The sequence below is a fragment of the Halichoerus grypus genome, chromosome 6 (genome assembly GCF_964656455.1).
Source record: "Halichoerus grypus chromosome 6, mHalGry1.hap1.1, whole genome shotgun sequence".
Lineage (NCBI taxonomy): Eukaryota > Metazoa > Chordata > Mammalia > Carnivora > Phocidae > Halichoerus > Halichoerus grypus.
This window is the reverse complement of record NC_135717.1, coordinates 116,176,278-116,316,869: the sequence shown is the minus strand read 5'-3', so window position 1 is coordinate 116,316,869 and position 140,592 is coordinate 116,176,278. Positions and strand designations below refer to the sequence as shown.

Genomic DNA, 140,592 nt, shown 5'->3' with positions numbered 1-140,592 from the left:
GTTAATGGAATGTGTGCTTGTGTGTTTTAAAAGTTATCAGTTTTTTTGGGACGCCTGGGTGGCTCAGTCGGTTAAGCATCTGCCTTGGGCTCAGGTCATGATCCTAGGGTCCTGGGATCGAGTCCTGAGTCAGGCTCCCTGCTCCGCGGGGAGCCTGCTTCTCCCTCTGCCTCTGCCTCTTTCTCTGTCTCTCATGAATAAATAAACAAAATCTTAAAAAAAAATAAAAATAAAAGTTATCAGTTTTGGGTCATCTGGGTGGCTCAGTTGGTTAAGCATCAGACTCTTGATCTCAGCTCAGGTCTTGATCTCAGGGTCTTGGGTTCACTGGGCATGGAGCCTACTTAAAAATAAAAAAATAATAAAATAAAAGTTAACAGTTTTAATTTATAATATGATAAATACTGATATTATAATTCACATAAACAAAAGTTTTTTGGAATTCTCAATAATTTTTAAGAATGTAAAGGCGTTCTGACATAAAAATGTTTGAGGGGCACCTGGGTGCCTCAGTCAGTTGAGAGTCTGACTCTTGATTTCCACTCGGGTCATGATCTCGGGGTCATGGGATGTGTTGGGCTCTGTGCTCAGCGTGGAGTCTGCTTGCTCCCCCACTTGCACTTGCACTCTCTCTCTCAAATAAATAAATAAATAAATAAATAAATAAAATCTTTATTTAAAAATTTTTTAAAAAATTAAAACTGCTATTCTATAGATCTAGTTATTACTTTTAGAAATTTTCACCATATAAGGAATAGCAATTTATATAATGAAAAAAAATTTGTAATTTTTTATGACAGTGATAATGTATTGTATGCCATCCCATTATTTTGTTTGTACATGATACATAAAATCCGTTGCTGCATTCTGAATCCAAGTATTGCTTTGAGAATTATATTGATAATTTCCAGCCTCAGCAGAGTGAAATTTCTCCAAATTGAAGTTAATAAAAAACTAAAGAACTATAATGACTCAGGGAAGGTTGTCTAATTTGGCATGACTGCCAACAGAACACAAATTATGTGAAAATCTCAATTATAACCATATAATCAGTGATTTTCCTATGACAAAGGCAAGAAAAATAAATTTTATTGAACAAACATGTCATCACTTATGAATTCTGCATAATTACGTATACATTTATTACTCAACTGAACATTGCCAGCCCATCAACAGCACTCCCAGACAAGCACAATAATAATTAATTTAGTCTTCCAATGTTTTTGTCAATTTTCAGCTCTATAATAACCATAACTTTACATATTTAAAAATTTTTTGTCATTGTGAAAGTATATCATCAAGGTAGGCTGATAGAACATGTTTTATTTAACACTTTGACACTTTGTCAGCTTAACTGATAACTCTCCCATATTTAAACACATGGTCTGGGAACCTTACCTGGGTCCCGCAAAAGTTAAGAGTGGGCCTGGTACTACACGCTGGGTCGTCATTCTTATAGAAGTTGGCAAGAGTTTCCAGAATGTTCAGATCCCAACACCCCCACTCCCCCAATCAACCACTTTTCACTCAAGCTGGTAGTTCTGCTACCAACAAAAGAGAAGGTGTGGAATCCACATTTCAGCTGGAATTGTGGTGCTCACTGCCTTTTCCATCGTCCTAGAATTGCCTGAGCAGTGTGAAAAGTCACCATCCAGACACAAGGAACCTCTTGGAGCATGCAATGCAAGGCAAACGCTTTATCTATGCAGACCCCAGGACAGGGAGACCACCTGGGACACTCCTCCCGTCCCCCGGCACTCTCATGTGGGCTGCAAGGATGAAGTCCAGAATGCGAATGAAGGGCAAGCATCTCCCTAGAGCACAATCATCATCCTTGCATGGGGCTAGGTCTCTGGCTGTGACTGTGTAGGGGCGCTCCAGGCCCGAGGTTCCCTGTGGCTTGCCAGGTGTGGCTACCCAAGCTTGCCCAGACATAGTTTCTCAACATGGGTTGCCTGCCAGTCCAGGAAATCTGGGTCAGAAGGCCTTGCCCAGAACTTGGCTCTCTTTCTACACATCTCCACAGAGGCTGCTCAGGAAAAGAGCCAGGTGGGGAGCCAGGGAGAGAGGATGTTGGTCAGGGGGCACCCCATGAGAAACCAGCTCAGTGTCTCACACTGTAGAAGGTGGCACGACAGAGGAAGCCTGTCCCCTTCACCTCATCTTCATGGTCCAGCTTGACCTCCTTGCTTTGTCTCACATTTTTGTCTCCCAGCCTGGAAGGAAGGCTAGGAAGTGGCAGAAGAGTGACCCTGTCAACCTCTGCTGTCCCCTCTGCTCAACACATATCAGTTGAGTGTTAAAGGACAGAGAAAGCCATGACCCTGGGTCCTCCTCTTCCTCTTCCTCTTCCTCCTCCTCCTCCTCCTCCTCATCATCATCACCAGTTACCTCTACTGGGTGCTACACAAGGTTCAAAAGGTGATGCCATTTCCTACCCCTCAGGCATCTCAGGGCCAGGAGACCAGGAGGTCAGATATGCCAGTCTCCACCCAGGGTGAAACTCAAAAAGATTTGGGAGCTGACTGGACCAGGCAAAAGGGCTGAGGGAGAAGGGCGGAGATAAAGGCAGAGTTGGGATGTGAGGCAGATTGATTGTTCTGGGTTCCAGCCAAAGAGGCCTGAGTGTTGGAGGCCCTAGGCTGTGGCAGGGTGGGGTCAGAGGCTGCAGCCATGCCCTGTTGCCAATTCAGTTCTCATGGGCACCCGCTACCTGCCAGACCTTGCTCCATGCAAAAATGGTCTCTTTCCTTATAATACTTACGTTGCTTTCAACTAAGATATACATCTATTGAGCACCTACCATATACCTGGCTTAGAGTTGGCCATCAGGGTCTCAAAGATAAATACAATTCTAAAGAGCTTACAATAGAGTGTCAGAGTCACCTGTACACAGAGGTCAGTGTTAAGTAACAGAGTGATGGGAGTAAATCACTTAATCTCCAGAGGACTTAAGTTTTCCCATTTATAAAATGAGGGGATTTGACTTTTGTTACTTACATCTGCCTGCTTCCAAAAGATTTTGAGATCGCTTCCAACTAATTACACATTTACAATAATTTTGTTAAACTCGAATTAAAAAATTGAAAAGCAGATGGAAGGAGAGAAACCAGTTGAAGGAGAGAGAGAAAAATGGAGCTAAAATGAAGTCAGATTGGGTTAAGAAGTCAGATGTCAACCTCCTTAGTTATGTCGTTGCTGTAATGGACCATAAAATATGGCTCTGAGCTTCTTGGTAGCCAAGGCAAAAAGAGAAACAGGAAGGGTTGTATAATTACCATTATCTGGTAAAATAAAACATACCAGGTTTTCAGGAGAGATCATTTTTTCCTGGTAGTAAATAATAAAGATAATTTGCTGGGTGGGTCCTTCCTTCTATAAGTAATATAGACTACCAGAGTAGATAATGCATTTAGGGGTAGTTTTTCCAGGACAAAAACAATCCAGTGATTTTTATATGGTCATTTCTTCCACCAAACATCAGTGGATGCTAAGAGTATAACATTAAACTGGAACTGGGCTGAAGGCATCTTTGCATATGGTCAGCTAAGCTGACGTGGTTCAGTCAGTTTTCTGCCAACATGAACAGATACCAACACAGAACTCTGAATAGAGGAACGGTTACAGAACAGGGTGTTTCTCCAAGCCATCAGAGCTTGAGTATTGACAAATGGTGCCAAGCAGAGAGGTGCAAAAGTGATGCCTAAATTCTAGTTGGACTTTGTGTTTCTTCAGTTATGAGTCATATCAAACATCCTTCACAATGTTTATTGGCTTTATTTATATTAAGTAAATATATTGATATTTTTATTGATTTCTTCATAGTTCTTTTTCTGTAAACTACTTGTCTGTATGCTTTGACTATCTTTTTAAACTGCTTTTGGGTCCTCATCTATAAAGTGGAGATAATAGGGCCCCTGGGTGGCTCAGTTGCTTAAGCGTCTGCCTTCAGCTCAGGTCATGATCCCGGGGTCCTGGGATCGAGTCCCGCATTGGGCTCCCCGCTCAGTGGGAAGTCTGCTTCTCCCTCTCCCTCTGCCCCTCCTCCCGCTAGTGCTCTCTCTCTCTCTCTCTCTCTCTCAAATAAAGACACAAAATCTTAAAAAAAAAAAAAAAAGTGGAGATAATAATAGCACCTGTCTCATAGTGTTAGAAATTATAAATCAATTCATCCACACTTTGTTGTGGAGCTTCTATGGTTTTATTTATTACACTTAAATCTTTGATCCGAATAGAACTTGTTTAGGTCTCATCTTTATTACCACCCCCAACAATAATTCAGGTGTCCCAACACCATTTATTGAATATTCTCTTTTCTCTGTCGATTGAAGTGGAAATGCTTAGACCTTTCACTAGCATTCCCAGCACTTTCCCTAACCTAAAGTTCCTTTTGGTCCTAATATGTCAGGATGGATGCCAATGCACTGGAAGAGACAGGCGTGGATGGGAGCACTGGGCTGGGAGGTAGACAACCTGGGTCCCAAATCTCTGTACCGTTAGCTGGATGAGGGATCTTAACAATTCATTTCTGCCTTGTGGGCTTCCGTTCCTCCCTCTATAAAACGAGGAGGTAAGCCTAGATGGTTCCTAAGGTCTCTTCCAGCTTTAATGCTGTTTGTGGGCTTCCGTTCCTCCCTCTATAAAACGAGGAGGTAAGCCTAGATGGTTCCTAAGATCTCTTCCAGCTTTAATGCTGTTTGTGGGCTTCCGTTCCTCCCTCTATAAAACAAGGAGGTAAGCCTAGATGGTTCCAGCTTTAATGCTGTTTGATTCCAGGCATTACAGAGAGCACGTGTGCCTGAGAGCGTGAGCAAGAGTGGGAGGTGGAGGCATCCGGGGTGTGCATCAGTCTCTCCAGTGCCAACCCTACACCCCCCTCTCACCATTCATGCCCCCATCTCCTCAGCCCAAGGCCCAAAGGCCTGGGAACCAACTGCCTGTCATCCCTAGAAACGCTGGCATGGAAGGCAAGGCCCAAGAGAAGCTGCTGATTGAGGGTCAGTGGACAGACGGCACAAGCCCCTGAGAAAACCAGCCCCGGGAGAGCACTGCCGGAGTGTGCCCGTCTCCAAGGCCCTAAATCCAGAGAGGGAGGCCTGCAGAGGCCTGGAAAGCCCTACTCTGAAGGTTAGAAGTGACCACGCATGTGTGAGCATGCACATGCATCATCCCACAACGCACATGCCCAAAGGAGAGCAAAATTACTTAGGCTTTGAGGTGAGACAGACCTGGGTTCAAATCCCTGCTCCATCGCTTAATCTCTGTGAACTAGGGCAAGATACTTCACTCCCAGAGTGTCCTAGAGAGTGAACTTCACGAGATTTTTGTGACAACTCAATGAATTCTCACAGTGCCCGGGACAGAGTGAGAGGCCACTTCAGGATACTCCAGGTCCACTCCTGCTCCTTCCCTCGCCATCCTGGATGCTCGAGTCTTTGAACAGGCCATAGCGTGGTGCCCTGAGGAGAGAGCTGGGCTTTGTTAGCTCACATCCCTAGAGCACCCAGCATGGCGCCTGGCCCTCCGTGAGCATGCGCTAAGTGGTATTAATGTTACCACTCACCCAGGGCAGCATCCAGGTGGGTGATAGCAGGACGGGGCATCCAGACCTGGAGGGAAGAGAGGCTGACTGGGAGCCTCAAGCAGGCCTGAGTGTGAGGGATTTGCTAACAGATAAGGGCCTAAGACAATCATGTCACGGCCCCGGCGGACGTGTTGGCAACTCATCCTCACATTCGATTCAGGTCTACACAGCCTTTGCCGAGCTGTTTCCTGGCCCCACATCCCTGTCATGCCCAGCCAGCCAATAAACTGTCATCAAAGAGGTTTCTAGATAAAATCCAGGATGCACGGTTACATTTGCATTTCAGACAAACAAATCACATTTTTGTATAAATGTGTCCTGAAGGGTGGCAGAACATGCCCAAGGTGCCACTCTGACGGAAAGATTATTTTGAGCTAAATAAAGGCCCTTGAAAAACAGCAGACGCAAGAAGAGCAGCCTCACCTCCCTTTTCTTCCCTGTGTGGAAGATGCTCTCCTTGTACCAGGAAAACAAGAAACATTCTTCAAAGGTGAGTCGAAGCCAAAAGACTTTGCTAAAATAAGTTGACTTCCTTGCCTTCCCTTATTTTGGTTTGGTTACTTCTCCCCATTTGCCTCTCTCTGTTCCACCCAGTATAAAAGCATGTGGTTTCGCCATTGCCTCGGGTCTCTGCTTCCTTACGAGGCTTCCTGTGTCCTGGGAAACTTACATACATGTGTGTGCTTTGCTCCCGTTCATCTGTCTTATGTCAATCTGATTCTCAGGCCCGGCCAAACAACCCTAGAATTCTGCCTCCCCTGCGGTCCCCAATACTGTGTGGGACATACTTATGCTAAAGAAAAAAAGTTGTTTATCTGAAATTCAAATTTAACTGGGTGTCCTGGGGTTTTATTTGCTAAAGTTGGCAACCCTAGCCATTGATCGGCCATCACAGCTTACATTTGTAGGACACTTTAATGACCATCGCATCAGCTGTGTGCTGCCCTTTGCGGCCAAGGTCACGTCCGCTGGCTGCTATGATCCTCCTTTCAGCAGATATGAGCTGGTGGTACACCGGACACCACAGTGGGGGGACGTGCAGGCATTGCTGAGGGGACAGTCAGAGGCGGACGACAGGAGAGTGAGCTCAGAAGTGGGTGGAGGCTGGCTCTCTGGGAAGCCCTCAGTCAACAGTATTATTACTTCCATTTACATGCAAGGAAACTGCAGTGCATTCATTTACAAATAAAGCTCAGCGCTTCTCAGGGCCTGGGAGGAGAGGTTAACGGATTTGCACAGGGTCCTCCGCTTGGCGATAACGGCTGACTGAACTCTGCAACCCTGGGGGTCACCTACCTCTCCTCCTTCTCACAATGCCGCCCACTGGAGAATCCTAAGCGATCCATTGTATATGAATTAGAATTTTCTGTGTGTCTGTCTCCTTCCCTACCCAGCTACTCCCCTCCCACCCCGCCCCAGGCTGGGGCCCCAGAAGGCAGGGACAGTCTTATTCCCCTTGAGAGTCCCAGTTAGGAGCTAAGAGTAGGTGCTTAGTAAATGAGTATTCCAGGGAAAGTTACTCACAGGGGTCCTCTCTTTCCTGGATGTTATACCCTAAACCACTGCTTCCCCGGAGCAATGAGGATAACCCCGGCCACCATTCCCCAGCTGCTCTGCTCCCTTACCTTCAGGCCACAGAGGAGTCAGGAAAGGAAGTGCAGATACCTGGGTGGGACAGAAGACTAGGACAGGTTGGAGACACTCAGGATTAAGGAGGTAAAATACCAAATGCATACCTAGGCACGTAACCTTAGCAGTTCTGGCAATTAGGGTAGAGGTGGGTCCCTAAAATTAAAGTTCAGTGGGAAAGGAGTTAGGGCAGGGACGGGTTCAGGATCAAGATCAGGGTCAAGATGCTCGGGCAGGGCTGAATATGTCTTAGCATTTTGGAGCAGCATTCCATGGCTGTCCCCTTCCCCAGTGCAGCCCCAACTCTGGCCCCCGGCTCCAGTCACATTGGCTCCCTTGCGCGCATGCTCCCACAGCAGGGCCTTTGTGCTGGCTGTTGAATCTTCAGAACGCCCTTCTGCCAGGTGTCCACCCAGCTACTCCTGGCCTCCTTCAAGTCACCTTCACGGTGGGCCTGGCCCTTGCCCACGCTGCCAAATGCTGTAACTTCTCCCCAGGCTCACACTCCTCATCGCCCTTGCCCGGTGCTCCTTTTTTCCTTCCCAGAAATTTTACTTATTTATCTTGTTGTTTTGTTGACTAATGTATCCCCAACCTACGGAATAGCACCTGGCATAGTGGGTGCTCGATAAACGTGTGTTGTATTGAACTTGAACTGGATCTGGAAGGGACCTTGATAATCTAGTTGTTTCTATTTTGGAGTTTCCCATGGAACTCATTAAGATACCCCAATCAGGGATGCCTGGGTGGCTCAATCAGTTATGATCCCAGGGTCCTGGGATCGAGTCCTGCATCGGGCTCCTTGCTCAACGGGGAGCCTGCTTCTCCCCCTGCCTGCCGTTCCCCCTGCTTGTGCTCTCTCTGTCTCTCTAACAAATAAATAAATAAAATCTAAAAAACAAACAAACAAACAAACAAAATGAAATACCCCAATCAGAGTCCTTTCCCTGGACCTTCCGAGTGAGCTTGAAATGCTTGCTAAGGCTTCTAATATAAAAGCCCCTTCTCTCCTGCGGTCCCCTCACTTAGCAAGGCAGGCCCCCAGAAGGGCATAGTTAGGGCCCAAGCCAGCATTCTGGCAATTCTCTCCCACTGGGGTCCTTTCTAACTCTTCAGGCAGATCTGGGCACCTCCTAATCCAGTGTGGGGGCCCTCAGGTCAGAATATTAATTATCAGAGTCCCTGGTGGTATTGATCTCTGTCTAGCTTTCTCCTAACCCAACTAAACTAGCACATAGTTGGAATTCAGTGAATTGGTTCTTATTACTTACTGTGGTAGTCTTTGTAAGCAGAGATGCCTGGGACCTAGGCATCAACCCATTTGATCTTCATCTCGCACTCCCCAACAAGACTGAGCAGGAGCAGGGCTGGAAGAATCAGGACCTGAAGGATGTCCCTGCCTCTTTCTTTCATTATGCCCTGATTTGGGGAGCAAACTCCTATGGTGTCTGGAGCACTGGGCTTGGGGCCCGTCATTAATTGCTTTGTGGCCTGAGCATATCCCATAACCATTCCAAGTCTGTTTGCTAATCTGTAAAATGGGCTAACTTCCAGGATCCACATGAGGCTTCCATGTGACATGTACCTCTGGTAGTTCCTGGCAAACCACAGATCATCATACAAACCCAAGTTATCATGCATCAGCCTTCTTGCTCAACGCCTCCCACGGCCCCCCAACCTTCGAGAACAAAGTTGCAGTCCTGAAAGCTGAGGTTCTTCTACCCAGCACCTCCCAACCCCCAAATCCATGTGCTGCCACTCCTCCCTACACACCCTTCACTCTGGACAGAGTTAGTCACCACCCTGAATAGGCCATACCCTTTCATGCCTCCACACCTTTGCACAGACCGTTCTTCCTGCTGGGAATGCCCCCCCTCCCTTTGCATCACCTGCTTCCTTGTCCCTTTGCATCACCTGCTTCCTTGTCTCCCTATACCCGAGGTGGAGTTTGGCGGTCTGGGTTAGACTCCTGGCTCTGCCACTTGAGTGACCTCGGGCTAAGTTTCTTAACCTCTCTTAGCATGGGTTTGCTCATCTGCAAAATAGAGATAATAACAAGACCCACCTCTTCGGGGCACCGTGAGGATGAACTGAGATAACACGGGGCCTGACCCCTGCCTGGCACACGGCAGGTGCTCGGGAAATGAGAGCTAATATTGCTGCTCGGAGTGTGCTTTTCAATACCTCCTGTATCCCAGCTGGGCCCAGGATCTCTGCCTCCCCACCAGCCCAGGAGGTCCTGGCCTAGCCTCAAAGGCTACCCGAGGGAAGTCTTTGGGAAAGCAGAGGGAACTTTCCTGCCCTGACTGATGAATAAGGCAATTAGGATGAGAGCCATAATGGCAGTAGAAATAGAACTGGCCAAGGACAGCTGCATTCTTGGAGAAGAGATCTCCATCTCAGCAGGTGAGGGAAGCCCGGGGAGGGAGAGGCCACAGCTGCAGTAGATTTGCACCCTCCCCCAAGTGACTGTCCTCCGTTTTTGAGGGGAAGTGCCAAGAGCCAAGGACAGCCCTGCTCGAGCTCTGGAACCTGCCCTGAACTTCTACCTGTCTGAGCCTGCCTTTTTCCTGGTTACCTCCTTGCCCAATCCCTCGCTCTAATGGCGGTTACTTCTACAACCACTGATAATTCTCACTAATTATGCAACTATAGGCCATACTGTGAAAATAGGATACTAGCTAAAAGCCTGGGCTTTGGTGGAGTCAGGCCAAGTATCTGGCATGATGCCTGGCATGTAGTAGGCATATGATGAATGATCATCATCATCATCTCAAATCTTCACAATAACCACTGGATGACAGCATGCTTTGGAACCAAAATGCCCTGGGTTCAAGTCCCTGCTCTACCACTTTCCAGGGGTATAAACTTTTTTTTTTTAAGATTTTTTATTTATCTTTAAAAAAAAGAGCAAGAGAGAAGAGTGAGAGAGCACAAGCAGGGGGAGCTGCAGAGGGAGAGGTAGAAGCAGACTCCCCACTGAGCAAGGAGCCCGATGTGAGGCTTGATCCCAGGACCCCGGAATCATGACCTGAGCCGAAGGCAGCCGCTTAACCAACTAAGACACCCAGGCACTCCTCTAACTGTGTAACCTTGACAAACCGCTCAACCACTCTGCTTCAGTTTCTTCCTCCTCTCTGAGATGGGGATAAGAATAGCTCCTACCTCATTGAGCTGATATGAAGATGAAATGTCATCATGTCTTTAAAGTACTTAGCATAATGCTTGGAAGATGGCAAGCACTCAATAAATGTTAGTTATTATTAACTGCTTCTCTATTTGGGGGATGAAGAGATAGAAGAAAAGAGAAATTAATTAAGTAACTTGACCGAGGTCACCAAACTTATAAGTGGTAGAGCTAAGATTTCCACCCCAGGCTGTTCGGCTCCAAGGTCAGAGTTCTCTTGGCTTTCTCATGTTGCCCCTTATTTTTATTGCCTTCATTCAATAAACTTAAGCCAGAAAACAATGAAAAAATATATGCTAGCTATAATGACAATGAGTTGAAGCCCTCCAAATATATTTAAATCCATGCGATTATGATCTTTAAAAAATGGATCACTTTTGGAGATGTTAAGAAAAGTAACTCATTATTTTGAAAACCGTAAAGAAAGGGAAAAGAATCAAGCCCTGACCTGCTTTTCCTGTATAGTTTACAAAAGTTAACTCAGGTTAACGAAGTAGTTGAGAGAGGGAGGTTTCTCTCTCTTTTTTTTTTCCGAGATTTTTTTATTTGACAGAAAGGGGGCCCGATGTGGGGCTCAATCACAGGACCAGGGGATCATGACCTGAGCCGAAGGCAGACACCTAACGACTGAGCCAGCCAGACGCCCCTGTATTTTCTCTTTTAAGCTTCTAGGGTATTCTGGGATTGGGGAATCCTGAGCCACCCAGGTGCCCCAAGGGAGGTTTCTCTTAGTAAAGGTGTTTCGGCTAGCAGACGCAGGAGGAATTACAGACTATCACTGTTTTGCAACCCCTAAAGAAATCGTGGATCTGAGCGTTGATTATCAACAGCTGCTTACAATGTGTATCTCTTGATAGAAAAACACACCACCACGTGTGGAGTAATCGTCCCAGATGTTGAACCTGAATCACATCAAGTTTCTACAGAGAGAGATACAAACCAAACTCCAGACTGTGGGAAACTCTCCCAGACAAATGACCTGGTTTCTTCAACGAATAAATTTAGTGCAAGGGGGGAGAAAAGAGAAAAAGGAGTAACTGTCGTTTAAAAAAGAATGGAGTAACATCAATCATGTGCATTATATAGACTGTATTTGGAACCCCAATTTAAGCAGATTCTTTTTGAAATGAGACAACTGGAGAATTTGAACGATCAGATATTTGATGACATTGACACATTGTCGTTAAATTTTTTAGGTGTAAGAATGACAGTAGAACTATTTTTAAGTCCTTATCTCTTAGAGATACATTCTGAAATATTTATAGATGAAATGATGTGATAGCTGAGATTTGCTTCAGAAGAACCCCGGGGTAGGGCAGGGCTGTAGATGAGACTCAATGGGCCAGGCGTTGATAATCATTGAAGTGGGGTAATGAGTACGTAGGAGTTTACTATATTACTCTTTCCATTTTTATATGGTTGAAATCTTCCATAATAAAAACTAAAAGAAAAAAACCCAAATGATAAAAAATAATTTTGTCTTTATAACTGAGTCTTAGCTATTACTCCTCTCGGGGCTTCACGTCCCCAGCCGTGGAGTGAGGGTTTGTAAACACAGTGTTGGCCATGCGCCAGGCACAGTGCTAGGCCCTCGATTGGTTCTCAGTCATTGAATCTCGGAACCATCGTAAGGGCAGGAAACCTGTATTGTGCCCATTTTAGAGGTAAGGACGCTAAGGTCTAAAGAGGTTAGTTAACTTGTTCAGGTCACACACAGCAAGTGGAGAACCTGAGATCTGAGCCCAGGCATTCCAGCTCCAGAGCCCTGGTGCTTAAGTTCTGTTGGAGGCCTCAACATGCAGTCCTAACCATCCGGCCCTTGGAGCCCCTCCGGGGTGCTTTCCAAATTCACAGGCACTCCCTGACCCTCCTGCATCCGTACCTTGCCTTCTGCCAGGCAGGAGGAGGCGGGCACTGTGGGAACCTGTCAGGGGAACCCCACCTCGAGAGTGGAGGTGTGTGAGAAGAGTGCTCCTGAGAGTCTCTGACCCTTGAATTGGGCAAGGGCGGAGCCAGGCAGGAATAGTGGAACATTTCCTCCTTCCCCAGGCTGCCACGGCAGCCTTCCCCATCCCGGCCTGAGTGTGCGGAGGCCCGATGAGCCCTCGCCCAGGTGTACGTGCCTGTGGGGAGGACCAGGCCCAAGCTAGCAGGCCGACGGCGGCAATGGGCAGAATCTGCCCCTCCGAGAGGGGGAAGGAGGCAGGAGAGGATGACATTCCGGTGTCCTCACTGCCCGTTCCCAGTCGTCTCCCCACCACTGAGAGGTATAGAAGAGTTTGGTCTCCCGGCTCTCTGGAGATGACAATCTAAAGCCCTGGAGGATTAAAATCTCCAAATATTCTGAGTGCCGTGGCCACGCAGGCAGGCCGGCCCCATCTCAGCACAGTTCTCATCTCTCCCCGTCCTCTCCCTCCCCTCCTTCATTAATTCAGTGCATGCTTTCAAGTGCTTACTCTACGGCGGGCACGGTGCCTGGCACTGAGGATATAAGGGTGAATCAAACAAGGTTTTCTTTCTCTAGGGAAGCTCAAAGTCGGCTAGGGAGGCCGACCCAGGAACAGAGAAATAGGAGGGTGACAGACAGAATACCTGCTCCACACTCCCTTCTCCCCAGGAGCCCCGGGGAGCCCCATGGGGCTTGGCTAGCCGTCTGCCTGCGGCCTCTCTGGGTGGGTCACAATCCCTCTGCGAGGCTCCTCCCGCCACACCACATACCTCCCCGTGGGCTTTCCCTTAGAAGAGGAGGGAGGATAGAACGGCTCGGTCTAGATCAGCAGAGTTCAACAGAAAAATAGGAGACACAAGTGCGAGTCATGTCTGTAATTTAAATTGTTCTCATACCTGCATGAAAAAAAGCAAAAAGAACAAGTAGAATTAATTTTAATATATTTTATTGAACCCAATATACCCAAAATATGATCACTTCAACATGTAGTCAATATAAAAAAATTACGAAGGAGACAGTTTTCGTTGTTAGCTTTTCATACTCTCTTGGAAATCCAGTGTGTATTTTACACTTAGGGTACATCTGTTTTGACTGTTCACATACTAAGTGCTCGGCAGCCCCAGGTGGCTAGTGGTTTACGATACTGGACAGCATGGATCTAGAAGATCGGTTTTGGGATTTGGTCGGCCCGACTTAATTTTGGAGCTGGAAACTCAACTCCATTACCCAAGAAACAAGCTCTGTCTCCTTGCCGGGAAGAAGTGTAGCTATAGCCTCGCATTCCTGCCCAGAACACAGCCCCGGGGTGCCAGGCAGGAAAATGGGCTGAGGCTGGGCCAAGGGTGTGGCCCATTAACCAATCTGAGGCCCCTCATGTCTTTCCACTCCTTCCTCCAACCGTGTCTGCCAAAATGTTGCCTTCGAAGTGCTGAAGCTACAAAATCAAGGGAGAAAAGAAAGCAGTGTAACATGGAAAAAAGACCAGAAGAAAGTATACCTACATATTTTCTTAAGATTTTACTTATTTATGGGTGCCTGGGTGGCTCAGTCGTTAAGCATCTGCCTTCGGCTCAGGTTGTGATCCCAGGGTCCTGGGATCGAGCCCCGCATCGGGCTCCCTGCTCTGCAGGAAGCCTGCTTCTCCCTCTCCCACTCCCCCTGCTTGTGTTCCTGCTCTCGCTGTCTCTCTCTCTGTTAACAAATAAATAAAATTAAAAAAAAAAGATTTTACTTATTTATTTATTTGAGAGAGAGAGAAAGAGAGGGAGCACGAACAGGGGGAGGGGCAGAGGGAGAGGGACAAGCAGACTTCCCGCTGAGCGCGGAGCCGGGGATCCCAGGACCCTGAGATCATGACCTGAGCCAAAGTCAGCCGCTTAACTATATAACTGACTGAGCCACCCAGGTGCCCCAGCACACCTATATTTTAACCATGATTTTCTCTGGGTTATGGAACCAGGTAGCTCTTTTTTTCTAACTTTTCTACATGTTCTTAAAATTTTTTAACTTATGAACACATTTCAATGACTTATATAACTGGAAAAATAAATCTGTATTAATATATAGATTTTGAAATCCCGTCTGGTCTTCAAAGACCAGTTAAAATGCCAACTCCCTTGAGGGCTCCCCGGACCTCCCTCTGCCTCACTTTCTTCTGTTGTGGTTCTTACTACAGTCTGGCCAGTCCTGAGTGTAACCACGGGCTTGTCTTCTCTCCTGTCCAGCCTCCCGAGGGTAGGGTCTGTATCTTGGCATCACCATAGGGCCTGCCTCAGCGTCTGCCTCTCAGCAGGGGCTCTCTAGCTGTTGTGGAATGGATGATTGATGCAAGCTAGAGCCCGAAGGGCTCCGACTGGACTGGACGCCTTAGGGCTCAACAGAGTCCTGCTGTTCCTTTTTCGTGGTGACCAGCCAAGCTACTCTGCTCCCTGACTTCCATCACCCAATATATCACGAAATCCACAGGTGCCAGGGACACACCTTGAGAGTTCACATTGTCCCCGGTGTGAACCTTGGGTCATACACCTCCCTTCCTCTCCTCTCCCTGTTCCTGGGTATGTTATGTGCTTTAGCCACTTGGGTCCAACCTGGGTAAGTTGTGAGCATGTCAGAATTCAAAGTCCCCCAGTGCCAAAAATGCTGGATAGCCTAGAAGAAATGGATAAATTCCTAGAAACGCACAACCTTCCAAGATTGAATCATGAATAAATAGAAAATCTGAATAGACTATAACTCATAAGGAGATTGAATCAGTAATCAAAAACCTCCCAAAAGGGGCGCCTGGGTGGCTTGGTCGGTTAAGTGTCCAACTGTTGATTTAGGCGCAGGTCACGATCTCAGGGTCATGAGATTGAGCCCCAAGTTGGGCTCTGTGCTGGGTGTGGAGCCTACTTAAGATTCTCTCTCTCCCTCTGCCCACCCCCCGCACCCTCCCCACTTTCTCTCTTAAAACAAACAAACAAACAAACAAAACAAAACAACAAAAACTCCCAGCAAAGAAAAGCCCAGGACTATATGGCTTCACTGGTGAATTCTACCAAACTTTTAAAGAAGAATTAACTCTAGGGGCGCCTGGGTGGCTCAGTCATTAAGTGTCTGCCTTCGGCTCAGGTCATGATCCCAGGGTCCTGGGATTGAGCCCCGCATCGGACTCCCTGCTCGGCGGGAAGCCTGCTTCTCCCTCTCCCACTCCCCCTGCTTGTGTTCCCTCTCCCGCTGTGTCTCTCTGTCAAATAAATAAATAAAATCTTTAAAAAAAAAAAAAAAAAGAAGAATTAACTCTACTCCTTGTCAAACTCTTCCCAAAAAGTGAAGAGAAAGGAACACTTCCAAATTCATTTTATCATGCCAGCATTACTCTGATATCAAAGCCAGACAAAGATATTACGAGAAAAGAAAACCACAGGCCAATATCCCTGATGAACATAGAAGCTAAAGTCCTTAACAAAATAATAGCAAACCTAATTCAACACGTTAAAAGTGGGATTTGTCCTGGGGATGCAAAGATGATTCAACATACAAAAATCAATTAATGTGATACACCACATTAATAGAATGAAAGATTTAAAAAAATCACATGATCATCATCTCAACAGATGCATTTGACAAAATTCAGCATCTTTTCATGATAAAAACTCTCAACAAACTAGGCATAGAGGGAAATTATCTCAACATAATAAAGGCAAGATATGAAAATCTCATCCCTAATATCATATTCAATGTTGAAACACTGAAAGCTTTTCCTCTAAGATCAGGAACAAGGCAAGGATGCCCAGTCTCACTGCTTCTATTCAACATGGTACTGGAAGTCTTAGCCAGAATAATTAGCAAGGAAAAGGAATAAAAGTCATCCAAACTGGAAAGAGAGAAGTAAAATTGTCAGCTTGCAGATGACATGATCTCATATGAAGAAAACCCCCAAAGAGCAGAAAACCCCATCAGAACTAATAAAGGAATTCGATAAAGTTATGGGATACAAAATCAACATACAAACCAGTTGCTTTTCTATACACTAACAACAAAGTATCTGAAAAGGAAATTAAGAAGACAATCTCATTTACAATAACATCAAAAGGAATAAAATGTCTTGAAATAAAGTTAATTAAGGAAGCAAAAGGGTCTCAAAGAGCTATTAAACTCTTGCGTCCATTGAGCATTTTTCACAATAGCCAAGATGCAGAGACAAAGTCAATGTCCATAGACGGAAGAACGGATAAAGATGTGGTATACACATCGTGGATTAGTACTCAGCCTTCAAAAAGGAGGAAATCCTGCCATTTGCAACAACATGGGTGAAACTTGAGGACATTATGTCAAGTGAAATAAGCCAGCCAGGAAAGGAGAAATGCCGCATGATTCCAGTTTCATGAGGTATCGAAAGGAGTCAAATTCATAGAAACAGAGAGTCAAATGGTGGTTGCTGGGGGTTGGAGGGAGGAGGAAATGGAGAGTTGTTATTTAACGAGTATAAAGTTTCAGTGCAAGATGAGTAAGTTCTGGAGATTTGCTGTACAGCATCATGCCTAGAGTGAACAATATCGTATTGGGCACTTAAAAATGTAAGTGGAGGGCGCCTGGGGGGCTCAGTTGGTTAAGCGACTGCCTTTGGCTCAGGTCATGATCCTGGAGTCCCTGGATCGAGTCCCGCATCGGGCTCCCTGCTCGGCGGGGAGTCTGCTTCTCCCTCTGACCCTCCCCCCTCTCATGTGCTCTCTCTCATTCTCTCTCTCTCAAATAAATAAATAAAATCTTTAAAAAAAAATAAAAATAAAAAAATGTAAGTGGATACATTTCATGTTGTATGTTCTTATCACAGTGAAACATTAAAAAAAAAAAAAAAAAAGGAATTCAAAGGCACTGACCTGGGGCCAACTTGCCCTCAGTTCTAGCTTCAGCCCCTGTTCGTAGGGGCACAGCCTGTCTCGCTTGTTTTCTTTCCTGGGCTCCCTGCAGTCGTCCCGGGACCCCTAGTGGGACAGAGCCCTTGCCTGGCCCAGTGTACGGGCTGGGGGGGTGGGGAGCCCACGCACGGCCGTCAGGCCTCTTTGGTAAGAGGAAACCCTCTGCTGGTTCACGTCCTGCCTCTTCCCTGAAGAAGTCTCAGATCTGTCTCATGCCAGCGGCTTTCAACTGTTCTGGGAAAAGGTCTTTTTTTTTGAACACGAGGCTGATCACTCGTAACAGGCCTGAGACACGTCGCAGACCTCACTGTCACAAGTGCTGCGGAGAACGGGCTTCACGGCCTCAACCCCACAGACACCACTGAAATATTTACAAGGCTCCTGGCTCGTGAAATGGAGCTTTCCGCTGAGGAGCCGGGAAGGGACATGGTGCGTGTGAAGTATCTACAACACGTCACCCCGCTGGGGAGGGGTTCGCTTTCATCCTGGAGGCCTCGCGGCTCCGTGAAGCCGCTGCCATTAACCCCATTTAGCCGGCTTCAGGGTCTGCCTGCTGACCCGCGGCTGTGGGAGACCTTGGGCAAGTCACGTGCCGTCCTGAGTCTCTGTTTCCTCGGCTGTCGGAGGGAGACGCTAAGGGGACCTCCCTCTGTTGTCAGGCCTGAAGGAAACAGTGCATAAATGTTAGCTATTCCTGTCATTGCCGCGCTCCCCACTGCTCCCAGAGCTCTTTTCCCCACTACTCCTTCCTCTGCCTGGAACCAACCTTCCGTGTTACTCCTCTGGGGCTGGTTTGCTTCCGTCAGGGACCTCCTGGAAGCTGATGCTTGCTCAAGGGAATGAATTTCTAATGGTGAAATCCTGAGCCTGGTGCAGTCTTGGCTCAGGTAGAAGGCCAGGAAGGGGGTCCCTCAAACCCCACCTCTTGGACGGTTGCCTCCTGTGCTTGTGAATACAGCTGCCTTGCCTGGATCAACCTCCATCCTCACCCTGGGCTAAGCCACCTTGGGATTAAGCACAAAATTGGTGCCTCCTGTTTTCCTTCCTCCAAGCCTTGATTTGTGTGCCATTCTGGTCCCCTGAAGGGCCTCCCTTCCTCTCTCACCACCACTGTCTCTTTCTGTGGAATCCTATTCTTTTCTTCCAGACGCAGTTCAAAAAGCCACCTCCCCCAAATCCTTTCTGATCCCCTGACCAAATATAACCACTCCTTTCTCTGAACCTCCCCAAAGCACATCAATCATGTACGACTTAGTCTGAAGGGTACCGGGGAATAAACAGCCCTCCGTGCTACACCCGACACTCTAGACTTCTAGGGCTCTTTGTTTGCAATACAGGCTGGCGCTGGTTATAAGCTTCTGAGCAACGATGAGGTAGCGTTGATTCAACACACATTAAGGGCATTAGACCGTGAGGTCCTTGAGGATGTGGATGGCTGCTCCACATCTTGGTCTCTAGCACCCAGCACAGAGCTGGCACACAGTAAGTTCTCGAAAAGGGGCTCTGCGTGGGTGTTCACAACAACAGCTCTCATCTGCCGGGCCGATCATGTCAGGCGCTGCGCTGAGCTCGTTCCTAAGTGAGCTCCTCGAGCCCCCCCGGTCACCCTTTGAGGCAGGTGCTAACACCCCCACAAAAAAGCAAGCCCAGCAGGGCAGGGACTTGTGTCCTTTGTGTTAGTTGCTGTATATACATGATCGCCTGAGATGTAGCAGGCCCTCAATGAGTATGGGCTGAAGGAGTGAATTAATTAGTGAAGATCCATTTTACAGATGAGGAAACTAAGCTTGGAGAGGTTTAACGACTTGCCTAAGTGGTAAGGTCAAAATCTGCACCCAGATAGACCTAATTCCAAAACCTGTTTTATCATGGAGCTCTACCAGGTGGAAGAGGAGTGGGGGCTGGAAGGATGGAGACACACAGCCCTACATTTAAGGAGCTTTCCATTCGGTGCAGAAGCAGAAAGGCACATATAGAAATCACATGGCACAACACCTGATCATAATAGAACGCATGACCGTCCCAGGAATCAGCAAAAGCCCAGGGGTTGGGAGGTGGGGAAGCGAGGGACAGGAATGTGGTTGCACACATGTAAGCAGTCCCTGCGGCCGGGAAGAGGGGTGATTCAGGCTGTTGGTGCTTGCCAAAGGTCTCCTGTCCCTGTGCTTTGGCAACCGTATCTGGGGAGGCAGCGTGTCATGGGGAAGGGGGGTCGGGAGGCAGGAACGGAAACCCCAGCACAGGGGAGTTGTACGACCAGGCTACGGCTGGCCAGGATACGAGGTCCGCTTCTTCGCTGCTGGGCTGCTGGAGGGGGAGGGAGGAAGGGCCTGTTCGGATAGCAGTGAGAGGGGCAGGGGGCCAGGGACTTGCAGAGCAATGACAGGCTTTGAAATCTGTCGGGGGTGGGGGCGGGGGCAGCCACAGCGGAGGCTCAGGTAAAGCCAGGAGGGTGCCCTGGAGCCTGAGCTCACCCGGACGTCCAGCTCTTACAGCCCAGCCCGAGAAACCTGCCTGCTGTGAGCGACCTGGGCTCTAGCCCCTGCCTCTGCCCTTCCTCCCCAGCGGCCTCATACGCCCACCTGCCTCCACCACCTCCGGTTCTCTCTCTCCATCCCTGGGGGGCAGGGGCTATTGCCGGTTTGGAGGGGCTGGTTATGGGTGAGGATGTGGGAAGAGGTGCCTGGGTAATTCTGCTTTTGCCCACCTAGGGAGCCCGAGAACCCCCAAAGCCCCCCTACACCCCGAATAAGTGTTGTCACTGAAATACTTGGCCTGAGGGTCCCAGAGCTGGGGTCACAGACGCTTCTCATCTTGGCTTGGCCCCCAACACGTCCTGTAACTTTGAGTTAGTCACGCACCCTCTTTGGCCCTTTGCTGCTATGGCTGTAAAACGAGAAGCCTCGCCTCTGTCCACACCTTCACCCCTTCCCCTCCCCGCGCTTGCAGCAAACGGAGCTGACCTGTGAGCAGAGTAGAGCGAGGGGAGGGGAGGGGCAGCCTTGCACTGGCCTGAGAGGAAGGGAGAGGAAGTGCAGGGGCGACCCCTTCCCCTACCCTGAGAGATGGCCTAACTGCACTGCCTGCTGGTCTCCCTCTCACCTTGGCCTGGTCTTTGGAGACGGTGAGGGGGTTTTGGGGAGAGGGAAGAACTTCCTTCCGACTCCCCACCACCACCTCCAGGTGCTGCCCTGGGCCTGCTCTCCCCCTCTTCTCTCCTTGCCCTCACCGTGCAGGATATCGTCAGGTACTCTGCTTCAGCCACTACTCAGCTAATGACCAAGGAGTCCCAAACCTCCAAATCCAGCCCAGTCCCAGCTGCCGCACTGCTCAACTTGATGAGGCCCCAGACCTGGGCTCCAGGGCGGGAAGGGATGTGGCATTCCCCTAGAATACAATGCAGGGTGCCTCCTGAGCTCTGTAAGGCTCTGCCTGGACCTCTCTTCTGGGCACCAGGAGCCTCTAGCTAACGGCCTACGGGACATGTCTACCTACATGTCCCATGGGCACCACAAACTCAACCACCCCACCCAAACATATCATCAGCTCCTTCCTTCCTTTTCTAATGGCACCATTCTCCCAGGGCCTCAGCCTCCAAGCCCCATCTCTTCTGACCCCCCTTCTCCCTTTATCCCACATCCAGCCTCGTCAATCCTGCCCCCAGTCGTCTGCCTCTCTCCAGCTTTTTTGCCACTGGATCATTTGTCTGATTTTTGAATGATCATATATGCATGGAGTACTTGTTAAATGCCTGGCTCTGCTCTAAGTGCTACGCATACTAACTCGCAGGTTTCATTCTACAGATTTGAGCTGGGGCAGCCTGCTCTGAAGTCTGGGCTCTGGCTGTCATGAGAGCTCAGAGTCTGCAAGCTCCTTACTGCACCTCAGTCTCACCCTCCTTCAGGCCCTCCCCACGTTGCTCCCAGACTGATCCTTTTTCCCTTCTTGTTAAAGAAAAAACGCTTTAATAACAAAAATTGCTGCGGCGGTTTGGTCCTTCTAAAGTGTGATTTCGGACCTGCTATTCCCCTGCGCAGAAACCCTTGAAAGTTCCCCCCACCCCCACTTCTCGTGCTAACAGGATAAAACCCATTCCCTGGGCTAGGGATTCAGGGATGTGACCCCAATAAGCTCACGCTCCCCTGGGGAACCCCTCCCTGTCCCTGGCTCCCCTCAGGTACCCCTCTCTGGTGGGCCTGCCCACACCTGCTCCCGCCCCAGCACTGCACAGGGGTGAGCTCTGAATAGACCTTTCCTCCTCGAAGAAAGGCTGCATGTCAGAGTCCTCCTTGAGCCACCAAAGCTTCTACTACAGTGTATCACACGGAGGTAGGCACGACACACGTGGGACTGAGCTGCCTTATGAGGGTGGAAATTAATTATTTCATTAAACAACATTTGTGGGGCGCCTGGGTGGCTCAGTCGGTTAAGCGTCTGCCTTGGGCTCAGGTCATGATCTCAGGGTCCTGGGATCGAGCCCCACATCGGGCTCCCCCTGTTCTGTGGGGAGCCCGCTTCTCCCTCTCCCTCTCCCTGCTGCTCCTGCTTGTGCTCTCTCTCTCTGTCAAATAAATAAAAAAAATAAAATCTTTAAACAACATTTGTGGAACCCTTAAGGCTCATGCTAGCAGCTGACACTGAGAGCTTATCAGGTGCTGGGTACCATGTGAAGCGCTCTCTCTATATTATGACTTAATCCCCTCTATAATCTTAGGAAGTCAGTACGATCGCTATTTCCCATTTCACAGATGAGGAAACTGAGGCTCTGAGAGCGGCACTGACTTGTTCGAGTCATACAGCTTTCAAGTAGAGAAGCTGGGATGGGAACCCAGGCCGCCTGACTCTGGAGTCCGTGCCCTTAACACCACACCTTACTGCCTCCCGAGGCCAGAGGCGTGTGAAACAAACATCCCCAACTCCAGGTATTGGCCAAAGACCATGAAATGGGGACATATAAATGACACAAGATAGAGTCCCACATCTGAGAAACATCACAGCACTGACAATGTCAAAATGTCTGAGGAATATAGGGACTTTGTATATTGTACTTTGCTCATCCAAACATTCATAGACAGCTGGTACATCCATGCCAGGTAGTATATTAACCCCTGGGCGCAGACCCATCAAAGCGCCTCCTTTCATACAGCTGACGTTCTAGTAGAAAGAGAGCGAGAGAGACAAAGAGAAAGCAAAAATCTAAACAAAAGGTATGTGTCAGAGGTGACAATTGCCAAGGAAGGAAAAATAAAGCTGGGTCAAGGAAGAGACGGTCCAATGAGCTGGGTGGGGGTACATTGGCAGCATTACTACTTACCTAGGATCAGGAAGGCCTCCCCAATAAGGTAATGACTGAGCAGAGCCATGAAGTAAGTGACGGAGTGAGCCATGCAGCAATCTGTAGATATTCCAGGCAGAGGACATAGCAAGTGCAAAGGCCCTGAGCTAACAGCATGCTTAGCCCGTCAAAGAACAGCCAAGAGGCCTGTGTGGCAGGAATGGAGTAAACGGGGAGAGAAGGAGCAAGCGAGAGTCACAAATAAATTCAGGGCTACATAAATTTAGGCTCTGTGTAACACCATATGTCTGGGTAAGAGTCACGGTGAGGATTTATTGAGCACATTCCGCATGCCTAGCAGAGTAGTACTCAGTCCTGCTGACATAAAAACCGCTAGACAGGATCTCTTAGAATCTACCAGAGAGACAGACAAAGAAACTCCACAGTGCCATGTGACAGGTGCTATGAAACTACAGAAGAAACATCTAACCTGGACCAGGGAACAAGGGGGCTTCCTGGAGGAGGAGGCACTTGAGCTGTCAGACAGGAGAAGAAAACCACTCCAGAAAACAGATTCAGAGAGGGAAGCGGCGGACCAGGCAGCCCTTGGGCCGCAGTGGTGTGGGGGTGGGGGTGGGGCCCTATGACGACAGTTTGCAGGAGGAAGGGGTTGGGAGAAGTGCCGAGGAGGCCAGTGAGGGGACAGGGAGGAGGATGGGGGGGGCTCGGGGTTTTGAGGGCTGAGAGAGCCTCTAGACAGGGAGGCCCAGGCGCGTAAGTAAGCATGTGGGCAGTTGGTAGCTATGGGGGGTGGGGCACAAAGAGTGAGCTGAGTTGGAATCAAGATTCAGTAATCTACTTGCCCACCCAAGGCCCTGCCCTCTCACCATCTTTAAGTGGGTCTAGCTGGGAGGTGACAGAGAAGCAGAAGGTCAGCGGCCACCCCTGCATCTGGTCTTGGTTTCCCATCCAATCCTATGAGGTTCAGATCCTTTTAGGCAGATCTCTGAGTCCTCACCCTGGGGCAGCCCAAGACACTCCAGTAGGAGATTGCTCAGTTAATAATAACTCACATACTGACAGCACTCTGTGGTCTTCAGTGTGCTTCCCCTGCCATACCCTGCGTGTCTTACAGTCCATCTGGGATGGACAGAGCTCCTCCTTTCAGTAGGAGATGCTGCAGCTCAGAGACATTAAGGCCTTGTCAAAGTCACAAGGCCAGTGGGTGATTAAATTGGGAATCCAGTCCAGCTCTTGAGATTGCAAACCCCATAGCGGCACTGCGGCAGCTTTGGAAAACAGGGCCTGGTGACGGCCGATTCCCGAGGACAAGCCTGGGAAAGGGGATGGGATGGGCTCCAGAATGGGGGGAAGATGGAGGTGGGGTGATGGAGGCTGAGAGTGGAGGCAGAAAGGGAGCAGTTTGGGGGTGGGGATGGAGGTTGGAGAGGCTTTGAGACAGAACTAGAGGTCTTTCTGGAAAGGTCTGGTCAAATGGTCCAGCAGGGTTGAAAAAAACAGCAGCAGCATCCTCCCACACCAGGCCTCAGTGACAAGGTGGGGCGGGGCCCATTGCTCCCATTTCACAGGCTGGAACATGGAGGCAAGAGAGGTGCCCACATGGCTTGCCCAAAGGCCCATAGGAACTTAGGGCCCAGGGGCCCTGTTAGAAGCCAGGGAGGGTAGACAAGCCGTGGGAGACTTCCCCACTCTACCATGGATGATGAAACAGAGGAGGAGGGAGGTGGAAATGGAGACAGAAATCTGGGGCCGCATCCAGAGGCGGGGAGGGGGGAGACCGAGGCTTGGAGAGAGCCTGTCAGCAGCAGAGATGGTGGAGAGATAAGGCCCTGACACCCAGCTCCGGTTACAGGCAGGCAGCATCAGCTGGTCGGGTGTCACGGAGTCCCCGTGCCTCCTCCCGCCCTGCGGACCCATCCACTTGGGCGGCTCTGCAGTGCGCGCTCCCTGGTCCCGGGATGAGGGGATCGGATGGAGGGGACGGGGGAGGCGGCAGTGCGCTGCCTCCTCCCCCTGGGCTTGTAAATCCGCAGCGGCCTCCGCAGCAAGCCTCCCGGCCCGCCCCCGACCCCCTCCTCCTCCCGCGCTGGAATGGTACGTTCCGGTCCGCCTGGCCCGGCTGCAGTGGATGTTGCTAGAACCCACGCGGAGGAAGGAAGAGACGCAGGCAGGCTGTGGTGAGCCAAGCGGCCGCCCCTGCCTCAGGGACCCCTTCCCGGAGACACGGCACCATGACCCAAGGAAAGGTATCGGCATCTCCCCCCCACCCCCCACCTGCACCATCCTCCATCCTCCGGCCCCTCCCAAGCAAACTCTCTGGACCACTATAAGCATCCTCCCCTGGCGCTTGTGCAAAGGTCCTCTGTGGTCCTTGTTGAAGTCAGAGGACCTAAAGGCCCATTTCAAGGAATGGGTCCAGACTTCTTCCTGCCCAACAGGCCCACCTCCCCTCCCTTCCACCCCAGGGGGCTTTGGCATCTCAGGACCCTTCACAGGTGCCTAGGTTCCCTTAAGGAATCAGCCTGGGTGTCCGGGGTGTGGTGGGGGGAGTGGTGGAGGGCACCTGGGTGAGCCCCGAGAGGCCATGCCTATCCTGCACCCTCCTCTGGTCCAATCCCAATCCCAACCACATTATGCTCATCTTTCGCACCCCCACAGAAACACCCCTCACCCAACTCCCTGTCATTATTCCACATCTGGACACATCCCTTGTAGTTGGGTTGGGGAGGCATTTACCATGGCAACCCTGCATCAGGATGCTCTAATTTTTGTTTTTGTTTTGGCTGGGCATGGGACTAGATGGGGCCAGATAAAACGTCTTCTCTTTTTTCCCAGTTTTAGGCCTGAAATGGAGGGGAGGGGCTGGGGCAGAGACTTGGCTTGCCTAGTGTGGTTATATAATGTCAACAGCCTGTGGAATTATACAACAACCAGGGCCTGGGGCAAAGGGGGAGGGTCCTCTGGCCCTCTGTTTTGAGGGTGCTAAGGATTGGGCAGAGAAAACAGAAAAAGAACCTCCCCTACACTCCCCCTTCTTTTCTCCAAGATGAGCCTCAGAGCCAATGGCCTCCTTCTCTGGGCTCTCAGACCCTCCTCTCTCTGTTTTTAATCTCATGAGACCTCAAAATGATGTCATTGGGTGATACCACCTCCTCCCGTGGGGCAGACCTCACTTGGGAATGCCGGATGTGTGTGTGCGTGCGTGTGTGTGTGTGTGTGTGTGTGTGTGTGTGTGTATGGGGGCAGGGCCCTGGAGTCTCTGGGGCTGATCAGCAGGGTGGGGGCTGGTGAGGAGGACCTGTTCTGGACAGGGCGGAAGTCAGAGGTGATAATCCATTGCCTGGGTCTGGGCTCAAAGGACCTTGGTTGTGGTGGGCTGAACTGGATTTTCCTGGATGTGACCCTTCTGGTCTGGGTGATGGAGGAGGTCGGGGAGTGGGAGGGCAGCCGGTGAGCCAGGGCCCTATTCCCACAGACCTGGGCTCCGCAAGGCCCTTCCCTAAGGGTGTTCACCGTGGTGAAAATGAAGAGCTTCCCCCCCCAGCCCCCCCCACCCCTGCTGATCCCCCCCTCCCCCCAGTCACTTTGCTGACACTGCTCCCTGTCCTGGGATGAGTGCAGTGCATTGCCCTGCCCCCTCTCCCTCTCATCCCCAGCTTTGCTCACAGGCTTTCTGGGGATGGAAAAGAACCCTCCAGTTCAGTGGTCCTTAGGGCTGCATGGAGGCAGAGATCTCGTGCTCGCTCACCTCTGGGCTGCCTCAGCTAGAAGCACCCTGCAAAGAAGGAACTCTGCGGCCTTGCTCTGCGGCCCTTCAGGCTTAACACATTCTTTCTGCAGCCAGACCTGACTCCAATTCATTTTCTGAGGTTCAGTCTTTCTGTTGTCAGTTCAGTTTTCATGCCACCCCTCCCCCGCAGTCTCCCCTGGCTGATGGCGGCATTCAGGCCCCCCCCCCCCCCCGCCCCAGCTCCAATCTTCTCACCAAAGCTTATTGGACACTCTGGGGCAGCGAGCAGAGCTGAGTATAAATAGACTTGAGTTTTCAACCTGCCATGGTACATTTCCCTCTGGGCCTCAGTTTCCTCATCCATAAAATGAAGGAAGGGGCAGAACTAGATGCCTCCTGAGGTCCCTTCTAGCAGTGACAGCCTGTGATTCTGCTCTGGTTTGGGAGAGAAGCTAAGGTTCCAACACACAAGGCCGAAACAGGACCCTTTACCAAGGACCTCTTGCCCTTCTTCCCGTCCCCATTCTTCTTCGTGTCTCCCCCCTCCACCCCTCTCTGTTTCCCTGCTCACCCATCCCCACCTGCCTAGTGTCATCTCCCGCCCAACAGAAGGAGACCAATCCCAGTGGATGGCGCCTGGGCCCTGCAGCCCAATGGTCTATGTGTGGCTCTGTGACCTTGGGCAAGTCATTCTTACCCTCTGAGCCTCAGTTCCCTCCTTTTAAAACAGGGGTCAAAATACAACTAGCAAGGTAGCAGGAAGATTAAGTCAAAGAATCTTTCGTTCAATAATATTCTTGAGGGCCTGCTCTGTGCCAGGCCCTTCCCTGGACCCCAGGGAGACAGTGGAACCATACAGATGCATTCTCTGCCCCAGGGATGATGACCGCCAATGGTGGGCTCTCCTAAGAATTTCTCCTTCCTCAGTTTTTATTCCAGCTTCAGTGTGTGCCCTGGGCCAGCCCTGACCCTCCTGGAGCTCAGTTCAACCATCTATAAAAAAAGGGAGAGTCATTCCCCCCACCCCAGCTTTATTGGGGTATAACTGACAAATAGAAATTATACATATTTAAGGTACAAAACTTGATGTTTTGATATACATATATATTGTGAAATGATCACCACAATCAAGCTAGTTAACATATCCGTCACTTCACATAGTTACCTTCGTGTGTGATGAGAACTCTTAAGATCCACCCTCTTAGCAAATTTCAAGTATACAATTCAGTATTGTTAACTATAATCACCATGCTGTACATTAGATCTCCAAAACTTATTCATCTTGCACAATGGAAACTTTGTGCCCTTTGACCAACATCTTCCCATTTCCCCCACCCCCAGCCCTTGGCAACCACCATTCTCCTCTGTGCTTCTTTGAGTTTGGCTACTTTTGATTCCCAATATAAATGATATCATGCAGTTTTTGTCCTTCTGTGTCTGACTTATTTCACTTAGCATAACATCCTCCAGATTCACCTATGTTGTTGCAAATGAAGGATTTCCTTCTTTCTTAAGGCTGAATAATATTTCATATCCAGCATAAAATAGGGAGATTCTTGTCTGTACCCACACCCTTCCTAGTGCAGGTGAGAAAGTCCCAGAAATTAGGGGCTGGTGAGGAGGACTTAGAAGGCTCCCTTTCCCCGGTGACTGTCTCTCTCTGCCTCTACTCCACAGATCTCCGTGGCTAACAAGGCCCCCGGGACGGAGGGGCAGCAGCAGGCCAATGGTGAGAAGAAGGAGACTCCAGCAGTGCCCTCAGCCCCGCCCTCCTATGAGGAGGCCACCTCTGGGGAGGGACTGAAGGCAGGGGCCTTCCCCCCAGCCCCTTCGGCTGTGCCTCTCCACCCCAGCTGGGCCTATGTGGACCCTAGTAAGTCTCTAAGCTCCTGGAGGCAGGAGCATTAAGGGGAGTGGTGGGCCCAGATGAAAAACCCGGGTAGGAGGAAGTTGCCCATAAATAGATGCATTGTGTGGTTGTTATATGAGGCTCTGTAGTCAACGGCTTTGGATTCGGAGGGCTATTCCAAGGGTAGGTCAAGGAGGACTCCATGAAAAGGGAGAAACACAATGTCTACAGTCACAGTACTCTTGGATGGGGAAGAGGGGATTTTTTTCAAGCCATCAAGCTAGGGCAAATAGAGGGGATGGGGTGAGGGGGAGGGGGAAACCGGGGGCCATTCTAGAAAGGCTCTCCTCAAAGAAAGGGGTGCATAAAAAGGGTGGGGAGAGTGGACACAGGAAGGGGCAGTATTAAGCTGTGGCTGGCTCCCTGTGAGTGGGAGTGCGGTGTGTTTCCATGTGGGCTGATCTGAAACCTTAGTGGAGACATGTCCCCATGAAGACCCCAGGGCTGCTGGGGGCCAGGGGTCTGAGGATCCCTTCTCCAAGCCTTTGTTGGGGACAGGAGGATATGATGTGGAGAAGGTGTGTGGATGCTAGCCTCAAAGCCCCTCACGGCCAGGCATATCATAGGCAGACTCACCCTGGTGAACGCCAGCTCCTTGCAGAGCAAGGATCGCAGCCAGTGGGAGCCCCTCTGTTAGGATGAGCAGCTTGTGGGAGCTTTGCCTCAGGGCTAGGAACATACAGCTCCCCACAATCTATAAGGAAGGGCCCCCTTCAAATCTTCCTCAGCCCCTGCGGCCTCCCTCAGCAGCCCCTCAAACCCACCCACCCACCCCCATCTTATCAACTCCCACCCTCCCCAGCAGAATTCTAGAAGCAATCTCAAGAACAATGCCTCAGACAGAGCCTCTACTCACCAGGAGCGGCCACCATGGTCCACATCCCTTACCACAAACCCCCTGGGCCCAGAGCCAAGCAGCCCTACCCCACCGTGACCTATTGGAGGGCCAATGAAGGTCTGGTGTTTGTGGGAACCCTTCTTACTGCCCCATACCCACAGGACTGCTTTCTTTCTCCTCTTCTCCCACTCTGTGGCCTGGCCATTCAGGCTTTGGCAGGGGCTGTAGACAGAACGTGAAAGAGAAGTGGAATATTAAAGGGTAAATATTAAATATCCAGGCCCCAGGTTTGCAGCGGGTTCCTCCTCTCTCCCCCTTCCTCATTTTCCATTTCCAGGTGGCCAAGACTAGCTGCCTTAAGTAACGTTTTCCAGGGAACTGTCGGGGCAGGAAGGAAGCTCATTTTAGTCAACATGTGACAAACATTTCTAAGTGTGGGCCAAGCACTGTGTCCAGCACTCAGCTAAATTTCTGGGGATGCATTGATTTGCAAGACTTGCCCTCACAGACCTGGCTATATAGACAAGTATGCAATGAGAGGGGCCTAGGCAGCTTGCCTAACCTACCCGGCAGTCAGGGAAGACTGCCTGGACAAAGGGGTATCCCCATCGAGTCCTGAAGGATGACATGAGTTCGACTGGTGAAGAGACGAGGAAATGAGTGTTCAGGCTGAAAGAATATGATGTGCAGAGAGGCCCAGAAGCAAGAAAGCACATGGCTGAAAAAATATAGTGAGGCTGGAGAAAAGTAAGAGGGAGGAATGTGCACTGGGGCTGAGGGCTCAGGGGAGGCTTTGGAGGGTAAGATCGTGGAGAAATTGCAGGAAGAGAATAGGGGAATTGAAATGACAGTGGACGAGACAGAGCAGAAGCCTCAGGAATGGCCCAGCTGAGCTGAGGGGTGTAAAGGAGAGGGCAGCAAAGTCCCCAACAGGCACAGAGCCGGAGGCTTCCACTTTCATCTAGTTTTGCCCCCATGAGGTGAGTATCACTGACCCATATCATAGAAAAGACTCAGAGATGGCTGGTGACTTGCTCAAGGTCACACAGCTAGTTAGTCTTAGAGGAAGTTATCCACATGGGGGTCTGTTTGACTGTGGATCCCATGTTCTTCCCAAGGCCTGATAGCTGGGTCCTGAGTTCTGGGAGTAGGCCCCCAAACTTCACCCCCATCCATACCCTCCTCCTTGCCCTGTCCTGGCTCTTCTTCATCCTCCAATCTTCCCCCTGCCTTGCTTCCCAGCTGGAGTACCAGCAGGTCCTTCCTCCACACTAGTTCCCAGTTCTCACCCCAAGGGCCTCAGAGCAAGCTGGGGCAGGACCTTTGATCCTGGGATGGGCTAGGTGGCCCGGGGAGAGTGGCTGTCCCTCTCTGGTTCTTAGCCACAAGGGAGCCAGCATGTTCAGGGAGGAGAGTGGGGGACATAGGAGGAAAGGGTCATATTTGTTTGGCAGGGCTTGGCCGCAGGGAGCCCCAACCAGCGTGCAGGAAGGGGAGGGGAGATGACAGTTTATTCTCAGGACTCAGACAGGAGAAGCAGGTGGGAAGAGAGATCTGGGGATGGGATGGTGTTGGGGTGAGACGTTTGAGAACGGGGCTAGAGAGAAAGGCTTGCCCGGTCCAGATAGCCACTTTGACAAAAGTCAGCTCTGAGCAGGTGGCCATTGGGAGCAGCATTTAAATGATTTAAATGTATGGGAGCCCTCATGGCCCTCCCCATGTCCATCCAGGCAGCTCCAGTTATGAGAATGGTTTCCCGGCTGGAGACCATGAGCTCTTCACCACCTTCAGTTGGGACGACCAGAAAGTTCGCCGAGTCTTCATCAGAAAGGTAACCATCTCCCCCAACTCTCCAGGATGGGGGGCGGGGTTAGGTAGGGGGAGTCCCATGAGAAGACCCTGGCCCATCCCTCTGTCTGCAGATTCCTGCAGAGGCCATCCCTCTCCCCTTCTCCTGTGACCGCAGATGACAACACCTGCTGGGAAGTGTGTCCTTAGGTTTCACTCCACTGCCCCCTGCTATGCTTAAACTCATTGTCTCACCCTCTCCAGATACTTGGGATCCCTTGTCCTGTGGGAGTGGGCTCTGGAGCATCTTTGCTCTCCTTTCACTTTGTCCTGGGTCTGGTCTAGTGACCCCTAAGAAGGAGAGTGGAGGGTACAGGATGCAGGTCTGGAGAGGAGATTAAGTCACTGGGAAGCTGGGATCTCCCTGAGCTTCACTGGGGGGCCAAGTCTCCCTGGCCACAAATGGGGCTCCCCAAACTGAGCAGAACTCCCTCCCACCCCTAGGTATATACAATCCTGCTGATCCAGCTGCTGGTGACCTTGGGTGTCGTGGCTCTTTTTACCTTCTGGTGAGTTGGCAGTGTGGACCGGGCACCTTCCAGGGCAGCCATGGCGAGGCCAGACTGCTCTTGGAATGTTTGCCTGAAGAGATTTGTGTGGGGGCAGTGGATGCCCTCGTGCTGGGGAGGAACTTCAGCGAGTGCCCACGGAGGAGTCCTCCGTTCCCTGGGAGGGTGACTTGGTGCCTTCTGGGCCAGCAGGTGTCTGCGAAGCACACATCCTCTCGGATCTTCCAGCCCACAGCCCCGCACCTCCCCATCCCAGCCTGGGACTGTGGCTGGGGCCCCCTGTGCCACCAGGGGTGCCTTCCCCCTTTCTTCCTCACAAGTCCTGTGAGCCGTGGGGGGGCAGATGTGGAGATGGAGACAGAGGGCACATTCTGATTCTCCCCTCTCCTTTCTCTGCAGTGATCCCGTTAAGGACTATGTTCAGGCCAACCCAGGATGGTACTGGGCATCCTAGTGAGTATTCCCCAGGCCTCCAGGCCCCTTGCCAGAGAACGCTCAGTGGCACAAGGTGGGAAATCTCCCCTGACAGAATCCAAGCCCATGGCCCCTCTCCACCTCCTCACAAGAGCATGGCCAGGAGGGCCCTTCTGGTGTTTAGATCTGAGACGGGGGGAAGAAGACAGGCATACGTTCTGGTGCTTGCACAAAGAGGGAAGGGTGGGGCTGGGGCCCTGGCTGGCGAGACCCAGACCTTGGCCCCGAGGGGAAGGGGGGCTGGAACACCTTGGCCCACACTAATGATGATGTTGTGACTCTTATTAATGTTTTGTTATTAATGCCTATGAATTATTCATCATAATAGATACCACTTATAGAGTGCCTAATAAGGGCTGGGCCTTGTTCTGTGTGCTGGATGTACGGTATTGCATTCGATCCTCGAGTCAACTGGGTAGGATTACCTCAGAAAACTTAAGGTTCAGAGAAGTTGAGTAATTTGCCCAAGGTCACAGAGCTAGTTAGTGGTGGAGCTGGGATTCAAATCCAGGATTCAGGTTGAGGTTTGTGCTCCTCATCACTCTGCTTGGCAGATTCCCTTTTTCTCAAGCCATTTGGCTCCTGCTTGTCCTATGCTTTTTAAGGAGCATGGCGGATAACTTAAGAGAAGAACTTTGATGGTGTAGGTGATTCTTGGCCCTCTTATCTGGGCAATTTGGGGTCATTCTGGATAATTCTAGGCCAGAACTACCCTGGGCTCAGAGCAGAACTGCTCTCACCTAAGTCTCCTTCCACACCGCCTGTGAGCCCAGCCCTGTACTGGCCACTGCGGTCGCTGGGGAGGAAGCCTCTGCAGGGGAAGGTGGTGAGCAGCACAAAGCAGCATGGGCGTGAGCCCGAGCTACCCAAGCCCTCAGTCCACTTCGGGGACTGGAGTGGCTCAAACAAAAGCACAGGAGTGGGACTGCCCATGGTCCATTTGGTAAATAAGGGACGAGACTGGCGGAGGACCGGAAGGCTCCCTGTTAGGGAATCTGAGACACCTGAGAGAGCCGTGGAGCCTTACGGAGTGGAAACTCTGAACGTCTGGCGAGGCGCTGGCCCACTACAGGGCGGAGAAATGGTGGAGATGTTCGCTCGGCCCCAAGTCCAGAACAGTCTGAGAGTGGGCCTTGAATTAACACGAGCCAACCGTAAGCTGACAGCAAGGAGGCTCATCCTGGCCTCTGCGGCTCCTTGGAGGAGCAGAGGAGTGGACGGGTGGCTCAGTCAAGTTGGGAGTCCCAGGGGAGGAGACATTCACACCTGGAGCCTTTCTTAGGGCGTGGGACACAGGGCCTGTCTGCAGACGCGACGGGGAGGCACTGTGTGGTAAGCTAATGAGACCCCAGGGACTGGCCGCCAGGCCAGCCCACATGGCAGGTTGGCATGGCTCCCAGCACGTCAGCACCGCCCGGCAGACTCAGGTGCCCTGAGGACTCGGGAATGGGGTCCCCAGGCCCTTCACCAGGCCTTCCACGGGAGGGTCGGCGGGACTCCACGTCCTGAGCAGATGGAGCACCCCGGCCGGTGCACAGCCGGGGAATGAGCAGGCTCGCAAGTGGGGGCAGAGTCCACCCCACTGAGGGCAGGCATGAGAATCTGGCCTGTGGATGGTGAGATTGAACGGCCCTCGTCCTCCACATCTCTAGACAGAAAGGAGAGATGTTCCCCCCGGCTTGGTGGGGGGTGGTGGAGAGAAGTTGGGAGTGGGGATGGACCCTGTGCTTTTTATGGGGTGTCACAAAGCCTTGGAGGTGCTTGGGAATTCCAACACCAAGATGCTGCCCTTTTCTCCAGAAAGCCAGCCTGTGGCTCTGCCCTGCCCTACCCCCTCCCCGCCCCTCAACTTTGCCCCCTGAATCCGCTTCTGGGTCTGAGACCTAGTGGGTCTCACCTCCTACCACACACCAAGCCCTTAGTAGCAGTAAGAGTAAAACCACTCTTTCCCTATGTGTGAGGCACCATGCTAAGTGCTTTCCAGGTATTTATCATTTGATCCTGAAAACAATCCTACCAGGCAGATACTATGATTATCCCCATTCTACAGATGAGGATGTGAGGTTCGGAGAGAAGTTACTGCTTCTTAAGCAGTGGAGTCTTGTGCACTTCCCCTAAGTGTTCGGCTGGCCCAGGATCGGCCCTAGAGCGGGACACGCTGAGGGAGGGCACTGGGTTTGGATGCTGGCCTCCACCTGAGTCTCACTCCCCTGTTCTGGAACTCTGTAAACAGACGGTGGCTCCAGCCCAGGCCCTGGGGCCCAGGCTCTGACATGCAAGTTAGTCTTTCTTTCACTTCTGTGACTCATTCTCTGCCCCCTGGGATGGCGGCCTTCCAGCACCCCCCTCCACTCACCGCCTTCTCGAGGCCCCAGTCATCTCCCTTAGCGGGCTCTTGCCATATTGTCTGATTGCTCCCTCTGAGCCCTGGCGGCGGGAAGGAGTTGGGGCTGTTGGGGGCGGGGGTGGGGGGGCCAGGCAGAGGAGGAAACGGTGAGACCAGAGCTGGGAGAGGTGGGTCAGAGCCTCTCCAGGAGGCTGTCAGTCTAATTGTAATAACAACTCCCATTCTCAAGTCCGTACCCTGTGCCAGGCCCTGTGCTAAGCGCTGGAGTGCATGCTCTCGGCCAATCCAGCTACAGCCCCGTGAATTGGTACCAGTATTGCTGTTTTACAAAGGAGGAAATGAGGGGGCTCCGCAATTAAGTAGCTTGTTCAAAGTCACACAATCAAAGTGGCAAAGCTGGGCTAAGAATAGGGGAGTCGGGCTCCAAAGCTGCATCATAACCCTCGGGTGGTGTCCCTCTGCCCTTCCTCTGACCCCTGGTCTTGAGCGCTGAGGAGCTGAGGGCCAGGGAGGAAAGGAGACTGGGCCCTTGCCCTTCGGAAGCTCCCAGTCCGGTAGGGAGACAGGACTCACACCCAGGATGCACATAGACAAGGGTATTATTATTATCAATATTGCCGATGTGACCGACCAATGACTCAAGTTGAGATCAGAAGAGAGCAGATCCTGGAGTGTTTCTCAACTGGGGCAGGACAATTCTACTGTCCCTCACTGGTCCCTGGCACTAAGAGCCCCTTAATCACTGTGACAACTGTCCCACATCACTTGAGAGCCTCCGAAGTATAGGAGGAGGTGAAGATGGAGGGGTCCTATTTGCCAAATCCAATCGGCTTTTCTCCGTCCCTGCATCCCTTATGCTTTTGCATTTCATCCAGAAGTATTTAAAGGTCACCTAACCATTGCCAGGCCCCGGGTTAATTGTAGGAATGCAAAATGAGTAGCTCACGCCAGATGCTACATCTGGGTGAGGGTTCAGATGAACAGGCCCGTAGGGTGTGTGAGTGTGGGCCTCAGTTGAGGAATGCCCATGGTGCATGGAGGGAGCCCCTCTAACCCAGGCCTCGGGCGTCCCTGCCAGTCGGTCCTTTCCAGCAGAAGCACAGTGTGGCGGGCATGTTATGAGGGTGCAGAAGACAGGGGGAGGTAGGTGGGGCAGATCAAGCAGGGCCTTGCCAGGTCTTCAGGAATTTTAAACAAGGGAGTCCCATGGTCAGATCTGTCTGTCGCTTGGAGGGTGGAAGGTAGGGCTGGAGGCAGCAGGACCAGATAGAGAGAGGTGGCCCCACCTAAAAGGGTGGAATTGGGCATGGAAAGAAGGTGACAGATCTGAGCGCTGCCTGGGTAAGAGGATCGGCAGGTCCCCGTGATTAATCGGGCGAGGCCAGGTGAGAGTCAAGGATGCTGAGTTCTCTGGTTGGGCCACCTGGATGTGCATGACGTCCTTGGCAATAGGAGACGCAGGAGCAGGGGCAGGGAGGAGGGCGAGTTCACTCCTGACCTGTTGGGTTTGGCATGTTTCTGAATGGCTATGTCTGCCGAGGTGGCAGTTGCGTATGCAGGTCTGGGGTTGAGAAGGAGCATCTAGATGAGAAACAAGGGTGTGGGAGCCGTGAGCATTTGCCTGCTGAAGGGAGTCCTGTGGAAGAGCGAGCCCCCAGGGAGAGCATGAGGGGAGACAGCCGGGTGGGACTCTGTACCAAAGGAACAGGGAATATTTAGATATCCTGAGGGAGACTGGGAAGGAGTGGCCAGGGAGGTAGGAGGGGGCCCAAGAGTTTGTCATTGTGGAACCAGGGGAACAATGGGAGTGATTAGATGTTGAAAAGTCAGGTAAGACAGAGACTGACAAGTGTCACTTGGATTCAACAAGGTCACAGGGATGTGGCAAAGCCGGCTCTCATTAAGTGGGGCTGGATTTGGGTTTGCAGGGTTGGGGAGTAATTTGGAGATGAAGAAGGAGATAGTGAAGTGGGGACAACTGTTTCAAGCTTATCTGTGAGGGTGGATAAAGTGGCAGTAGCTGGAACTGGGGAAGACGTAGGCCGAAGATGGAAAAGAGCTGAGGAGGGTTGTGTGGAAGGAGAGGTGCCAGTAGAAAGGGTGAGGTATTAGAGATGGAGATGGTGGAGCAGTTGAGCCTGGGATGGTTGGGTTGGTCTGGGATGGAAGGACAGGAAAAAGGGCACATAGATGCATGATACGATGTTTGCAGATGGCAGCCAGGGAGCCAAGGGAGCCCCACCTCATCTCAAATCTTTCTGGGATGCATCAGGCCAGACCATGCAGGAGTGAGGCAGCCTGGGAGGTCTGTGGGTGGAGGAGGATGGTTGGAATTGCTGCTGTGGGGGATAGGTGACAAACCGAGGAGGGAGAAGGGCAAGGATGGCAGGCGCCATGTTGAGAGCCCACTGGGGGCTGGAGACCATTCGTTGGTGGTGGCACCAATCTAGGTAGGCATGAACATGCCCCTGGGGTCCTCAGCTCCTCATCTTCCACCTCCTAGACTGGCCTTCACCTCCACTGCTCTCTAGAAAATCCTCAATCCTCGGCCCCTGTCACTGTGTGGCACTTGAGCTCCCGGCCAGTCGTCTGCTGGACATGGCCACCTGATCCAGAAATTCATGCCACAGGTACTTCCTGCTTGTGCCAGGTCCTGGCAGGACAGATGAGGGCCCTTCCCTTGATTCAATCGCAGTCTAGTAGGGTAGACCAACAATAAAGTGACAAGGTGATTACAAGTAGTGAGAAGGGCGGGAGGGGACTGAGGCAGTATGGGCCACTGGTCACAAGCCAGGACTCTGGAGCAAGAAGGTGGAGGATTGCATCCATTAGGAGTCATAAAGCATTTAGCCCTCTGCCTGGCACATAGAAAACACCGTAGACAAACTTTCTGTGTGAAGTATTGAGAGTGTCTGGGGAGGCCACTTTGGATCGGGTGGTCAGCTGCCCCGTGGCACCCCAGACTCAGTATTTCCAGAAGCTCGTCCAATGCCCATTCCTGTCTTTTGGGGATTGGACCACCAGCCTGCCAATTGCCAGGTTCCAGGATGACTGCCGTCTTAAACACCCTTCCCCCAACCTGATCCTACTGCCTGGCACCTGTGGGCAGGGGTGGCAGAGAGGAGAAGGAGCAGGGGACTGGGTGAAGGGGCCTCAGGGGGCACGGGCTGATTGGCCCATCCATCTGTCTCTCACAGCGCTGTATTCTTTGCGACCTATCTGACCCTGGCCTGCTGTTCTGGACCTAGGTATGTGATGGCTCGAGGAGCAACTTGTGGGAACATGAGCAGGATCTGGAAAGTTCTGGCCTCGGTCCTGCCCGCCCCCAGTATTCTGTGCATCTCTGAGAGGTCTCTATCTTCTGAGCTCCATCAAGCCTGCCCCTCCCTCCTTTACTTGGGGCCCCTGAGGTAGCCACAGAGCAGCGTGGATCCACTGATGGGGGTACCTGGGGATGTGGCTGAAGGAAGGGGCTCCGAGGAGTGGGGATGGGGTGAGGCCAAGACCTCCTCGCTGCGGCAGTGACCCGGCCTGTGGCTTTCGGTCCCCCCCATTCTCCTCTGAACTCTGTGGCTTGCCTTGCAGGAGGCATTTCCCCTGGAACCTGATTCTCCTGACCATCTTCGTAAGTGACCGAGGGGTGGCTGGGGACAGATGCTGAGTGGAGGTGGTGGGAGGGGGGAAGGAGGCTGGGCTTCGAGGGCCCAGAAGTCTGGGATGGGGATGTCCAATGTGAGGTCACTGGTTGGGGCAGGAGTATTTTCACCCCACTTCTGCTACAGACGTCCCATCCTCTCTTTCCAAATGGTCTCAGTCTCCCCCCGACTCCATCCACTGTCTCTTTTCTTTGTGATGTTGTTTTTAAGAGGTTTGAATGAGGCATCCTAGAGCTCTGGATAATGAAGGGTGGGTTGTAGAGAGTTGGGGGGTGGGGAGGTGGAAGCAGGACTGCAAAAGAAAGAAGGGGACAGGTAGGGCAGGCGTGTCAGGACGCTCCTCAGCAGGCCTGAGCTGTGGAAGTGAATGTGTGTGGGGACGAGGCAGATGCGGAGCTGAGGGCTGTGCACCACGGGTGCAGACCCAGGCTGGGCCCTGAAGGTGTCTGGGCCCCCAGAGGCTGAGTTCTGGAGCATTCCCTCATCCTGCTTCTCCTTCCAGACCCTGTCCATGGCCTACCTCACTGGGATGTTGTCCAGGTAAAGGGGACAGGTGGAGGGGGACGGGCCACACTCAGAGGGGAGCTGCTCCCAAACACATCCCTTCAGAGAACATTCAGATGAGAGGGGGTTCAGGCAGGCAGGAAACATTGGCCTGGAGCCCTCTGCTCGCACACTCCGCTCCACAGTGACAGCGGGACCTGGCCAGGTCAGCGGGGTGGAGGTGGGGAACGGAGGGGAGCAAGGTGACCTCTCTCGAGCTGCAGCCTGAAGGACCCCAGACTGGCTGATCACCCCATTCCCTGTGAACCACCTCCTGGCAGCAGCACAAAGTCCCCCCCACCCTCTACTCCCACCTCTTCAAGGTCCTTCTAACAGGAGTCTGAGTCTAAGCATGCTGGGGAGGGCAGGGCCCAGGGAAGAGGCTGGGAAGGCAGGGAGAGGGAGGACCGTGGGAAGGGGGGAGGGTGGGGAGCTGAGGTCAAGGGGTCAGGTGCTGGCAGAAGGGGAGGGCCGGGGAGCCCGGAAGGCCTGCCTGAAGCTGAGCCCCTGGCCCCGCGTCCTGCAGCTACTACAACACCACGTCCGTCCTTCTGTGCCTGGGCATCACGGCTCTTGTCTGCCTCTCCGTCACCGTCTTCAGCTTCCAGACTAAGGTCAGCTCTGGGGCTGGTGGGCAGGGCAAGGCCTGTGGGATGGGGGGCTCCAGGCTTGGGTCCCTGGCTAAGGAGAAGTGAAAGGGGTGAGTAGGGTCTGCGGAGGCCCCCTGGAGGAGGAATGCCGGCTTCTAGGGGGGAGCGTGAGGCTGCCGTGTAGGCCTCCGCCCTCTGGCCAGCACACCAGCACACTGCCCAGCTGGGGCCCCTGGGAATGTGCAGCCCTCTTGGGCAGGCCCAGCAGCTGACGCCTGTCCCATCCCTGCAGTTTGACTTCACCTCCTGCCAGGGTGTGATCTTCGTGCTGCTCATGACTCTTTTCTTCAGTGGACTCATCCTGGCCATCCTCCTGCCCTTCCAATATGTGAGTCCCCCGGGTCTCCCAGTGGGGCCCTGGGGAGGGAGGGAGAGCCCACCTTGCCCAAGGGTGCTGTTTCCTTCCCCGCCCTCCAGGGAAGGCCCAGAGCCAAAGGCCTACAGCCTGCCATCCTGTCCAGGCCTCCTGGCACCTGCCCTGGGCTTGTTGGCAGGATAAACAAACCAACAAGGAGGCTTTTCTTGGCAGGCCTGGGCACCTGCTTGCACCATGAGCCACATCCGCTTCACCTTTCTCATCCTCCCCTCTAGGGGGGAGGTGAGGCTGAGAGGGGGAGCACAACACATTTAAACCCAGGGCAGAGAAGGGAGCATAGGAGCGCCAGAGGGCCACGAGGCCCAGAAGGGCCATGAGCAAGGGCCCCCCGGAGCTCTTGTGGGATCAGTGAAGTCCAGAGAGACAGAATCTGGCTGGCCAGGCAGGCAGGAGGTGGGGCAGTGGGGCTCTGAGCATACCCCCACCCCAATTAGAGTATCAATGGGGCCAGCCGAATCTCAGCCGCCGGTCGGCCCTGGGAAATCCAACCAGGACTGCAGAGGGCTCAGTGGTGACTGAAGCAGTCAGGCTGCTGCAGATGGAGAAGGGGGCAGATCGAGGGCATCACGGGAGGGGACTGAGATTTAATCCTGGGAACCCCAGGGATGAGGCTATTAGACCCCTGCTAGAGGGCTCAGTTCTTCCACCCCCCAGCCCCCACCCAAGGCTCCTCTTAGCCACTTTTGGTGCATGATCCCCCCCCCCCCCCCCCCCCCCGCTGCCCCTTTCCTGCTAGGCTAGGAGCAGCATTCCTCACTCTCCCCTTCCCCCACCCCATCCTGCCCAGCTCCGGCCCCCAGGGTATTGGCTCCAAGTCCAGGACATCAGGATTGATTCTAGCATTTCCTTGGCACTTCCCAGGATCCTGTTGACAAAGGGAGGGACCGGAGCTGGTCTGAGGGCCCTCTGTGTATCTAGGATGGGGGCACGGTTACAGGAAGGGGCCTCAGAGCTTCAAAGAACCCTTTATTGACTCAGGGCAAGCTAATGGGATGCTTGTGTTTCCAGGACTCTTCTGGGGGAAGGCCCTATGGAGGGGGGCATGACTTGAAACTTGCAGAGTTTCCACACCCACCTGGGTGCCCCTGAGACCTAGGGGGAGCCAAGGTTGGGCAGGGGTGCTGTTCCAGTCTCTGCAAGCAGTCTCATCATGCACACCTGGTAGGGACTCCAGAGGACTCTCCCCCCCACACACACATCCTTGAGCCCCTTACCCCTTCAGACAAAGCTCGGGAGTTCCCCTACAGAGGAACAGACAGACCCCACACAGGACAGGGATGAGTTCGCACTGGGGCGGGGGGGAGGTAGCAACCTGAGGCCAGGCTCAGGCTGGGAGGATGACAGGGGTCCCACAGGATGAGTCTCCCTCATCCAGCCTGAGTCTGGGGCTGTGTGTGCAGGGAACAAGTACCAGTCACCTGGAAATGGCCCTGCCAGTCCTTCCATGATCACTGCTATCCTGGGGTTCTCCAGACCCACCCTGAGCCCACAGAGAATCAAGGACCCCTCTCTGTTCTGGGGCTTCTTAGGGACTGCTGGGGAGGGTTGGGGGTGCTGTGAGAGATGGAATCCACTACGGAGGTCTGTGCTATGTCCTCTGCTTTCTGGACTAAGCCCTCCTCCCTGCCCCTCACCCCCACCACCCTAAACCCTTTCCATGTCTTCTCCGCAGGTGCCCTGGCTCCATGCAGTGTATGCCGTGCTGGGAGCAGGCGTGTTTACGTTGGTGAGTGTGGCTCCCTGGGGGGCCCCGCCTTCTCAGCCTCTGATCACCTCCCCAGGTCCCTCTTCTGTCCCTGTCTTCCTCACAGTCCTCCTTCCTGACACCTTGTGAAGCTCCTGGGGGCGGGTCAGGGCTCAATGCCGCATTCAGGGAACTCTCTCTGGTCTCCGGAACACGCAGCTTAGCTGGGCAGGGAAGGAGGGAGGTTGTAACAATAGGATTAGAGCTTTAGCCAGAGCTGAGAAGAGGCACCCCTGGGTACTGGGGAGGGCCAGTGCTGCTTGTGGGGGTGGGAGACTGAGGGTGCCCTGGCCACGGGGACTAAGTCACTGCTGTCCTAGGGGTAATATGGGAAGGCTTCTTGGAGTCAGGGAGATTCCAAGTGTGAGAGATGCACTTAGTTCAAGCTCACTCTTGGTTGTTCTCACTGGACTGAGAGTGTTGACGACAATGAGGATGACGATGATAACAGTAATAGCTAATATTTATTGAGCACTTCCCCCCACCAGCAAGCCCTTCATGTGCATTTCGTCCTCACCAAAACTCTATAAAATAGGATCTATTGTTATCAGATTCAGATGAGGAACCTGAAGCTCAGAGACCAAATGACTTGGCCAAGTTCACACAGCATCCTAGGAGGTGGAGGGCCAGACTGGGAACCAGGATGGTCTGGTTCCAGAGCCCCATTCTGGGTCTGAGGCCACATGGGGAGGGGCATGGGGTGGTTGGAAGCAGAGGCCCAGGAGACAGGAGGTAGCCAGGGGCAGACAACTGCCTGGAGCAGCCCACCACAGGCCCTTTGCTCAGGTGGGCTCCGTGCACCTGAATGTGACGGTGCTCCAGGACCCCCAGGTGGGCAAGCTCATCTTGGTAACATCTTCTCAGGGAGCACCCAAGGTCAACATTCACTGCCAGCACGAGCAGCCACCCGGCCCTCTGGCCCTCCCTCATTGGAATGCTCAGCTCAGCTCAATCTGGCCAGAGTTCTAGGCTTATTCACAGGTTCCACAGGCTTGTGGGTGACAGACTGGAAAAAATGGAGGGTCAGAACTAGGAGCAGATGTTTTGAGGGGTGTGGACAGGGTGTGGTAGATTCATTCATTCATCTCCTCGGGTGTTTATTGAGCAGCTACTATGTGTGAGGTGCTGTGCTCTGTGCCCAGGATGCCACGGTCAACAGGAGGGGCACAGTGCGTGGCATACAGTGGCATTCAGGAAATATTTGTGGAATGAGGAAATGACCTTCAGGCTTGGAACCTGAGGCTGGAAGGGACTGAAAAGGAATCTAGTGAAACTCCAAGCCCCTCCTTTTATAGATGAGAAAACTGGACCACAAAGAAGTTGAATGACTGGCAAGATAAGGGCATATCAACTAACTGTGGCCTTGGTCAAGACTAGGTTGACCAGTTTATCTCAGTTTACCTGGAACTTTCCCAGTTTGAGCACTGAAAGTCCCACTTCTTGAGGGAACCCCTAAATCCTGGGCAAATCGGGAAGGTTGGTCACCACACTGCACTAACTTCTCTTGGCTCCTGCTCCAAAGCTCTCTCCTGCGGGCCGTACCTACTTAAAACAAATTTCAGTGAGGAGGATGGATGCGGAATAGGGCCAGGAGGAAAGAAAGAGGCAGGGTCACTGGGGGGTGAGGGGGTGGGGTGGAGCGAGCCTGGGAGCCTTCGGAGGGCAGCTATCGCCAGGGACAAATGGAAGAAGAGGGGTCAATATGCAGGGCAGAGTGGGAGGCAGATGAGCATCAGTGGGGGGTTGGGGAGGTTACTTGGCTTCATGTGGATCAGGTCACAGCTAGTATGTCAGCGTAGCGGGAAGGCTGTACTTACAAATAGGGCTGGATGAACAGTAATCTCTCAAATTTGTTGAATAATCCCCTGTGATATTAGAATAATAAAAATAATCCCAATCATCTGTTCCACCCTTTACATTTTACAAAACACTTTCACACCCGTTACTTCGTTGGCTCTCCACCACAACCCAGGGAGGGAGGCAGCGGCTGATGTTATAAGACCTGCTTTCCACATCTGAAGCCCTGGGTGTTTCGGGCTGGCACAGAGTCCCGTTGCCGGTAAGGGGCAGATTTAGGACAGGACCCAGGTGTCCTGTGCCCAGCCTGGTGTCATTTCCAGCACCCCTGTGGTCCCCTTCAAGAAGACAACTCTTATTAGCTCGGAGTTGGGGGGAAGCTGGGGAGCTCTCTGCAACAACCTCCCTGCTCCCCACCCCCACCAGCATTGCCTTCTCTCCTGGATTATTCCCATCAGCATGGAAACAGGCTATAATTTCTCCCGTCTGGAAACACACACACAGCCCACTCTTGACCCACATCCCCTTCTAACACCCCCATTTAGAGCAAGAAGCTCTAATAAGGGAATCTACTCTGACTAGAGGCTTCCCCCTTGGAAGTAGAGTGTTCCTATGAAGCCTTTCGTAAACTAGAACGGTGTAAACTGAACAAGCAGTGACCATTAATTTATATGGAAGAGATTTTGAGTGTCCCAGACTCCAAAAATAACCCCTCTTAGGTTTTTCTGCTACCTTAGGACACATCTTGCTGACCTTTGGCACAAAATAAATAGAGATAAAACACAGGAGCTCACAGACATGGCTCCAAGCTGGGCCAGCGTGATGCCGAGATGCTGGGTGTGGTTCCGAGGCAAGGAGCTTGGGGGCGCCGCTCGTTGCTCAGGGTGCATGCTGCCTCAATAACAGCTCACTGCAAAGCAAATCCTGGATGCTGTGGTCGATACTTCCTTTTTATAAAAGTGAAAATCCTCTTTGGATTTCTTTTGGTTAGTGAAATCAGGTACTACTGCAGGTCTTTTGTAAAAATGAAATGGTGTAACTTGAATTCTCGACAAGAGGGGGTACCTGTATTTCCAATTTGTCTCCTGCTTTCTCTCCTCCCAATCCTTCTCCAATTCTCTGAACCCTCTTAATGCTCTCACCAGGGTCAGCAACGGGTTCCATGTTGCTAAATCCAGAGGTCATCTCCCAGCCCTCACCTTGCCAGACTCAGCTTCTTTGATATAGTTGCTCATTCCTCCACCCAGAAGTATCTTCTTCCCTGGGCATCTTGGCCACCAGCTGTCCTGTTTTCCTCCAGCCTCCATGCTCACCCTGAGTGCCATGGGGCCATCAGCTCTTCTCTCTCTACCCTTACTCCCTACGGGATCTCAGACTGTCTCAAGACTTTGAATACCATCTTTAATGCGGATGGCCCTAAAACTGATCTCCAGCCCAGAATTCCAGACTAGAATTTCCAGTTGCCTACTCAGTATCCCCATTTGGAAATCTACGAGGCACCCCAAACCTATTATGTACAAAACCGAGCGCCTGCTTTCTCCCTGCTTCTCCCACAACTTCCCCATCTCTGTCAATGGCAACTCCTCCTTCCAGTCACTCAGGCCAAACGCCCTGCTGACATCCTCCACTCCTCCACTCTCTTCACGCCCCACATCTGGCCCCGCAGCAAATTCTGTTGGTTCCACCTTCTAGCCAGAATCTGACCACTTGTCTCCACCTACGTGACGACTCCCTGGTCCAGGTCCCGAATTGCTCCCACTGGTGGGGCCCCCACAGTCAATGCTCAATGCAAGCAGTTAGAGTGATCCTGTTAAGGGTGAATGAGGTCAGATCATTCCTCCACTTGGCCGTCAGAGATCGCTCCCCAGGCCCCTGCTGACCTCACCTCCTCCCATGCCCCCTCCCCGACTCTGCTACCTTCTTGCTGCCCCTGACCATGACAGGCTCACGCCCGGGCCAGCACTTCTGCACCCGCAGCTGCCTCCGTCTGTCCCCTCGGATCCACTCACAGCTCTCTGTGTCCCCGCCTTCAGGTCTTCACTTTGTTTACAATCCTGTGTGACTGTGCACGCGCGCACACCCACACGTGCACGCGTGCACACTCACACGTGCGCGCACACACACACACAAACTCCCTACTCCTCTTCCCTGCTTTATTTCTCACCATAGCACTTCTCATCCTCTGACACACTCTTATATTTTTCTGATTTCTTTGTTGATTGCTTGTCTCCCTGCAGCAGAATTTAAGTTCCCTGAGGGCAGGGATTTTTGTCTGGCTCGTTCTTCGCCACATCCCCAGCGCCTCGAATAGTGCCCGGCACCCAGTAAGCACCCCGTTGATGTTTGTGGAAGGAGTGGAGGCCTGAGAGGCCCGGCCGGCCGGGGGGTCAGGGCTGGCCGAGGTGCTGGTCAGAGCAGAACAAAGACAGCCTCAGTGGTATAGTGAGTCACAGGGAGGAGAAGCCTCGGTGCCTAATGACCAGTTAATGTCTCATTAGGAGAAACCACGCTGAAAGGTCCTGCTCCTCCTGCCAATTATGTAAACAATGGTCAGGAGTGCATGGTGTGGTGTGAATCCCCCAGCTCTGTTCCTTGCCCCTTGTTCACCTGGGTCACCAGGAGGGGAGACGTGCCACAGGTCCTCTGGGCCCCCTGGGGTAGGATAGAGCTGAGGAGGGGCCCTCGATTCATTCTCCTCCCTCCTCTGAGTTTCAGGTGGACAGAGGCCATCAGAGGCCCAGCCCCACAAGAACTGTCTTGGGGCCTTTCCATTAACCCCAACTCAGAATGTCCTTGACCTCAATCTGACCCTGCTTCCTGGGTCAGTTCTGTCCTGTGGAAGCTGTGGTCCCCTAGTCTCTTCATCTGCCCACCCTGGCATCTCCCACCCCAGGCTGTGGAGAAGTCTCAGCACCATGACGGGCCCTCCCAGCATTGCAGCTAGAACGACAAGATGGCACTCAGAGCATCCCTGCCCAGCTGCTGCAAGGAGGATGTGTGAGAGAGGAGAGAGGCGTCAGAGGAGGTCCCAGACCCCAGGGAGGAGCCCCCTCCCCCACCCAATCCTCCCAGCCAGGGCCTTGGAAGGGCTGCTAGAATCAAATGGTCTCCTCTCTTAGAGACCTCAGCCCCTCCCTGACAGTCTCTGTCATCTGGGGGGGCAGAGCCGCCGAGGTGGATGAAGCTGAGCTTGGGGGTGGGGAGCCCAGGCTTCTTAGAGCCGAGGTCCAGCCTTGAGGAACAGGCCCCTCCTAGGCCTCACCTGTCTAGCCTTGGTGCATTCTCAAGAGGCTTTGGATTTTCTGCCTCACCCCTATCTCATACCCCGCACTGGGCACCAGACACAAATGCCAGTAGAAGTGGGTGAGTCAGCCCGCAGGTACCTCAGGGCGGCCTCATCTTCCTCACCCATCTCATTCCCTCTTCTTGGGTGCTTTCATGTAGAAGCTCATGGAAGATCAGGCAGGGCAGTATGAGGGCTTGGCTGGGTGGGATGATGGGGCAAGGTGGAGGGGCTGGGACAAAGCAGGAGGGTTGGGGCAGGGAGAGAGAAAGCAGGTCAGGCCAGCAGGTTTCCCACTGTGGCTGAGCCTCTGTGCTCACGTGGCTCTACCTCAGAGCTGGCCCTTCTTTCGGGAAGCTAAGTTCTCCTAGCCGCCTAAATTGAGAAGCCAAGCCAGGAAACTTAGGGAAGAAACTAGGCGTAGGACTTTAGAAATTAGGTGACAAGCCCAGTAGGAACAAAACTCTGCCCTGCCCAGCCTGGCCAGTATGGGGACCTCAGAAAACATCACAGTCTCTGTGTTTTAAGGAAGATTATCAAGAAGCTGTGTGGATAGGCCGGAGGCAGAGAGACCAGTTAAGAGGCCACTGCCAAGTCCCAGCATCAGGGACAGGGTGGCAGAAAGAATATGTGGTAGAAAGAACATGTGTTGGTCAGACCTGGACGTTTCAGGGCCCGATGGTGTTTGGATGAATGAAGCTTAGGTAGGAAGATGCTTTGTTTGTGGAGGTGCTAGGCCCCCAATACTGGATGTTGGCCCCTGACCATGGGGAAGATGCACACAGCCATCTGTCCTCAGCCCCTGGAAGAAAGGAGGGCGGAGACTGAGCGCTCAGAGCTGGCATGGACCTATTTGTGCTGAGGCCTCGAGAGAGATGCCCCCCACCCCACATACACTCCCACATACCACACAACCCCTCCCCCCACACCACACACACCACACATGCACCACACACCATGTTTGTACACACACACACACATAGACGGGCACACAGTGTTAGCTGCCAAAGCGGGATGAAAGCCCCATTTTCCTGACTCTCAGCCCAGTATTCTTTCAACTCTACCTCCCTGTCCATTTCACAGGGAAAACAGAGGCCTCCTGACTGACTCCCTCCACAGCAGAAGGACCCAGAGACTCTGGCTTTCTCAACCTCTGAGACCAGGCTTGTAGCAGTTACTTCCAGCCAGTCCCAACAGAGAATCTGTGTCCCCTGTGTCCCCATGACTGGCCTGGGCCAGCCCCACAGCATCTGGAAAGAGACTCCTGTTTGCCCCCACCCCACCCCTCTCCCTGCTTTTCTAGTCAGGGCCATGATATATGCCTTATCTTCTTCACAATTAGAGAAACACTTTGAAAAGCAAAAAGGGCTACACAAACCCAAGGCAGGGTATGATTTTATTTTAGTCTTATCTTTATTTCATTCAGAGCTTAGAGGCTCTTTTGCCTCAGTTTTTTACATGAGCCTGAAAGATCTTATGAGAACCTTCTCTGTTCTGCCACCCATCCTCCGGCCACTAAAACAGCCCTAACACCTCCCCTGAGGCCTCATCTGAACCCTCCAGAAATGGAGTGCTTTCCTCTGAGGGCTACAGGTGGGAGGGTGGATTGCCGGGTGATTGCTCCTTCAGGGGGAAAGTGCACTTGGTGTCCCCCTCCCGGGACTCTCCTCAGTTTCACTTCCTGAGGCACTAATCCTCAGCAACAAAGCCCTGCTCAAACCAAGCCCTTCAAACCCACATCTTGACCTGGAGAAGGTGCAAGAAGCCCCCCTCCCAGCCCCCAGGGATGGGGGACTGAAGGGGAGGGGTGGTTCAGAGTTCCTATAGGGTGCAGGGCCGAGGAGTATCTAACTGGCATGCTGGGGCAGGGAAGGCACGAGTCACTGCTCTCTTATCCAGAGCAGAGCCAGGAAGAGGTGCTCTTTAGGTGGCCACATGCGCTCTACCCAAACAATTTTCAAGATCTAGCTCATCCTCTTACCACTGTGACCTTGGGCAAGTTACTTGACTTCTCTGTGCCTCAGTTGCTTCATCTTCAAAATGGGCTACTATGAACTATTCCACAAAGCCGTGGTAATAACTAAATAAGACAATATACGAAAGGAAAAATGAAAACAGCCTAGCACCTGGAACTTGGTGCTTTCTCAACTACCATGATAGCTTTTATCCTTATTGTAAATGTTAACCTTGTAACTCAGAGCACCAGATTTTGGAGCAGAGTTCCAGGGGTTCAAATCCATTCTCTGCCACATTCTAGCTGTGCGGACTGATAAAATTATATCACCTCCCTGTGCTTCCGTTTCCTTATCTCTAAAATGCAGATAATAATAGTACCTACCTCGTAGGTTGTTGTGACTTGCAAGTGAATTAATATATGCAAAGCACTCAGAAAGTGCCTGGCACATGATTAATCAATAATATCACCTGTTAGTAGTAGTCAGTTGCAAGATTTGAACCCAGGTCTGCATGACTCCCCAGCCCGTGTTTTTAAGCACTGTATTACACTCATGCCCTTGCTCAGAGGACCACACAGGGGCTCTTTCACACACTTTCATGTACTGCTCCCCTTTATCCTGGGGCAGGCTTTCTGGCTCACGTGCCTGCCAGACCCTGTTTCTCCAGTGGCCACCTGGAGGTGCTCCCCAGGACCCAGGGCTGCGTGCAGATGCTGTTTTGCCATTTAAACTTTTGACACTCGAGTATCTTCTGTTGGCACCAGGCAACAGTGGGCCCCAGGTCTCCACTCACTGCCTCTCCTCCACTCCCCTACTCCCTCATCCTGTCCCACATCCCGGCCAAGGACACAAGGGCTTAAGGCTGGCAGCCTCTTTCTATAGAATCCCCCAGGCCCAGGCCAGGTGGGCCCAGCGCTCCCTACAGCCGCCCAGGAAGCCTACAGCGCTCTTGGCCTTGCGCTCTGTTTGTGCTTCTCTTCCCCCCTCTTCCAGCCTTCACACACACACACACACACACACACACACACACACACACACGCCCCAAAGCAGTGTCACATGGTGGAAGGAGAACGGGATTTGGGGTCTGTCCTCTTGGCTATGTGAAGTGAGCAAGTCACTTACACTCTGTGTGCCCCAGACTCCTCAGCTTCATGATGGACATGATGACGGAACACCTGTCCTAGAAGCTTGTGTGAGGATTCAATGAAAAGGTTCACCAGCTCTTTTTTTGTGTGTTACTTTAATCCTTCTTTTCAAAATTTCCGATTAAATAATATATGAATACATTCATTCATATATTTCAGTTAATATAGATAAAGCAAATGTCACTTGCATGCCCTTCCCTACCTTCCTCAGTGGTAAGTGCTGTGGTCAATTGTCTCTCCTTCCAGACCTTTCTATATTCATTTTATAGGTATATGCTATATGGGCCTCTATGACATAGTCTTGTGCAGGTATTTTGTTGTTACAGAAAGGGGACTTTATGATGTAGATTTTTCTGCAGCCTGTTCTTTTCTCATGACGGCCTATTTCAGGGATGTTTCTGCCTCGGTAGGTGCTGCCCACGGTTTATTTAACCCACCCCGGTTGCGCGTTTGGGGCTTCCAGCCCTTCACTGTCAGAACCAGCACTGCTGCACGTGGCCCTGGGCGTGCGCTGCTTGGCACACGCACACTGACATTTCTGTAGGATGGACACGGTCCCCGTGTGATTTTTTTATGCTGATTCAACACATGGTAACCCCAGCTTTTTGTATTCAGTGCCTGTTTGTTGCTGGCTCTGAGCGGGCCTCTGCCTGGCACGGCTCCCCAGTGTTTCTCAGCCTCACCTCTGGGAGGACAGCAGACATAAGCCGAGGTCCTGGACACAGCAGCCTCAGGCCAGGAGTGTGGCCAGAGGACCCTGACCGGGCCCAGCCTGGCCAACAGGGTGGACGAGGCAAGTTGGCCTTTGGCTCCTCTGTCCTCTGTGAATGACGCCCCCCCCCCCCCCGCCCCGTCCCCACCAGCCACCCCGGCCTGCTTCTCTATTAAAATGGGAGACAGATGGTCTGGATCCAGCGCCAGGGAAGTGACCGTCAGCAAGCCCCTCACTTGCTCGAGATGCCTCTCCTCGTATGAAAAACAGTGATAGTAATACCCACATCCTATGAAGTGAGCTGAGATCAAGGATTAGTGTGTGAAAGGGCGCCTCAGAGGTAAGTTAATAGCCTCCTAGTCCCCCTCTGCGTCTTGGCCCTGAGCCGTGCCCCTCCTCCCGCGCGCTCCTCTTGCAGCATCTCATCCCGTGCTCAGCTGGCTGCCAGCTCAAGCACCTGTGACCTTTCAGGCGTCAGCGGTCAACCCAGCTATTAGCTCGCAACTACGATCTTAGCTGCCAAGATGTTAACTATGACCAACATCGCTGCTCTCAACCGAGACGTTAGTTAACAATGCTCACCATCACCCAAGGTTATCAGGTTCCTTTCCCCTGCAGTAAGTGCATGCTCATAATGGAATCTCTGATAATTTGCTTTCATTAGACCGCCGGCTGTCTGAAGGCAAGCTCCCTGGAACATAGTAGGTGCTCGATCAATACTGTTGGGACTAAGTGAGCAGAAAGCCGTCAGCTGACTCGCAGGTGTGAGGCTGCCGTGCCAGGCAGTGCAGTTGAAATCTGGGCCAGGCTATCCCAGGGAGCACCACGTCGATAAGCATCCATGGCCACAGGCCAAAGGCAGGGGCAGAAATCATTTCATTCCTCTTTTCTGCAAGAGCAAAGCCTGCTGGCTGCTCTGGGAGGCCTCCTGGGTGGGTGCTCCTTGGAGGAGCCACCCCCAGAACCTGGTCAGGTCCAAGCCTTCTAGGTTGAGAGATTCAATTTCATTAGCTCACCCAGGGGTGACCGGGCTCTGAGAAATCAACGAAGCAAGCCACTGACTGATAAGCCAGATCAGCAATTTATTAACTTCTGCTGGCAGCATGGAGGTCCCTCTCCTTGCTCGTTCTCTCTGGAGAGGGGAAAACTTCCGTGGGAATCCAAATCCAAGTCAGAAGGAGCAGAGCAGAATGAAGTGAGAGAATAATAATGCTTGATGCCACATACACTGTCACACGTTTACCCTCAACACCACGCCATGGTGTGGTCATTATCACTGTCCCATTTTGTAGATGAGGACACTAAGGTCAGGCGGGTGATGGCTACGGAGGGATGGAAACAATGCTCAAATGCAAATGTTCTGACTCCAGTCCTGTGTCCTCATGCACCCTCCCCTCAACGCTGCTGAGCTCAGGGAGCCTGACCTGTGCTGCACAAGGCCCCCCTCAGCCCCCGCTGTGGCTCTCCCCATTCCTTCTGTTAAGGCTACACAGCGTCCCCTAGAAACATTTCTGCCTCCTTGATGGGCCGCCGGAGACCCCTGGGTCTCGGCAGCAGCCTATGACATGTTCTCAAGGGGGCACCTTTCCTTCTGTAGATAATAACTACAAGCCCACATTAACAGCCAGCATTCGTTAAGTTCTGGCCACGTGTCAGGCAGCAGGCCAGGCACTCTGTGCGCATCCTCATTCTGCAACCTCAGGAGGCAAGCACACTCGTCTCCCTTTTCTAGATGTGGACTCAGGCTCAGGGAGACTGCCTTGCCCAGGGTCCCGGAGCTAGTGAGGAGTGGAGCTGAGGCTGGATTCAGTTCGGGCTGACTTTCAAGCCCGTGCTCATAATCACCCCCACCCCCCCACCTTCCAGGGTGTCATGCCTTGATGTCCCATATGCTGGAGATGCTCCCTATCGGAGCCTCCGGCCCCTGGGCTCTAGTCCCTCTCCCTCTGTCCCCTTGCCCCCTGCTCCTGCCATGCTGAATTCCTCACTTTCCCCACCATGGCCCGCACCTCCCCAGGCCTTCTCAGTCTAGCAAACTCCAACTCGTCCTTCCAGCCCCAGGTAAAATGTCATCTCTCCTGGGCCACCTTCCTCCTGCTCAATCAGCCCTAATTATGGCATTTACTGAGTTTTATTGTAATCACCCCACGAAGCAGTGAGCCCCAGAAGGCAGGCACGGCATGGTGGTGTCTCTGCCAGTAAGTTGCTCGCACCAACTCTTGCCTCATACATATTTATTGCATGGTGAATGTTCCAGAGGACTCAAGGTACATAGGTCTTCCACACACAAGTGACGGAAGAGCTGGGCACAGCCCAGTTAACAAGAATGTGAATGGATCTAAAGAATTCCAAACCCATGTGGGCCAGTGGTTCATAACCTCTGAGATACTGGTGGAACTTTTGGGCTTCCTTTCTCCCAGAAAACTACACTGTGCCTGTGAAGCGTCATATGCTATTTCTAGGGGGTTCTGCTTCCTGTGCTTGGACCCCAGGGAATAGCTAAGTTGGTGTAGACAGTAGGAAGGCCTGGTGGGGGGGCAGCAGGGGGGCAGAGAGGAGCTCTCTCTAAGGGAATCACTGTTCATAGTCTGTTAGGCCAAGAAGGTGCCCTGGGAAGAGAGTGTTTCCTGGCAGGAGACACATTAACCACTGGTGCTGCTCACAGACAGCAGAACAGAATGCCTAAGCGTGGGGCCCTGTGGAGCCAGACTGCTCAGGTTCAAATCCTAGCTTTGCCACTTCCCAGCTCTGTGACCTCAGGCAAGAGCTTAACATCTCTGGGCCATGGTTTCCTCTAGGAATAATCCCTACTCAAGGGATGTTATTAGGACTAAGTGGGCTAATGTCCACAGAACACAGAGTAAGTGCCTGTTCTCTGTTCACTGTTAAATGAAGCATTTGTTCATCTTCTAAGGGCAGGGCCCTGAGACAATGGCGAGAAGACTAGGCCTCAGCTTGAAGGTCCCTTCCTCCAGGAAGCCTTCCCTAGCTCCCTGCCACACTCACATACGTCGAGATCCTTATTATTAGCCACCCTCCTGGGACACTTCCCATTTCTCTTTGGTTCCCTCATATTAACGATTACTTCCACTCTAGACTCTAAGGCCTGATCTTGTCTGTCTTTCTTGACTATTTCCCTGTGCTTGGCACATAGTAGATGCTTGGGGAAATAGGTGTTAAATAGGGACGGGAGGTGTTGAGAAAGTTCCAGATTCTGGGCCATTCCAGGAGGGTCACTGAGCAGCCAAGCAGCAGATGATGGTAACAAAATCGGGGAGGGGGGGGAGGCTGGATGGGGACACTGAACCCCCTCGGTCGGTGTCACAGTGCTGGACCTTCTGACTTCTCTCTCTTCCCCCTTCTCTCAGTTCCTGGCATTCGACACCCAGCTGCTGATGGGTAACCGACGCCATTCACTGAGCCCTGAGGAGTATATTTTTGGAGCCCTCAACATTTACCTAGACATCATCTACATCTTCACCTTCTTCCTGCAGCTTTTTGGCACCAACCGGGAATGAGGAGCCCGCCCTTCCTTCCTTCCTTCCTTCTTCCTTCCTTCCTTCCTTCCTTCCTTCCTTCCTTCCTTCCTTCCTTCCTTCCTTCCAAGAATGTCCCCTTGCTGGTCCTCTGACCCTCCCTATATTCCTGCAAGCCCAGATATAAAACTAGCTGCCAGCCCATCCTTTGGCCTCCCCTCAGCCCGATGCTCATCCTCACCCTCTGCAGCTTGTACCCAAGCATTAGGGGCCCTGTGGAACCGAGGTCACACCCTCCCCCTCTGTGCTGCCCCTTCCCCCCACTTAATCTCCCAAAGTGGACAGTCAAGGCCAGAGGCTCCCCTGGGTTTGAGGACCAGCAGGATTTCAGATGTGGGAAAGAGATCCCAGGAAGCCTAGCTGAAGCCTGCACCCCACTGAGGTTCCTCCTAAGGCTGCCACAGCTGTGTGACCTTGGGGCACACTGTCCTCTGTCCAATCCACCCCTCTGTTCTTTCCTTCCAGATCAGGCATTGACACTTATAAGGGGGTGGGAGGAAGCGGGGCGAGGAGGTGAGGCTGCTTTGCAGGTGGGGGATGTGGGTGGACCGAATGGTTGTCCCAGGCTGCCCATCCTCGCAGCTTTGAGACCAGCAGCTTGTTCTAGGCACTTGAGCCCTGGGGCCCGTGGGAGAGGGACAGGAAGCCATCTGCACTTGCCTTGGTTTACCCTCCTGGGTCATGACAGAGCACTGCTGGGGTAGGAGGTGGGGACAGGGGGCTGTGCTTCTAAGTGGGGACCTGTCCAGGGGCTGTAAGGGAAGGGGGAGCAGGCAGCCCTCTGGGAGGCATGGGCTCTGTAGTAGCACCAGTTCACCCAGACCTGCATCTCCCTGGGGGGCGTTTGAGGTTGGCAGGACTGACCTTCTCTCACCCTCTTCTCTGGACCCCCTGGGTTGTCCCCCACCCTAGGCCTGAGGCTGAGTGGAGTGCTTGGGCCTTAGAGGATTGGATGCTCTGAGAGAGGGATGGTTATACTAGCTGCTGAACCAGCCCCACGGGGAGGCAATCCTGCCCTGCCCTGAGGCCTTTCTGCACTTCTTTCCTAAACTCTCCCCCATCCCCTGCTGCCATGTGCCAGCTGATCCCCAAGCCAGGCCTCCTGAGGCCTCAGTTGGCAGTGCCCGTGTCCCTCCCCCTGGCTTCTCTGGCCACTCAGCCTGGAATCCTAAGCCCCCTCCATTCCTTATCTCCTTATCTCTCCAGTTTGGAAGCTGTTCAGCCAGAGCCCGTCCCTCCAGCTGGTCCCATGTGATGAGGTCTGGTCTCCTTATCAGCCTCCAGGCAGCTGAGAGCTGAGACTTGGGCAGGGTGTGCGTCAGCCAGCCAGCCCCCTGCAGGCCCTGCTGGGAAGGGGAGAGGGGGCCACAGCTGGGGGAAGTGTGCAGCCGGCGCCTCACAGCCGGCTCTGGGCCAGTGGAAAGTTCCCGGGTGGGGTCAGGGAGGTTCAGATACCTGGACCTTCACTTGGCCTCTCCCTTCCGGGCTCACCTCTCTCCCCTATGCTGGGGGCTCTTTTGCTCTTGGAGAGAGTGACTAGGTATGTTATCAATCTGTTTTGACTCTTCCTTCAGACCACCTTTCCTGTTTTCAGCTTTCAAGAAATATTGCAGAAGCCTTTGAAATATTGTTCCACCTTGGGCATTTGAGGAAAGAGGGAAGCAAAAACAGATGGTGGTGTTTGTGTATGAGACAAAGGCAACTGGGAGCATGGCTGGATGCCTACTGTGTGCTGGTCCCAATCCATTAAAGCAATCCTATAAAGGGAGTAGTCTGCACATGCCAATCGCAGAGGGAAAAGCTGAGGTGATGGAGAGGATCGGGAACAAGACCAAGGGCATACAGCTAACCTACTAGGTTGGGGCTAGAATGAGACCAGGTGGTCAGGCCAGACATCTCCTGATGTCTCTGGAGATTTGTTGTCCTCTGTGCCACCCCTGGCCTCCCCCCTGCCCCCAACTACCACCACCAAATTTTGTACTCTGTCATTTCCACCTTTTAGACACAAGCTGGGGAGCAGGATTCTGGTGTCTGATTCCCAGTCTCACTGCCGCAGGGTCATGGTATTAAGCGAGATGGAAGACCTCGTTCTGCACAGTGGAGGGAGAGGCGCCAGAACACTTGTTTCCACTGACTTCCTGTTCTGGTTGACACCTTTCCTCCAAGGCCCCTTCACTTCCTCTCCTAATCCCTGGCCCCAGTTCCAAAGGGCTCATTCAGCCCGGGCCTTGGCCATGCTTCCCAGAATCCTCTTGTCCAAGTCCTCTTCTTCCTAGGACAGTTTATGCAGAAATAGGATTGAGAAGCTTAAATCCAAGGCTGAGCTCTGAAAGCTTGGAGGGAGGAGGTAAGCCCTCAGCAACAAACCTGACAGGGCCACTTGGGCATTCTCAAAGCAGCGAGAATATGCCGCAGAGCCTCCTGCTCTGGGTCCTGTGAGGGATCCGGGACATGCCGAGCTGGCAGCAGAGCCAGGGCTGGGGGCCGTGCCTTCCACCTGCACCGAGGCCAGGAGGAGCCCCAGGAACACCTGGCTGGGGCGTGCGAAGGAGGAAGGGTGGAGGAACAGGAATGCAGGATTAGGAGAAACAGAATCCCAAGCTGAGCAGGTGCCACAATCTGCAGAGGAGGAAGAGAACCTGCTGGCCCCTCACATGTTTGGCAGGGGTGGGGCTGGGCCCAGGAAGGGGTAGGTTGGATTTTATAGAGCTCAAGGCAGCCAGGAATCTGACCATCTGGGATGGGAGGCCGGAGGTTTCTTGCCAAGAGGAAGACAGATCAAGAGATCCTCTGCTGGGATTGCAGCTGGGGTCCCCGGGGCACATGGAATTCCCCAGACTCCTGCCCCAATTCCCAGGCGCGTGTGTGGCTCCTGTGTCACCTGAGGAAGCCCCAGGAATCTTGATTCTTCCTCCCAGGGGAGTCAGGAACCAACAGATACCCCAATTTCAAAAAGGCCCTGCCTCTCCCTCCCCGACCCTCCTGGGACGAGGCCAGGACAGAGCAGAGCTCCCTGTGGGCTGATTTCACGCAAGCACTTTGCTGCCCCGCAGTGGCTGCCGGAGGAAAAGCAGGGCCTGGTTCTGCAGGCGGGAAGCAGGCGGGCTGTATGGCCTGAGGTTTCAGGCAGGATCTGGCTTTCATTCGTGACCCTTCTCAGACCTCCCCAGACCTCCCTCCTCATCAGCCTCCGATGGTTCCCCTTAGTCCAGTCGTTGTCACATCTCTGTCTGCTGGAATCCACCCTGCGCCGCCCGGGCCCCAGAGCTTTCTCCCAAGTGACTGAGGGCAGAGACCTACCGCCACTCACAGCCCTTCTGGCCTCAGCTCCTCCAAGCTGCCCAGGGTCCGCGCCTGTTCCCTTCCCTGGCCTCGCCTTCCCGGTCCGTGACTGACAGGAGATAAGAATAAAATTATGACACCTGAACCCTTTCCTTCGCCTGCCTTTTGCTTGTCGCCTCAGATGGCTGGGGAGTCCGTGTGAGGTTTAACTCAGATTCGATGTGAAAGGTTCACACCAGAGCTGTTTCTCCCAGCATAGCTAAGTGTGAATTAAATCTCCACACTTATCTTGATGGGGAAAAAGAAACACTGGGGGCGCCTGGGTGGCTCAGATGGTTAAGCGGCTACCTTCGGCTCAGGTCTTGATCCCAGGGTCCTGGGATCCAGGCTGGAGTCGGGCTCCCTGCTCAGCGGGGAGTCTGCTTCTCAATCTCCCTCTGCCCCTCCCCCCGCTCGTGCTCCCTCCCTCCCTCTCTCTCTCTCAGATGAATAAAAAATAAAAAAAAGAAACACGGGGCGCCTGGGTGGCTCAGGCGTTAAGCGTCTGCCTTCGGCTCAGGTCATGATCCCAGGGTCCTGGGATCAAGCCCCATCTCAGGCTCCCTGCTCAGCAGGAAGCCCGCTTCTCCCTCTCCCACTCCCCCTGCTTGTGTTCCCTCTCTTGCTGTGTCTCTCTCTGTCAAATAAATAAATAAAAAATCTTAAAAAAAAAAAAAAAGAAAAGAAAAGAAACACAGGTCCTCCTGTCAATATATACCCTTTGCAGAGGCTCTTTGGATGCTTGCACCTGTCACCACCCAGCTGGAGGTACCCCCCTTCTACTTCTGTTAGAAGAGCCTTCCTTATGTCGACCCCAAACCTGTGTCCCTAGAAGGAAAGCCTATGTTGTAGCTGGAAGGATCCCCAAGAGCAACAGCTTTAGGGGTCACCTCTCCCATGAAGCCTTTCTCAGTCCCTCCCCCAGGTGCCCTGGCCATCCCCTCCTCAGAGCCCCCCTCCCCTGTACCACCCCAGCTGCATTTTAACCTCTCCTCCTGTCTGCTTCTATGTATGACACTTGAGCTCCTTGAAGGCACGAACTGTGTCTTGTTCACCCTTGAATTCACAGGACTTATGGCAAACAGTCTCAATAAGTGGTTTTTGGATAAACGGAGGCATGAATGAACCTGCTCCAATCCTTTTGCTTTACTTAAGAGGAAACTGAGGAGCAGAGGTGCAGTGACTTGTCCGAGTTTATACACAAGTTAGTGCCGAGAGTGGGATTAGGGAAGGCACATGGGGTGATGATTACATTGCCAGGTTCTCTCAGGGAACTTGGGGCCCAGGGTGTCGTGTGGGATGGGGACATACCACACTGACGCAGTGGGGGACGTTATCTTCGCCTGTGACAAGGTTTGGGTATAAATTCAGCTGCAGCAGGGGAAGGAGCAGGGCAATATTTAGGGGACTCTGAAGAGAGAATAAATAACATTTTTAAGGCACCCACTGTGTACAAAGCACTTCCATAGACGAGAAAGATAGGAGAGGGAGAAGACAGCAGTGTTGCAGGAGAAGAAACATACACGACAGTTCCCAACCAATGAGCTCACGGTCCCAAGTTAATGCTCTTGAAAGCATGCCTGGCAGGGAAGCAAGTACTGAGGAGGTGTGGAACAGTGGCAAGGCGGGGGGCCTCCGAGTCAGGGTCTGAAGCGCATGGAAGGCTGAGCACACGCACTGGTGGAAAGGGAGGGAAGGCGGTCCACGCAGGAGGTCGGGGCGGGGTTGGCACCACTGGGCTCCCTGGCCTCCTCCTCCTGCTTCCAGCCAGCCCTTCAGCCCCACTCTGTCTGCCTTCGGCCTGTTCATTCTTCAGTAGTTTCCTAGGGCTGCGGTCACAAATTACTACAAACCGGTAGCTTAAAATGGCAGAAATAAGTGATTCTCACACAGTTGTGGAGGCTAGAAGCCTGAAATCAAGGGGTCAGTAGGGTTGGTTCCTTTTGGAGGCCCCAAGGGAGAAGCCATTCCATGCCTCTCTTCCAACTTCTGGAGACTGCTGGAGATCTTGCTGTTCCTTGGCTTGGGGCTGCCCACCCATTTCCGCCTCTGTCTTCACACGGTCTTTTCCCTTGTGTCTCTGTGTCTTGACTCTCCCTCTCCTTTCTCTCATAAGGAATACCTGTCATGGATTTAGGGCCCACCCTAAAGCCAGGATGATGATCTCTCCTCAAGGTCTTTAATTATATCTACAAAGACCCTATTTCTGAAAAAGGTCACATTCATAGGTACCAGGGTGTTAGCACTTGTACATCTCTTTTTGGATATCACTATACAACCCACCATACCATCCATCCCCTTCTGGCAGCTACTGTCTTAAGTGGTGGCCTCCAAGCACATCCCCCTACCCCCACCCCTGGGATGGTCCTCACACCAAGGCTCTTCATTCGCATATTCCCAGGCTCCTAAATTAGGTTGGAGAAATTACAGAGCTGAGCTGACCTAATCCAGCTCATAAATATGCCATCTGCTTTCACTCAAGTCTGGCTATTCCCAACAAACTAGTGTTTGCCCTCTTGCAGATCACACACACTCACCCTCTTGCTGATTACACACACACACACACACACACACACACACACACACACACACACACACAGAACTAAGATCCTTTCTTCCCAGCCTACTAGCCCCAAACCCTCTCCAAGATCTCTGCTTTCTTTTCTGGGAAAACCTTGCCAAAAGAAGTGAGCCTTATCCTGTCCCTCAATAGCTCTATGCCCTCTTGTTAGCTCTTTTTTCTCCATGATAAGGACACCATGTGCTCCAGCCAAGGGACCCAGCTGAGCCCAGTTTACCAACCGTGCCCATCAAGAGGCAGCCATGAGAGGGAAGAGGCCATTTTGGAAGTAGATTCCCTAACTTCAGCTCTCCCAGCCCCCAGCCATTTGAGTTTTCCCAGTTCAGGCCCAAGACATCATGGAGCATGGACAAACCATCCTTGTCCACATTCTTAATCCACATAACCCATGAGCATAATAAAATAGTTGCTGTTTTATGCCACTAAGTTTGAAATAGTTTGCTTTGTGGCAATAGATAACTGGAACAGAATTTGGTCCCCGGAAGTGAGATGCTGCCATAACAAAATTTAAAACATCTGGCATTGCTTTGGCATTCCAGGTGATAGGAGATGCCTGACAAGCCTCAGTGAGTCTGTTAGGGAAGGCTAGAAGGGCTTCAAGGAGACTGCAGGTGAACGTTCAAAGGAAAGTTGAGGAAAATGTACTTGGAACCTGGAGGAACAAAGACCCTTGTTGCATCATGGTAGAAAATTTGGCAAAACTTTTCTCTGCGCTAATGTAAAAAAAAAAACAGAAAAAGGACCTAATGAACTGATGGATCTGGCTAAGAAGATTTCCAGGCAGAATATTGCGAGTGTCCATTGGTTTATCTTGGCTTTGTATCCTAAGAAACAGATAGTGAGTGGAAAGTTAAAGAAGGAATTATTCTGTTTTTAAGCAGAATTTGGAGGAGACATAAAAAGCTCCATGAGAGTCTTTCGAGCCAGCAAAGAATTCTCAAAGTAATAAAGGGCCCAATGGCAAAAATCAAATCCAGGACACTATCAGGAAAACACGGTCTCCTGGTAAAGACAAGGACAAAAGTGTGATTACAAAGCCCTTTGTTAAGACCTCAGAAAGATCTAAGATGGGGCCTCATAGAATCTTTCCAACAGACGGAAGTACTCCTAAGAGTCTTAAAGGTGTTTATTGCACAGGCCCTCTGCTAAACAATAGGGCTTCTCACGATCTTAAAGATACTAGCCTTCAGCAGCTTCCCTGGGGGCCCAAGACAGAGGAGGCCTTGCCTTAGATTTATGAGTGCAACTTGTCTAATGAAGCTTGTTACTGCGCCCCAGTAAGATTCATAGAAAAACCAGAGGGTTTTTTTTGTTTTTTGTTTTTTTTTTAAGATTTTATTTATTCATTTGAGACACAGAGATACAGAGAGAGAGAGAGAGAGAGAGCATGAGCAGGGAGAGAGGCAGAGGGAGAGGGAGAAGCAGGCTCCCCACTGAGCAGGGAGCCTGATGCAGGGCTCGATCCCAGGACCCTGGGATCATGACCTGAGCCGAAGGCAGACGCTTAACCATCTGAGCCACCCAGGCACCCCGAAAAACCAGAGTTTTTAAGACTTATATTGGGGTGGGGTTCTGCACACAGCACAGAGTCTGCTTGAGATTCTCTTCTCCCTCTGCCGCTCCCCCACCCTGCTCTCTGGCTTTCTCCCTCTCTCTCTCTCAAATAAATAAATAAATCTTAAAAAAAAAAAAAAAAAAAAAAAAGCTTTGTATTGGTAGAAGCACCACCAGCTCAACCTGAAAGGGAGAGGAAATAATACAAAATGAAGAGGCCTTTGGACCTATGTCTGTCCTGCTATTATATGCCGTGTGTGTGTGTGTGTGTGTGTGTGTGTGTGTATGCAGGTAAATAACTTTAGTTATTTAATAAGACATATATTTATATGTCTTTAGTTCACATTTAGTTCAGATTGAGAACAGCCTTACCTAAGGAACCAAACCTGAGGAGCTTCACATGCACATACACTTGATTTAGATGTGATTCTGGACCTCAAGCCTAAACCTGCTGTAGTAGGGGAATGAAACTTTGGGAGATCTTGGGAGGGGCATGAGGCCAGGGGGTGGAATGGAGCAGTTTAACACAATGAGCACAGTTCTTTGACTAATGGAATGTGATGGAAGGGCTATTGTGTGTGTTCCATGAGTTCTCTGGTGCAGCAATTCTGACAGAAGTCCTGGTTGACCCTGATGGGACCTCCTTGATTCAGAAGCTAGCTCTTCACTAGACCAATCCCTCTGGCACTGGGATGGAAGGCACTGAGTGACTGGACCCAGGTCATATATTCAGCCCTGAGCTGCACTCATGGATGGGGATAGGGAAAATGAGGGGTATTTCCCCAAAGGAAAACCAGAGTATGGCTCCCAGGAGAATGCTGAATGACATATCCACCACCTTAAGACAGAGAGCCTGTTGTCAGGGAGCTCCGTCAGGTACAGAGATGACAGGGAAGTGACTGTCACATGGTTAAGTGCCACACTAGTGTAGTTAGATGAAGAGTTAGGAAAGTCTTCTCCGAGAACTTTGAGCTGGATCTTAAAGGAGGAGCAAATTTTAGTCAAGCAGGCAAGAGAGAAGAGGGCCATTCCGACAGAGGGAACAGCTTGAATAAAGGCCTGGTGTGTGTGTGGTTGGGGGGAGGTTGGGGGGACCAAATAATCGGCACTATGTGTCTCTTCCAATGTGATGTACTCACAAGGACACATTCTACCCCTGTAATTCCTACCAAAAAAACTCAAAGCCTGAGTCTTATGAGAAAACACTAGACAAAACCAAATTGAGGGATACGCCACAAGCTAACTGGCTTATAGTCCTTAAAAATGTTCTCAAGTGAACAGGTGATTGGGTATTAAAGAGTACACTCATGATGAGCCCAGAATAATGTAGAGTTGTTGAATCGCTAGATTGTACACCTGAAACTAACATAACACTGTACTTAACTACACTGGAATTAAAACTAAAAACTACAAAAAAAGATCTAAAATTTTTAAAAATGTTCCGAAATGCAGGCTTCTGGTGTTATCTCCAAAGGAGGTTATGCCCACAGTTGCATTTCAGTGAGTACTATTTTAAAAGTTAATTTGTTTAATGTTAATTAAATATATAGATACACACACATTTTATGTACACTTATGGATAAGAAAAAATCTAGATGGATATACATCAAAATGTTAATTGTGGTTATCTCCAGGTGGTGCATAAGACTTCAGGTCTTTTCTTGTGGTTTATCTAGATTTACTAAGTTTTCTATACTGAAAAATTACATAACTTGTATAATGAAGTATACTAAAAAGAAAAATTCAGAGAATAGGGACACCTTGGTGGCTCAGTCAGTTGAGCGCCGACTCTTGATTTTGGCTCACGTCAGGATCTCAGGGTCATGATCTCAGAGTCCTGGGATAGAACCCCATGTCGGACTCTGCCTTCAGCCGGGCGTCCGCTTAAAGGTTCTCTCCCTCTCCCTCTGCCCCTCCCCCTGCTCACTCTCTCTCTCCCAAATACATAAATAAATCTTTAAAAAATATTTCAAAGAATTGGGGCGCCTGGGTGGCTCAGATGATTAAGTGTCTGTCTTCAGCTCAGGATCCTGGGATCAAGCCCCATGTCAGGCTCCCTGCTCAGCAGGGAGCCTATGTCTCCCTCTCCCTCTGTCCCTCCCCAGCTCGTGCTCTCTCTCTCTGTCTGTCTGTCTCTCTCTGTCTCAAATGAATAAATAAAATCTTAAAAAAAAAAAAAAAAGGGGGCACCTGGGTGGCTCAGTCAATTAAGCATCTGCCTTCAGTTCAGGTCATGATCCTGGGGTCCTGGGATGGGGCACCATGTCAGGCTCTCTGCTTGGTGGGGAGCCTGCTTCTCCCTCTCCCTCTGCCACTCCCCCTGCTTGTGCCCTTTCTCTCTCTGTGTGTCAAATAAATAAAATCTTTTTAAAAAAATAAATAATAAAAAATTCAAAGAATCAACAGAAAAAAGAGGGAAAGAAAGAGGGAAGGATGATTGGAAAGAAGGAAAGGAGAAAGGGAAGGCAGATGGGAGGGAAACTGGCGGTATTGACAGTTACCAATATCACCTACTTCGTGCATTGAATATCCTTTCCCAGTGGGTTTTTTTTTTTTTTTTTTGGGTCCTCTTTGTAAAACAAAAAAATGTAAAACTGTACATTGTTGAGAATCTATTCCTTCTTTATAAAACAAGCATTCATTCTGTTAGGTGGCATTTATTTAGCTGCCAGCACTGTACCAGATGCCGGGGATACAAAAGACAGGACAGGGTCACTTCCTTCAGTAAGTTCAGAGTAAATAAAAAATTGCAATCTTGTATGAGAAAGGCAGTAATAGACACACATCTAGGTAGAGGGAGGGAAATACTCTTTCTGAAGAAGAGTGGGTGGTGAAGTCTCACAAAAGAGGACACACATGAGCTGGGTCTCAGGAAAGTAGCAATCATGGGGGGCAGGGGGAGGGTAGAATCCAGGCCCAGGGAACAGCCTGTGCAAGGACAGGAGCCCCCACCCCGCACATTAGGGACTCTGAGTGGTTCAGCATGGCTGCAACAGAGACATTAGAATGGGGTGGGGAGTGGGTGGAGGAGAGGAAGCTGAAGAAACAGGTCAGTTTTTAGAGGACCTTGCAGATCATTTTAGGCACTCAAAACATTGTCCATGGGCCAGCAGCCTTGGCATCACCTGGGGGCCTGTCAGAAATGCAGATCCCAGGAGCGCCTGGGTGGCTTAGTTGGCTAAGCGTCTGACTCTTGATTTCAGCTCAGGTCATGATCTCGGAGATGGAGCCCCGGGTCAGGCTCCTTGCTGAGCGTGGCGCCTGCTTGAGATTCTCTCTCTCTCTCCCTCTGCCCCTCCTCCCTTCACACTCATGAGAGTACATGCTGTCTCTCTCTGGAAAAAAAAAAAAAGAAAGAAAGAAAGAAAGAAAAGAATGCAGACCCCAGACCTCCAAATCAGAATCTGCACTTTAACAAGAGGTTCAGGCGAGTCATTTGCATATTCATGTTTCAGGAGGCACCAGGGAGCCTGCCAGTTAGATCTGTCTTCCCTTTGTGTCCTTAGTAGGGGAGAGGAGGTGGGTCTTCATCTTCTCTTCCTGGTTTCTTCACCAGCTCCTCTGCCTCCACTAACTTCAAAGCACCCCAGGCCTCCAGCCTCTGTTCCCTTCACAGACCTTGCCTCAGCCACACTGTCCTAAACACACCTTACAAAACCCTTGACTGTAGGGAACCCCTTGGATTTGAAAGATGGTAAATGAAAAGGTAGGATTCTATGATTCTATGAAAGAATTCCTTGCATAGCATGGTAACCTTATGAAATTCATTATGCCCAAGCAGTGGTACATGCTGAAACTGTACATAGGTTCAAATAACATTTAGAAAAATTTACAGATGCTAAGTCCATAGTGCATTAAGGATGGGAGCTGAGGATGCTTGGAGACATCATTCCTGACCTTTTCTTTGTAATAAGCTGTGTTGGTTTTTTTCTTTTTCTGAATATAAAAACTAATACATGTGCATTATTGAAAGCATGGGAAATACATTAGTTTGAAGAAGAAAATAAAAGGGCAGTCAGAGGGAAAAACAGAAAGTTTTCAAAACAAACTGGGAGGGGCGCCTGGGTGGCTCAGTCATTAAGCGTCTGCCTTCAGCTCTGGTCATGATCCCCGGGTCCTGGGATCGAGCCCCGCATCGGGCTCCCTGCTCAGTGGGAAGCCTGCTTCTCCCTCTCCCACTCCCCCTGCTTGTGTTCCCTCTCTCGCTGTGTCTCTCTCTGTCAAATAAATAAATACAATTAAAAAAAAAAAATGGGAAAGAGAGATGGAAATCAGGGCATGCAAACACACACACACTCTCTCTCTCTTCCTCTTCCACCCACTCCCTGGGTCCTTCTGATATGGTTATATCAATAATTATGAGTTGATCAATATTGAATGTTTACATATTAAGACTGTAAACCCTGTTGACCACAGGCCTATGTAGTATATGGTGATTACTTTTCCTTTCTTGCACAACGTTTTGCTTTTCTGGACATTAATCAGTTATTGTTAGTTGTTTGTACATTTACTTTCCTATGTCCTTATTATTTTTCTTCACCACCTTAAGTGGGTAAATATCCTCCCAGTATGTTCAAATATATTAGATGTTCTATCATTTCATCTTGCTGACACCATATCGTCTTTCCAAATCTTCTGACTTCTCTAGCCTGCACTGGATGCTCCGGAGCTCTGTTGTGCAGTTGTTACGCGGGCATCTCTCCTCATCTCCATCCCGGGGAATCCCCTTCACCACCCTCCTCTGTTGGAAACCTGCATTCTAGATCCCATGAACTTCCCTTTCTCGGGCTTTCTACTCATTTTAGTGGAAAACCTTTCCCAACAACTTCCTGAGAAAGAGTTGATGGGAAATAATACTTTTGGTTTCTTGCATGTCTAGAAGTGTCTTCATTTTGTGTTCACAATTCATCATTTGGCTGTGTATCAAATGAAAGTTTGGAAATAACTTTCCTTCAGAATTTCTCTGTCAAATAAATAAATAAAATCCTAAAAAAAAAAAACCTTTTTATTTTAAAATAATTATATGTGGCAGTGAGGTCCCATACACCCCTCACCAGGTTCCCTCAATGATTACATTTTTTGTGATTATAATGCACTACCCAAACTGGGACATTAACACTGGTATGTGTGTATATAGTTCTGTGACATTTTATCACACATGCAGATTCATGTAACTACCACAGCAATCAAGACACAGAACCAAAAAAAAAAAAAAAAAAATGACACAGAACCGTTCCATCGTCACAAACATCTTCCCTGAGCTATCCCTTTATGGTCACATCCACCCCTACCATCCCTGGCAACCACTAATCTGTTTTCCATCTTCTATAATTTTTTTTTCCATTTTGAAAATGTTATATAATGGAATCATATAGTTTTTGTCTTGCAGGGATTTTTTTTTCACACAGTATAATGCCTCTGACATCCATTTGAGCTGATGCATGTATCAGCAGTTTGTTCTTTTTTATTGCTGAGGAATAGTCAATGCTACAGCTGTCCCACATTTCATTTAACCATTCACCTATTAAAGGACATTTTGGTTGTTTCCAATTGTTGGCTATTACAAATAAACCCTGGGGTGCCCTGGGTTGGGCGTCTGCCTTCAGCTCAGGTCATGATCTCAGGGTCCTGGGATCAAGCCCCATGTGGGGCTCCCTGCTCGGTGGGCAGTCTGCTTTTCCCTCTCCCTCTGCCCCTCTGCCCTGTTCATTCTCTCTGTCTCTCTCTCTCTCAAATAAATAGAATCTTAAAAAAAAATAAAGCCCTATGAACATTCATGTAAAGGTTTTGTGTGGATATAAATTTTCATTTCTCTAGTATAAATGCCCAGGAGTGTGATGGCTTGGGTCATATGGTGTTTGTTCAATTTTTTTCTTTTTTAAACAGATTTATTAAGATATAATTTACATAACGTAGAGTTCACCCATTTAAAGTGTACGAAGTAATATTTTTTAGTATATTTAGAGCCCTTCCCCTCTTCCCCACTGACCCACAATGGACTGTGACAACGAGGGAGAAATAACCCTTTATTATATTATGGTAAGGTACTGAGATTTGGGGGTTACCTGTTACAGCATTTAGCCTGCCCTGACCAATTTGGCTCTGTCTTTGGAGAAACTGCCTTTACCTCCTGGATCTCAGTTTCCTCGTCAGAAAATAAGGGGTTCAAAATATGGGTTCTCTTGGTTGCGTTTCAGCTATAACACTCCATTTATAAATCGTATGGTTATTGTTTCCAAGTGGTTTAAAACTCTGCAAGGACTAATTATAGAATTTCTCAACTATAATAAGGAGTAAGTTCTCCATTTACAGATGGGTTGTGTTCCAAAAGTCCAGACAGGAGTCCCTTGTTGGAGTTTCTGTGAGAAAATAGACTCGATATTTTAAAATATACACAGACTCCTGATTAACCCTCAGTCCTGAGGCCCTCTGATCCCCAAATGGAGGCAGTGAGTGGGGTGGAAAAGCAGGGAGCAGGGGCTCTAGGGCATGATTTGAAAGGGAAAGAAGGGAGAGTAAGATGGACGAGACCATGGGCCAAGACATCAGCTGCACAAGGTTCCTTCGGAAGCCATAGAAACCATTATACATGTCGAGCGTTCCAGACTTGTATAATTCCAGTTCTATATATACACACCTCTGCATTTTAATTGTTCTTGGGTATATGTTCTGTGCAGGGCAGAGATGAATTTGCCATGGAGCTAATGAAGCTCAAGCTTCAGGGTCCTCATTTACTCATAGAACACTTCTAAGGCCCTAGAAATGTGTCTACAGGGTCATTTGTTTTTGTAAAATTTGAAAAAATATGATATTTTAAGTACAGGTGGTTAAAACTTGGATTTCCACTTCGATGTCCCTTCATTCACATTTGCCCTTGTGTTAAATGGCATTGGAATGGCTACAGGCATTTTTGGAATCCAGCTAAGGGGAAGTTTAGTTGGAGATACACTCCATTTAGGATCTATTCACATGGTTTAAAATTACTTCCATGCATAGCTGAACTTTTACCTGCTGAAGGAATAATTCTAGAAGTCTCTTATCCACCACTATTATGACCTAGAGGTACAAGGCCAGAGTTCAAATCAAGATCTAAACCTGTCCTACATTTAGCACCTGGTACCAGAAGTATGCAGGAGTGGAGGAAGAAATAAGGGTTAGAAGATGTATGAAGCCAGAAGCTAGTCTGAAGAAAATTCTTCCAATTGTCAGCTGTGCAAAAAAATAAGCAGAGGATTCTGTCCATATTGACATCTAGTCAAAGTAAGTTTTGTCCTGTTGGCAATATACTCAATAACATAGCATATCATTATAAATGTACCATACATTCTTTTCTTTTTTGATGGGAACTGTTCAAAATACAATTTCTAAGAATTCTTATTTTTATATTTTTTTGATGACACAAATTACCAAGATCAAAGCAGATAATAAAAAACTCATAATACACCAATTATAATGAGGTTTTCAAAGGCAAATTGGCTAGTAAATGTAATCAATTTGAAGAGTATATCTAAGATTAGTCTTTGCACAGGAAAAATTTTAAAAGCTGACAAATACCACAAATATCACAAAAAACTCCCATAGTAATTTGATGAATTAAATGCTAGTCACACTTGAATATTACTTTTTTCTTACATTTTTGGCTACATACTCTTTGGTTGTTTCTTCATATGGCAATGATTTAATAATACCATTTTTTAGAGAGGACAAAAAAGATAATTCAGTATTTTCTTAGCATGGCAGATTAAATTTGCCCTTTATTTTTTTTTTTTAAGATTTGCTTATTTGCGGGGAGGGGCAGAGGGAAAGGGAGAGAGAAACCCAAGCCAACTTTGCGCTGAGGGTGGAGCCCGACGCAGGGCTCAATCCCATAACTGGAGCCAAAACCAAGAGCTGGATGCTTAACCAGCTACACCACCCAGGCACACCCAAATTTGCCTTTTATTATTTGATCATTTAGAAAAGTCTCTTTCAGGTTCACAATTTGTTATTGGCAATGTCATGTGAATTTAGTTTGTCATCAAACTGGGGAAAAACTTGATCAAGTTTCTTTCATCTATGAGCTAAAATTCCAGAGCTTTTAAAAATGTGTAATTTGGGGGCACCTGGGTGGCTCAGCCAGTTAAGTGTCTGACTTTGGCTCAGGTCATGATCTTGGGGTCCTGGGATCGAGCCCCGCATCGGGCTCCCTGCTCAGCGGGCAGTCTGCCTCTCCTTCTGCCCTTCTCCCTGCTCATGCTCTCTCAAATAAATAAAATCTTAAAAAAAATAAAAAATAAAAATGTGTAATCTGTTGTGATTTATTTCCTCATTGTAAATAAATACTCACTTTTACATGTCTCTGTATTTGTAATCTTTTAAAAAAATTTTATTTAAATTCTAGTTAGTTTACATACCATGCAATAGTGGTTTCTGACTCATCACTTACATAGAACACCCAGTGGTGCCCTCCTTAATCCCTATCCCTCATCTAGGCCATCCCCCACCCACCAAGCACATCCACCCCCACAATTGTATAAGCATCAGGCTCCACAAAACCTGGCCAACTGCAGTGTAGAGCATGCTCCTAAGTGCTGCTATAGCTATTTGAGGTGTTGGGGTGACTCAGGCCCCAAGCCCAGGAGCTGAGTATTGTCAGGTCATCTGGGCCAGTCAAAAATGAAAAATGGACACAGGTTCAAAAAGTCACCAGAGTGGATCAAACTAAAATGCCTCTTTATGGGCTCACCTCTGAGGTATTTTAGGTCCCCAGTAACATTACCAGACCCACCTCTATCTTTGCTTCTCAAGGATCCCAGGATGAGGAGGAGCCTGCCATTCTCCATCTAGACCTGGTGACTTTTTTATCTTTCTGGTGAACAGTGTTTCAAAAACTCAAAAACATGCCCATGTCCTTAGTGAAATCAAACACCTTACTGGCAATAATATATACTGTGTTTAAAAAAGCAAACAAAAAGGGTTTACAAAAGCAAGGTGATTCCAGCGCCTTGAAAATGAAGGGTGGTCAAGGGTTTGTGCTAGCGCCATCTAGTGACAAAAGGAAGTAAGTTCGGCTCACCAAAATCTGTCAAAACACTGGGGAGAGAAATGGTACCGGGGCTGCTATTCCACCCCGAACTTTTTCTGGAAGTTGTTCAGAGTACTGTGGCTTACTCAATTCCACTATGACTTTTGGTCTTTAACTTATGTCCCCAAATAGATCAGGCAGCGATGGAAGTATGAAGTACAAACTGGGAGGGCAAGAGACAGGGCCCATTTTAACCTCTGCTGCTTAAAATTTTACCTGCAGATAACACTATCTGCAGAGGTCATACTTCAGTTCCTTAGAAGTTCAGCAAGCCACGGCTTCATGTAGCAGGAGGCCCTTTAAGATGGCAGGCCAGGTGGGGAGAGGTCAACACAACTCTGCTGACCCCTGGCCGAACCTGTTGGATATTCTGGGCTATCCTGGCTTCTAACTGGAAACTGCTACCTGGGCTAACCCCTCGGTCTCTCTCCTTACCAGCTCTGTTCTTTTCCTACCTCTGGCTCAGCCCATATTTTGCCTACCTCCATTCCACTTTGTCTGTTTCAGTTCAGCTCCTTTCTTCCTTCCATTCTAATTTTCCTAAAACAAACCTGGCTTTAGTCATCTACTTGCAGCTTCTATTGAGTTCGTTTTTGTTCTCCTAAATGTTAATTCATGTGGTAAGTACACTTAATGTGAGATCTACCCTCTTACCAGATTTTTAAGTGTACAGCACAATATTGTTATCTACAGGCACAATATTGTACAACAGATCTCTAGGCCTTATTCATCTTGCATAACTGAAACTTTGCAGCCACTGATTAGCAACTCCCCCTATCACTCTCCCCCCAGTCCCTAGCAACTACCATTATATTCTTTGTTTCTATGAATTTGACTATTTTAGATACCTTACATAAGTGGAATCATGAAGTATTTGGCCTTCCATGACAGCCTTATTTCACTTAGCAAAATGTCCTCAAGGTTCATCCATGTTGTCACAAAGGCCAGGACTTCCTTCTTTCTTAAGATGAATAATATTCCATTGTATACAATACCACATTTCTTTTATCTATTCATCTGTTCAATGGACACTTGTTTCCACATCTTGACTCTTGTGAAGAGTGTCACAATGAACATGGGAGTGCTACTATCTCTTCGAGAACTTGATTTAAATTCTTTTGGATAAATACCCAGATATGGGATTGCTGGGTCATATGGCAGTTCTATTTTTAATTTTTGGAAGAATTTCCATACAGGCTGCACCATTTAACATTCCCACCAACAGTGTACAAGGGTTCCACTTTCTCCACATACTTGCCAAAACACTTGTCTTTGTTTTTGTTCTTCGATAATAACTATCCTAACATACGTGAGGCAATATCTCATCGTGGTTTTGATTTGCATTTCCTTGATGATTAGTAACACTGAGTGTCTTTTTATATACCTGTTGGTCATTTGTATGCTTTCCTTTGGAGAAATGTCTATTTAAATCCTTTGCCCAGGGGCGCCTGGGTGACTCAGTCGTTAAACATCTGCCTTCAGCTCAGGTCATGATGCCAGGGTCCTGGAATCGAGCCCCACATCAGGCTCCCTGCTTAGCAGGAAGCCTGCTTCTCCCTCTCCCACTCCCCCTGCTTGTGTTCCCTCTCTCGCTGTGTCTCTGTCAAATAAATAAATAAAATCTTTAAAAAAAATAAATCCTTTGCCCAGTTTTTATTTATGTTATTAGTTCTCCTGCTATTAAGTTATAGGAGTTCCTTATACACTTTGGAAATTAATTCCTTACCAGATCTATGGTTTGCAAATATTTTCTCCCATTCTTTAAGTTGTCTTTTTACTCTATCAATGGATTTCATTGCTGTGCATAAGTTTCTTAGTTTGATGTCATCTCACTTGTCTATTTGTGCTTCTGTTGTCTCTGCTTTTGGTGTCATATTCATGAAATCATTGCCAAGATCAGTGTTTCCTTTTTCTTCTAGCTATCAGTTTCAGGTCTTACATTTAAGTTCTTAATCCATTTTGAGCTGATTTTTGTGTAAGGTAAGGGTCCACTTTCATTATTTTGCTTATGAGTATCCAGTTTTCCCAGCACCATTTATCAATACTGAGTTTTCATTCAACAAATATTTATTGAGCATCTTTGGGCCAGGCATTATGGTAGGTATAGGGGATTCAAGGCTGGGAATAACATAATGGTTGCAAGCACATCCTCTGGAACCAGACTGCCTGGGTTCAAATCCTGGTACCATCATTTCTAACTGCATGACCTTGAGCAGGTTACAAATTGGTTGTAACCCACTGTCCTCATATATAAAAATGGGATAACTACGGTCTTTTCTTCACAGGAGTGATATGACGATTGAAATAATATATGTAGAGGTCCTAGTCACGTGTTTGGCACCTGATAAGCACTCTCAAGTGCTGGCTCTTAAGGCATGGTCCTTGCCTCTCAAGGAGCTCACAACTTACAGTTGGCCCTATCCACCTGACTCACTTGGCAGTCAGAGCCATCTTGGTCTTCTGACACTTCAAGTGACCCGTAGCTCCTGGCTACCTTTTCCTGGAACCATGGGATGAACCGGGTGCAAGTTCCTGTATCACAGATTCTTTGCGTGACTCTGGGTAAGTAATTTCTACCCTCTGGATCTCACTTAATGCACTTGTAAAGGAATGTAGCTGGATCAAAATTTATTTCCAACATCCCAACAAACTTCTTGTTCTGGGTACCTCAAGTTGAAACTGTCAGCTTGGGCAAGTCACTTAACCTCTCTGCCCTCACTTCCTCACCTGTAAAATGGGATAATATTACTAACCACCCCCTAGGCGTGGTGAGGGTTCAACAAAGCAACGCAAGCCCGGCTGGCAGCGCTCTCCCCGTGGACGTCAGCCCTCAGACCCACCCGCCTTTGCCATTCAACGCACGCGCGCTGGTGCCCGTGCAGCTCGCAAGCCGGCTTCCGACTTCCGACTTCCGGTTCCGCCGGGACCCAGAGGCCAGACTGACTAATGGCGGCGTCCCCGAAACAGGCTACGGGGGGCGTTGAAGAGGCCGCGGCGGAAGAGGAACCGCGACTTCTGGAACCCGGGGCAGCCCCATTTGGAAATTTCCCTCATTATTCCCGCTTCCATCCTCCAGAACAACGGCTCCGCCTCCTGCCCCCGGAGCTGCTTCGCCGGCTCTTTCCTCAGAGTTCCGAAACGAGGCCGATCCTGGGGCTCGACGTGGGGTGTAACTCTGGGGTGAGTGACGGGGGCGGGGGCGGAGGTTGGGGAGCCGGGCAGTTGGCTTCCTCCGCTTTCGCTGGGGCTTTGGTTCGGGCATGGCGGTCACACCCATCACGACTTTTCCAAAAAGAATTTAAAGGCGTCGCGTGGGTCAGCCCCGTGCTGCTGCTACCGGACCTCTAGGGTCCCACCACCATCTCTCTTAGGAATCTTGGAGAGGAACAATTTTTAACTCCGTTCCAAATTCCTGCGTCCCCACCCGTGCGTTCGCCACCTCACGGCCAAACCTCATGTGGGAAGGGTCACCGTATTTGGGCTTCCGGCACTTGCCTCCTGTCCAGCGTAGCTGGCGACCTGGCTTCAGAGACGGGGCTTCCGGAGACTCACCTTTGGGAGCGTAGGGTTGGTTTACCGGGAGAGATGAGCCGGGGTGACTGAATCATGTTTGGAATTAAGACTCGTGTGCCATATAGTGTAGGATGGACCCTGGAGCCAAGTGGATATTTATTTAAAAAGCAATGAGTTGACTGAGTACAGTGGAGAGGATCGAGAGGGAGAATACAGCCTCCTGGTGGAGGAAGGCATTGCCACGTCTTCTTACCGCAAAGTATTCTTAAGCGTAGAGTGATTATAGTGAAATCACATCCAGAATATCGAAATGTCTCTCTGACACCTATTGTAACTACTAGCATATCCTAGAGGAGCAGACATTCTGACCCTGTGATTGCAAATTATAGGCATGTAATAAAAAGTAAGTCTCTACTCCTGACCCTAAATTCTCCTTTACCCCTACACAATGGCAACCGCTGTTTATAACTTCCTGGATATGCACCCTATGTGTACACAAGCATTTATGTATGTATAAATATCCTACCTCTTTTAGCTTTATGCATAGTAGCACACTGTTTTTCACCTTGCTTTTCACTTGATAATTTGGAGGTCACTCATGTCACTACATTCTTTTTTAGCAGCTTCAAAATTGTATGGATGTACCATAATTTATAGGGTGCTTTATTTACATTTCTAAAACGCCCAGGCCTCACTCTAGACCAACTGATTCAGGATCTTGGGTGATTGAACCCTTGAGTCTGTATTTTCTTTTCTTTTTTTTTTTAAGATTTTATTTATTTATTTGACAGAGAGAGCACAAGTTGGGGGAGCGACAGGCAGAGGGAGAGGGAGAAGCAGGTTCCCCGCTGAGCAGGGAGCTCGATGTGGGGCTCCATCCCAGGACCCTGGGATCATGACCTGAGCCAAAGGCAGACGCTTAACTGAGCCACCCAGGCACCCCTGTGTTTTCTTTTTTAAGCTTCTAGGGTATTCTGAGATTGGGGAATTGAGGATGGAGAGGGTGAAGAGATGTGGAGGAGTGACTGATGTAGCAAAATGACTAGTCAAACTGGCATACCCAAAATCAGATTGGAAGAGGGAGTCAGAATAGAAATAAGTATGGAAATGGGGAGAAAATTAAGCAGCATAGTATAGGACCTTCCTACTCAAAATGTGGTCCTTGATCTACAGCATCAGTATGACTTGGGTGGCTTATTAGAAATACAGAATCTCAGGGGGCACCTGGGTGACTCTGACAATTAAGGGTCCGATTCTTGATCTCAGCTCAGGTCTTGATCTCAGGGTTGTGAGTTCAAGCCCCGAGTTGGCTGCATGCTGGGTATGGAGCCTACTTATAAAACAAACAAACAAACTGAAAACACAGAATCTCAGTCCCCCCCCACACACAATCTATTAAATCAGCTTTATTTTAATAAGATCCATAGGTGTTATGCATATCATTAATTATTAATATGGATATTAAAATGTGAGAAGCCTAGTATAGAGGAAAGAATCTAATGTAGCCTAAATCATTCCATGTACTATGTGACATTGGACAAGCCACTAGCCTCTGAATCATAATTTTTAAAATACAGAATTTTTTGTGAACTATGCCACACATACAGAAAAGTGCATAAAACATAAATTTACACTTTATGAATTATTATAATGTAGACACCTTTATCACAATAGTCCAGATCAAGAATGAAACATTGTGAGTACCCCATGAATCCCTTATATCACTTCCCCTGTTCATAAAACCCCCCTCCACCCAAAGGTAACAACTAGCCTGATTTTTATTATTTACTTGCTTTTCTTTATAGCTCACCATTTTTGTATCTCTAAACAATGTAGTTTAATCTTACCCATTTTTGAACTTCATATAAATGGAAGCTTACCATGTATTTTGTTTTGTGTCTTGCTTTTTTACTCAGAATTATCTACTCAACATTGTCATCCATATTGATGCAGTGAGCTGAATTCCTTCATTTGTAACTGCTATTTAGTATTCCATCTTAATGAATATACCACATTTAAGTATCCATGCTACCATTATTGGACATTAGGTGACTTCCCGCCACACTTTCTTCACTTGCAAAAAGGCCTAAGTATTTTCCTTACAGGATTGTTGCACAGAGCAAAATGAGGTGATACATAAAAATGCCTTGAAAAAATGGATTAGAACAACATAAATTTGAATTGGTTATAATGGTTATAGAAGTCAACGCTAGAGAAAGGAGATGGTGACTTGTTTAAGAGTCAAAAAGGTGCCGAGATGGTGAAAATCACAAATCATTAGACTTGGCTAGAAGGAAGAAGATCAGCAGTGACTTTTGGGAGTAATGGATGTAGAGGCAGAATAAATCTCAGAAGGGGGTAGTGAAGCATAAGCCAGGTAGTAAAATTGAGGTTGTAGAGTGAAGGCTAAATGAGGAATCTCTGGAATCCAGACTTACCCAACTACAAGTCTGAAAAGCAGATTTTTATAAGATGGTGCTTGCTCTGTTCCTCACCTTCCTGATAAGGGACACTGGTTATGCCCTTGGAACTCTTTCCTCCTCCCTAGGGTCTGAGATACCTAAAAAAAGAAAAAAAAAAGTGAGTTTACCAGCATATTACTTAAGGTGGGAAAGACTGCTCTCAGCTCCTTTGCTGCATTCATTTGGCTGTAACTTTCAACCATACAACCCAATGTACCATTAATGTCAGGAAAGTATAGAGACGACACATTATAGCCTGAGACCCCTGGAGGGGGCCGAGAACCTGCTCTGTGGAAAACTTTTTGGGCAACCTCCTTAACCTAGGAGCTTCACATCCTATAAAGCCAAGGGTAAGTGACAGTCCAAAGGGATGATAAGAGATAGAGGTTTTTCTTACATTCACTGGTTGAGAGCTGCAATGACAAAGCTCTTTTGGATTTCTCTAGGATCTGAGTGTGGCTCTGTACAAACACTTCCTTTCCCTACGTGATGGGGAGACCTGCTCAGATGCCTCAAGAGAACTCCATCTACTCTGCTGCGACATAGATCCAGTCCTGGTGGAGCGAGCTGAAAAAGAATGCCCTTTTCCTGATGCCCTGACCTTTATCACCCTGGACTTTATGAATCAGAGGACCCGGAAAGTTCTCTTGAGCTCTTTCTTAAACCAGTTTGGACGTTCAGTTTTTGACATTGGCTTTTGCATGTCAATAACCATGTGGATTCATCTGAACCACGGGGACCATGGCCTATGGGAGTTCCTGGGTCACCTTTCCTCCCTTTGCCGCTACCTCCTTGTGGAGCCACAGCCCTGGAAGTGTTACCGGGCAGCTGCAAGGCGTCTCCGGAAGCTGGGTCTTCATGATTTTGACCACTTCCGTTCCCTTGCCATCCGAGGTGATATGGCCAATCAGATTGTGCAGATCTTGACCCAGGACCATGGCATGGAATTAGTATGCTGCTTTGGCAACACCAGCTGGGACCGAAGCCTTCTGCTCTTCAGGGCAAAACAAACCAGAGACTCATCCGATTCCTGAATTACTGACAGAGGAAGGGAAAGAAAGGAACAGATTAAGATTCTGGAGACAGTGAGACAGAAGGGCAGGAAGACCAGGAAAGAGATACTGAATACTAAGAATTAGGTTAACTTGCCTTAATTCATGATTGTAAGGTAGCCTCAAAACGTGGCAGAAGCTTTTGTCCAAGACATACAATTGAAAGAATCAGTATCTATTCCCTACTGTTTGAGTTGATCCTGGAAGAGAATATATCTGTGGAGCAATGAGCTGGGTTATCCAGATTGAGATGGCCTAGAGAAAGTGATCCTGGTTCTAGGATATGGAAGGGGCTGCTTCTAGTGGTTAGAGACTTATACCAGGCTAGCCTTAGAATGTATCAGTTTCATGGGCAACTTGAATCTAATCTGGCTTCTTCAGGCTTTTTCTGGACTTACTCATCCTGCCTTTCAGGCAAAACCTCACAATACAATCTGGAATGAAGAGTCACTGGCCTGGCTAAAGGAGAGGGTTAGTAAGAAAAACATCTTATCTTTCCAGAGCAGGTCAAGTCTCCAACATGCCCAGGTTCAGCACAACAGGTAACAGATACTGGCCAAAATGCACTGACTAGCATTTATAAAATGTTTAAAAGATTTAAATTATGAACCCAATATCCAGCTGGTACAAATGAAATTAATGAAGTGGGACTGTATAATTATATATAATAAAAGTGACTTGAATATGATTTAGAATGCCCTGTGATTCTGGCGTAGGTAGGAAACTTCTGCTTTTAACCACTCTATCCGGGGAGGTTTCAGCTCAAGAAAAAGAACCTCACCCAAGCTCAGAATGGAAAACATGCCAGAGAGTAAGTTAATTCAGGACTTTTTTTGTTAGCGTCCTCTGCCAAAGCATACCAGTATGGGGGTGGGAATATGTGGAGGGAAGCAGGCATAAAATGCAGTCTACAATTGGATGACTTTAGCATCAATGCTATGGGATAGGTGTCACTGATGTTTGTCAGGTTTTGATACCTATGAGTTGAGTCCAAGGGAAAGTGGAAGATGGAGAAACATTTGTTTGGTGGAGAGAAGATGAGAAAACAAAATATACCTAGCTATTAAGGGAGACTAGATTGATGAGCTTCAAAATCCTTAAGATCCTTTTATTTTCTGAAGTTATAGGAGGAGTAGGGAATAAGAGAGTCTGAACCACCAGTTAGACATTCGACCTTTTGATGGAGAAGCTAGTAAAAGTTCCTGCTAGAGAATTTCAACTTTATGCATGAGAGAGCAAAAACTGGTGCAGTCCCTAAACGATAGGAGAACGGAACCAAAACCTTCATTTAGGCAAACCAATTTTTCTATTTTGTGCAGGATAATTATGTGGCTGGTGCTATTTCCAATCTCAGACTCCAGTACTACTTTTCAGTCTTTTTATATTCCTGCTCCTGATCACTTTCATCTTAGTGACTCTTCTAGACTTTTACCCTTCTGCAGGTTCTTGACTCTGTATCCCTGCTCCATTAATCTAAGCAGATGACCTAACCACCAACCAGCGCCATTCTTGTTTGCTGTGTCAGGAAGTCTTTTCTTGCCCTCAGTCTTAAACCCCTTCATCTTACCTCCTTTTCACTTCTGAACTTACCCAGTGAGCTTTTACCCAAATAACCTCTGCCCGAATTCCTGATCCCAACCTCTACTACCTCTCCCAAACTGGGCTTTATTGAGGATCCCCTTGGTGTATCCTTGGCCTCATTGACTCCCTGTCCACCTGCCAACATGCTCAATTCTCTCTCATCTTGAAAACCACCAGCTTTTCGTCTGTCCAGTCTCCCTTCGGGTTTATTCAGTCTCTCCCTCCATCTCTTTACCACCAAACATGAGCAAAGCCCTTGAAAGAATAGACCCCACAGCATCTGCTCTCTCATTTCCCATTCATCAATGACCCCCCTGAATGCCATATCCTGAGGCTTCTTGTTCAGTCTTCCTCCTGGGTCATGGCACTATTCAGCACTACTGACCCCTTCTTTGAACTGCTCTTCCTTGGTTTCTTCACCGTGCCCTTCTCCCTTTATTCTCTTCATAGCTATCTCTTAGTTTTTCTCTGCTCTTAAAGCAGTTAGTTCAAATTTTAATTGAACTTAAGTTACCTGGAGAGTCTTGGATTCATCTCCAGAAACAGTGATTCACGTTAGGAATGGGGTCTGGGAATCGGTTTGGTTTGACTAGATTTGAGTGTTTTTTTGCATTTTTTTATTGTGGTAAAATGTATATAACATAAAATTTACCATTTTAACTGTTTTTAAGTGTACAATTCCATGGCATTAAATACATTCACAATGAGGAATCGGTTTTTTGTTAAAAAAACCCCAGGTGACTCTTGGCAAACCAAAATAGACCACACTTTGATTGCTTAGGGTCCCTTAGGGTCCATCCAGTCCTCTTCTACATATTTTTCCTCTGGTGAGTTCCTCCACTCCCATGCCTTTAGCGACCACCTATATGCTAATAACTCCCAAATATATTTGTGGCCCCACCTCTACAGTTGTAGATTAATATTTTTCCTGTTTTGTAGTCATATCGTCTTAGATAGTTCTTAGTTACCTCAGAGTCAACAATATCCCAAAGCAAACTCTACCCTCATTCCAAACCTAATCCTATCTGTTGTTGCCATCCACCCATTGCTCAAGCTGCAAACTTCAGTTGAGTCTTCTCACTTATACTCCCCACATTGACAAAGTTACAAAGTCCGGTAAATTCTACCAATTACATGTAAGTCCCATTTATTCCATCCACGTGGCTGGTGCCTACCAGGCATTTCTGTTAAGTCATCTACCCTCTAATCCCTGCTGCCAGTGTTCCTTTCCTCAAATATCTAGTTATGCTAGTATTATGCTTAAAAACCTTTAGTGGTTCCCTAGTGCCTAGAGTCCTGTCCTTTATCCAGTGCCTAAACTAATGTTGTTCAATAGTAGCCACATGGTGGGGCGCCTGGGTGGCTCAGACGGTTAAGCGTCTGCCTTCGGTTCAGGTCATGATCTCGGGGTCCTGGGATCGAGCCCCACGTCAGGCTCCCTGCTGAGCGGGGAGCCTGCTTCTCCCTCTCCCTCTGCCTCTGCCTGCCGCCCCTCCTGCTTGTACTCTCTCTCTCTCTGTCAAAAAAAAAAAAAAAAAAAAAAAAAGTAGCCACATGGTATTTAAATTTAAATTAAATAAAATGAAATAAAATTTAAAGTTCAGCTTCTCAGTCATTCTAGCCACATTGCAGGTGTTCAATAGCCATATGTGACTAGTGGCTACCTTATTAGCACAGATTTAGACCATTTCCATCACTGCAGAAAGGTATACTGAACAGCGCTGGTCTTCATGCTTTTCCTCCACACACCAGTCACATTGAACTCACCTACCACCCTGTCAGATGTGCCATGTCCTTTCATATCTCTGAGACGTAGCACAAACTCCCTCTGTTTCCCTTCTTTCTCCCCCAGCTCTACCACCTTGCAACCTGCTTGAACCGTTTGTCCTAAAAGATGGCTCAGATGTTACATTTTGTCAGAAATCTTCCCCCCAACTCTTGTGGCACTTTGCATTTTTTACTACATTCTAGTGGGGACTTTGCCTGGAAGCCTCTACTATAGTATTTACCTCATTATATTGTCATTATTTATATGGCTCTGCCCCCCCCCCATAAGACTGATCTCCTCAAGCCTAACTTATCTTTGTACATTGAGGCCTAGCACAATGGCTGACACATGGCAGGCTGCTGAGAAGTACTTGTTGAATTAATATATGGATGAACAAAAGACAAATGTACCTGAATTCAAGTATTGAGAAGAAAAGGGAGATCTATGATTGGGCAGAAGACTGCCCAGGAAACTGAAATGGGGAGAAATTAGAAAATTGAGAGAGAGAGATAAGCTTAGCCTTTGGCATAGAAGTTTGAGAGTTTTCTCAAACATACATTTGCGATAAAACGTCCATTTTGGGACACCTGGGTGGCTCAGTTGGCTAAGCATCTGACTTCAGCTCAGGTCATGATCCCAGGGTCCTGGGTTCAAGCCCCCATGTTGGGCTCTCTGTGCAGTGGGGAGTTGGCTTCTCCCTCTCCCTCTGCCCTTCCCCTCCCCACCCCCCATAGCTCGTGCTCTGTCTCTCTCTCAAATAGATAAAATCTTTTAAAAGTATAAATAAATGTCCATTTCAAGGCCTGGGCTATTGATGGTTTGGTACAGGACAGCAAGACTAGATATAAAAATTTGGAAGTCATTCATATACAGTGATTGAGGTTTAAAGAGTAGTAAATTCCAAAAATACATGGATATGATGAGAGGACCAGGTCCTAGGTCTGAGGGCTGCCAGTAGTTATTGAGTGGGGGGGGGAAGGAAGAACCAAAAGAGGTCTGGTTAGAAACAGGAGAAAAAGAAAAAAAGAGATAATAATATAGCACCACGTGCCAGACAACAAAGCCCAAGCAGAGCTGGGCTCTGAACCTAGGCAGTGTGGTGGCAGAGTCTGGGCCTTGGCTACTATGCCTTGTGATGTCACAGAAATCCAAGATTGGGAAGAGACTCCAGAGAGCCAGTGTAAAAGCATGAGCTTTGGAGTTACTGTGCTTCCTCAAGTTATATGTTCAAACCTGAGAATAGGGACCCAGCCAGGCCACGCTTGGCTATTCCAGATATTCTTAGAAATCCCCTCAGAGAAGTCGGGCCTAATTCTAGGTTGAGTAGTACTCTAGGTTGAGTACCTGAGTAGCACTCCTGCTGCTGCCTACCATTTAAACAGGCTTGGCCCTCCTGAGTGTTTTGGAAAAGCAGTTGGCAGCTACATAGAGCAGACACAGGCACTCTTAAGTCTCTCCCAGTCCTAATTACCTTCTCACTGTACCTTTGACTCGCCAGCTACCCTAACCTTCCCCTGAATTCCTGAAATTCCCAATCTGCCCCAAACTTTGATCCCTGAGTAGGACCTCCTAAAAGTGAGTTTCAGTCTGTTTCATGCTTAGGAGATAGGGATTCCAAGGCCACCTCCAGGGTGTATTAAGATCCTGAGATCAGTCAGATCCTTCTCAGCCCCATGAGATCAAGTTTGACCCAGGAACAGTGCAGTGGAAAGAATCAGGTTTGGAATTGAGATCTGTCAGTAACTCATTGCATGACCACCCTGTTCAAGTCACTTAACCTCTCTGAACCTCGGTTTACTCATCAGTACAACTGAAATCACAAGACCTTCCTTTTCCTATGCCCAAATGAACTGGAGGGTGGACAGGTATTTTGCGAAATATAGAGTGTTAAAAACAAGCTGCTATGACATTCTATAAGTATGCCACAGACTACAACTATGTTAGATTAAAGGCTTATGAGAAAAACATCTCTTCTCTGTAGAAAGCATGCATCTTACTATCTCTAATAATTTGTTTTTTAGGACAAGGAAGTAATGAGAAGTTCAGCTTCAGCACTACAGAGCATTTTAAAGGAGGCAATGCTGGGAGGGAATGATCATTGCTAATGGAAATGAGGCCAGTTTATGATGGTTTCCAGTGATCACAGTGATTAGAGATGTGAATTTACCTACTTCTCTGTAAATCTTAAGGATACTTTGAAACCTTGTGACTCTGCTGCTGGTGCTCTCTCCCTTCACCAGGGCAGTGCAAAGAAATGTATATGAGGCTGTGGCAGGTTGAATAATGGCCCCCTAAGATGTTCACATCCCAGTCCCTGGAACTTGTGAATGCTACCTTAGATAGCAAAAGGGACTTTGTAGATGTGTACAGATGTGTAGATACATAGATTAAGGATTACAGATTTTGAAATTGAAAGATTAATCTGGATTATCAGGACAGAACCTAAATGTAATCACAAGTATCCTTACAGGAGGGAAGCAAAGGAAGATTTGACCACAGCAGGAGAGAAAGTGATAGAAGCAGGAGGTTGGAGTGATGTGAGGAAGGGTTGTGAGCCAAGAAATGCAGTTAGAAAAGGCAAGGAAATGGACTCTCCCCTGAAGCTGCCAGAAGGAATGCAGTCCTGACAACACCTTAATTTTAGACTTCTGACCTCCAACACTGTAAGAAAATAAATTTGTGTTGTTTTAAGCCAATAAGTTTGTAATGATTTGTTAACAACAGGAACAGGAAACTAATACAGGGGCTCTGACTACAGTGAGACTAGACTACAAGCCAAGTGGCACCTGTCCCAAATAACTCCTTGATGGCAGAAAATGGCCCCAGTGACCGAAGGGATAGGCAGGGGTTCCATCTACATGGTTAACTGAGGAATCCTCAATCACTAAAACCTTTGGGAGATGCTTCTGCATCTGAACCTGACCTCTTCTATTGGCTGAGCAGTTACCTGACCTCTTGAAAGGAACTGTTGTATTTCAAGTCTGTAGCAGTTAGTTTCAGAGAAGATGTATAGTATTCATGAAGATGAGGCCTTGATACCATGAAGGTATTGATTGCATACTGGCTTATGAGAGCCTTTGGAGACAGAGTATCTTTGGCTCCAAGAGATCATCTTATTTATCCTCAAACCAGCATAATTTAGGAGCCAACACTAAGCATGATAAGCCTTCTTTAGGGACAAGAATAGACAATGGTCCTGGATATACTTTAACTTAAAAAATATATATATATGTATATAACACACACATATATATATATATGTGATCCAGTATTGATCATATAATGATCATTTCAACATGTAGTCAGTATAGAAATTATTAATGAGATAATGTTATATTATTTTTTTATTTCATCTTCAAATTCTGATGTGTATTTTAACTTGCAGCTTGTCTCAATTTGGACCAGCCAATTTCAAATGTGGCCAATGCATACACTTTTGTGGCAAATCAAGTATTTTATCAAATTCCTTCTAAATGCCCAGTGTGCTTTTAGCCTCTTTGAGGGGTAGGGAAAAGTAGATTAAAGAACCCTGGACTTCCAGAGGTTAGATTTGACTCACTCAGCAAATATGTTAAAGTTGAGAAAAGGAGAGGCTCAAACAAGGCAGCACGTTATCATGTGAGCTTCAGCGAAGGAAAAATCTTTGTGGGCTACAATGGGCATGGAAGACTTTCTAGAGGATATGGGATTTGAGCTGTTCCTGAAAGGAATATAGCTTTTGCAAGGATGGACAAGAGGGAAAGGAGCATGCCCGGTGAGCCTGGAGAAAGGAACGTTTCAGCAGAGGTACAAAGGAATGGGTGTTGTATACATTGAGAACAGATAGAACTAGCTGGTCTAAAATGGAGATGTCATTCTGAGCAGTACTGAGAAATAACAGTGGTCTTCGCCATTTAACTAGATTTTGGATGAAATGAAAAGAAAACCCATAAGCATACTAGAGAAAAAATGTTTTAAAAAAGGTACTTTCTAAACATAAAAAGCCTAAAAGCCATCAGGGAAAAGACCAATAAATCTGACTACCTACGGCAAAGGAAAAAGAAAATCCAATAAAGTCAGAAGACATACACCAGCTAGGGAAACAATTTGCAATACATGTGACAGACAAAGGGTGAATTTCATTATAACACAAACAACTCTTACACGTCTATTAGAAAAAGGCATTCACAAAAAAATGATAATGGCAGATAAAACACCTGAAAACTTGTTTAATCTTACTAATTACATGCAAATAAAAAATGCAAGAATATTTCGGCACTTAGAACAATATTCACAAATTTTTTAAACAGTGATGGTGAGAATGTGGGAAGATAGGTATTCTTACACCCTGTTAGTGGGGATGGTAAATTAGCATAACCATATGGAAGGCAATTTCTCGAAACGTACACTGCACATACCCAGCAATTCCATTGCTAGGAATTTATCCTGTGGATATACTCACATAAATTTGCAAGGATGTATGTACAATGTTATCCATTATAGTTGTCTGATAAAAGTGAGAAGCTGGCAACAATCTAAATGCCCATCAGTAGGAAACAAATAATATGGTACAGCCATGAATGGATTACTATGCAATTGTTAAAAAGAACAAGATAGTTCTATCTATGTTAAAATAGAAAGGTCTCCGAGATATTTTAAGTGTAAGAAGTAAGGTGCAGAACAGTATGAATGGTAAGATTCCACTTTTGTACCTTTTAGATTTTTTTTTTTTTAATTTATTTGACAGAGAGAGAGAGAGCAGGAACACAAGCAGGGGGAGTGGGAGAGGGAGAAGCAGGCTTCCCGCGGAGCAGGGAGCCTGATGCAGGGCTCAATCCCAGGACCCTGGGATCATGACCTGAGCCGAAGGCAGACGCTTAACGACTGAGCCACCCAGGCGCCCCTCACTTTTGTACCTTTTAAAAAGAATATATACATAGGAGGTAATAAAACATCTAAAAGTGAAAATCAATTTGCAGTATGAGCATATTTAGTCATATTGAAGAATCAGCCAGAAAGTTAAAGTGGCTCATTACTGGAAATGGGAAATGCAGCACATAATTGCTCTTGTGTTATTTGGTTTGTTAACCATATGCACATAATGCTTCTTAAAAATAATGAATTTTATGGGGCGCCTGGGTGGCTCAGTCAGTTAAGCGTCTGCCTTCGGCTCAGGTCATGGTCCCAGGGTCCTGGGATCGAGCCCCACATCGGGCTCCCTGCTCAGCGGGAGGCCTGCTTCTCCCTCTCCCACTCCCCCTGCTTGTGTTCCCTCTCTCGCTGTGTCTCTCTCTGTCAAATAAATAAATAAAATCTTTAAAAAAATAATAATAATAAAAATAAAAAATAAAAATAATGAATTTTAAATAAGTTTTGAAATTAAATTAAGTAGTATCTTTCTAAAAATAGCTTTCTAAAAGAATTCTCATCGCCTGTTGCCCTGCCCACCTGCCTATAACTTTTCCCTCAAAGCACAGTCAAAATTCTTGAAAAAGTTTTAAATACTTCTTGCCTCCATTCCTACTTTGTACATCTTTCTCAACCCTTCAAAATTTGGTTTTGCCAAAGTCACCAATGATGTGGCTAAAGTCAGCAGGTATGTCTCAGTCCTGATCCAACCTGACAGTAATATTGGGAACTTTTTTTTTTTTGGAAACCCCTTGGGCTCTGGTGACAGCACTCACCCAGTTGTCTTCCTCCTTCTCTAGAGACCCCTCTCTAATGTTGCTGTTCCTTAGGGTTCTGTTCCAGTCCCTCTTTCCTCACATGATCTCCACTCCATTTCTTCAGTTACCATCTATGTTCTGATGTTCTCATACCTCACAAATCTCTTATCTCTAGTCCAGATCTCTCTCCTTAGCTTCAGAATTACTTATCCAACAGCATTATTCATTAATACTTTCCAACCTTTTCCATATCATGGCACACATAAAGAATGATGGTATTTTCATGGCAACACACCTTACCAAGACTGCTGTCTTTCCAAGGAAGTTCGTGCTCCCCTGAGGGTTGAGAAAATATGCAGCACATCGGTAACCTCTTCCTGGGGCACAACAGTTGGGAAGCTCTTACCTCTTGGATAGACATTTCCACTGGGACATCCTCCAGGCATTTCAATGTTAACATGTTTGGAAGTGAGCATATCATCTCCCAAAACTGCTCTTCCTCCAGTGCTTTCCATTTCATTGAGTGGCCCTACCATCTGCAAGTGACCTAGTCCAGAAGTCTTGGCTTAGCCCTCTGCTTCCCTCCCCTTCCAATCCTAAGACCTGCTGACTCTGTTACCATTACCACTATCACTTTCCTAGTCCAGAGCACATCATTTCCCATTTTCCCCCTCAATTACTACAAAAACTTTCTGTCTGTTCTCCGACTTCAATCTTGCTCTCTCTAAACTGTTCTCCACATTGCAACCACAGTAATCTTTCTAAAATGCATTTCTGATTATGCTAACCCCCTGCTTAAAACCATTCAAAGGACTGATGTGAGCAGTGATCTACCGGTCACTCATCAGCACCATATGCACCATTAGACTATGCTACCAAACTTCTATTACTAGCAGCTTGTAGCAACAAGAGGCCTAAGAGACCTAGCTTGTTTTACAACAGACAACTCAAGTAAAGAACAGTATGTGATGGGGGGCCTAGGTGGCTTAGTCAGTTGAGCATCCAACTCTGGTTTCAGCTCAGGTCATGATCTCAGGGTCGTGAAATTGAGCCCCACGTCAGGCTCCAAGCTTAGTGAGGATTCTGCTTCAGATTATCTCCCTCCCTCTCCCTCTGCCCCTCCTCCTGCTCTCTCTCTCTCTCTCTCTAAAATAACTAAACAAATCTTAAAAAACAATACGTGATGAATGGTATATTACAAGGGTGGAAAACCAACTATGGGACTTCTGTATAGTTTTTAATAATTTAAGTGAATAATACCACTGAGGAATTAAAGTGTCTTAAGCCCCATCATAGACAGAAAGTGATCATGGGGTAATAGTAGTTATACTTCTTTAACCTTCTATCAGTGAAAATGAAGGTTTATAAAGTATAGAGAATCTGCCAAAATCTGAATGCCTAAACTTTCATGTATACAAGAGCCTTTGAGTAAGGAGGGCAGATAGTTGCTCTGACAAGTGCAGATGTTCTGGCTGTGTTTTTTTTAAAAAAGGGTAAACATCTAAGTGAAAAGTATAAAAATCCAGATGGTCTGTTTATTTCCCAAAATTTAGTTATTTGGAAACATCCCAAAATAGTTAGAAATGCTTGGCATACTATTAAGGTTTTTTTCCCTGTGCTTTTGGAATGCAGTAGATATAGGGAGTCTTACTGGATTTTTAAGCCCTGTGAGGAAAGGATCATGTCTAATTTTGGGTGTAAACCCATGACTAGTCCACTGATCCTGATTCAATAAATATTGGATGATTGAATGAATAAGAATTAATCACTGCTGCAAGATTCCAAAAATGCCACTATCTATCATCAAGCTCCCTAAAGACTCCATCAAAAAACTATTAGAATATGATGGCTTAGTTGGTTAAGCGTCTGCCTTCAGCTCAGGTCATGAGCCTGGGGTCCTGGGATGGAGCCCCATGTCAGGATTCCTGCTCAGCAGGAAGCCTGCTTCTCCCTCTCCCTCTGCCTGCTGCTCCCCCTGCTTGTGCTCTCTCTCTCTCTCTCTCAAATAAAATCTTTAAACAAAAACAAACAAAAAAACTATTAGAATAAATGACTAATAGGGGCACCTGGATGGCTCAGTCGGTCAAACGTCTGACTTCAGCTCTGGTAGTGTTCTCGGGGTCTTGGGATCAAGCCCTGTGTCTGGCTCCGTGCCCAGCGGGGAGTCTGCTTGTCCTTCTGCCTCTGCCCCTCCTCCACTTGTGCTCTCTCTCTGTCTCTCAAGTAAATAAATAAGATCTTAAAAAAAAAAAGGATAAATGACTAATAAATTCAGTAAAGTTGCAGGATACACACTTAATATACAGAAATCTGTTGTTTCTATATAATAACAAACTATCAGAGAAATTAAGAAAACAATCCCATTCACAATTACATCAAAAAATAAAATACCTAGAAATAAATTTAACCAAGGAAGCGAAAGACCTGTACTCTGAAAACTGTAACACATTGATGAAATTGAAGAAGACACAAATAAATGGAAAGATACACCCTGCTCATGGATTGGAAGAATTAATATTGTTAAAATGCTCGTACTAGCAAAAGCAATCTACAGATTCAATGCAATTCCTATCAAAATACCAATGACATTATTCACACAAATAGAACAAATAATCCTAAAATTTGTATGGAACCACAGAATACCCTAAATAGCCAAACCAATCTTGAGAAAGAACAAAGGTGGAGGCATCACAATCCCTGCTCACTGATTTCAAACTATACTACAAAGCTGTAGTAATCAAAACTGAATGGTACTGGCACAAAACAGATACAAAGGCCAATGGAACAGAATTGAGAACCGAGAAATAAATCCACACATATGTGATCAGTTAATCTATAACAAAGAAGGCAAGAATATACAATAGGAAAAAGACCATGTCTTCAATAAATGGTGTGGGGAAATTGTGCAATTATAAGCAAAAGAATGAAACTGAACCCCTATCTTAACATTATACACAAAAATCAACTCAAAATGGATTAAAGGCTTGACCTAAAACCATAAATGTCCTTGAAGAAAACATAAGCAATGAGTTCCCTGACATCAGTCTTAGCAATATTGTTTTGGATCTGATTCCACAGGCAAGGGCAACAAAAGCAAAAAAATAAACAAATGGGACTACAGCAAACTGAAAACCTTTTTGCACAGTGGAGCAAGCTCTCAAGAAAATAAGGCAACTTACTGAATGGAAGAAAATGTTTGCAAATCATAAATGTGCTAAGGGGCTAATTTCTAAAATATATAAAGAACAATAGCAAAAACAAAAAATCTGATTTCAAATTGGCAGAAGAGGGGCAATGGGGCAAAAAAAATTTTTTAAATGAGCAGATGGTCTGAGTAGACATTTTTCCAAAGACACACTAATGGCCAACAAGCACATGAAAAGATGCTTGATATCACCTAACCATCATGGAAATGTACATCAAAACCACAATGAGGTATCACCTCACAGAATGGCTATTATTAAAAAAATAAATAAGCGTTGGGGCGCCTGGGTGATTCAGTTAAATGTCTACCTTTGGCTCAAGTCATGATCTCAGGGTCCTGGGATTGAGCCCCAAATCGGGCTCCCTGCTCAGTGGGAAATTTGCTTGTCCCTCTGCCTCTGCCCTTCCCCCTGCTCGTGCTCTCCCAAATAAATAAATAAAATCTTAAAAAAAAAAAGAAAAGTGTTGACAAGGATGAGGAGAAAAGCAAACACTTACACACTGTTGGTGAGAATGTAAATTGGTGCAGCCACTATGGAGAACAGTATGGAAGTTACTCAAAAAATTAAAAAGAACTACCATATGATCCAGCAATTCCACTCTGGGTTTTTATTCCAAGAAAACAAAAACACCCCCATGTTCACTGCAGCATTGTTTACAATAGCCAAGATATGGAACAACCTATGTGTCCATCAATAAATGAGTGGATAAATAAGATGTGGTGTGTGTGTGTGTGTGTGTATGTATACATATATATAATACATATAATATACATACAATGGAATATTACTCAGCCATAAAACAGAATGAAATCTTGCTGTTTGCAGCAATATGGATGGACCTTGAGGATATTATGCTAAGTGAAATAAGTCAGAAAAAGACAAATACCCTATGATTTCACCTACATATGGAATCTGAAAAACAAAACAAACAAAACCAGACATATAGGTACAGAGAACAGATTGATGGTTGCCAGAAAAGAGGAGGGTAGGAGGGTGGGCAATATGTGTGAAGGAGATCAAGAGGTTTAAACTCCCAATTATAAATAAGTCATGGGGACGTATTTTACAACATGGGGAATATGGTCAAAAATATTGTATTAACTTTGGTGACACATGGTAACTAGACTTATGGTGATCATTTTGCAATACAATGTTGTACACCTGAAACGAATATGATACTGTATTTCAATAATAATACTTCAATTAAAAAAAATAAGGTGAGCTTTCTCAGAAATGAAAATATGTTCACGAAGAGATTTGCACAAGAATATAACAGCCCCAAAACTGGAAACACCCAAATATACATCAACTGGAGAATGGATAAACAAATAGTGATATAGTCATACAATGGAATATTACTCAGTAATAGAACAGATTCACATTAGTCAAAAACATTACTAAGCTAAAGAATATAGACCCAAAAAATGCATACTATTTGATTACACTTATGTGAAAGCCAAGAACAGACAAAACTATGGTGATAGAACTCAGGAGGTTGCAGGCGGTGGGTGGTGGTAGGTGCAGGATAGTTAATAATAAATATAAAGGGGCATGAGGGAATTTTCTGGGGTGATGACTCACTATCTTGTTTTGGGTGTTACACAGGTGTATATTATTGTTGAAATTCACCAAATAGAACACCTAAGATCTGCATTTTATTGTATGTTAAGGATAAATCAATTTTAAACCAAAGGTGAGCGAGCTGGTGGTAATAACCATCATGACATCTTTTAGGCTCCAGTAATAACTGATCTCAGGCACTCATTTCTATGCTCAAGAACCCAAAATGACTTTTTTATCACTTATCCTGTCAAATCCATACTGTCATTCTGATCTCCATACAAAACCTCCTCCACTAACTTACACTTCCCACCCAGCCAAGGTGATCTGCTCACTGTCCCAGGCAGCTAATTTGCTCTTCCTGTCTCTTTGTGTCCTTACCCTGCCTCAATCTATTCAAGTTCTCTGTGCCCTTCAAATCCCATTCTAAATTAGGGAGCCTCCTTCAGAGAGGAACTCTTGATTAATCCTAGCCAATTTGAGCACCCCAAGATCCCTCAGCTTTCATGTTCCTTTATTGGACTTAATATGATGCGTTAATACATTCCGTGTACACAACAGAAGCGATTTTAATAAAATGGGCAGAGACAGTGACTAGGAATCCCTTTGTATTTCTCTGCAGAACCCCAACCTGCATTAGCGGGCCAGTCACTACCATGCAGATTGTGAAGACTATACGGTATCCAGACAAGGGCAAATAGATATTTAATCAAGGACCGTTGAGAATGGTACTGAAGGGAGCTCTGAGGCCCTGCAGGGGCCTAGGTGGGCTGTTTGCTTTTCTTTTAAGCACGCGGTTAGTTCAACAGGGCAGGCACTCGTTCCCATCAAGATAGCAAGTGGCTGAGAACAAGGTTATATCTTCTTTATGCTCAGCCTTACCTCCTCCAGTGAGGAAACGACCAGCACTACTCTGAAAGCAGCGGAGCCTGTTCCTAGCGCCCAGCTTTCCACACTACTGGGAGGACCCAATCCCGATCCGGAGGAGGAAAAGTGAGGAGGGAGCATTTAAGGCCAAGGAGGCACTCAAGCGTCTTCCCATAGATTTACACCCAACACGTAGCAGGAAGGCAAATTACAAACACCAACGCTCACAACCACAGATACACGTGCACGCCCAGCCCCACAGAAGCAGACGCGCATGCCCGTGGCTCCGCGCGCACCTACTTAGTTTTCTCTGCTATAGATGCCCCTCATTCCACCCCCGCTCGGCCCAGCGCGGCTTCTCCTACCCCGGCACGGGGGAGGTTTACCAAGCCGGACCCGACCGGGCCCGAGGAGAGTGTTTCTCTATTGGGGGAGGGGAGGTCCTTCCCACCGGGGCGGAAGCGGCGCTCTCCGGACGGGCGGACTTAGCTCTCGTCCTGGGAACATCTGGAGGGGGCTGGGAGGGGCGCGCATCCAAGACGAACGTGGATTGGCTGCGTGGAAGGAGGGAGGCGAGGTCTGGGCGAGGGGCGGGGCTCACTGGCCCCTTTAAAGCCTTGACATCAAGAGGCGGCCCCAGCACCCCCCTTCTTCTGCCCCCCGCCCCCGAGCCGCGGCCATGGACCCGGCGGATCTGGCCTGCCCTGGCCCAGCTCAACACCTGATTTCGGTGAGTTCCAGGCCTACTTGGGATTTAAAGGGCGGCGAGTGGAGGGTCTGCAAGCTGTGGGCTGGGGGTGGGCGGTTTGAAGGGTAAGGCTCTCGTGGCAGCCTTGGGTCGGAGGGGGCGGCGCGCCTTCCTGCCCGGACCTCACTGCCTGCCCCTCCCTCCCGCCCCACTGTCCCCGGCGGGGGTGGGGGGGGTGAGGGTCCGGCTGCGACTCTGTCCACCCCCACCCCACCCCCTCCCGCCCCCCGCGCCCTCCTCGCGCACACTCCATGGCCCCGGAAGGGAAACTTTCGGGACAGGGGGATGTTCCGGGGGCCGGTCTCCCTCCCTCTTTGAAAGCACTGACCTTGCCCCAGCTGCGCACCCCACCCCACCCGCATCCCACTGTCCGGGTGCCGCTTAGCGGTGCAGGGTTGTTGCGCAGGGGGGGGTTGGGGGGTGGAGGGAGGCTCTCCCCAAAGCGCAGGCGCGGAGACGAGCCCTGGGCTCCTCTTCGCCCTCCTTGCAGTCCCCGTGGCCTGGGGCGGTAGGGCGTGGGGAAGATGGGGAGAGGCGGAGAGATCAGGGTCTCTAGGAACAATCCTTCGGTGGCTTTGAGGGGCTGCGGGAAGGACGGAGGCGGGGGGCCAGCAGGCTGAACACTAAAGAGAGGCTGAGGGAGGGAGAAGGGCTGGGCAGGGTGTGGGGCCAGGGCAGCGCCTGCAGAAAAGGCTCTCTGGGTCCTGGCTGCGGTGCCAGAAGAATGCAGAGAATTTATCTGTGCCCGACACTCCCCTGGCCTAGGCCGACTAGAAAAGCGGCTCACCGAACCCCAGACCCCTGCTTATTCTGGGCTCAAGCTCTCAGGTCTCCAGCGCTGGCACTGCCCCAAGGGCACGGAGGTCCCTCGCCTCCCGCGGGCCTGGTTTTCCAGACTCTCAGCGCTGTCCACCCAGCCAGCCAGCTCCTGCTTAAACGCTCGCCTTTCTGAGGAACCAGGGGTCTTAGACTGACGGCAGATCCCTCTTATTCCCTCCCAGCCGCTCTCTCCCTCCCCTTGGGTCCTCCTGCCTAAGCGCAGTTGTCTGCCAGAGGCCGCGGCTGGAGGCAGATGCCGGGGACAGGGATGGTACTGGGAGACAGTGGCTGACCGTTCTGTGGTCTGCACTCAATGGGGAAAATGAACCCAGCCTAGTTGCCTTGTTGCAGACCCTGTCTTGCAAGACCCCTTGTCTTTCAAGAAGGGAGACACAAAATTCACTACTCATATTGGTTCCCTGTCTTTCTAGGAACAGCCTAGCTTCAGTGGGTTTCCTACTTCAGAGAAACATGTGTATTCCTGTCTGGGGAGAGATAGTCGCACATAGTTCAACTTGTTTTCAAAGTCTGTGGTCTGTGCATGAGGTGGCTCAGGCCCTCCAGCATCTTTCTTCAGCTTAGGGCTTTGGAACAGAGTGGGAACCTGGGCACGCAGATGGCCTGGGTTGCAGGGAGGAAGGCTGTTCCACAATAGGCAGAAACCAATGTATATGAAGACCAAGCTGCTGTCACTGTGGACTGGGAGTCAGAAGCACTGGTCCCTGCTCTTCCCAGCTTGCTGTGTGACTTTGGCCCAGACAGTGTGCCTCTCTGGGGCTCTTTTCCCTCATGTGTAAAATTCGACAGTTGGACTGGAAAGCTCTAACATTCCCTTTCACTTGTTGACCTTGTGTGGTTCCATTGATAAGTGACTGAAAGGGAGAAAGGTCCCCTGGCTGGGGGACTTAGTTTGAGGAGGTAGGTGTTGGCTGATACAGTTACCCAAGTCACAGTTACCCAAGGTTGCAGGGGTGCAGACTCCCTTATTCTCCTAAGACTAGCCATTGTCTTGCTCACCCCTAGTGGCTTGGGGTGTGAACTCTTGCTGGCTGGGGTTTGGCCCACCCATCAAGGCCTCTGCTGAGATATCCTGGCAGGCCAGTCTTTGAGTTGGGCCTTTGGGGAGGAGTTGAGAGAAGGGTAGGCAGCCAAGGGCCAGCCGGGTAAGCAGATTCCCAGGAGACAGTTTGCATCTCAGCTGTTGGGACTTGTTTTAGGATCTGAGCCAGGGAGCACAGTATACTCATCCGCCCTCTTATGGGAAGAGGACGAGAGCCCCGTTGCTGTTGCCCATCTCACTCCCTGGCCCTCCTCACCTCACCTGTGCACTCACAGCCCCCAGTCCCCAGGCAGTGGGCTTAAGGAGTTTTCCCTGCTGCCCTCACCCAGCCCAGCCAGCCTCCTGGGCCCTTCCATGGCAGCCTGGCAGCAGGGAGAAACTGCCCCAGCCCCACCTTTCCCGGCCTCCTTCCCTCCTGGGGGTATGGTTTCTCAGGAGTCAGGCTCTCCAGGTTGGGACTTGCTCTCTAGCCCAAGAGCCAAAAGCCTTCACGTTTTCCTTGTTTGTTTTCATCCTTGGTCTCCCAGGTGCCAGGGGGGGATGTTAGAGGAGGTGGTGGTTAGAGAGGCTGTGGGATGGGTTGGACGTGGGGACACATTGTCTGCATTGCTTTTCCCTGTAGCTCTCCTGGGCCTGGGGAGCCCCCTTCCCTGGGCCCTGCTGCCCACGGACTGAAGCTGCAGCAGGAGGCATTTAGGTTAGACCCCAAGGAAACCTTCCTCACTGCGAGGAGCCCCTGGAATGGAAAATGGGAGCTCCCAGCGAGGTCAGTTTCCAGTCCCTGTCAGAGTGAGGGATGCGGCTGTTGCTAGGCAGAGGCTGCTCTTTCCTCCTGGGGTGTGGCTCTGAGGCTGGCCAGCCGGAGGCCCCGTTGGAAGCAGGAGAAAGGACCCTTGCCCAGTAGCCGAAGAGGGGACCCCGGCCCCATCGGCTCTGGGTCACCAGAACTGCATCCCTTAGAACAAACGCCACTTCTCGCCCTGCTTCCCTCAGCTCCTCCCCCAGTTCACCACCACTACCACGGTCTGCTTTGACAGGCCTCGCCCGAACCTGGCAGGCGCCTCCAGCCCCAGTCTGGCTGCACTAATGGACTGATTGGATTTTCTATACTTGGAGTTTGGGATTTCTGATTGAACATGCAAATTTATGTAAATCAATCTGGGATCTGCCACCACATCAAAACAACATAGAGTCATAGGCTGGAAGGAATCCTAGAGACATCCAGTCCAACGCCCTCGTGTTAAAAATGGGGAAACTGAAGTCCAGAGGGGGAAGTGATTCATACAATGATGAGTGGCAGTGACAGGGCTCCTGACTCCGGTCTGGTGTGTTACATGGTCCCCCTCGGCCTTCATGTCTCGGGCGTGAAGGGCCTGGCCGAATTTAAAGCAGAAAGGGCAGTTCTGGGACCTGAGATTGTGGAGAGCTGGACCCTTGGAGGGTCAGAGTGTTATCTCAGGGCCTCCCCAGGGGCTCTGGTCAGATCTAACATGCTGAAGAAAAATAACTTCGGATCCCTTCGAACAACACCCTTGTTTTTCCCCAGGCCCTGTCCTGGAAGGTTGGAGGACAAGGTCATTGGTTGCTGCCTGGCTTGGGCCTTGTGGTTTTCCCGGAGCGGAGACTGTGTCTGTTCGAGCATCGCCCACAGCACCAGGCACACAGTAGGCTGTGGATGGCTCTGCACAGGCAGGTGCCTCTGTCTTTACCCTCCCATCCTCATGTGAGTCTCCGCTGCTTCCCTCCACGGCCACACTGGGAAAATCGGTAGTCTTCTGTGACTTTCTGCCTCCCCTCCCCTGCCCTTGCTGTAAGAAGGATCTCATTTTTTTGAGATCAGTGTCAAAGTTGGAAGGGGGCTGCAGAGATGGGCTTGGGTCCCTAAGAAGTAGTCTCCCCACTTCTTGACATGTTTTTGATTTGATACACACACACACACACCCGCCCAGCTGTAAGATGCCCCCTGTTCCCGCTTCAGAGGTGGTGCCTGTGGCGTGGGGCTGTTGGGGAGGCTGAGCCCTCACTTACCCCGTGGGGCCTGCGTGTGTTGCAGACGTGGTGGAGATGCTCAGAGCAGCTGTTGGCCCGCCTTGTAGTACTTTGGCAGAGTAAGTGTATGGGCTCAAGATCAGAGGCCCTGACTCCCAGCCAAGGCCACCACCAGGCCCTGCTGCAGCCTGGGGAGGGGGCTTGGGACACATCTGGGGTCCTCCTCACCTTTATCCCAAACCCAGGCCCGGCTGACTCTGAAAGGAGGGGCCCCCCCGCCCCCCCTCCTTCTTCAACATCTTCCCAAACACAGCAGGTAGAGAGCCAGCACTTCCCATCAGCCCTCAGCTCCTGTATCCTTAGTTCCTTGTGAGGGGAAGTCCTCCCTGCGCCTCAGTTTCCCAGCCTGTGCGGATGGATTAATAACGCATCATCACTGGGGTGTGGCACCTGTTCAGTAATTGCCATTTTCCCAGCTCTGGGAGTTACACGGATGAAAGAGGCCTCAGGAGGCCAGGCTGTTATTAAGGTGAATTATCACTGCTATTATTACTGATTTCTAAAAGTCGAGCAGCCCCGGAGAAGAGCCCAGTCAGATACAGCTCCTGGACCCTTACGGCGGTCCTTGAGCTCCGGGAGTTCTCCGGTACTCACTAGGCTTTTAAAAATATCTATATCTATATCTGTAGAGATATTTTAAAAGGAGAGACGACCCCATTCTGCGTCTCATGCTGATGCCTGCGAGGCTTGAGTGGTGGTGGGTGCTGCTTGGGGCCCTGGTCTGCGGTTCTCACTCTCGTGCAGGGCTTGAAACTGTCCCTCCCCACTGGCCCTCTGGGTAGAAGAATGATGAGGTTTTTCCTAGATGGGACTGTGAGGGGCCCCAGAACTCCCGGGGTGTGGCCCTAGGGTTCTCAGCAGTCATTGTTCCTATGGGCTGATTCATTTCACCCTCGGCTGTCTTGATGTGGGGGCTGTAATTGGTCCTTTTGTATGAGGATCTGTTGAGACACCCCCAGAACCTGCCCGCAGCAGCTGCAGGAGCCTCCAGGTGTCATTTACCCCAGCTTACTCCCACCTGCCCCAGACTCTTCCCCTTGCCCAACCACCCACCTCTGCCCCTGCCCCTTGGGATCTAGAATGAGCCCAGTTCTCACCCAGGAGGAAGTGGCCCTGACCAACTTGCGAACAGTTTGGTGTTCCCGTGCCACACCACAGACTAGGGGTGGCAGGGCCTCTCTCCTAGCCCAGGGAGAAAGGGAGTGAAGACTGGTGTCCTTTGGCCAGAGTCCCCACACTCATCTAGCCAGACCTCCTCACCTCTCCCTTGCCCCAGGGGCCTGGTCCCTACTTCCTAATATGGGAAGAGAGTAGATAGCCCCAGCTGGGAGGACCTTTAGAAATCACCTGGGCAGGTGGTTGTTCCCGCTAACATTTTTTTTTCTTCAAAGTTTTATATTTTAGTTTTTCACTAGCATTTTTAAAAATAGAGTCCAGAAATCAAAATGGTACAAAAAGGTGTATGTTGAGAAATTGTGCTCCTACCTTCACCCCCTTTTCCCTCCACAGATAATCACTTATTAGTTTCTTACATATCCCTCAAGAATGTCTTTACACAAAACAAATACAAATGTCTATTCTTATTTTTCTCCCTTATCCAAAAGATAGCAGATAGCGTGTACTGTCTTCATCTGTTGCCTGTTGGCAGTGGGTGTGCGTGGATTTCTCCTGCCGCCTGTCAGTTCTCTGGTTTCTGATCTTTACTGCCCACCCCAGGGTCACCCAGTCGATCCCAGGCCGTGAGCAGGGTTTGTTCACCTTCGTATACTGAACTTCATTCAGATGCCAAGGTTTAGGCCCAAACCAGCCTCTGAGGCGTTCTCAGCAGTTACTATGGGCGAGGTGTTGTGCTAGACCCTGGGGGTACAGTGCTGATCCCAAAAGTCTGCCTTAATCAAATAATTCAGCAGTTGTAGAACCACAGCTATGATGCAGGCTACAAAGAAAGGGCATATACCGTAAGAGCAAATAATCAGAGGCCCTGGGCCGCCTCGGTGTGTGCAGGAGTGTGCATGTCCTGGGGGGGAGGCACATGGCAGGGCACAGCATGAAGCTGGGGGCAGGAGGCTGGGGGCCAGGACTGTAAATAGAGTGCCACGTGACCTGGAAAGCTGCGTTTTTCAACTTGACTTCTGTGGCTTCTCTTCTCCCCTCTCCCAGTCTGTGGGATGTCTTGGGCCCCTTGAGTTTTATTATGTCCAAGACAAGAACCCCCCCTTCTCTTCCAGATGGTGCTGCTAATGCCTCCTCCCCACCCCCACCCCACTGCCTTGTCTCCCCAGCTCTGGGCCTGCAGGCTCCTGAAGCTGGAGCCTTCCTTTCCCCTGTAGGCCGAAGGGAAGTTGGGGGGTGTTTGCTTCTCACTTCCTCTCTAGACGGCACCTCACTTCCTGTCCCTGGGACCAGGAGAAGGCTTAAGCTCTCGGCTTTGCTGACCCTTCCTCTCCCTACTCCCCACCCCCCTGCTTTCCTGGGAAGCCCGTGGGCCCTGTAGGAGGAAGGCAGAATCCAAACCAAGGGCTTCTCCCTAAAAGCCCTGCCGAGCTCCTCACCTTCAACCCCCTACCGCAGCTGCAATCCCTTTCCAGACATGATCTCATCCTTCTATGCCCTGCAGAAAAAGTCAGAGAGAGTTCACCCCACTTTACGGATAGGAAAACTGAGTCCCAGCAGGGTTCTTGGCTTCACCCAGGGTCACTCAGTGCGGCCCAGCCAAAACCGGAATGCAGGAAGCCTCACTCCCACTTGGGGGCACAAGTAAGAGCAGAGTCCAGTGAGGGCTTGTGGTGAGCCAGAGCTACTTTCTGTTCCCAGAGAAGGTGACGTGCTTCCGGCCCGAGCTGGCAGCTTAGGAGGTCACCTCCGGGCTCTGGCCAAATGGCACCCACTGAGTCAACACTGAAGCTGCCCGGACCTGGAAGGCACTTGGCCGGCCAGAGCCTGTTCCCTTTGAAGAAAGAGGCCAGGATAGGAACCTGAGGGAGTGAGCCCCGGGGCGGAGCCTGGGGGCTGGGAAGGTGTAGCCTGCACGTGCAGCCTGAGAGCCAGCAGGCTGTGTAGCCTCCCAGGCCCCCTTCCTCTTGGATCTGAGAACAGAGAGCTGATGTTCCAGGAGTCAACTCAGCAGTCGCCTCCACGACGGCCTCCAGGAGCCTTTCTGCCTCAGCTCTTCCTGTGGGATCCAGCTCGTGTCTCCGGTTACACCCCGGGTGTTGAAAATATGCTGACTCTGCCGTTGGGTCGGGAGGTAGGAGAGGAGTTAGTGACTGGCACGGGCCCGGGGACCAGGAAACACTCCCCTTCCGATGCCCTTCAGTCCAGCTGCACTGCGTTTCCGCATGCACCCCAAGATTTGTGCCTCCTTCTGTTTCTGCCTGCCTTTTGCCTAGAAGGACCCCCTTGCTGTTCCCTTGTACCTAAACCCCACTGGTCTATAAAGTGTCCGCTCCTTTGATGCCTTGCATTCTGAAAAACTGTTGCAGCTGCAGCTTAATATTTCTCTCCTGATTTTTTTTTTTTTTAAAGATTTTATTTATTTATTTGAGAGAGAGAGAGAGAATGAGAGAGAGCACATGAGAGGGGTTATGGTCAGAGGGAGAAGCAGACTCCCTGCCGAACAGGGAGCCCAATGCGGGACTCGATCCAGGGACTCCAGGATCGTGACCTGAGCCGAAGGCAGTTGCTTAACCAACTGAGCCACCCAGGTGCCCCTCTCTCCTGATTTTTAAAGTTCTCCAAATGACTTCTCTCGTGGCACATGCTCCACCTTGCAGCTATTACCTGCATGTATCACGTCCCCTACTAGATTGGAAGCCCCAAGAAGTCAGAAGAGCTGAGCCATCTCTGAATTGCCCCCCAGTCCCCAGCCTCGGTCCTCCTCCTGAGTGATGTGTTGGGAAGTATCTGCAGAATGAATAGCTTAGTCCCATTGGCCAGAGGGAGTCACCAGGCCCGGGAGTGGGTTGAGGGCTTGGATAAGGTCTTATCAACGTTAGGGACAAAACTGAAAATGGCCCTTGCTCACCTCTCCGCATGGTTTGTCCTCAGAGCCATTTGGGCAGGGGACAGTTGGATGTCTTTACTAGAAGCTGAGGAGCCCACCGTCCCTTCTTCGTGGTCTTACTCTGTCTGGAAGGAAAGGAGATGACCAGGGTCAGGGCTTTGCTGCGGGAGTGTGGGGGAGCACAGAAATGCAGGCAGGGCTCCTCCTCAGGGAGCTCCCTTTCCAAGGGCACGGGAAGTCCCCTCTTCCTCACGGGGGAGGACTAGAGAACAGGATGCGTTACAGTTGGAAATACCGCTCCTGCAGGAGGTGCTTCAAGAAGCCACGTCTGTTCCGTTCAGGGCAGCTTTGCAGGAGAATTGCTGGCGGGGGGGGGGGGGGGGGGGCGCTGGGCTTCAGTGCTGCGCGGAGGGCTTTGGTCTGTCCCCAAAGCAGTCAGAGGTCATGGGAAGGTGTGAGGCATTAGGGACACAACCAGAGGTACAGTTTTAGAAAGAGCACTGCTCTGGTGGAGCTCCTTGGAAAAGTGATTGTGGCAGGGAAAATATAAGATTAGTCTGGAACATCTTATGGTGTCAGGAAGCAAGCAGATGTTCAAAAGTAAATACATTTTTTTTTAAGATTTTATTTATTTCAGACAAAGAACGTGTGTGCCTGAGCAGGGGTGGGGGGGCAGGGAGGGGCAGAGGGAGAGGGAGCTGGATGGGGGGCTCGATCCCAGGACCCCAGGATCATGACCTGAGCCGAAGGCAGATGCCCAACCGACTGAGCCACCCGGGCGCCCCGTAAATAAATTTTTTTAAATGGAGGTATGTGGAAAGCGGAGGAACCGACTTGAAAGAGTTCTCAATGATCAAAGCTGGAATTTAAGCAATGAAATAAGTGATGATAATATTGGATTCTAATCCAAAGAATAAAATATCTATGAGTTCATGCTAATATAGATGTGTAATTAAGTAAATCAGTGGCAGTGAAGGGACAGCTCTTCCTTACAGAAAATTTCTAATTAATAAATGTATAAGGAATGAGGGAAATCAAAAATTATCATTAGAACACTACAGTAACTGCTGTAAGCAAGATCCACTGATGAATCCTAAAATTAGCGGGTGGAAATTGAAGCAGAAACAGGGTATTTGCATGGTCACAAAGTATTGCCCCGCAAACTGGTTACTAATGACAAAAGGAAAAATAGTAACTTTACAGATAAACAGATAAACCCACTAGATACCACCTAACTAGGTGCTCAGGGTTAACCTCACCAGTCATAAGACATCTCAACAATATACCCCCTGATATAATGCACTGAGAAGGGCACATCACCTCTGTGGTATTCTTTCCAAAAATTCATAACCTCAGTCTAATTGGAGAAAACATCAAACAAACCCCAGTAAGGGAACACTCTCCAAAATACTGACCTGATCAGTTCCCTTCCAAAATGTCAAGGTCATGAAAGACTACTGAGGAACTATCATGAATCATAGGAAAATAAGGAGATTTGGTGATTAAGTACAATGTGGGATCATGGATTAGATGTTGGAATAAGAACATCGGTGGAAAGGACATCAGTGGAAAAACTGGGAAGATCCAAATAAAGTCTGTGGGTTTGGCTTTTGTTTTTTTTTTTTTAATTGTTCTTCTAAAGAAAGTTGTAGAACAGTGAGAACATTGCTGTGTCTGTTTTTTTAAAGTGTGTGTATGTGTATACACAACCATACAAAGTTTTAAAATACACACACACACACACACAAAGTAGAGGTGCAAGATGGCTGGGGGGAGAGGAGGAGCATCATAGACCAGGGAAAAGTCATCTAGGAGAAGGTGGTCACCATCAAGAAAGTGAAAAGACAAGCTATGGAATAGGAGAAAATATTTGCAAGTCATATACCTTATAAGAGACTTGTATTCAAAATATATAAAAAATCCTTATAACTACATTTTAAAAAACCCCCGCATAATCCAATTAAAAATGGGAGAAGGATCTAAATAGACATTCCTCCAGGGAAGATATACAAATGGCCAATAAGCACATGAAAAGATGCTCAACATCCTTAAATAGGGAAATATAAATCATTACCATCATGAGGGATCACTTCACACTCCCTCGGGTGACTAGAATCCGATAATCAGACAGTAACCAGTGGTGAGGACATGGAGAAATGGAAACCCTCATACACTGTCGGCGGGACTAAAACGGTGCCTTCGCTTTAAAAAAAATTCGGCAGTTCCTCCAAAAGGTAAACCTAAAGTGACCATGTGATCCAGCAAGTCTACTCCGAGATATATACCCAAGAGAAGTGACTACATCCACACAAGAACTTGCACACAAATGCTCACGGCAGCATTGTTCATGAGAGCCAAAAAGTGGAAACAGCCCAAATGTCCATCAACAGATGAAGAGATAAACTGGTGGCACATCAGTTATTTATCAGAATACTATTTGGCCGTAAAAAAGGTACGTAGTTGGGGCACCTGGGTGGCTCAGTCGTTAATCATGATCATGATCATGATCGGGTCATGATCCCAGGGTCCTGGGATCGAGCCCCGCATAGGGCTCCCTGCTCAGCAGGAAGCCTGCTTCTCCCTCTCCCACTCCCCCTGCTTGTGTTCCTTCTCTCGCTGTGCCTCTCTCTTTCTGTCAAATAAATAAATAAAATCTTAAAAAAAAGGAACGTAGTGCTGTTCCGCACTTCAACATGGATGAGCCTTGCAGACGTGATGCAAGTGACAGAAGCCAGTCACGAAGACCACCTGTTCTATGAGTCCATTCATATGAAATGTCCAGAATAGGGAAATCTGTAGACAGAAAACAAATTAGTTCAGGGGTGAGGGGGTGCTAATTAAAGGGTAATGAAAATGTTCTACAGTTGTCACAATGGCATAGATCTGTGACCGCACTATGAACCACTGGATTGCACACTTTAAATGGGTGAGTCATAGGGGATGTGAACTATGTCTTGAAGCTTAAAAAAGTCCAGGAGGAAGTGGCCACCAGAGGCCCTTGTGCCTGAGAAGGTGACAGGGATGGAAAAATCGTGTTTGGATTTAGCATTGTGGCAGTTAACTGCTGACTTTGGACCAGGTTGAGAGGAAGGAGTGAGAAGTGAGGATGGGTGTTTTGTTTTGTTTTAGAAGTTTGGCTTGGGGGCGCCTGGGTGGCTCAGTCGCTAAGCGTCTGCCTTCGGCTCAGGTCATGATCCCGGGGTCCTGGGATCGAGCCCCGCATCAGGCTCCCTGCTCAGTGGGAAGCCTGCTTCTCCCTCTCCCACTCCCCCTGCTTGTGTTCCCTCTCTGTCAAATGAATAAAATAAAAATCTAAAAAAAAAAAAAAATTAAAAAAAAAGAAGTTTGGCTTGGAAGGGCAGAAGAGGGCACGGTCTGGGGAAATGTCAGGGGGAAATTATTTTTTAGATGAAAGACACCTGAGAAGCTTTAAAGGCTGATGGGAAAGGTCCCTTCAGGAGGTCACTACTGAAGACCTAAGTGGGAATGGGTCGGGGCAGGAGGGACTGCCCTTGCCCGGGAAGACAGCGGCCCCTCTGCTGTACTGGGAGGACCCGGGGGGAGGGGGAGGTGCAAGCGTTCTGATGGAGCTGGGAGGACGCTGGCAGATTCGAGGGGTTTTCCCTCTGCTGGCTTTAATCCTCTGGGGGAAGGAGGGCAGGCAATTTGAGAAGAGTGGAGTGGGTGTGAAGTAGCCCGTGGAGGGTAAGCGTGCAACTCTAGCAGTAAACCTTGGTGTTGATGGCTTTCCTTTGGTGAGGAGAGAATAAGAAACAGTGTGAGCAAAAGCCTGGGGACAGAAGTGAGTGTCAAGTCTCGTCCTGTCCCATCCCCAACATCTAGACTCCGTGGAAAAAAAGCATTGACCTAGAAGGCTCAATCAAGGAATCCCAGGGATCTTCTAGAATTGTACCATCTAGTACAGTAGCCACAAGCTGCATGTGGTTATTTAAATTTAAAATTCATTTCCTCGGTTGAACTAGCTACATTTCTTTTTTTTTTTAAGATTTTATTTTATTCATTTATTTGAGAGAGAGAAAGCATGTGAGAGCATGAGTGGGGGGGCGGGGCAGAGGGCGAGGGAGAAGCAGGCTCCCCGCTGAGCAGGGAGGCGGACGTGGGGCTCGATCCCAGGACCCTGGGATCATGACCTGAGCTGAAGGCAGCCGTTAACCAACTGAGCCACCCAGACGCCCTGAACTAGTTTCATTTCAAGGGCTCAATAGCCACATGTAGCTAGCGGCTACCATATTGGACAGCACAGAATAACCATTTCATCATCACAGAATGTTCTACTGGACAACACTTCTAGAAAAGTGATTCTCAAACTATTTTGGCCTGAGGACCCCTCCAACCTCTTAAAAATTGAGGACCCCCAAAGAGCTTTGGTTTATATAGGTTATACCTTTTGACACTTACTGTCATATAAATTAGAACTGAGAGTTTTAAACATTTAATGAACTTAATAATAAACCTACTATATGTTAACATATTTTATGAAAAGTAACCATATATTTTCCAGGACAAAAAAAAAAAAACAAACAGTGAAAAGAATGGCATGTATGTTCTTACATATATGTCATGTCTGACTTAATAAAAGTCAGCTGGATTCTCATATCTGCTTCTCTATTCAGTCTGTTGTGATATCACATATCATGTCTGGAAAATGCCAGGATAGACTCATGAGAGAATGAGAGTTTAAAAAGCAAATAATGTCTTAGTAGAATTATGAAAATAGTTTCAACTCTGTGAATTCCTTGGATGAACGTCAGGGTTCCTGGACCGTATTTTGAGAACCACTGTTCTAGAACAGCCTCCATTTGGCACCAAGGAACTTGTCCCTGAGAGACTGAGTGATTTGCCTGAAGCCACAACAGCGAGTAAATTGTCGTGTTGGGACTAGACTCTAAATCTGCCTTCTGGCTGGAATGAGCCCAGCTAGGCTTTGGTGAGTGGGGACTAGGTTTCGTAGCTGTGGAGCCCCTGGCCATGTGGCCCTATAAATAAACCCATTGTGTCTGTGTCTGAGCCCCTTTCCTCTCCCCACCTCCAGCAGCTGCTTTTTTGTTGTTGGGTTCTGCTGTGGACAGGGAGCATGAAGGAGCCGGGAGAGGGGAGGTAAGGGGTGTTGGAGCCTGTAAGACTTTGGGGCTCAACATGACTACCCTTCCTCCTGCCTGCCTGGAGGGGCCGGGGACCCTACTGTGGGTCAGAAAGAACCCACACTAAGGGATGGAGGTTCTTGCAGTGCCTGTGAAGAGGAAGTTGGAAGGGGCCGCAGGGGCCCCTTCCCCACGGACACATGCCTCTCAGTAGGGCTATTGTGTCTTAGGGCCAGTTGTCAGGAGGAGGGAAGGAAATTCTTGTCTGTCCTCTTTCCCTGGGGGGGGGGAGGAGACCAGTTGGAATTCCTAGGGGTAAACGATGCTTTGGGCAGGGATTAAGGTGGCTGCTTTCAGGCCACGAATGCCCTGGGGCACCAGTCCCTTTATTCCCTCCCCACACCCACAGCAGCCCCGGGCTGATACGGTCAGAAAAGACTGTTTGCAATGGGTGCAGAAGTTGCTGTTTACAAGTGGACTCTTGGGTGTGACGGGGATTCCAGAAAGCAGCTGGGGGATGGGGGGAGTGGGGGCGGGGGGCGGGTAACGGTTGTTGTTACGGATGATTCTGTTATTAAAGTGAGCTTCTCCATCTCTGCCTTCCCACAGCTGCCCACCCTCCCCCACCTCCTGGTCCCTGGCTTCTGTCCCTAAAGGACTCTGGGGGGAACAGCTGGTGAGTGAGGGGCTCATCGGGGCCCAGAGCCCTTGGCTAAGGGCCGGGATGAGGGAGCGCGGAAGACAGGCTTACTGCCACCTCTCTAGTCCCTTCCTCCCAGGCCTGGGCTTGGAGCTCAGGGAGGGGTCTTGCCTGTGCCCTGGCTGGGCAGAGGGTGGGCATTGCAGGCTTACTCCTTTGCTCTGGCCGATTGAAAGGCCGGGACAGTCAGCTCTCTTTGGGGGGCCCTGTGACTGACTGGGCTGAAGAGACAGAGTCACCAGATTCACTCAGTGATCAGGCTGAGCCAGCCGTGTCCCCAGGTTACCCAGAGCCCCCTGAGCAGCTGTTCCCCCTTCCCTGTCCCTGGTTGCTGCCAGTGGCCCCCCACCCCCACTGAAGGAGGGCCCCAGAGGCGCTGGTCTTCCTCCCTTCCTCTCCCCCCCTCCCCTCGGCACTGAGGTCACCTCCCTCTGAATCAGGCCTTTGTGGGGGGCGGGGCTGCCCGTTGGCAGTTCTGGCGGGAGAAGCCTCCAGTTCACGTTGGAGCTCCCACCTCCTGCAGCTCCATCTCTACCCAACGTGGCCTGCATCATGTGTTCCCGACCCAACCTCCAACATCCAGGCGTGTCAGGCATGTCGTGGGACCACGGGAGGAATGTTTGAAACCAGGGCCATCCTGAAGAACCCAGGTTGGGGGTTTTCCAGGCCCGGGGTGGGGCTGAGCCCAGAAGCTGTGAGTAGGAGCTGTGGGGCCTGAGGGAGGAGGAGGGTGTGCAGCCCCCGGGAGAGGGGCCCCACTGACACGCGGCAGGGACAGCCACTGGGGAACAAACGTGGGTTGGTTTTTTCCCCATGAGATTTAGACCGAAACCCAGGCTGTGATGGGCCAAATTCCTCATTAGGCTCAGCCTGGGAGCTGGAGGTGGTAGTATCTCCTAATATTCCCTAGAGGAGAGGGAAGCTGTAGGAAGTGTTCTTTGCGCCATAGAAATCTTGAACTCCAACTGCGGTCCTGCTCACAGCGCGCACTGCTCCGGGCGCCAAGTTTAAATGCAGGCCTCTTCCCTGTGACTCAAGCAATCCGGGCTGCCAGCTTCCTGCCCCTCTGCTTGTGGCCCTGCGGACGGAGAGAAGGCCTCTGGTCCTGGGTTGGCCAGACCACCTCGACTGAGGGCAGAAAACTTCTCCCCAAAGTGAGGTTGAGTCACAGTCTGTCTTCATTTCCGGAGCCTCTCCCGAAGCCCAGCCGGGGAGACGGAGACGGTCCCACATGACAGAGCTGTTGCTTTTGGGTGGCTTATCATTTGGAGGGTCTCCCCCAGGTCACAGTGGGGCTCAGGCCTCCCCGCCCTGGGATCCACAGAAGCGCAGATTGAGAGAGTGGCGGCAGTCAGCTCGGGTGGGGGGGCGGGCGGTAATCCGGTCCCCACCCTCCTCAACAGGCAGAAAACCACAGACATGATCCACAGCCAGTCCCCATGATCTGGGCCTCCTGGAGGCGTTTTTATTTTTGTTTTTTTAGGAAAAGATATTCTCCCAGAGCATCTTCACTCTTAGTTTGGTTTTTGCTGTCGCTGTTGGGACCACAGACTTGGGCTTTTCCCCAACTTTATCTTCCTCCCTTTCTGGCCCTGGACACTGCCGTGTTCACCCCGCTGCTTTCCTTCACCCTCCCAAGTCTGTCTCTCCCATCCCCCGCTACTCCCTGAAGTGTCCACAGGGGAGAATGGGTGAGGGGCCTGAGGGGAAAGCTAGGGCGCCCTGGGGGCACTGGGAGCCTCTGCCGAGCGGGCGTGCTGGGGTGCTGGGGTGCTGGGGTGGGGTTAACTCAAGTGGTGGAGGTAACCCGAGGCCTTTTTTGGTTTTAACCCCTATTTATGTATGTGGGAAGGAGGATATTTCCTGAATTTTTTTCATTTTTTTCCAAGCCCGTCCATTTCTAAAAATATCAAACACGATAATGTCATGAGCAAATGAAGTTATACTCAATACATTTTTCATGATGTTAAAATAACAAAGGACTCGAGATTGTTGTGGAGTGTTTAAAAATAAGTATTACAAGTTTTTCCTTTTCCTGCAGTTTTCAGAAGCCCCCTTCCCGCTGTCATACACACATGGGCACAGTCCCACTGGGAAAGAAGGTTCTCTCCGTTTGCAGTTGCCCCTTTTTCCCTCTGGGGTGAAGGCTGGGCTGGCAGCTGGCGGGGAGGGGTTGAGGAGGAGGAGGCCCCTGCGCGCGGGGTGCGTGTGCGGCCCTGTCAGATCTGCGGGTGCCCCCACTGCCCAGACCCCGCAGGGAGGAGCCTGGGACTCGGCGTCCCTTACAGATGAACACCCAGCAGCAGCAGGCAACGAGGCGGGACTTAGCATTGTACCTCTGTCGGGATGTGATCACGCAAAGTCTCCATTTACTGAGTTCATGCAAGACCCTCTGCACGCATCATCTCATTTCACCCCCAACATTTGGGCTGAGTATTCTTAGGCCCGTTTTATAGGTGAGGAAACAGATCTTGTAAAGTCAGGATTCTCACCCGGATCCGTCCCGAATTGCATAGCTCCAGGAGCCCTGGGACTCTAAGGAGCTTGCAGTACAACTCGTGTGTGTACGGAGAGGCCGCCTGGGAGGGGGGAAAGCGAGGCCTGTCCGCTGTGCTTGGTGATCCAGCCGTATGTCTTGGGCAGCCTCCTTCACCCGCAGATACCGCACCCTCACCCAGGCTGGTGCCCACCCCCCGTAAAGTTGTTAGGATTGGGGGCCGTGGTCCCTGACCAGGATTTCATCTGGACGTCCCCGAGGTCTCTGCTTCGGTGTCACCTCTCGGTGCCTTATTGGGACCCGACGTATGTCCATTGGCTTCTCTGTGCGTTGTCTGCCTCCCCCAGTAGAATGGAAGCTTCACAGAGGCAGGGCTTTCTCTGGCTTGTTCATCCCCAGGGGCCCAGGGCCTGGTACACAGCAGGAGCCCAGTAAATGCTTGTGGATCGCACGGCTGACACACCGTCTCCCTCCTTCTCCGCAGGTGAGGTGACCGTTCCGGCGGCTAGCGTGAGTGTGCCGGCCTGGCTGAGGAGGCAGAGACAGGTGAGGGGCTTTGAGCCTGTGCGTGCTGGGGGCGGGGGGGGGGGACTGGAGGGGGCGGGGGGCCGGGGGGGCATCGCCTGCGCCCCACCGCGGAGGACAGAGGAGGCATCGTTCAGGTGCCTGGCCGGTGAGGGGCTAGAGGGCTCCTCTTCTTGCTCTGACAGTACTAAGCTCCTTTTGTGGGGGCTACAGTGGGTCAGAGAGTGGACTGGGGGCCTCTGCCCTTTTACATTAGGAAGGGTTTTCCCATCTACTGGGAATTTCTGCAATATTTGCAAAAGAAGGAAATGAGGACTTTCCTCTAGCAGAGAAATTGCAACTCAGATAGCAGCTGGAGACTCGTCAGGTGTAGCCGGTAACCACGGCCATAGTCCAGCGACCTCTGTGTCACGGTACAGGACAGAAGCCCGGCTGCGCCGTTCTCGGGCAGTGACAGGCGAGTCGGTTTCGTCATCAGTCTGTCCCCGACATGCCAGGTAGCCCGCCAAGGAGTGTGAGTCCGGGCAGGGACGTGAATGCAGAGTGCCTGCCTTCACGGGGTCCACCCTCCCGGGGAGGCGGGTACAGAACCGTGCAGGAGGGGAGCCCGACCCGGACTTGGAGCGGGAACCCTCAAGAATGCGTAGGAAGGAGCTGGCTGGGTGGAAAGCAGGGAGGTGTCGGGACCCCTGCAGAGGGAACGGCATGGGGCCCGGCCGGGAGCAGGGAGCTGGTGAGGCCCGCGGGCTCCCTCCCACTGTGCCGGGAAGATGGAGTGTGTGCCGGTTCGAGGCCCATCTCAGCAGAGAATTCAGCTTTCTTGGTCACCGGCCAGTGTCTGTGTGACCTGTGGTGGGCTGAGCGCAGTGACTGGGGTTTATAAAACAATGGTCTCCGTTCTTAAAATGGGCAGAGTGTGTCTGTGTGTCTGTCCTAGGACCAGAAGAGCCTGAGTCAGACCCTGAGTTGTTACAATATCCGTGGCCCACTGGTCACACTAGACTTCCAGAATGCTGACGAGTTTTGTCTTTGTCCTCCTCCTCCACTCACCTCCTCCCTGTGCCCTGGAGTAGCCTGCCAGGGCGTCTCTCACTTGTTCCAGGGCCTGATGTCGGAGGCCATGGAGCAGCCCGCTGGGAGCCCTGGAAAGCCGAGGCCGGGAGAGGGTGGTGACAGTGGCACGGAACCGGGCACCTGCCAGGAGCTCCTGCACCGACTTCGGGAGCTGGAGGTGGGGCACAAGACAGGGTGGGGGTGGCAGGGCCGGCTGGGGCCCTCGGGAGCTTGGGTAGGCGTTATGGATGTGGGTGGACCTTCCTCTCAACCCGCTTTGCCGGGCTGGAGCAGAGCTGAACGTTCTCTAGCAAAGCTCCTCTGAGAAGCCCTTTCTTTGCTCTGAGCTCTCCAAACTGGGGGTCGGGGGGGCAGCTTGGGACAAGAGGCATGCACAGGGGCAGGGCTGTCCTAGCCCCCAAATGTCTCCCTTCTTTACCCCCTTTTCTCCCCCCACTTTCACGCCCTTGCCGGTTTAAGAAAGGCATGGTCACAGGGGCCACAGGAAGAAGGGTTTAGATGACCCAGGGCTTAGGATTTGAGGGAAAAGGACAAGGATCCCTCAACTAAGCTCTTTGCCATATTCTTAAGACCCTGCCCTCCTCCCTTCAGCCTCCTCTGCCCTCCCCCCAGGGAAATAAGGATTACTTTGGGCACATCCCAGCTTAGGTCCTCCTGGCCACTGTGTCTCCGCAGTCCCTCCAACCTCCCTGACTGAGGTTGGGGTTTACAGAAAACCAGCCATCTCAGCTCTGCCTTTCTGATGCCTTCCATCCGTCTCTGCAGGCCTCCCCGTGGGGAATCCAGCCAGAGCCAAGAGCTGGGATAGGGGTGTAGCTAGTAAACTCCATGCCTCCCCTTCCCCAAAAGGAATTTGCCCTGGTGGAGGAATGATCCCACAGCCTCCTTGTCGGCCCCCTTTCTCCTTCCTGCAGGCAGAGAACTCGGCGCTTGCTCAGGCCAATGAAAACCAGCGGGAGACCTATGAACGCTGTCTAGATGAGGTCTGTGGGGTCTCCAGGGGGACTGATGCAAGGGAGGTGGGGAAGCTGGGAGGAGCACGGGTTGTCGGTGCTCCAGGCAGAGGCTGGTGGGCTGATGGCTGTGCCTCGGGCCCTCTGTCCCCAGGTTGCCAACCATGTGGTGCAGGCACTACTAAACCAGAAGGTAAGCAGCCACGGGAGATGTTCTCGCCCCTGAGCCCAGACGCCCTGGGGAGAGGCCCTGAATACAGCAGGGGAAGTCCTTCCTGGGGACCCCTGAGCCTACTCACGTAGGGGCTAGAGGAGGGAGCTTGGTGGAAGTGGCCTATTGACCCTCCAACAAGGCTCCTTCTCCCCACCTCGGACAGGTCCATACTGTTCTACCTGGAGGAGAGGTGGGCTAGGTAAGGCCAGGTCTCTGAGCTATGGTAACTTTGATTTGGGCTTGAATCCTTCCCTAATCCTGGCCCCAGCTGGTTTCTCCAGATTGTGATGGCCCTGATAGCAGTGTTAATATTGTGAGCATAAGGTGGCATCTAAATATTTACTCAAGTACTGTGGGAACTTCTTGACTTCTGAGCCACTCTGACCCCCAGGTCTTCCTCTGCCTTATATGGGCCCTTCTTTGATGTGTGGTTTCTTAGAGGCAGGGGGTTGGCTCAAGGGATGGGAAAGATGCCAAAGGGAATAGGATTTACCTCCCACCAGGGGTGGTAGACTTTAGAGAATTTACCATCCCCAGAAAATATGACAGCTACAAACGTAGGCAGGCTCAGCTTCCCCTAGAAGGAGGCTGCAGGAGAAGGGCATGCCCAGCAGGAGTGCCCGCTACTCTGATGAAGGAGACCGGGCTCATACAACTCGCCCCCTCCCCGCTATCCTCTCCTTGTCTCCCTCCGCCTGCCTGGGCTCAGGACCTGCGGGAGGAGTGCATCAAGCTGAAGAAGAGGGTGTTTGACCTGGAACGGCAGAACCAGATGCTGAGCGCCCTGTTTCAGCAGAAACTCCAGCTGACGACAGGCTCCCTCCCTCAGGTGGGCACAAGCGATTCTCCTTCCCTCCTCCTGCCTCATCTTCCTGCCGCTCCCAGCCCCATCAGCATCATCACCTTCTTTTCTCCCGACACCTGAAGAAGCGGGCCACCAGCCATTCCCCTCCATTCTGGGGGCTGTGGCCATCTGGGAAAGGCCCATCTAGCCTGATAGATCTGAGCCTTAGTTGGGGAGGGGACGACTCCCTGAGTCCCCTCAAGCTTGGCTCTCCCCCGCCTCCCAGGTGCTCCTTGCCCCACTGGATGTCATCCCTGTTGTTGACAGAGAAGGTTCTTGCTTGGCTCCTGCCCTGTGTGGGGTGATGGGTGGAGGCTGAAAATGCAATGATTTCAAGCTCCCAAGGGGCCCCTTTGGCCACCGTGTTGCTTCTTCTTGGCCAGGGGCAGGGGCGGGGCTGGGCGTCACAGAGAGGTCAGGAAAGGCAGGTCCCACCCACCCCACCCCCCCCACCCCCCCCCCCCGCCCCGGGTCATTCTGTGTGGGTGTGTAGTTGCATATGCTCGCACAGTGACACACAGGCGTGTCCTCAAACGTTAGTCCCTGATCGTAGACCTGACACCTGCCTTATCCGGGAAAAGCAGAAGGCTACTAGGTGTGACTCCTGAACTCAGTTAAGATGTCCCTTGGGGGGCGCCTGGGTGGCTCAGTTGGTTAAGCGGCTGACTCTTGATCTCAGCTCAGGTCTTGATCTCAGGGTTGTGAGTTCACGCTCTATATTGAGCTCCATGCTGGGCACGGAGCCTACTTAAAAGAACAACAAAAAAGATGTCACTTGCGGTCGCTGTATCAGGAGCCCCAAGGCTGGGGTGAGATATGGGGGTGGGCGGATCAGGACCAGCTCCAGGGACCTGAAGTGAACCTTGGGTTCTCAGGTTCAGCCAGCACATCCCCACCCCACCCCCAACCTTGACAAGAAGAAAAGCACCTTCTGGGTGTATCTGTCTGAATGTGTGCGCCTGTCTGATGCAAGCCAGGCAGCTCTTGGCCCCCAGACCTTAAGCAGGATGCCCCACGGCTCACTGGCTGAGGCTTCTCATCACCATGGCCTTTTTGGAGGCTCTGTCCCCAAGGCCCATGCAGAGCTGGGTCTGAGTTGGTGGCAGTGACTACGTAGCTCTTCCTGCCCTGGACAGGTCCCCCTGGGATCCCCAGAGGCCTAACCCCGCTAGCCAAGCTCACCCCGTGCATACCTTTCTTGGCGACCAGTGATAACAGAGGTGTAGATCATCCTTAAATCACTGAAATGAAATCTGGGACCTTTAGGGGTTTGGGGCAATAGATCTATCTTCCCCAGTGGTAACATGACATAATAGAAAGAGCATAAACCTTGGCCTCAGATACGCTTGGATTGGGCCCCTAACTTAGCTAATTCTTAGCTATGTGACCCTGGGCAAATTATTTAACCTTATGAACCCGTTTTTTTCTTAAAAGTGAGGATTAAGATACCCATATTGCAGGTTATCATGAGGATGAAATGAAATAAATATATAGTGTTTGGCCCATAGTTGTAGTCAATGATTAGCAACTATTTATATTATTAATGTTACTCTCAAGTTGTGCTTTGCTAGGATGAAAGCTCCATTGAGCAAATGCTAATTAAGCTCTTACTGTGGGCAGCGCCTTTGCCAGCGCGTGTATGGAATCGGGCAGGGCTGTGGTGTGTGCAGAGCACGTGAGCCCTGAGTCTGCTCCGGTCTGCTGCGAGCTAAGGCAGTGTGCAGACAGCCATAGTACGGAGCTGGGTGACGGTACTGTCCACGAGCCCGGAGCGGGGAGAGGCCAGCACAGTGGCCGTAGGGAGGTGACCCTGGACCTGGGCCTTGCTGCATGGGCGATTTAAAAAGTAGAGTTGCAGGTGGGGAGAAGGGATGCCCTGTGGGAGGAACTGCAGGGAAACCCCGGGCAGAAGCAAGCTGTTCGGCTGGGCTGGAACGGACGCTGTGCCAAGGAACAGCAGTGAGAACCAGAGGTGGCGGGCGCCTGGGTGGCTCAGTCGTTAAGTGTCTGCTTCGGCTCAGGTCATGATCCCAGGGTCCTGGGATCGAGCCCCACATCGGGCTCCCTGCTCTGCGGGAAGCCTGCTTCTCCCTCTCCCTCTGCCCCCTGCTTGTGTTCCCTCTCTCTCGCTGCGTCTCTCTCTGTCAAATAAATAAATAAAATCTTTAAAAAAAAAAGAACCAGAGGTGGCATCAGGGAAGGACCAACAGGCCAGGCCCAGAATGCCGGCAGAGGGGTCCAGACCTGTCTCCTTCGGCAAGTGGGCAGGAATAGGAGGCTTTAGAGGAAAAGGAAAAAAAAATACTTCTGCTTCGTGGATAAGGGATTTGTAAAGCCACTGAACCAGGTCGGGGAGACAAACGCTGAGCAGCATCCAGGCCAGGAGTGAGGATCTGGGCTGTAGCCGGCCGGCCAGAAGAGGGAGAAACACCCCAGAGGCAGGAGTTTAAAGCTGACTCCTGTCTAGTCAAGACGCCTCAGCGATGGAAATGACATTCACAGGGACTGAGAAAGAGGTGACCCGTGATTCCGTAGTGGTACTTTTGTCATCCTCAGAGACCATTTGGGCGGGGGGGAGCAGAGATGAGAACCCCTACCATCTCTCTTCTTGGACCCAGTAACAGATGCCTCTGCGTCAGTCTCAGCCGTCCCGGGGAAGCTAGGGTCATAGGCAGTCAGAACAGGAAGGGGCTGTTGGCGGCCGGCCCTCTGTAATCGGAAGGGGGCCCCACAGAGAAGCAGAGTGGTCCTGGAGCCGCAAATCAGGCTTGCCACTGCCCTCTGCCCCTGGGACCTTCTTCTTTCTCCAGAGCCCCAGGCCATCTCCCTGCCACCTGGGCTCACACGTCTTCATTCCACCTGTGCACAGTCTCCCGAGGCTCCTCTGACCAAGTGGCAGGGATGGTGGTGGAAGCCACACTGGAGGCCAAGAGACGTCCCCAAAGGAGCAGACTTGGAAGAACATTGTCCTGCCCTGGAGGGGAAGGCCGAACTTCGTGAGGGGGTAGGGACCCGGGACAGACAGCCCCGGTGCTAACTCTGCCTCTCCCCTGCAGATCCCACTTGCGCCGCTCCAGCCGCCTTCAGAGCTGCCGGCCTCTCCCTCCCTGAGCTCTGCCGAGGGACTGACCACCCCGCTGCCGCTGGGGCACTGTGCTGGGCAGAGAGAGGTAGGAGGGCTGGCCAGAGTGCTCTGTGGCTTTGCTGGTGACGGACTCCTCAGTCGGTTCTCCGTTGCTGCTTCCTAAGGAGTGCCAGGGGGAGGGCTGCTCCCTGGTGCCCAGATCCTCGTCCGGGAGAAACAGGACCCCACTGCCAGTCACTAGCCTTGCGAGCAAAGTTAGTTAGTGGTAGACCCGTGGTTGCCATTTCCTGAGCTCTCGCTCTGCGCTGCACACCTGGGTCTCATTTATATATTTTTTAATAATTTTTGACCTATATTCACAATTGTCTCTATTCAAGTCTAGAACTATTGCTCATTTTTTCTTTTGCTTCCGTGGTTGCCTTTATTTTAGGAGGTTAAGCACAATTACCACCCCATTTTATAGACGATGCCGTGAAGCTTAGGTGAAAAAACTAGCTGAAGTCCGTATAACTAGTTGCGCGGTAGACCTGGGACTTGAACCTACATAGTCTGGCTCAGGGGCCTGTGTGGTTAACCGCTATGCCAGATGAGCTGGGCCCAAGAAGGAGCTGGGCAGAAACGGGGAGAGGCTTGCCGTGGAGCTGTCCCAGTCGCCTCCTGCCTGGGGTGCGGGTCCGCAGGACAGCTGTCTGACCCGAGAAGGCCTGGGCTTGCTGGCAGGGACTGACTTAGCACTTGGCCACATAGCATCCCCTTCTGGAGTCTCTGTGTTCTTTCTGGAGCCTGGAAAATGAACAGGCCTCCCTCCCCTGGGGCCAACATAGATACCAGGGTTGTAGGTGCTGTCAGCCCTGCTGACCCAAACAGTAGTGGGGGGGTGGAAGCAGGGGGGTGCTCGGATAACCAGGAAGGGAGGTGAGGTCCCCACCCTACCCGGGTACACCAGGAGGAAGAGTTGGGGTAACCAGGGCTCAGTGACTTAAGGAAGCTGAGCTGTCCTATCTGAGAAGCTGTTAATTCCTTCTGGGGACTCGGACAAAACCAGGCCAGCTCTGTTCCTGACATACTCAGTTTGGCCCAGCTCAGGTCCTAGGCCTGCACGCGGGCCCCTCCTCATGTTGTTTCTCCCCGAAGGTGTGTTGGGAGCAGCAGCTGCGGCCAGGAGGCCCAGGACCCCCGGGACCCCCGGCCGCCCCACCCCCGGCACTGGATGCCCTGTCCCCGTTCCTTCGAAAGAAAGCGCAGATCCTGGAGGTGCTGAGAGCCCTGGAAGAGACTGACCCCTTGCTTCTTTGCTCGCCTGCCACCCCATGGCGGCCCCCAGGCGAGGGTCCCGGCTCCCCAGAGCCGATCAACGGCGAGCTGTGTGGCCCGCCCCAGCCTGAACCCTCCTCCTGGGCCCCCTACCTGCTCCTAGGCCCTGGTAGCCTGGGAGGCCTGCTACACTGGGAGCGCCTCTTGGGGGGCCCAGGGGAGGAAGAGGGTGCTGGGCGGCCTTGGGGCCCTGGTAGGGGCTCCTCCCAGGCCCAAGGCACTGGCTCTGGGCCACCCTGTGCCCCAGGCAGCAGCAGCTCCTCCTCCTCGGACGAGGCAGGTGACCCCAACGAGGCACCCAGCCCTGACACCCTGCTTGGGGCCCTGGCCCGCAAACAGTTGAACCTGGGCCAGCTCCTTGAGGACACAGAGTCTTACCTACAGGCCTTCTTGGCCGGGGCTGCAGGCCCACTCAGCGGGGACCAGCCAGGTCCCGGGCAGCCATCTTCCCCAGACCAGGGTCCCCCACAGCTGTCCAAGTCCAAAGGCCTCCCCAAGTCAGCTTGGGGTGGGGGTACCCCAGAGGCCCACAGGCCGGGCTTTGGTGCTACCTCAGAGGGCCAGGGGCCCCTCCCCTTCCTCAGCATGTTCATGGGTGCGGGTGATGCCCCCCTGGGCTTGCGGCCTGGCCACCCCTACTCCTCATCTCAGGTGAAAAGCAAGCTCCAAATTGGCCCCCCTTCTCCCGGGGAAGCCCAGGGACCCCTTCTGCCCTCTCCAGCCAGAGGTCTCAAGTTTCTAAAGCTGCCTCCAGCTTCGGAGAAGGTCCCCAGCCCAGGAGGCCCCCAGCTCAGCCCCCAGCTTCCCCGGAACTCCCGAATCCCCTGTCGCCACAGTGGTTCTGATGGCAGCCCCTCCCCGCTGCTGGCCCGCAGGGGTCTGAGTGGAGGAGAGCTGTCCCCGGAGGGAGCACAGGGCCTGCCCACCAGCCCTTCCCCCTGCTCTGCAGCTCTGGACTCTGCACAGCTCAGACCTCCCCAGCCAGCGTTGTCCACCACGCTGTCCCCAGGACCCGTGGTCTCTCCCTGCTATGAGAACATCCTGGACCTTTCCCGGAGCACCTTTAGGGGGCCTTCCCCAGAGCCACCTCCATCCCCACTGCAGGTACCCACCTACCCACAATTAACTCTGGAGGTGCCACAGGCCCCTGAGGTCCTCAGAAGTCCTGGAGCTCCCCCCAGCCCTTGCCTCCCAGAATCCTGCTCCTATGGGAATGCCCAGGAGAAGAGTTTGGACAAAGCCGGTTCGGAGTCTCCCCATCCTGGCCGCCGGACCCCTAGCAGCTCATCCAAGAAGCCCAGCCAGGGGGCAGGGCGGCGACCTGGGGATCCTGGCTACACCCCTCTGCGGGACAGACTGGCAGCCCTGGGGAAACTGAAGACTGGCCCCGAAGGGCCAGAGAAAAACGGGGTGCCAGCCAGGCCTGGCACCGAGAAGGTGCGGGGAGCAGGGAGGTCAGCGGAGAGCCCTGGAGATGTGGCGCCTCCCACCCCCCGGCCTCCTGAGGGGCCAGAAGCCAAGGGGGCCCTGCGGGGGGCAGTGGCCTTAGGCACGAGCAGCCTGAAGCAGCAAGACCCTGGGCTCCTGGGGGACCCCGGGGCCCGAGTCTACTCCTCCCACTCCATGGGGGCCCGGGTGGACCTGGAGCCCGTCTCACCAAGGAGCTGCCTCACCAAAGTGGAGCTGGCCAAGAGCCGGCTGGCAGGGGCCCTGTGCCCCCAGGTACCCCGCACCCCTGCCAAAGTGCCCACCTCAGCCCCCAGCCTTGGCAAGCCCAATAAGAGCCCCCATGGCAGCCCGACGAAGCTACCTTCCAAGTCCCCCACCAAGGTGGTACCCCGCCCGGGGGCCCCACCAACCACCAAGGAGCCCCCGAAGCCTGACAAGGGGAAGGGCCCACCGTGGGCCGACTGCGGCGGCGCTCCGGCCCAGCCTCCGTCCCCTGCCCCCGGCCCTGCAGACCCAAGCCAAGGCCCCGAGGGCCGGGCCCCGCACTCGGCCATCGAGGAGAAGGTGATGAAGGGCATCGAGGAGAACGTGCTGCGGCTCCAGGGCCAGGAGCGGGCACCGGGCGCCGAGGCCAAGCACCGCAACGCGAGCAGCATCGCCAGCTGGTTCGGCCTGAAGAAGAGCAAGCTGCCGGCGCTGAACCGGCGCGCAGAGGCCGCCAAGGGCAAGGAAGCGGCCGGCGGGGGCTCCCCGCTCCGGAAGGAGGTCAAGATGGAAGCCCGGAAGCTGGAGGCCGAGAGCCTCAACATCTCCAAGCTGATGGCTAAGGCGGAAGACCTCCGCCGCGCACTGGAGGAGGAGAAGGCCTACCTGAGCAGCCGGGCCCGGCCGCGGCCCGGAGGACCGGCTCCAGGACCGAGTACGGGGCTGGGGCAGGTGCAGGGCCAGCTGGCTGGCATGTACCAGGGCGCGGACACCTTCATGCAGCAGCTGCTCAACAGGTGAGGAAGGCCTGGCCCCGGTCAGCAGGCGCTGAGTAGCTGGGGGGCACTCCCCCCCCACCCCCCATGGGCCCTCCTGGGGCTGGGACTGCTTTCCCTGAGAGCAGAAAGGGCAGGAGGTCGAGTAAAATGCCACCAAAGCATCTAGGGGCTAATGGGCTGGCCCAGAGGAAAGATCGGGGCTTAGATCGGAAGCCCGGGCTTTGTGCCCCAGCCCCCCTCCTCTCTGACCGCCTGATGTTGCACGTGCTGAGACCCAGCTTCACATTGAAGAAGAGTTAACAGTCCACATTGCCCTGAGTCGCCTCCAGCATCAGCTGGAGTTAACCGTGGGCTGATAGGGGTCTTACTCTGGGATTTTCTGTCCTGTAGCACACGGGGCTCCGCTCCCCATCTTGCCCTTTGCCACCTGCCACAGACTCAGCAGCGGGAGTGGTGGCTCAGAGAAGGGGCCGTCCCGTCTGGGGGTTGCTCCATCCGGGCCAGATGAGGCAGAATGTCCATAGGGGTTGGGCACCGGGTGGGGGTGTGGCCTGTGTGGACCAGGAGGTGACCAGGCTGCCATCTACTAGCAGATGGCGTCGAGAGGTCTCTAGGCTTGACCCTGTGTGGCTTTTGGAGAACTCGTCCCATCTCCCCTGCCGTTTCTCTGAGGTTTTTCCTAGAGCTTCTGCCTGTTCCCAGCATCAGGAGGAGTTGATGGCGGCAGCCACCGGGGCTGTGTCCCCTCTCCCAGGGGCCGGGGGCAGTGGGGATTTCGCTAGACCCAGCCCCACCGGAGGGAGTGAGGTCCGAGTGTCTGGGTGCACCCGGGCCTCCGTTCACCTTCGTCTACCCCGCTGCCTGTAGGGTGGATGGCAAGGAGCTGCCGCCCAAGAACTGGCGGGAGCCCAAACCCGAGTATGGCGATTTCCAGCCAGTGTCCTCTGACCCCAAGAACCCCTGGCCAGCCTGTGGGCCTCGAAATGGCCTGGTGGGGCCTCTTCAGAGCTGTGGAAAACCTCCTGGAAAGGTAGGTTCTTGGTGGCTAGGTATTGGGCCTGGCTCTGTGGCCCTGCCAGATCTCCCGCCCCCTGGAGGGTCCCCCTTCCCTGGGTCGTAGAAGCTGCTGGGTGTACTCGTGGTCTCTGGGAGCTGGTGGGCTCCGGGGGTCCTAATGACAAAGCTTGGGGAGGGGCCTGGGCGGGGGTGGAAGGAATGGGTTCTGAGGTCTCCTGTACCCCCACGCAGCCGAACAGCGAGCCGGGAAGGCGGGAAGAGATGCCCTCAGAGGACAGCCTGGCTGAGCCAGTGCCCACCTCACACTTCACAGGTCAGCAGGGTCAGGGGCCAAGGATGGGACCTGCCCCTCAGCCCCTGCCCGCTTTACTCCTTTCCTGTCACTGCAGCAGGTGCCAGGCCCTGAGTGCCATCTTGGGGCCAAGCACCAGGTAGGCACTGGAGCTACACAGAACTAAATCCCTCCCTGCCCTTGGGTACCCGGCCTGCTTCCCTCCCCCCCACCACATATCCCTCCATGTCGAGGGGAGTTGAGGGGGAGGACTGGCAGGGGTGACAGCCTGTTGGGCCAGGAGGGGCCCTGCCCAGGTGGGGAGCCCTGGCCGGGGCAGGAAGCCGGAAGAAGAAGGCAGAGGGGCGGAGCCTGCAGCCTCCCCTCCCTGACTTGCCCTCCCCTCCCCAGCCTGTGGCTCCTTGACTCGAACCCTGGACAGTGGCATTGGGACCTTTCCACCCCCAGACCATGGCAGCAATGGGACCCCCAGCAAGAATCTTCCCAAGACAAAGCCACCACGGCTGGACCCCCCACCCGGAGTGCCCCCGGCTCGGCCCCCACCCCTTACCAAAGTCCCCCGCCGCGCCCACACGCTGGAGCGTGAGGTGCCGGGCTTGGAGGAGCTGCTGGTGGGCGGGCGGCACCCTAGCATGTCAGCCTTCCCCGCGCTGCTCACCGCCGCTCCGGGCCACCGGGGCCATCAGACCTGTCCTGACGGTGAGTAGACGGGCAGAAGGGTGGGTCATCCCTGGAGCTCTACCTGCCACCACCCACCTTCCCTTTGTCCCCATGCAGATCCCTGTGAAGACCCAGGCCCTCCCCCTCCTGTCCAGCTGGCTAAGAACTGGACCTTCCCCAACGCGAGGGCAGCCAACAGCTCCGCTGACCCTTTTCTATGCCCATCCCGACAATTGGAGGGGCTGCCCAGGACCCCCATGGTGAGCATGGCCAGAAAGGGGACAGGCCTGGAGGGCAGGAGGGATGACATGGGGAGAGCAGTTCCTGCAACGAGGTACAGCCCTGTCTTAGAAGAGGCTGAAGGGTCAGCCCCCTCGGATGCCCCTCCGGGCAGCCCACCCACCTGCCCCTTCTCACACCCCTCTTGGAGAAAGGGTTTCTCTCCCTCCCCAGAACCTCGGTAGGACCCTGCTCAGTTGTGCCTCGGGCCACCTTGGTGGGCCCCCTCTGCAGCACCCCGTCAGGCGGGCAGAGCCCAGCACCTCTCCGGCCCGGCTGGGGGGTGAAAGGAGCTACCTCCTGAGCTTCCCTTCCTTTCCCAGGCCCTGCCCGTGGACCGGAAGCGGAGCCTGGAGCCCAGCCGCCCAGCCCCTACACCCCAGGGCCCGGCGTTTGGAGGTAGCCGCACGCCCAGCACATCGGACGTGGGCGAGGAAGGGAGAGTGGCCAGTGGCGGCCCCCCGGGTCTGGAGACCTCAGAGTCTCTCAGTGACTCCCTCTACGATTCGCTCTCCTCCTGTGGGAGTCAGGGCTGAGGGGCTGCGCCACACTAGGGCCCCTCTCTGGCGTTGGAGACCACTGACTGGACCAGCTGTCCTCGTGCCCTATCCCTCGGGGCCCGTGGGGCCCCTCCCTGCAGGGACCAAGGAGGCAGATGGATCAGAAGGTGAAGGGGGTCCCTGACACACCCCATTACCCACCGCTGCTGTGGAGGGGATGCCCACTGTCAGCTCAGGGAGAGACCCCATCCTTGGTCCCTTCTCTCACCTGGAGTAAGGCTCGTCCTCTGAGGGCCTGGGGGTTCAAGGTCGCTGTGTCCCGGCCCCCAGCGCCCCCTTGAGGCTGAGCCACCTTGTGGTGCTGGGCTTCCCGCCTACCAGCGGTGCCATCTCCAACCTGGCTGCTCCCTGCCCTGGAGCCCCGAGGGGCCAGCCCAGAGTCCCCGGGCCGGTGGAGTTTGGGGGGCGAAGGGTCAGGTTGCCTTCTCTCTCTGTCTGCCCTGGTCCTCCCTGCTGTCTGGATGGTGCTGCCCTCCCCTGCCCCATGTCTTTGGGGTCCGTTTGTCTGTCTTTTTGTGGTTTTTTTATATTGAAGCGCCTGGCCCAGCCCCCACCCCCATCCCCGCACTGCGGTTAATTTATCTGTCGTTAAGAACTCGGCTGCTCTGCTTCCAGCCTCTGCTTCTGCCCTATTCCTAATAAAACGTGGAGGCCCCTCCCTGCCCTGGACTCCGCTTTTTCTGTGGGAGGTCTCCGGGGTGGACAGATGGGTGGAGGCTGCATGGGCGCCAGGGTGAGGGACCCCAGGGACCTAGACTTGGCCTCAGGTGCCCTTGGGAGGCAGCCCCCTGCCACCAGCACAGCTGCTGGTGGGGTCACCTTAGAAGGTCACGAAGGGTTGGAGTGTGGGACCTACTTAGGCCTGGAATGGTGCCTGGGATCAGGGGATTCATTCCCCTGCGGTAGGGCAGAGGCTGGGCTGCCTGTGGGGGAGGGGTGCGGCTGTGGGCGTGTGCTCAAACTCCGGTACATACTGGGTGGGATGGGGTGTGCAGTGAGCTTCGGGGGCTGCTGTGTAGACAGAGTTAAGTGTCTGTAGCCTCCTGTTGCCAGAAAGCAAAGCACAGCTGGGTCTCAAACTGTTGCCATTTTTTTTTTTTTAATATTTTATTTATTTGAGAGAGAGGGAGAGCATGAATGGGGGAGGAACAGAGGCAGAGGGAGAAGCAGACTCCCCACTGAGCAGGGAGCCCGAAGTGAAGTGGGGCTCCATGCCAGGACCCCGGGATCATGACCCGAGCCGAAGGCAGACGCTTAACCAACTGAGCCCCCCAGGCGCCCCCTGTTGCCACCTTCTTATCTCTCCTCAGACATTGGGCTTTCCCCCCAGATCTTCTTGCCCCTATTTCTACCTCAGATTTCTTCCTTTCTTTCTTTCTTTTTCTTTCTTTCTTTCTTTCTTTCTTTCTTTCTTTCTTTCTTTCTTTTTTCTTTCTTTCTTTTCCTTTCTTTCTTTTTTTTTTTTTTTAAAGATTTTATGTATTTATTTGACAGGGAGAGAGCAGGAACACAAGCAAGGGGAGCAGCAGAGGGAGAGGGAGAAGCAGGCTCCCGGCAGAGCAGGGAGCCCAATGTGGGGCTTGATCTCAGGACCCTGGGATCATGATCTGAGCCGAAGGCAGATGCTTAACCGACTGAGCCACCCAGGTGCCCCTCTACCTCAGATTTCAACCAGAAGTTCCCCTTGCTCTGAAATTCTCACTTCAGGAAGGGGAGGCCAAGAATGAGGCTGTGTGGAAGGGTCTAGGCTTCTAGGAGTTATTTCGTACTCTCCACATGGCATGAAAAGGCCACGGGGTGGCGGTGGCCCTCTAGGCCTTGGATTTCCCGTTGGGCATGAAGCTGGGCATTAGCTGGAGGTCAGCCAGGGGGCACCTAGACCATCACACATTGGCCAGCCAAGTTGGGCCAAGGAGGGCCTCCTTCCTGCCCAGGCTGCCAGGTGTGGGGTGACTTGTTGAGTGCCCATCAGGCCTAGCCGGCCCCCAGCCTCTCCCCATCACGTACAGTCTGAAGGCCACCTGGGCAGCATGCGCTCAGTACCCCTGGCCTTGTGGCTGGGATTCTGGACCGTTCACCATGGGGGTGGGGGCCCTCCGGCGAACACATGGTCTGTATTGGCACCACAGGCTCTCAGAGCTGAGGTCAGGGGTGCCTGGCAGGGAGTAGGGCTGGCCCCATTCACACCTCGGTGGTACGCTGGCTGTCGCTCTGTGCCCTGGCCAGCCCAAGGAAGGTCAGGGTAGGGAGGGTGTCTGGGCCTCCCTTTAAACTAGCTCCTTCCACTGGTGTCTCCAGCCCCGGAATGCTCCAGAGAGCAGTAGAAGAACTCCCCCCATTAAACACCTACCATGGCGCCAGCCTGGCTGAGAAGTGATGGAGCCTCAGCAGAGTGGTTTCTTTCCGAGTGTGTAGCTTGCCTTTCTTCTGGCAGGACTTTAATCTTCTCCTCCCTTTTTGGCCTATGGATCACTCCTGATGGGCAGGGCTTGAGAGCACTAGACAGGGAACTCAAGAGTCTTAGCCACTGAGTCTGGTTTTGTGGGAAAGCGGCATCCTTTCTCTGGGCCTTGGTTTTCCTTATCTATGGAAGGAAGATCAGGAGATTGAGCCAGACCACCTTTCTCCTTAGCTCTCTAGTTCTTCCTATGTCTCCTTTAATCTGGCCTCTCTCCCTCCCATTTCCCTTGGTTGATGTCTTGGAAGAAATTAACAAGACTTAGAGAAGGCTCAAGTCAGATATCTTGGTTTTCCCTAAACGTCCGAATCCCATTTTCTCACTTCCATCTTCTACCTGCAGCTCCTTTCCCATTGTCCCTTCCGCTTTTATGGGCTAGCGAATGATATTGCCAGGCTGCTAATCTGCCTCTTGCCACGGGGGCTTATACAAAGGCTACATCCTTCTAATTTTTTATTTCTGGGCTCTTCGGGCGCCTTTTTCTGTTTGAACCTGATGTATTACCTCATTTCCTTGTTAGTCCAGAATTGTTTGCCTGCCGGGTATTTATCCTCTGTCCTTTCCGGGAAAGAGTTTGGCATGGTGGGTTTGACTCTGGACTCCACTTCTGGCAAGCTGAGACCAGGTGGTACATCCATGTTTGTGTCACCAGGGTCTGGCCCGTCTGCTGTCAGGCTCTGTTCTGCAGTGTTGCAAATGCAAGGTGTCCCCTCGGCCCCTGGGGCAGCGTGGGCCAAGCAACCTGGTACCTGGGAGCCAGCCCTGCGCTCCTGACAGTTCCCAGGTGGGCAGCTCCATTCCTAAATCTGCCCATGTCCAGCCCACGGAACTGGGTGCGCCCTCCATCTGAAGTAAGCCTGTGGAGGGGGGACACACACGTGGGTCAAAGACACTCCTGGGGAACCAGTTTCTCCTTGTACTTCAAGGAAGGGTTTGGCTAAAAGACTACTTGATCTTCACTATGGCAGAACGCTGCATATCTCGGTTGGCGACATCTGCTGGCAGGATTAAGGTGACCTCACTATTTTCTCCATGAACAATGGGTGATGTTTGCCTTACCATTGTGTGTGACCCCTTCTGCTGAATTTTCCAAACAGAGGAAGCCAAAACTGCCAGGCCCCCCTTATCCCCCCTTCAAATGGCGTTAAGGCATCAGCAAAAGACTGAGAAGGTTTCAGGTTTCACATCACTGGACACCCTGCCTTTTACAGGAAATGTCCTAAAACGTTAACAGGTTTTCTCTGGCTTGCCAAGAGTTTTTATTGCTAGATTTTCTACAAATAGTATGTTCTGTTTTCTTTATCAAAAAAGGTTTTAAAAAAGAAACAGTCATGCTCTGCAGCAAACTCTAGATATACCCACCCATCCTTTAATCCTGTATGAGTTAATTCAAACATGTACTTTTTTATTTTTATTTTATTTTATTTTATTTTTTTAAGATTTTATTTATTTATTTATTTGAGAGAAAGAGAGAGAGACAGAGAAACAGCATGAGAGGGGAGAGGGTCAGAGGGAGAAGCAGGCTCCCCGCTGAGCCGGGAGCCCGATGTGGGACTCGATCCCAGGACTCCGGGATCATGACCTGAGCTGAAGGCAGTTGCTTAACCAACTGAGCCACCCAGGCGCCCCCATGTACTTTTTTTTAAAGACACGTGAATGTGAAGTAAATACAGGTGAGCATTTCTATGATCTTGGGATGGGGATAAACTTTAAAAAATGTTTTTTATAATTACTAAAGACATACAAATTATAAAAGTGCATGTTTATTTTTTTTATTTATTTTTTTTTTTTTTTAAGATTTTATTTATTTATTTGAGAGAGAGAGAATGAGAGACAGAGAGCATGAGAGGGAGGAGGGTCAGAGGGAGAAGCAGACTCCCCGCCGAGCAGGGAGCCCGATGCGGGACTCGATCCCGGGACTCCAGGACCATGACCTGAGCCGAAGGCAGTCGCTTAACCAACTGAGCCACCCAGGCGTCCCAAAAGTGCATGTTTTTTAAAAAAACTTTTTTAAAAGGTGCATTTTTTTCTTTAAAAAAAAAAAAAAGGTGACTGAAATTGAATAGAACATTATAGAAGGAAGAAGCATCTCTTTCATACTCCAACTCCCAGCCTCACTCCCCAGATATAACCCATGCTGATCAGTAACCTTTTCAAATCATGTTTTAAATGCACGCACGTGTGCACGCACACACACACAGCACGTTTATGTTGACCTTTTATTAAACAATGAGATTATTCTATAGTTACTGATCTGCTTCTTTTAGCATTTAATGATACATCTTGGAGATTTTTCCAAAGTCCGTGAATCTCCATTATCATACACGGTCTTCCGTTGTATGGATGGGCCATGTATATTTGTGTTCCCATGACAAATAGTGCTGCAGCGAACATTGCATATGTGTCTTTGGCCACTTGTGTATTTTCACAAGATAAATTTTTACCAATGGAATTGCTAGGTCGGGGCCGCCTGGGTGTCTCAGTCAGTTAAGCGTCTGCTTTCAGCTCAGATCATGATCCTGGAGTCCCAGGATCGAGCCCCACATCAGGCTCCCTGCTCAGAGTGGAGTCTGCTTCTCCCTCTGCCCCTCACCCTGCTTGTGCTCTCTCTCTCTCTCAAATAAATAAATTAAATACTTTTTTTAAAAAAAGGAATTGCTAGGTCACAGTATATGCTTAATTTAAATTTTTTACAGATAAGAACAAATTGCATTTCACTAACAATGTGTAAGTGAGACTATCTTCTACATCATTCAGTATTATTAAATTTTTTATTCTCAGCCAATGTGGTCAGAGTAAGTGACCACGTAGAATCCTGTGGCCCGAAGTTAGGGACTTTGACTTTTTACTCAGAGAGAAATGGGGAGCCGTTAGAGAGTGGTAAAGAATAAACTAAAGAGGGCAAGTATGGCAGCAGACCAGTAAGGGGACCTCTTGGGTAACTCCAATGATAGATGGTGGCGACCTGTTCCAGGGTGGAGGTGCTCTAGACAATAAAATTTGCTAATGTAATTGATGTGAAGAAAGGAGAAGAGCCAAGGGTAACTCCAAGGGTTTTGGAGCAACTGGTAGAAAGAAGTCGCCATTAACCGATAAGGGGGAGAGTAAATAGAGCAGACTTGAGGGAGGGAAGATCAGGAGTTAAGTGTTGGCCATGTTAAATTTGAGATGTCTATTGGACACCATCCAATGGAAAATGTGGAGTAAGCAGTTGGTTATAGAAGTCCAGAGTTTAGAAAAGAAGCCTGGGCTAGAGATATAAATTAGTAAGTCATCAACATATGGATGTTATTTAAAGCCAGGGGCTGGATGAGCTCAACAAAGGAGTAAGAAGAGGAAAGGTCTGAGTCCTAAATCCTGGGATCCTTCATTTCTTCAGAGGCCAGAGGAAATGAGGAGAGATCACAGAGGAGACTGAAAAAATAGTACCAAGAAGGGTGCCTGGGTGGCTCAGTCGTTAAGTCTCTGCCTTCGGCTCAGGTCATGGTCCCAGGGTCCTGGGATCCAGCCCCGCATTGGGCTCCTTGCTTAGCGGGAAGCCTGCTTCTCCCTCTCCCACTCCCCCTGCTTGTGTTCCTCCTCTCACTGTATCTCTCTCTGTCAAATAAATAAAATCTTTAAAAAAAAAATAGTACCAAGAGAATGTGGGATCCTGGAATATAAAAAAAGAAAACATTCCAGGAAAGATTAATCAGTGTCAAGTTTTGCTGATGCGTCTGTCAAGATGAGGATTGAAAATTGTTTCTTCAACTTAGCAATACAGAAGTCACTGGTGACCTTAGCAAGAGTACTGGTGGAAATGAAAGCTGTTTGGAGTGGTTCAAGAAAAAAACGGGAAAGGAAGGATTGGAGTATGTACGACTCTTCTAAGAAAGTGGAGAAGAGAGCGGGAGAGGAGAGTGGGGTCAAGAAATGCAATATTTACTATTTTTTTAAGTCTTATTTTTCAAACTATTTCAAACTTACATAAATGTTTCAAGTACAGTACAAAAACTTTCTTCTAGTGCTCGCTTCGGCAGCACATATACAAAAACTTTCTTCTAACCCTCTTGAAAGCTGCCAACTTGATGATCCATCACCCAATACTTGACTGCAGATTTCCTACAAACAAGGGCATTCTCTTATAGACCCCATACCATTATCAAAATCAGGAATTAATATATAATGACAATCTAATCCTCAGACCACATCCAGGTTTCACCAGTTGTCCAAATAATGTCATTTATAGCCAGCTCAAAAGTCGCACATTGCTTTTAGACATTTCTTTAGTGTCCTTCAAACTGGAGCAATTCTTCAATCTGTCCTTGATTTTTTCTTTTTTTTTTTTTTCTCAAGAAAGGGAGGTGAGGGGGCGCCTGGGTGGCTTGAGCATGTTATGCCAGAAAGTTAAGCGTCTGCCTTCGGCTCAGGTCATGATCCCAGAGTCCTGGGATCGAGTCCCACATCGGGCTCCCTGCTCGGCGGGAAGCCTGCTACTCCCTCTCCCACTCCCCCTGCTTGTGTTCCTGCTCTTGCTATCTCTCTCTCTGTCAAATAAATAAATAAAATCTTTAAAAAAAAAAAAAAAAAGAAAGGGAGGTGAGGGAGGGGCCGAGCGCAGAGGGAAAGAGAATCCCAAGCAGGCTCCACACCCAGCAGGGAGCCTGACATGGGGCTCAGTCTCACAACCCTGAGATCATGACCTGAGCAGAAATCAAGAGTCAGACACTTAACTGACTGAGCCACTCAGGTGCCCCCAAAGTGTCCTTGACTTTTGAGAGCTTGACATTTTTTAAAAAGATTTTATTTATTTATTTGAGAGAGAGCATGAGCAGGGAGAAGGGCAGAGGGAGAGGGAGGAGCAGACTCCCTGCTGAGCAAGGAGCCCGATTTGGGACTCAATTCCAGGACCCTGGGATCATGACCTGAGCTGAAGGCAGATGCATAACTGACTGAGCCACCAGGTGCCCTGAGACTTTGACATTTTTTAACTTTAGGGGCCATAATTTCCATTTATCTAATTACTAACGATGTTCATTTTCATTATTTAAGTTGGTGTTTGCCAGACTTCTCCATTATACATTTACTATTTTTCCCTGTATAATTAATAAGAACATAATGGGGAGGTACTTTGAAACTGTGTAAATGTTTCATTTTCATCAAACTTTCTATTTATTCATTTGCTTATGTCGGTATGGACTCATGACTTCCTATTTTATTCAATGGTTTGTAATCCATTACTATCATTATTTACTTTGGTGCTCCAATTGTCCATGATTTGGCCAGTAGGAGCCCCTTCAAGCTGGCTTCCATCTCTTTGACAAACCCCCATCATTCTTTGAGGATGTACTTTCTGGCATAACATGCTCAAGAGTCATCTTGGACTTTCCTCAACCCAACCCTGGAATCTGCCATTTCTCCAAAGAGCCCTGGTTTCTTCTGGTGGGGAGTGATATTTAGAAACCAAGATCTGGAGGCTGGGTATGCTCATTGCTACTGGGGAGTTGTTCCTTAGGGTTCCTAGGCCCTAAGAGAGGATTTTTTTTTTTTTTTAAAGATTTTATTTATTCATTTGAAAGAGAGAGAGAGCACAAGCAGGAAGAGGGGCAGAGGCCGAAGGAGAAGCAGACTCCGCACTGAGTGGGGAGCCTGATGTGGGACTAGATCTCACAGCCCTGAGATCCTGACCTGAGCCAAAGTCAGGTGCTTAACTGACTGAATTGCCCAGACTCCCCTAAGAGAGGATTTCTTAAAGATAGAAGAAATTAAGGCATTTTCTTATAGGAAAGAAAAAATAGAGAAAATATGATGATTCCAGGAGAGAGAAAAGGGAACTCTTGGGCTCTAGGGCATGTGTGGCCCTAAGCAGCATCTACAGGGACAGGAGGAAGGAAGGCACAGATGCAGTTGAGTGTATGAGTGTCTACTTAGAGAAGTACTGCTGTGATTGCTTTCACTTTCTCAAGGAAATAATCAAGGTAAGATAATCAATAATCAATAAGGTCAATAATCAGCTAAAAGGGAGGATGGGAAAACGAGGTGTTGGAGATTTGAGAAGAGAGGAGATAGTATGACTAGTCATCTAGAAGGTCAAGAGTAAATACACTAGGGAATGGAGTAGGGATACCATACAGCATGAAGGGTCCACTTGAGGTGATTAGGAATTTAAAGTGAAACTTACTTTTTAAAAAGATTTTATTTACTTATTTTAGAGAGAGAGAGAGAGAGAATGGGGGGTGGAGGGGCAGAGGGAGAGAGAATCCCAAGCAGACTCCATGCTGAGTGCAGAGCCCAACGTGGGCCCGATCCCACGACCCCGAGATCACGACCTGAGTGGAAACCAAGAGTTGGACGCTCAACCAGCTGTGCCACCCGGGTGTCCCTTCAGGTGAGACTTATCTCATTACTAAGGATGTTCATTTCTGGGGCGCCTGGGTGGCTCAGTTATTAAGCATCTGCCTTCGGCTCAGGTCATGATCCCAGGGTCCTGGGATCAAGCCCCGCATCGGGCTCCCTGCTCGGCGGGAGGCCTGCTTCTCCCTCTCCCACTCCCCCTGCTTGTGTTCCCTCTCTCGCTGTGTCTCTCTCTGTCAAATAAATAAATTCTTAAAAAAAATAATAATAAGGATGTTCATTTTAATTACTTAAGTTGGTGTTTGCCAGACTTCTCCATTATACATTTACTATTTTTCCCTGTATAATTAATAAAAACATAATGGGGAGGTACTTTGAAACTGTAAATGTTTCATTTTCATCAAACTTTCTATTTCTATTTACAAATGTGTTGGGGTTTTTCTCCTGCCGTGTTAGGTACAGAATAGACAGGATTAGCCAGGGCTGCCAATTTACCAAATGACTACAACATAGGGGAGAGAGAGGCCAGGGGATTAAAGGTATATGCAAGGGAGTGATTCTATTAGTTGGCTGTGGGCTTTACATTGGTTAAAGAGGGAAGAGAGAATGATAAAAGAGAGGCATGACAGAGGTACAATCAGTAGATGGCAGGTCCTGGCGGGACCAAAGGAATTTTGGTGATAGGGTACTAGAGAGAATGAGTTGGGAAGAAATGAGGTGGTGATCAGAGGGTGGGACGCATGAGATTGAGATGATAGGAGGTGTTATGGGTTAAACTGTGCCCCCCTCAGAAAAAAAAAAAAAAAAGATGTTGAAGTCCTAACCCCCAGTACCTCAGAATGGAAATAAAGACTTTACAGAGGTAATCCAGCTAAAATGAAGTCATGTGGGTGGGCCCTAATCCAATATGACTGGTGTCCTTATAAAAAGTGGAAAATCAAACATAAGGACAGATAGACACACGGGAGAGGCCATGTGAAGACGCAGGCAGAGATCATGGCGATGCATCTACAAGCCAAGGAATACCCATCAACGATTGCCAGCAAACCACCAGAAGTCAGGGGAGAGGTCCGAAGGGAACGGGTGCTCCCTCGCAGTCCTCAAGAAGGAACCAACCCCGCCAACACCTTGATCTCGGACTTCCAGCCTCCAGAACTGTGAGGCAACAGGCTTCTGTTGTTCCAGCTGCCCAGTCGGTGGTACTTTGGTCCAGCGGCCCTGGGACACAGAGGGGTTGAAGTTACCGGTAAGGACAAGCACCAGGAAATGACCACGGCAGTGAGTAGTTCAGACAGGGTAAAGGGCAAGGTCATTGGAGGAGAAGAGATCATGGAACTATCTGTGCGGATGTTGAAATCTCGAAGAACTAGGACAGGATTCGCATCAGAGGGAACGACCATGAGGCAGGAGGCAAAGCCTTCAAGAAATGAGAGGAAGTAACCCGGGGGTTGTTAGGTGAGCGGGAAAGGGAGGTAGCGTGAGTGGTATAGTCCGTCCACAGGAGACTCAAAGCTGAGGGACTTGAGGGAAGGAGAAGGGTCCTAAGGCGGTGCTGAAGAGCAAGGAGGGCACCCACACACCTGGCCTGGTGACGTGTGAGCTGAGGGAAAGAAGGCAGCGTCCGCAGGGCGAGGCGGGAGGGGAGAGGTACTCTTCGCAGAGGCTATGTCCAGAAGGAGCTTGCTGATGAGGAGCGGTGAGCTCTAGAGGGGCCAGCGGAAGGGTTTCAGGGGACGGGGACAGAGGAGGCCATGTGCAGGGCTATGAGGATCAGAGTGCAGGAGATGAGTGGACATCACACCTCCATGGAAACATCTACAAAATACTGTGGCCATGTTTATCAACTTACCACAATCCAGTGTACCCTTTTGTACCTTCTGAATTCCATAGCATGTGGATGGGGAACGTGGTGAAGCTGTGGAATGGTCACTGCGGACAGAGAAGAGGGACCAGGCTAAGGGCGAGTCAAGGATTTTCAAACGAGGCTGGAGCCCAGTGGCGGCTGAAGAGCAGGAATGTCTTGTGGCACCAATCTACAGGAAAGTGGAGCTCTTGTGGTGGCTGTTTCTTTTCTTACTGGGGTGCAGAGGCCTGGTTCTAAGCCTAGAGAAGGAAGATTGTGGGATTAGTGCAAGGGTGGGTTTTGCTGACGAGGGAGTTGAGGTGGCTGGTGAGGTCATCCACCATAGGCTCCGGCTTGAGCAAGAATAATAATAAGTCAGAGCAAACATCATTTACAGCGTGCCAGGCACTGTTCGAAGTGCTTATCCATAGTAACTCAGTTACCCCACCACAGTCTTTTATCCCCACGTTCATATGAGAGTGTGAGGCTCAGAGAGCTCAAGGAAGCTGTCCGAGGTCCCAGCCTATGTGCGGAAGAGCTGTGCGTCAAACCAGGCAGTTCAGCTCCAGAGGGTGCTGTCAACAGCACAACAAAGAGGGAGGGGCTGCTAGGAGGGCCCCGAAAGGAGTGGGATACAGTGGAGGGGTGAAGGGGTGAAGGGGCAGGGCTGGGGTTTCGGTGCAACCACAGTGCAGGGGAGAAGCAGAGAGAGGTAGTGGGAGTTGGAACCATGTGTGGCTGTGGTCTGAGAGCAGAAGAGTAGACTTTCACATCCGGTGCTGCTGGCTGAAATGAGGCCGAGGGAAAAGTCACTGCAGAGGACCGGAAGATCAAGGAACCCGGGAGCCGGGTGGTGGAGGGTCATCCCCGGGGCACTGAAGTATCCCAAAGTGACATGGACATGGAGGGAGAGGACAACTGGAGACAGATCTCTGATAACTACAGAGAAAGTTTCCTGCAGGAGAGCAGGTGAAGGCAGGGAAGAGTCTGGGCAGAGGGCCACTGGGGCCTACGGGGGCAGAGGCCATCAGGAAAGCGGGTTTCTGTCATTGAATCGGGGGGAAGCCAACAGGGTAGCCCTGGGGGCCTTCTCTCAGGCAGGAGCACTCCCAAGGAGTTAGTTTAAAAGCCCCAATTTAAGTTTGCCACATATCTTCTTTGTCCACGATTCTTTATCCTGAAAAAAAATCATTTCCTGCAGAACAGTTAGGAAATATATTGCCACCAAGTGGCGCTCCGGCAGCCGTGCCCGTCAGAGGTTCGCGGGCCTGAACTGCCACCCGGTGGAGAGAAGAGGAAATGCAGGGTGCCCTCCCTTCGTCGTTTGTCACCAATGCCCTAAATCAGCTGCCGGTCTCCCCACGCCCTCACAGAGTTGCACAAAGAACAGAGAATACGAATATGTGCACTTGGACCTACCCTCTCCTTCTTTCATTTCCTCATCCAACCACACTGTTGTTTATACAACAAACATTGGTTGGGCACCTAGTGGGTGTGAGGCACTGAGCTAGGCACCAGGGACCCAGAGGGGAATGTGACATGCCCCTTCCCTCGGGACTCACAGTTCTAGTGGTTGATGCCAGTCACTGGGTGATCACAGGGGAATGTGGAGGGTACCCACATGCTATGGAGGCCGCCGAAGGGGCTCTAAACCAGTCTCCCTAGATGAGGTGATATCAGGACTCAGACCTGCAGAGTAGGTGTAACTGAGTCACGCACAGAGGCTGGGGGTGAGAGTTCTAGGCAGAAAAATGTAAACTCCAAAGCCTAGCAGTGAGGGACCGAATGGAACAATCTATAGCATAAAGATGAGTTTATTAAGGCTGGAGCACTGAAAGATGGGAGGATTTTTGAGTATACAATGAGAAGTTTGAACTTTCTCCTGACAGCAAAGAGGTGTCATTGAAAAGTTCAGTGCTTGGGGTGCCTGGGTGGCTCAGATGTTAAGCGTCTGCCTTCAGCTCAGGTCATGATCCCAGGGTCCTGAGATCGAGCCCCACACCGGGCTCCCCGGTCCGCAGGAAGTCTGCTTCTCCCCCTCCCACTCGCCCTGCTTGTGTTCCCTCTCTCGCTGTGTCTCTCTCTGTCAAATAAACAAAATCTTTAAAAAAAAAAAAGAAAGAAAAGTTCAGTGCTTACTGTCAGAAAGGTCCATCTAGAAATAGTGTGCTGGGGACTGAGGCCAGTGAGGAGGCAGGAGCAGTAACCCAGACAAGATTCAGTAGGTCCTAGGCAGCACTTGCTGTGTTGGAGAGCCGTGGACTAGCTTTCCATATGCTCCTTAAATATGAGGTTCCCGGGGCTCTGTTGGGCTTGATCATTCTTCCTAAAATGATGCCTTTGAGATCCATCCAGGTTGTTATTTATTTATCTATGGCTTATCCCATTTTACTGCAGAGTAGTATTCCATTGTATGGATGTACCACAGTTAGTTTATCCATTCACCTGTTGAAGGATATTTGGCTTGTTGCAGATTTGGGTTATTACAAATGAAGTTTCTGTGAACATTCATGTACAGGTTTCTGTGTGAACACACATTTTTATTTTTCTAGGATAAACATCCAGTAGTGCAATTTCTGGGTTGTATGGTTAATAGGTATTTAATTTTATGAGAAAGTGCCAAATTGTTTTCCAGAAGTTGTACCATTTCACTTAACCACTGGCAATGTATGAGAGCTCTAGTTGCTCCACATCTTTTAACTACTTGGTGTTATCACTATTTCTTTAAAATTTTAGTCATTCTAGTAGGTGTAGAGTGGCATTTCATTGTTGCTTTAGTTTGCATTTGCCTAATATCTAATTATATTTAACAATTTTTCATGTGTTTATTTGCCATTTGTGTATTTTCTTTGAAGAAGTGTCTGTTCAAAGAGCTGACTCACTTTGGCTTTAAAATGTGCCAAATCATCCACATCTCTATCTCTAACTTCCCCCCAAGACTTCAGATGGGGATGTAAATGCTGCAAATGCCTCCTGACTTCATGGAAGTCCCCCCCACCGCTGTAATCCCAATATGGCCAAAGCCAAAACCACCATCCCACAGGAGTCCTGGGCCTCCCCAGTGGAGGAGTACCACTTAGAGGGTTTACCTTGTGCTAAACACTGTTGCAAGTGCTTTACATATTTTAATTAACTTAATCCTTACAATGATCCTTTAGGTAGTACTGGGTTTTTGTTTTTTTTTAAGATTTTACTTATTTGGGGGCGCCTGGGTGGCTCAGTCGGTTAAACGTCTGCCTTCGACTCAGGGCATGATCCCAGGGTCTTGGGATCGAGCCCCATATCGAGCTCCCTCTCCCTCTGCCGCTCCCCCCCTTCTTGTGCTCTCTCACACTCTCTCTCTCAAATAAATAAATAAATAAATAAATAAATAAATAAATAAATAACGATTTTATTTATTTATTGGGGTTGGGAAGGAGCAGAGGGAAAAGGAGGCACAGAGATGTTGAGTAACTTACCCAAGCTTGCACAGCTGGCAAGTGGTGGTAGGTCTATCCAGATCCCAGAGTCACCCTTGATTCTCCTGTCTTTCTCACGTCCCCATGTCTGTTCAGTCATTAAAACCTGCGCATTTGCCTTCTGAATATTTTACTTTCATCATCTTTCCTCCAACCCTTATAACTACTGCTCTGGTGCAGCCATCTTTTCTCTTGTCTGGACCACCATAAGTACCTTTAAAAAACAACAACAACAACAAAAAAACCTTTTTATTGTAGAAGATTTCAACAATACAAAAAAGTATACGCCCATTGCTACAACCAGTATAAACTCATGGCCATTCACTTCATCTGTACCGCCCATTTCCTGCTGCTGCCTAACTGCGTTATTTTGAAGCAAATTCCAGCATATTAATGCATCTATAAATATTTCAATATGAATCTCTAAAACAACTTTCACATAACAATCACAATACCAGGGGCGCCTGGGTGGCTCAGTCGGTTAAGCGTCTGCCTTCAGCTCAGGTTGTGATCTCAGGGTCCTGGGATCGAGCCCGATGTCAGGCTCCCTGCTCAGCGGGGAGTCTGCTTCTCCTTCTCCCTCTGCTGCTCCCCCTGCTCGTGCTCTCTCTCTCTCAAATTAAAAAAAAAAAATCACAGTAACATTCTTCACATTATGCATTAGGTATTTCTTTAAATCATTAACTAATCATATTTGCATTAGTTATCCACTGCTGTGTAACTGGGTGGTTTAAAACAATAATAAACATTTATTGCTGCTCACAGTTTCCGTGGGCTGGAAACCCGAGAGCAGATGAGCTAGGTGGTTCTGGATCAGTGTCTCCTGAGATGCCAGTCACCTAGAAGTCCAACAGGTCCCGGAGGATCTGCTTTCCGTGCAGCACATCAACACTGGCTGGCAAGTGGGTGCTGGCTGTTGGCAAGGGGCTCCAGTCCTCAGTACCAGGGCTCTCCACAGGGCAGCTTGAATGGCCTCACAGCCTTGCCTGGTTTCCCCAGAGCAAGCGAACCAAGGATCCAAGGAGGAAGCTGCAAGACCTTTCATGACCCAGCCTCGTAAGTCACACACATGTCTACAATATTCCCTGGGTCACACATGCCAGCCTGCTTCATTGTGAGAGGGTGGGAATACCAGGAGGCTAGGATTTTAGAAGGTCATCCTAGAGAACAGTAACCACAGGTTCAAATTGCCCCAGTTGTCTGTCTCTCTCTCATTTATAGTTGGTTTATTTGAATCAGGATCCATGCTTGCATTTTGTTGATATGGCTCATAAGTCTTATTCTCTAGGTTCCTTTCCCTCTTGTTTTTTCATTTTGTCTTTTCTTTGTCTTTTTTTTTTTTTTTTTTAAAGAAGCCAGGTTGTTTGTCCTTAGTTTTACATTTACTGGATTTTGCTGCTTACATCCCCATGATGTCATTTAACACAGTCCTCTGATTCATGTCTTTCCTGTAAACTAGTACTTAGATCTAGAACTTAATATGATTCGGATTCTTTTTTTTCCCCCAAGAAAACTTCAATGGTAATGTTTTCATTATTTCATTAGAGGTTTACAAAATAGTGATAAATTAACCCTATGATTCCATCATCTAATAGCTGGAATATTTCTGTAGATAGAAACTTTCACTCACTTTTTGATTACTTTGAAGCACAGTTATTACAGAAAAGATACACGCTTGTTTCTTTCCCTTTATTAACAAGTACTAGCATCCTTCAAAGGTGACCAATAAGATATTTTTAAAATATCATGAACTTGTAGATTTAAAACACTTGACAAATGATCGCATCTTCAGCCAGGAGGCACCTCTTCAGGTTAGCCCCTGCATCCCTGACTTATACCAGCCACCTTTGACTTGTTTACTCTCTGCCATAGCATCATGCTCCGGGTTCATCCTGCACATCTCCTATGCAGACCCCTCAGCACCATGTCCCCAGGAAGCTCTGGTTCTTTTGAGTGGGAAAGGAAAAAGACCACAATCTGGGTGGAGTATCTTTACCTTTCAATGGCACCTGACCCCGTCCATCCTCCAGTCACCTGAGATGTAAAAATGCAAAGCTGACCACTCCTCTGCTCAAAGTCCTAACAGGACTGTGTCACCCTCAGGACAAAGCCAGTTCCTAAGCACAGAATAGCCAGTCCTGGGGCGCCTGGGTGGCTTAGATGGGTGAGCGTCTGCCTTCGGCTCAGGTCATGATCTCCAGGTCCTGGGATCGAGCCGTGTCGGGCTCCCAGTTCATCGGGAGTCTCCTTCTCCCTCTGCCTCTCCCCGTTTGTGCTCTCTCAAATGAATAAATAAAATCTTAAAAAAAAAAAAAAATAGCCAGTCCTGTTACTGTTTCCCCATTTCCCCTTCCCTCCCACTTCCCCCCGGTCTCCTTAAACTTTAAAATCCAGCAGAACCTAATGTTTTGTTGCTCCGGTACCTATCTTCACCTCACCGGCCTGTCTCACTTTAACTCAATCTTGGAGATTCAGCTTTCTCAGGTGTCCTCTCCAAAACACTTTTTCCTGAACCGCCAGGCAGGAAATGTCTCCCACTGTTGTCTTGTGGCCACCGTGCCTACACCCATGTAAGCACCTAACGTCTCCACGCAGCTCTCTTGTGCTGCTCAGCTGTGAAGAGCTCAAAAGCGGTCATTGCCTTATCCAGCTTTACCCCCAATATGGAGTACATCGTCTGGTGCCTAGTGGATGCCCCCATCTGATCACCTGCTTAGGCAGGACACTCCCCAGTGCAGAAGTCCTTCCCCTTCTGCCTACCAGTGCCTTCTTCACTGTACTTGAGGCCTGCACGTCTGCTAGGCATGGAAGGAGCTGCTGTGTGTTAATTTGTTTAATCTCTATTTGGTGGGCTCACTGGGGAAGGACCAAAAGGGAGCTCACTCTCCTACTCGAGTTACTAAGATTGGGGATGGGGAAGATTTTGCCCAAACCACCTCACACTGCCTTCTCCACTCCAGCCAGCTGGAGCCGCAGCCAGGATGAAGGTGGGGATGGAAAGGATGATACCAGCCAGGAGGCACCGACAGTGTGAAGTCACCCACACAGAGCAACCATGAACAGAAGCTCTGGAGACAGTGTGCCAGGGTTTTTGGGACAGATTTGCCACCACCTGCTGGCATGACCTGGGAAGTTATTGATCATATGTAGTAAATACACCCCCTTCTTAGGCTATTGGGAGTATTAAACAAAACACAGAAAGCACCTTGCAGTGCCTGATTTATTGTGAGCACTATGTTGTGCCTGGTAAGTGAAGGCAACTTCCCCCAAACAGAAGGGCTTTAGAGTCTCTGAGACTGGAGTTTTTCAAAGTCAGCAAGAGAAAAAAGGTTGAGAAGAGAGTTTAAGGTACACTTTCCAAGTTGGGGAGAGTGGCTAAGGGATGGGGGTATGTGGAATCCAAGAGGTCAACTGGGAGTAACCTGAACCAGTCAGGGTTAACAGTCAAATCCTAACAGGAAGCTGTGTGTCTACAATGAACATGGCAACTAGAGGGCAAGCTTGCTGAAATGGAATAACCTAATTATAATGCAAACTGGTTTATAATCTCATAATCTCTGAAGACAAGGATTTTTGAATTTTTCACTGATGATTCCTATCACCTAGAAGAGGGCCTGGCCACAGCAGGTGACCAAAAAGACTTGCAGAACGAGTAGAGTACGATGCCTTTCCCATTATGCATCCAAAATTCCAAAGCCTGGCTATCTCCTCTGGAACCGATGGCACATGCTGCTACCACAAAGTGCCTGAAGGCTGGGGGGTGGAGGGCGGGAGGACGGGAAAAGGCCTGGGCTCTATACCGCACACAGAAAATTCCCAAAAGTTGTGGCAAGCTGGGGCCAGAGTGGGAGGCCTACGGGGGGTGGGGGGGGGGGGGGTTGTTGCTTTCTGGTCACCAGTCTGCTAAGTCTAGATCAGAATCTCAATCCTGTTCCACTCCCAGGCCCTACTTCTAAGGCAAGTCAGATAGTATCCAAGTCCATGTTCAGCTGTGGCCTTGAATTTCACACACACTTACACCAGGAAAGGTTAAGGAATTTTCTTTATTTTTTACAAATTAAGACTATGTAGATTTCATATATTTCTGAATCAAAAACACCTCTGTCTTCACAGTATGAGTTAGAGAATGCAGCCTGAGCTGAAAACCAAGGAACTAGAAAAGAAAGTGATAATTACAGTGATTACTGTATTAAAAACCTGTTAGGCATTTTCTTTAAAAGTCGTTTTTTAGATCCTGTCATTCTTGGCACTGTTTCTAAAGAAAAACTCCTTTATCCCAAGCAAAAAAGCACAAGAGGTGGAGTTTGGCTTCAAGAGATGTAACTCAAGATTCTCAGGTCTTGGAAAGAATCAACAAATTTACGGAGAGGGCGACTGGGTGTTTAAGGGGAAGGAAGTCCCTTTATCAAAAGTTCTCAAGCCAGAGGCTGGAGGCAGCAGCTAGTCAGAGGGCAGCATCCTCTGCAGAAGCCAGCCATTCCGGGCAGCGCGCCATTCCAGGA

At 50.3% G+C, this 140,592-nt stretch overlaps 3 protein-coding genes and 2 long non-coding RNA genes across 14 annotated transcripts; 3 read left to right on the top strand and 2 right to left on the bottom strand.

The window, feature by feature from the left end:
- The first annotated feature begins 24,630 nt into the window (after nt 1-24,630).
- On the top strand, nt 24,631-57,024 carry FAIM2 (Fas apoptotic inhibitory molecule 2). Of its 2 annotated transcripts, XM_078075961.1 has the most exons (13): nt 24,631-24,791; nt 27,953-28,148; nt 30,753-30,853; nt 31,315-31,379; nt 31,779-31,832; nt 37,398-37,448; nt 37,786-37,825; nt 38,359-38,396; nt 38,926-39,013; nt 39,282-39,377; nt 41,098-41,151; nt 53,430-53,605; nt 53,646-57,024. In XM_078075961.1, the coding sequence occupies exons 1-12, from the start codon at nt 24,777-24,779 to the stop codon at nt 53,577-53,579; spliced, it is 948 nt and encodes a 315-aa protein (XP_077932087.1). In that variant the 5' UTR covers nt 24,631-24,776; the 3' UTR covers nt 53,580-53,605; nt 53,646-57,024. The 2 variants fall into 2 exon arrangements, with proteins under 2 accessions (XP_077932087.1, XP_035976973.1); XM_036121080.2 differs by having other exon boundaries at nt 53,430-57,024.
- A 6,678-nt stretch (nt 57,025-63,702) lies between these two features.
- LOC118553888 (uncharacterized) lies at nt 63,703-92,255 on the bottom strand. 3 transcript variants are annotated; one of them, XR_013449189.1, is made up of 5 exons: nt 92,068-92,255; nt 88,205-88,376; nt 76,914-77,130; nt 76,069-76,190; nt 63,703-64,388 (listed from the first exon to the last, which is right to left on the bottom strand). It is a non-coding gene; the product is annotated as an uncharacterized LOC118553888 (long non-coding RNA). The 3 variants fall into 3 exon arrangements; XR_013449187.1 differs by lacking the exon at nt 63,703-64,388 and having other exon boundaries at nt 75,973-76,190; XR_013449188.1 differs by lacking the exon at nt 63,703-64,388 and having other exon boundaries at nt 75,973-76,190; nt 92,072-92,254.
- Nucleotides 73,030-83,192, top strand: BCDIN3D (BCDIN3 domain containing RNA methyltransferase). Its single transcript, XM_036121082.2, is given in 3 exon segments — nt 73,030-73,297; nt 76,539-77,104; nt 77,106-83,192. Coding segments are annotated over 3 exon segments (876 nt in total). The 5' UTR covers nt 73,030-73,063; the 3' UTR covers nt 77,182-83,192.
- A 7-nt stretch (nt 92,256-92,262) lies between the features above and the next one.
- On the top strand, nt 92,263-122,661 carry NCKAP5L (NCK associated protein 5 like). 4 transcript variants are annotated; one of them, XM_036121077.2, is made up of 13 exons: nt 92,263-92,501; nt 109,234-109,295; nt 110,377-110,505; nt 111,263-111,331; nt 111,456-111,494; nt 112,225-112,344; nt 115,416-115,529; nt 116,579-119,208; nt 120,058-120,220; nt 120,439-120,520; nt 120,890-121,198; nt 121,277-121,419; nt 121,762-122,661. In XM_036121077.2, the coding sequence occupies exons 3-13, from the start codon at nt 110,383-110,385 to the stop codon at nt 121,972-121,974; spliced, it is 4,005 nt and encodes a 1,334-aa protein (XP_035976970.2). In that variant the 5' UTR covers nt 92,263-92,501; nt 109,234-109,295; nt 110,377-110,382; the 3' UTR covers nt 121,975-122,661. The 4 variants fall into 4 exon arrangements, with proteins under 4 accessions (XP_035976970.2, XP_035976969.2, XP_077932088.1 ...); XM_036121076.2 differs by having other exon boundaries at nt 110,348-110,505; XM_078075962.1 differs by lacking the exon at nt 121,277-121,419 and having other exon boundaries at nt 110,348-110,505.
- A 425-nt stretch (nt 122,662-123,086) lies between these two features.
- On the bottom strand, nt 123,087-139,965 carry LOC118553890 (uncharacterized). 4 transcript variants are annotated; one of them, XR_013449192.1, is made up of 4 exons: nt 136,091-139,965; nt 134,772-135,077; nt 132,370-132,892; nt 123,087-132,007 (listed from the first exon to the last, which is right to left on the bottom strand). It is a non-coding gene; the product is annotated as an uncharacterized LOC118553890 (long non-coding RNA). The 4 variants fall into 4 exon arrangements; XR_013449191.1 differs by having other exon boundaries at nt 123,087-132,892; nt 136,091-136,304; nt 136,546-139,964; XR_004926263.2 differs by having other exon boundaries at nt 123,087-132,892.
- Between the last annotated feature and the right edge of the window lie 627 nt (nt 139,966-140,592).

Bases quoted from the DNA above. Each gene is read 5' to 3' on its own strand.
- NCKAP5L (XM_036121077.2), top strand. From the start codon at position 110,383: ATGTCGGAGGCCATGGAGCAGCCCGCTGGGAGCCCTGGAAAGCCGAGG. The intron at 110,506-111,262 runs GTGGGGCACAAG...TCCTTCCTGCAG, and splicing joins ACCGACTTCGGGAGCTGGAG to GCAGAGAACTCGGCGCTTGC. The intron at 119,209-120,057 runs GTGAGGAAGGCC...CGCTGCCTGTAG, and splicing joins ATGCAGCAGCTGCTCAACAG to GGTGGATGGCAAGGAGCTGC.
- FAIM2 (XM_078075961.1), top strand. The intron at 30,854-31,314 runs GTAACCATCTCC...TCCCACCCCTAG, and splicing joins GCCGAGTCTTCATCAGAAAG to GTATATACAATCCTGCTGAT. The intron at 31,833-37,397 runs GTGAGTATTCCC...TGTCTCTCACAG, and splicing joins GGATGGTACTGGGCATCCTA to CGCTGTATTCTTTGCGACCT.